This window comes from Parus major, chromosome 4, assembly GCF_001522545.3.
Source record: "Parus major isolate Abel chromosome 4, Parus_major1.1, whole genome shotgun sequence".
NCBI classification, from domain to species: Eukaryota; Metazoa; Chordata; class Aves; order Passeriformes; family Paridae; genus Parus; species Parus major.
Genome location: NC_031771.1, coordinates 13,074,535 through 13,198,841, shown reverse-complemented (window position 1 = coordinate 13,198,841; position 124,307 = coordinate 13,074,535). Strand labels below are relative to the sequence as shown.

The window sequence follows — 124,307 nt, the reverse complement described above, 5'->3', positions numbered from 1 at the left end:
GCACACGTTGTAAATGCTGCAACCATGTATTGGGTTATTTGCCTGCCGACATCCACCTACTGAAACTGCCATCGCGCAACTTTGGTTGCTTGAAACCAAAACCAAAAATAGCAGATGACCCCTAAATCACAGAATCACCACTAGATAAGCAGCATTTCTAGTTGACCTGAAGAAGATCATGGCCAAATGTACAGCTGTCATTTGTACAAGTCAGCTCCTTCTCTGTGTGAGGGAGCTGTGAAGCTCTCGGTGTGTTCAGCAGAAGTTGTGCTATCACTTGTACACAGGATGATGCTAAGTTGCACTGCAGCAAGAGGAATGAAATGACTGAAGACAAACACAATGCTTGTAGATGCTGGAGAGCTACAACAAAAGAATATTCAAAATCCTCAGTGCCTGGCCTTTACAATTTGGTCAGCAGAGAGTCATCAATTATAGAATTATAGAAATGATAGAAACACTACAATTTTAGAAAAAAAAATATCTTTTTTCTCTGTCCCCCTGGCAACTTGTCTAGACTTTGGTCTGTCCCTCCATACAATCTAGCTACTGTTGATGTGAGAGCCTTTTCTTCCAAGCAGGCTGCAGTCTGGGACAGCCTTTGTGTATTTCTCAGCCTTGGTGACCCTTCATCTCATTTCACATCTCAAATGAGAACAAGTCCTTTTCTCCTACTCTCCCTATACATTTTAATGTCTCTCTTCCGCTGCTCTGATTTAACTCTTCGCTCTAATATTCCTAAACAAAACCTTCATTAAGATAGACTCCAAAGTTAAATGCAGAAAGGACCAGTTTGAACAAGCAGTTTCTGTCTGGGCAAGATTGTTCTCTACTGTATATTTACTACTATTTCAACCAGTCTGGTTTTAGGTATCTAGAGTTAATTATCTCCTGTAAATTAGATTTTCTTAAAGATTATTCTCAAGAGCTGTAAGTCTTGATGTAAGAACTATTTTCCTTGTAAACTTCCTTTTTTTTTACTTTATTTTTTTTTTTTTTTTACATGGTACCAGTAGTCCCAAATATATCTCAGGCCTCTTTTTTTTTGCAATTGTACTGATATAGGGTCAACAAGAGCACTACAGACTTCATTGACATTAGCCTACAAATGGATTTCACTGCAGATGGGGATTGAAAATACTTCCTCCCACTGGCGCTGAGCCTCATCAAATGTTTGTAGGCAGTGTTTTCCCTATCCCTTGATTGTCATTTAGCCAAAGAACATAAAACGGCCAGTAGTTCTAAAGGGATCTGTGAATCAAGCTGCCAAAGTTCAGATACCACTTGTTCTGCACTTATTGAAAGAAAGGTCCCCACTTGTGCACCAAAACTGGGAAACACCCAAAATTAATTGCCACTTTTGAAAATCCCAGACAGTCACCATACTGTCTTAATATTTCCCAGAGATTTAATCTTTGTGGTAGCTGTTTTCCTTTGCTGCTTCTTTCTGAGACATTCATGTAATTTTCATAGGATCTTTTATATAATATAAGGACAACACCTAACACAGACAAACAGAAAGTGCTTTGTGGGCCAAGTGTGTGAATTACTATAAAATGCATCTATGTTGGGTTTTTTTCTTTTTTTTTTAATGGTTTTCCTTAGTCACAAAGTGTGAATTGTCAGACTTAGTCTTCCTCTAAACTGCAGAAGGACACACAATTTTTGGTTTTCAATTGCCCACACTCTTGAGCTTAAGGGATAGTTCTGTCCAGTTTATGTACAGGTTTTGTCCTAATACACAGTCAAGGTGTGGCCAGACATGCATCCCAAACTAGGAACTTGGATCTTGAATCTTCCGTTTTAGGCATAGATAGAGACTGAACCTTTTATTAAGGAAGTTTCAACATGAACAGTAGAACAGTAGATAATATAAATTGGCTTCTTTTTTTTTTTCCCTACAAAAAAAAGTTGCCCTACATTAAACATAAGCTATAAGTAAATGATGCAAGATTTTGATGGTGGAGTAATTGGAGAACCTTTATTTGCCAGACAATCTCTTTAAAGGAAAATTTAATGTTTGCAGCTCTGGTTATCATGGAAACTTTCTCTGAACAGATTTTTCCTTAAAAAGTCACACTCAGGAATCTCTTTACTGCTGGAACGTCAATCTTTGCAGTAAATGTGTTGTGTTCACAACAAATCCAGAAGCACTACACTGACAAAAGCCATTCCATTTTACCACAGTGGAGGCACTCCAAGGCATCAGTCTTTGTGCACAACATGCTATGTCTTTCTTTTAGTCAGTGATGTAAGAAGTTTCTAAACTTATGGCAATGTTTTCCATGCATTTGCATCCCTGTAAAATGCACAGTAGGTGAAGATGGTAATTATATTTTTCATTGATCCTAAGCTCCAAGTTTCCTTGTTGAAGATGTTTAATTAAAAATATAATCAAATAGTCTAATGAGGTAATTGTTAAGGCATTCACATGCATTTACGAGACCAAGGAAAATGCTGCCCCAAACAGAGGCTCATTAGGAGAATGAAGAACAAGGAACTAAATCTTCTTTTGAGGAAAGTCAATTACAATCAAATTTACAGTCCTTTAAGAGAGGTGACTCTCTTGGGAGGAGACTTCTATATTCAGAGGCATATTCAGGTACAATATTGCCTGGTTATGTAGGTTGGGTTTTAACACATCCTCAAGTCCCACTTCACTCATTCTGTTTCCTTGAATTAATAATGTACCTTTGCAAAAAATTGTATTCCTACAAATAATTCTTTCTGTGGCCTATCTTCAAATAGAGTGAAGAAAGAATATATAGTGGCATGGGTTAGGGCCACTATGAAGTGATCTAAAGTGTGGAAGCAGAGTTTTAGGATAAAATCTATTACATATCATTAGCACCTATAAAAAGTTCTCTTTCAGTGAGACAGTAACCTGTAGAAAGAGGAGGTGCCATCAAATGTATGAAACATGCAGGGACCAAAATGAACTCCTTTTGAAAATGTGGATAGTAATATAGTCAGTTCACCTTAAAATGTAAGTAGATAGTTATCAACTCAAAGAACTTGTATTACAAGAAAATTATATTTAAATTACATAACTAACAACCTCTCAGATTACTGTAACCTCTTACTATGTAAATTAGTTTTACTACTCATCTTTATTTTTGTTATGACTTACACAAAGTCCCTGACATTATTAGTTACGGCAGACTGACTTTTTTTCTGAGTCCTTAATACTTTAGTTTATACAAAGCAATTGGTATTTGGTATTTCACTAGGAAACAGTTACAGTCAATTATTTTTATTTACTCTAAAGCAACTGTATTCACAATTTTTAAATTTTTTTTCTTTTCAAACAGAAATTACTCTTCCAGACTATCATTCTGAAATTTCATTTTTGCACAGCATGAATTTGGGACCACACTTCTGGTGGCATTTTCCTTTGTGTGTAAAAGTGCCATTTTGTGACTATATTCTTCCACAGTCTGTCTCCACAAAGGAGGGATCTACTACAAAAACTCCAGAGGAACCCACCGGAGGCGCTTCAACCCCACTGTACAAGTGGGAAGTGGGTTCCCACAGTGGATTTCACACTGGAAGTGTAAAAAGAAGTCTTAATTTATTTTTTTTTTTTTAAAAAAAGGCAGAAAAGGGCAACTTTTCAGCTCATCAACTGGAGCTTTCCCTCATCAAGTTTGTCTAACAGCTATGAACAAACAGCTATGAACAATCGTGTCTGAAAGCTTTGCCATTAAGGCTTTTGTTCAAGTTTTCAGGCCAAGACTTCCAGCTGAAGAGCCAAGGTCTGTGAGCAGCCAGATCATCCCCGAGAAAAAGAAAATGGGAAAAAAAAAAAAAAAACCTAAAAAAAAACTAAAACCAAACAAAACCGAAGAAACGCCTTTGGGGCCAAGAACAGGGCTGAAGTTCGCCCCCAGGAGAGCCACTTCCAGAGTCAATCCCCAAGCTGTGGCGCTCCGGCCGGACCCTGAGGGCGGGAAGGGGCCGGGGCCGGGCGGGCGCGGAGGGAGCGGGCGGGGCCGGGCGTGTGTCAGCATCTTCCCCGCCGCCCCGGGGCCGGGAGGGAGAGACAGAGAGAGAGAGAGAGAGAGAGAGAAGAGAGGAGAGAGAGAGCGGGAGGGAGGGGACGAAGGCGCGGCGGTCGGGGGCGGTGGGCGGTGCGCGGCCGCCTCCCCGCGCTGCTGGCGGCCCTGAGGGGCAGCGACCGAGAGGAGCGGAGCGGGCAGCGGGAGCGCCGGGCCGGCGGGGCCGGGCGGCCGCGGTGCGTACCCGCAGGTACCGGGGCACAGGGGCGGCTGCGGGCGGCCGTGCACGGCGGCAGAGAGGGAGGGAATGCGGAGGGAAGGAGGGAGGGAGCTGCGGGGCGGGGAGCACCGCCGCTCCCGCCCTCTCCGTGCCGGGTCTGGCGGCCGGCGGGGAGGCGATGCTGCTCCGCGCTCCCAGCGCAGCCCTGCGCGGCCGCTCCGGGCGAAGCTCGGCGCTGCTTGGCTCTACCGCCGCCCTGCCAGCGCGGACAGTGGCTCCAGAGCGGCGGTAGGTACGCGGCTCCCGCTCCGAGCGGGGCAGCGATCCCGGCGGCGGCCTCCGCCGAGCGGGGCTTTCCGGGGGGATGGGGCTGTCCCGGAGGGATGGCCGCCGGTGGGCGTGTGAGCGCCTGGCTTCGCTTCTCGGATCGCGGCGGGGCCGGCGGCGGGCTGTGGGAGAGGTGAAGAAAGGCCGCACGCAGCGGCGGGGGATTTCGGTGCTCCCACCGGGACTTGCAGCCCGCTCCCGTGGGGTCGGGCCGGGCGCTCGGCAGCAGCGGGACACGCTCTGCCGGCCGAGAAGGGCCTGGGTTTGCCTGCGCCAGCCAAACAAAGCAGCCCCCGCAGCCCTCGGACTTGTTAACAGAGAGGAAACTTTTTCCTCATTAACGTTTTTTGGAGGAGCAGAAATGAAGGATAAATCTGTTGGCCGGTGATGAGAAATAGCGTAGGTTTCATTGGCTTTTTATCTCCTAGCAATCGACACCTCCGCAGACCGCAGGATAATCTCTCTCATATTCTAGATTGTGTCATTCTCTTTAAATTGCATGTTTAAAACAACAAAGGCAGTGACTTCATAGGGAACCGCCAGGAGCTGTTCTGTACCCCTCCTGTTTACTGGGGAAACATTTGGGAACCGGTTTGGTTTTGTAGGTAGGATCAGAAGTAAATGTAGGACATGGAAACTGTAAGGTTGGTTGCAGGTAATCTGTGTCTAGCCATCTTATTAAGGTGTGAGTTTTGGAGAAGGGAATATGAAAGTCTTTGCATGTGGAACTAGCTGGGGCAGTAACCGTGATCAGTTCCTGAAACCTTTTCAGGGAAGAGGTGTTTTGTGAAACTGTGCAGCGAAACTGGGTCAGAATATACAGACATTTTCCTGAGGGTTGAACCTCATGTGAGAAAGCTGTCATTGAATATATATATATTTTTTCTGAGGTGTCATGACTCCCAGGTCATTCGTTTGGGCTCAGGTTGGTGAAATGATGACATTCAGCACCCATTCCAGAGCAGCACTGCTGTCGGTGTTCACATTAAGCATCAGACATCTGTCTGGACTTGGCCCATTCAAGTCTGTCATTGGATGGCCAGAAATAGGTTCTAAAGACATTTCTGCAAGAGTTAACATCAGCCACGGTAGAGATACAAACGAGAAAACAAACTATTTGGGTCTTGTGCAAGAAATACTGATGAGGAAAGATCTAGTCAGGGGATCTTCTGGTAGTGCAGTTACAACAGAAATTGCTACCACTCCTAGTGCTATCCATCGAACATATCTGTTCAGCTTTCAAATGCAGCAGATGTGTTTCACTTGGAGAGTCTTTTTTTTTATCTGCCAACAAGTATGTCTTTCCATGAGCAGTTCTAGAATTTAAGCGGTAATTTAAGGAAAAAAGAGAATAACAGCGAGAGAAAAATACACAGTTTAACTTTTAAAGATACTTTATTACTCATTTTTAACCTAACAACCTTGTTCAGTGAGTGGAAAGGCGCATAATGTATTCCTGAATGGGACTTTTTATTTTTTTTTCTTTTGCTGTGCATGATAGAAAAATGAGCCTTATTTAGATTAGAGGTTTTATATTGATTTTTTTCCTAATCAGAGTGTGGTTTTGTTTTTCTTTAAGTTTGGGTGCAGTAAAATGAAACACTTTTGAATATACTGGATATGAAATGAGACAGGCTGTATCACAGGATGTTGTTCTAACAGTTCAATTTAAAAAAAAACAACAAAACAACTCTTGATTCCAAGACACTTGTTGAGTGGAATTGAAGGCTGTGAGAACCACAGGCTCAAGGACATTTGAGTGGATGGAAGAGCAAGGAAGTATCTGTGTGAAAATGTTGGACAGAATGTTAAAGCATAAGTGAGTACACTGAGTGTATTTTCACCAGGTTAACAGAGCCTGGTGAAAGGATGTGACCCAGTAGTCTATTTACAGCTTCACAGGCCTTTGAAAGTAAAAATGGACCGTGTGGATGAGTGGTAAATAACCACTGTGACTGGTCATCGTGAGCCTGTGATAACTTGTGCATAGCAATGTAAATTGTGCGTACCATTGTCATTTTCAATGCCTTGAAGGGAAGTAGTGAAGAAGCCTAGGAAAGGGAGGAGATTGCATTCCTGGGAAGCTGCCAGGGCACAAATGTTACCTGTTCTGGTGGCAGGAAATTGTAGTGTCTTTTCTTTTCTTTATTTTTTTATTTTTTTTTTCCCTTTATGGTGGGATTTTTTCAGCCTCATGACTCATACAGACTATCACAGAGAGGGTCTGAAAGCAAAAATGCAGTCATTTTGCTGTTCACTTTCTAAAGAGCACAGCAGGGCAAATATTTTTATTTTTACGTGTGGAACAGAAATTATTTGGCACCTAGCTATTTTTCTCCCAACCAAATGCAGGTATGAACAATAATAATTAGTGGTTGTATGGTACAATAAATCTTCAAAGTACCTTCAAATCTTAATCAGCAAACCTTAATAGCATGCTGTTCCTGTAAGGGAGGTAAGTAATTAGATAAAATGAGACTGGGCAGACTCTTAAATGGAGTTTATTGTTGAAGTGCCTGTCAGTTTCACAAAGTTCTTCTTTATCACTGAGGTCTCTGAATGCTGCTGCTCTTAAATAGCTTCAAATATTTATATGTTGAAATACACGACATTATGGCCCAGAGGGCCTTGTTAATATTGACATTCTCTTGTTCAAAGTTCTTCACAGTGAAGGAGACCTTGCACTCAAAAGCCTCTGTAGTGGTTGCTCCAGAGTACCTGTGAAGACTTATTAACCTGAACAAGAGTAAGGTCAGCTTTTTAAGGGGAACAATTTTCTTCAGAAGAGCTTTTTACTTGCGTCACAAACTAGAACCTTTAGTCCACTGATGATAAAACTCAAAGTGATTTTGCCAGATCAGTAGATTGTTAAGCTTAAGAACATAAAGTATTGCTGCATTTTTGGAAGAAGTGTTGGTTATCAGCTCAACAGTCTGTCACTTTTTTTCCTCTGCTTACAGAAAAAATTGGCTGGAATTTTACTGTTTCAAAGTGAGCTAGTCAGTGAGATGGAAAGATTGAAAAGCAAGTCTTGATGTAGGGTGTCATGGTGCAAAAAAATATTTGTAAGCAGTTGCCCCAAGCTGTCGCTTACCATGGGACACGCGTGGATGGAAAGCTGTGAATACCAGGGTAAGTTAATGTTGTGTGTCGCCAGTTAACTATTAATGAAATCTGTGCATCTGTAAAGAAGGGTGGAACTTCTGAAAGAAATGTTTCCCAGCCCCACCTCCTCCTGAAGTACAGAGAAGGAAGCTGGCATTTACAGATGGGAAGGGCACAAGACGACTCTTTGGTGCCGTTTTTATTTCATCTGGGCTTCTCTTTCTCCTCTGCCACTTGAATACCTGGTGAGGAACCAGACATATTCTTTGTGCATCATTATCTGTTAAAATGCTTTCATAAAAGGCAATTTATGGAGTAGGTTGCCTTGGGACAATGATATGCCCTGTGAATTTGAAATCCAATTGGTTGGGATAGAGATCTGCTCCAGTTGTGACACTCTGTAGGAAGAATAACAGACGTGGGAAGGCTTTGTTCTTAGGGTTTCATCTGTCCTTTATCTTTAATGTGTAAATTCAATATGCCACAGAAATGTCTGCAAGTAATATGTCAAGAATTAAAGGAGACCTTTATTTTTGATTGCTGGTATTTATAGGGAATACTGTAGTTTTGCAGGATGTTGAGTATTATTAAGGTCTTACAGGTGGTAGGGTAATTAATGTCAGGTTTAGGACTAGGTGCTGTGTTAGCTCCTGGTTCCTGCTTCAAACAATTGGTCATTAAATTAGGTGAGATGAGGTACTTGGAAAAGAGAGGAAAGCTTCATCTCCTGTTTTGAGGCTAAAATTAAAGCTCAGGGAGAGGAACTGACTGACCTAAAAATGATGAAAATTTAAGTGCTCAAGTTGGGAACTGAACACAAACCGCTTTGTGAACTAATCTGATGCTGTCAAAAACATCATGTTTTTTTAGTAGACTTTGAGACTGTTAATTTCTGTATGCTTCTGCCTTGTCAGAGGAAGGACATGGTTTTCTGGGGTTTCATGGTTTCTTTATTCAGCTCTGGCTAAATTTTTTTGTGTGTGTGTTTCTTGGAGGTTGTCTTCCTAAAGAGCATTTGTCTGCATCTGTGGGAGGAAATATGGGCGGGAACATTCTATAGAGCTGGCTGAAATTTTTGAAAGTGAATCTGAAAATGGCTTTTATGTGGTGTTGACATCTTCTCTGAGTATTTGTGTGATGTGTGAGTACTTGGCTTTAGGCATGTGCATAGAGATACATTGGAAATGGTGGATCTGAAGTCTGGTTTATTTAGAAAAGTAGAAAAGAGCTGGAAGTTTTTATGGGGGACTTTTCTTGAGCAGCCCTGTTGCAGGTGACATATATTTGTGCTGTAAGCTTGAAACTGATGCTGAGCTTCTTAGGAAATACTCTTTTCTCAAGCTAAAGAACTTAAAAGAGGCCTTTTCCTATCAGACTTTTCCTTGAAAGCCAGTTTAGTTTACTTCTTTAGGGAGAAGGCAGTTAGAGCATACAAATTTGCAATTTTTTGGTGTGCTTTTCATCATAATAAAAGCTGGATAAATCAGTGGAAATACACAGGTTCTTGTGTGTTTCATACCCAGTTTCACAACCGCTGTTAAAGCTCTTTTTGGCTACATCTGTATGTGTATATAGATGCAACTGATGTTCTCTAGCAGGCAGATGACAGTAATCTTACAGGCACACTCCAGGATACCATTGTGTGTTGGAATCTTAGCACCATACTGTGTGCTGTATGAAACTGACAATAAATAGCAGCTCATTGCAGTAGCACAGTTTTGCCAATGTTGTTGAAATTGCTATAATTTTTGTTCACTTAAGCGCTGTTTCAGAATTGGCATTGAAAAGCATAAATATTTGCTAATGTAAATAATTTTTTTGTGGTAGAATTGCATGCTTGGAGATGGAAGCTTCTTGGAGTCTCGTGTCTATATCTTATAGTCTGTCTTTATTTTAATTCACATAACAGCCAGAATTCTGCTTATGTAGTGGGTAGGCCCTCAAAACCTGTTAGAGAAAGAACCCAAGGAACTGAGTGCATCTAAGTTATTGCTGAGTACAGACAGAACACGGTTTGTCTCATAATCTCTAGGGCAGTAGACACTCTCATTAGCAGCTCCTTGTTTGCACAGGGGAATTGGTTCCCAGAGATTAATTCTATGTTTCAGATGAGGATTTTTCCCTTTTTTAATATTAATTTCTTCAGCATCTCAATAACATGTGCATATTGCATTGTGGTTTTTTCCAGTTTTCAGATAACCATGAATGGCTACATGGAGAGCATAAAAACCCACCCTAATAAACCTGTGATGCACGTGGTTCCAGGGCTTTCTTAGGGTCACCAGGGAAAAGTAATGGGACTCATAAAACCACGTCTGTTTTACCCTGTAGAACATTGCTGTTGAAATATTAACTACAAAATTTGAAACTTGTAAGCAACCTTATTTGGTTTTGAATGCGTTCCATCTTTTTTGGTGGGACTGTTGACTTTTTTCTGCTAACCACTTCTATATATTGTTATTTTAAAAGATGAAATGGACTGAAGAGAGAGCTAAATTAAAGTCTGAAACTTCAGCTGTTAGAAATAGTTGTGCTTCCTGGCAAAGTCATGCCTGGTTTAAATGATGATAGATTTGGACTTAGATATTGCCTTAAGCAATAGAGGCGTAAAAAAATGAAGCACGTAGATATTTAACCATGTCATACATAAACAGCCTAACTTTTCTACCTAGTTTCCTCATCAGGGTATCAGTGCTCTAAAATATCTTGCTGATTTTCCTTCTCTTACCACAAGTCATCAAGGCACCAGCATTATGTTATTACTGATTTTACCCATTTCTCTTGTCACAGAATTTAGTGTTTCAACAGAGAAAAATTAGAGAAGGGAAGTGGAGCAGAAGTTTTGCCTTTTAGTACATTTACTGTAAAATCAGTAGGTGGAAAATCCCCTCCTAGTGCTTAGGATTATGACCAGTGGAATAATAGTTCTCTTTTCACAAGTCAGTGCAAAAGCTGTATTTGCCTTCAATGAATTAACTTGAGAGTTTAAATCCCAGGCAAGCAAATGGCTGGTAGGATGGTCCAAGTGCTGCTTTTATGCTTTGCTTTTTAATGTCAGTGAGGAACAACACACATATTGCTTCGAGAGACAGCTCCTGTAGTATGTGTCACTGACTGGACAATTGTGTGGTTAGGTTTATGTGGAGCTATCCTTCCAGCAGCCTAATTAAAGACTGTGTGTAACTTCCTTAAATGGGATGCTTCAACAGGTGATAAGTACTGGTTTCTCCTTCAGAAGATTTGTTAGGTATTTCTTTCAAGTGCCTTAGTGAGTTTTAACTATTTTTCAGTGATTGAGGAGGTGCATTTTCTGTTTGTTCTTCTGAAGCCAGTTTGCTTTCAACTTCTGTAAGTCTTGAACACTTAGGAAATGAGTACTGCCTGTATGCATGTATTATGCAGAGATTTATTTGTTAATAAGCTCCCTGTGCACTTTTGGGTAAAGGATTTATCTTGGGTAGGTTTCTTGGAGGAATGAGATTTGGTCCAGCCTTCACAGACTCTGTTTTAGAGTTTTCATGTATCTTCAATCATCTTTTCTGTTCTTAGACCAGTGCCTTGCACCTAAAGGGCTTTCCTCTTAACCATTAGAGACAGAGCTTCAGAAACACTTGCACAAACATTCAGCTTATTAATCAGTGTTAGAAAACTCTACAGAATGTGGCAGCAAACAATAATTGCACATCTAATAAATACGCTGAAATATTAAAAAAAAAAAAAAAATGCTCCAGTCCAGGGAAAACTTAAATTTTTATTATATTTTTCCATAAAATTAACTTTGACATTTATGGTTGACATCGGAATTGATACACCCTGAAGAACGATGAGGCTTTCCCTACTAACTTCACTGGAAATTCGAGTGGGATGAAAGTGGAATGCAAATGCTATTGACATCCTTATTGATACATAACATTGCAGTAGACAATGCAGTATATGTCTGTACGTCCATAAATTAACAGTGCTCCATACAAGAATAGCATTTGTGGGCTGTCAAATGACTTGTATCTGAAAAAGGAAGATATTATTTTACAGGATAGCAAGAATACCTGTACAGCACCTGGAAAATTTTGACCTGGAAGGTCTAGCTTGTGAAAACTCTTAGAAAACAATTATTTTTTTGAGGAGCACACAGTCTGGAATAAAAGGAATGTGGGGTAAAGAATGGGGGGGGAGAAAGAAAGGGTTGGGTTTATTCAAGATGTGCTGGGACACCTTCAGCTTCCTCTAGTTCAGGTTTATGGGCTTTGCAAGACTGTCCTTATCTCATGTGCTGGTGGTGGAGACTTCTGTGAGCTGAGGTTTCTTCCTTGTAAAGATTGGGATGAGTTTTCAGACTTTCATAGCTGCAAGTCCTTTAGGTGTTCCCAGCTTAGTGGTTGTGTTTAAGGTCTTCAAGGGTTACTAATTATCTGATTTCTGTCTTGTGGGTTTTTGTTTGTTTTCTTGGTTTTTTGTAGGTTTTTTTAGAGCTATTTATCCTCTTAGCCCTTCTTATTTGTAAGGTTGTTCAGACTCTGAAAACCAGAATTTTGTCTGGGAAGTCTTATTATAGTGATCTATCTAATAATATTTGCAAGAAATATATACTCTAGGTTTTTAAGGAACCCCAAAACTTTAGACTTACATTTCCTGAAAGAGGCTTCTTCTGATGCTATAATCTGACAATGCTTAGCAAAACAAGCTAATGGTAAAGAACTTTAAATTTTGAACTACTCCTTTTTCCAGTGTGCCCTGTCATTGAATCCCTTGAATGACCTTAATAAAGAATTTAAAGATTATCTGATTATAAAAGATTTGCTAGCTGGCAGTGCTGAAAGTTTGTTTCATCAGAAATATAGACTCATTTATCGAGTGGCTTTGCAGTTAGGATATCACATGTGTGGAACAGCCGAAGGAACAGCCAAATCAGCCTGGAGCTTTAAGCACATGGGCTAACACGTAGAACAGAATTAATGAAATAGCTATGTAAAGCTCCTTTATGTCAATTTAAAGTGTGAGTGCTCACCATGATTGGCACAAGACTTGGGTGTTTCAGAAGTGAGATGCATTATAAAAATTGTCTTTTTTTTTTAATTACTCTTGTTTTTAGAGGTTTTCTGATACCATCGTATCACGTTAGTTTGTTTCAATCTATTGGAAAACAGTTTTGGTAAGAATAATTCTTCTGTTTTTCCTTGATCTCTGATCCAGTTCTATGTTCTCTGTATTTGAGGAATATGGTGTGTAAAGGAAGAAAACTTAAGGCCTGTTTTTTGTTGTTTTGTCACAATAATACACAATACTACACAATAATACACAAAATACATGAAAAAAGGATACACGAAAAATACTAAGGAAAATCCTAAAAGTGGTTTTATAATAATTTTGAAATCTTATATCCATGCATTTCCTTAAGGAGAGAAAATATTTAGTATGCTGGAAAATTGATTGCTTTTGTTGGAAGAAACCCTATTCTGTTATTTTTGGTAGCTGCAAACATTTACTGGTGTTTAGTAAAAGTCAGGCAACTTTGAGGCATGGCTGGGTCCTTCAAGACCTTTAGCATGTTCTTTTCTAGTGAAATTTGAGAAGTTGCTGTCTTACAAACAACAGAAAATACTCTTTGTGAACTGCTTAATTGCAGCTGTGTTACTGGAACAAAATGTCATGTGGAGTGAAAGTGTAAATGTGCTCAGAAGGGGATTAGAGAAGTTAGCAGAACAGAGAACATCAGTGACTATTAGATTTGACTGTGCAGCTTGAGCTCAGGAACTCAGTAAACTTGTGATTGCCAGGAAAGGGGGTGGGAGAGCTGGCCTGATCCAGTTAGTACTTGTATTAAACATTGCTTAAGTTTCTGAACCCACAGAAATGGGAAGCTCTTCCAAATGGAGAACTTCTTTAAATCCTTTCAAAAAAAAAAAAAAAGAAAAAAATGCCCAAAAGCATAATAAGCTTAATAAGAAATCTTTTGCGATCTGCCTCTGAAGCTCATGTGTGTCCACATGGGCTTGACTTGATGTTCAGAGAAGAACAGCTGTCTGGTTCCAGCTGCAATTCCTTCCTGGCTTTTTCACCCTTTGTGTCATGGAATCTGTATTGCCTTTGTTCAGATTGTTAGGGAGGGATGAAATGGTGGATGGTCAAGTTATCAGGGGAATTAATTTTCATGCATATCTCTAGAGTAAAAAGGAAGAGAGGAGAAAAAGACAGGAACACCTTGGTGATATCACAAGTTTAGGTTGTAGTTTTAGTTGTTGAATAGGAAAGTGAAAATATACTACCAGGTAAAATGGTAAAATACATAAGTAAACTGTCATTTTAAATGGCATCACATGAAAAGTACAACAACAAAAACCAATTTGTATGGTCATAAATAATTGGATTCCTTTTACAGATAAGAAACATATTACTTAGGAAGGGAAGGACATTCTGTACAAGAGCCGTTCTTTTAGTTCTTGCTTCCCTCAGCATGAGATTCTTGTGCTCTGTTGATACTAATATGTGTGCTGTGTGTGCCCTTTGCCCTTGCACAGAATAGTTGAAAAGAACATTTTTAAATACAAAGCCCTTAGTTTTGTCATATTGTCAGACACTGAAGGAATTTCTGTCTTCAACTACTCAGTGTTAGTGAGCAGAATAGAATTAAACTGAATTTAACATGGTATGTGGAAAATTCCCTGGTGCTTGCCTAGTGCAGAATATAGTTTGCAATGTTATAGAAAACAGTTTTGTGCTTCACATTAACTGAACCCTTTGATATACACATTAATTATCGCTGATTCTGTCCCACCCATTGATTTTGCTTTGAGAATATTAAAGAGCTGAAGATCACAGAATTTAACTTTTCACCGTAACATGAACTGCTTGTTGGGAAGTCTGCTGCAAAGATGCAAAGTCTGTTTGTTCTGCTTCCCTCTTCAGTGGTTTTGGAGAAATGGAAGAGAAACTATTGCTTGTCTAGACTTTAATAGGTTTTATATATGTATATTTACTTTTTGTGTAGAGAACATTAATTTCAAGGCTTATGATGTATTTTCAGTGATAGGCTATAATAGCTAGTTAAAAAAAACCTAGCAATAAACGACACAATGTTTGTGCCAAGACGTAAGTCACATCTAAAAAGAGCAACTGCTTTTTACAATAGTTTTGGTAGAACCTCAAAGTGGTGTGAAGTCTTCCAGCTCCTTTAAAAGATTTCAGATTTTGCTGTGTGAAAAAAGCTCTACTGACACCAGCAGGTGCCTGGCTATATAGAGCAACTGTAAATTGTGTGTGACTTCTGAGCCCGGAAACTTTGGATTTCCTTCACCTTCCTTTTTTTCCCATTCCCATCTGCCAGTGGGAGAAATTGGGTTTTTTATTACCTTATTGTAGACTGATGGTGTAAAATCAAGGGTGAAGTTTTACAACAGCTTCTATACAAGTAAGTACTGTAAAAGATCCCTAGAAAATAGGAGACGTCACTCATCAGTATGCTAGAGAGCAAAAGCTAGGTTAATACCAGCTGTCTTCAGTTAAATTTTTTGCCAAAGCTCAAAATTTTAATTTGTATCTTTTAAAATGCAGGCTATGAATGGTTCTATAGATTTATTTTCCCCTGAATAACTGGGTTAATATTCAGTGTCTAGGTATGAAATGAATGAAAAAGGGTCAGTAGTGTAAAACCAAGTAATAAAGCAATTTTTTGGTGAAAAAGTACTTTTCTTCTGGAGTTGATCAATGATGATCCACTGAATCCCTTAACTTTTGCCAGCAAGGCTTGGTATCTATAATGATTTTTTAATTTATTTTTCTTTGTGTGAAAGTTTCTAATGCTCCTGACTGCTCCTTTGCAAGCTGGGTATTTCTTCCTAGGCTAAAAAAGCCTATGTGTGCTTTAGTGCAGGCACACTCTCTGTTCTTCTCTCTCAGCTCTCTGAAGTCTTGGTTCCAGCTTTTGTCCACAGTGAGGAATCTATGGATAACTTCCCACTGTGGACAAAGATAATACATTTTCCTGTCTCTAAGGTTTCTATCTGTAAAATTTTGTTCCTCCCCTCCTTTTTTTTTTCCTCCTTGCCTCTTTACATTAATACGAAATTGGGCATTTATTTCTGTAAGTGAACACTTGGTGCTTCTCACTGATTGCTGCTACTACTTTTTCTCAGGTTAAGAGCATATGCAACTAGAGATAAACCAGTACAACTGGTCCAGTTTGATAAACTCATTCAAATTCAGTATTTTGCAAGCAAAGTTTATGGGAGGTTGTTTTGAAACTATTGGTAAAACATTTGAAAGTTTTGAAATCTGTTTCAGACTACTCTCCAAATGGTGTTTTTTAAGTGCTATATTTATGAATTTTCTATGTGATGTATCAATGAAAAATCTCTGAAGTCTTTAGTTAGCAATTAAAGATAGAAATGGGACTTGAAGAGGTTCAGCCCATGTTTTCATTCATACATTTGTGAATTTTTTTTCCTGAAAGCTGAATTATTGAATTAACGTTAATGCCGTTTGTATACTGAAAATGTAGATAATACTTTTCAAATTCCATACCCATTTTCTTAAGTTTGCAAGAATAAAACTGATATACTAAATTCAGAAATGGAAGAAAATTTGGATTGTTGTCAAAGTTCTAGACATACATGTAAAGGATGAAAGTTATGCTGTATGCAGCCTAGATTATATAAGACTTGAGCTCTAATGTTTTGAAGGGAAGTTTGGTTTTGGTTTTTTTGTTTTTGTTTTTTTTTTTAGTATCAGGTGTTTCTGTTTATTTTAGGCGATGGTAGTTAGTGTTTTCTTGGGTCTTCATGCAGTAACACTTAGAGTTAAGCTGTCATACACAGTATCATCAAATTGATTGTGAAGGCAGCAAAATTTCGTGCATTCTGTAACTGGCCTAGCTCCCTTTGGTCCAGTCGTGTGAATAAAAGATTCAAGTGCTGTTATATTATGCTTCTATTCTCCTTTCACATAATCCCTCACTGGGCAGTGGCTTCAGAGATTAATGTGACCTTCTGCTTGGTTCTGTTCCAATACAGCAAATATAATTTGTACATGGGCAGTACCTGTGTATGTCCTCAGACTGACTAGATTTCCATTACTATTTGTAGGAATGTTCTTCAAATAAAAGGAAAGAAGGATGATGCTGTGAATCACTTCCCTTTCAGTTTCTAGTCTTCTAGAGGAAAAGTTTGTCTTTGTTATGCAGCCCAAGGGTGTAATATGGCTTTTTGTCCATCTAATATGAATATTTATCATCCAGACAAAGCAAAACTTCCCAGAACTCTGGAATTTCTTTGGTGATAGCAGGCTTGGTATTATGTCATCGGAGGAGGTGCTGCTGTCTTGTTTTTCCTGATTTTTTTGGCAATGCCATCTGCTGTAGCTTGTTCTGTCCTGTAATCTCTCCAGGTACCAAAACCTTGCGGGGTGCAGATAGTGATCAGATGGAGTTCTTTGTCCATTCCGGTGTGTGAAGCTAAATCAAATCTGTTACACCACTGACTATCTGTTTGTCTTTGCTGTAGATCAGGCAGTCTGTTTTGTGTGGAAGGTCTCCTGAGGAGTTGTAGAAATCACTCAGGTTTTTCATGCTGCTGTCAAATGATACTGAAGCTAATGTTCTTTGTGGTGAGGGTCTTTCTTTACACTCCAAATCACATTCACTTTCTTGGATCAGAAACCATAAGCTTGGTAAGCATTTGGAGCTGGCAGAGATAACAAGTAGACGAATCTTTTGTGAAAGAGAAATGCCAAGTTTTCCCACCTAACAGGAAAAGGACTAATAATCATGCCACCTTTGAGGGCAGTTAAGCCATGGAGAACGTCGCGGCTGTAGGACTGAATAAATCATGCGTAACCGCTGAATTTAAGATGAATCATAAATTGGGTGTGTGTTAGAAATTTGTTCAAGGGGCAGTATAGTCAATTTAACAATTGTTCAGTTGTAAACACATACTGAATCATGCAGTATATAATTATATATTTTTCAGAAGCAGAGTGGCAGGCCGAGGGACTCAAGTTAACTGGTCAGGTTCTGATTAATTTGTATGATTTTGGCACAATGCCATATGTGCTGTGTCAACTCATGTTTTGAAGGAAGATCATGATTTCCTAACCATAGGCATTCCAAGTCTTCAAGTGGCTTTGTCTACTAATTAATCTGGAGCTAAAACCTCCTAATTGCAGGATTTAAACTAGACGGTATAAGCTGCTCGGAAAGGTTTTGGCCTCCATAAAGAGCTCATTTTAAAAGCAAGCTTCCATGACCAAAAATCTTCATGTTTTACATGGAATCTTTGAACTGATGGCTGTCTCCAGACATGCTGCTAAATAGCTGTCACACAGACCATTCAGTTCTCAATACTTGGTGTATACCACATATAAAGCGTTGAATGGGTGAAAAATAGGTAAATTTTGATGTACAGTATCAGTTGCAGGAAATGGATCAGCTATGGATGGTTGGATAAAGAAAATCTGCCTTTAAAATACAGTATTTTTCAGTATTTGCCAGATGGTGGTGGGCAATACTTAAAGACCCTTCTAATAATAGATTTAACAGAGAAGTCCAGGAACTTGGGAAATACTGAAATATGAAAGCACCTGCAGCAGATAATTCAGAATTTAGGGAAATCCTATAATGAACCCATAGGGAAGAATATCTTTCATGTAAAGCTTGTCTTCCATTTTCTGGGTGGTGTGTCTGTTTCCCAGCATGGTAGAATGCACAGCGTATTTTCTGCTTGTTCTCAGATTTCTAAGTGTCCTGCAAATTGGTTACTGGTTATATGCAGAGAATAAGCACAGATTTAGTCTTAAATTCATTTCTGCATGCTTGAGTATAGAAGGAAGTGAAGGGAGAAGGGATCTGCAATCTGAGAGGACAAATGATCAGAAACAGTTTCTGTGGGACGAGCGGGTGTTAGGGAGAAGAGATCTCCATATTTGCACTGTGTGCATTTAACTCAGAGCTCTGGTATCTTCTATGTTGGGGTTTAACTGAATACTGTATCATATAGGGCATGTTGGACCCTATTGGTAGGTCACCTAAATGATGTTACATAGACAGATTCTCAGTTACTAGGGGAAAAATGGAGATGTATTCTGTTCAAGGACAATTTTCTGCTCAGCATCACTTCATGACAGGGAAATATCTTTCCTATCACTTGAAGAGAAATTAAGTGCTTTCAGGAAATAGCAGTTGAATAGGTTATTTTTTTCTCTGGAAAATTAGTTGCTTATGGAAGAAAGGAAGTGCTGTGAAGTCTCTTATGAGGACAGGGGTTTTTAAAGATGATGGCTGCTTTTGAAGTTTTTTGCAGGAATTGGTTCTACCCTGTAAGACTTGCTGGTGCTACACTTATACCCTGTGTGTGTAGAGTGAAGAGCTGGTTTCTGGACAGATGGAGGTCTCTTATTAGAGTTGCAGCCCATCTGCCGGTATCAAATCTGTTTCTCCAAATGCTTACAGAATCTTACTTAAATCTGTCTTGGCCAAAACCTTTAATAGGCTTTAGGGACCCTCTAACAAGGCTTTCAGGTAGTTCATGTTGACTTCTTAAAATAGATCAGTGCTCCTGCCCATTTGTAACTCTCTTTGTCCTTCAGGGCTTTTCTTTTGTCCTTCAACAGAAACTTAAAAGTGACATTTTGATCTATATGGAGTATATGCATGCACCCATGCATTTTATAAAGGCAGTGGGTAACACATGCATATGTGGGGACACGCAAGCTCTTTCTCAGCATGAGTGGGCACTGTAAGAAGCACAGCATTCCTGAAGGCTGACAGGCATAAAGTGCAGAGAGCCAGGTATGTAATGGCACCCACCAGTGCTTCTCATTTCCTTAGGATCAGCTTGCCTTCGTTTGAGGCAGTGTGGACAAGTCAAATCCAGCCAGCTGCCTGTATCCCATCCCTGCCATTCCCCCGGAGTGTTCATGTTTCCTGATGAGACATCAGGGTATTGTCAGTTGTGCTTCTCAGTTGCAGGTGTATGAAGTTGCTTTATAAGATTAGTCACTGATTCCCCCTGCTTAAATCTTTGTAAAGGTTTCCACACCAATAGGAGGATAATATATCACAGACATTTTAAATTGTATTTTCGTGCATGTAAAAAGTATAAATCTTGCACCTTCACCATGTCTGAGTAGAGAGGCTATCTACCTGAGAGCAAAATTACTCTTTTCTTCTGTCACAGAAGAGCAAAGAAAATTCAGTATTCTTTGAATAAGACTTGATATTTGCTGTTGTGCTTGAATTAGCATTAATTTCAATTTACAGGAAAGCAGAGCAAGAATCTCTCAGCTTATGCTGTGGTCCTAGAGACATAGATTTTCTTGTGTGTTCTTGACAGCTGAAATGTAGACCTCTGTTCCATCTTGTCTGTTTTTCAGTCTAGAAATTCAGACTTTCACAATAATAATTAGTCATCACTTGTGTGAATAATAGCTTTACTCCCAGACAGGTGAGTTCACAGATAAGATATCCATGGTGTCATCTATCTGCAGACCTTGTAATGTTCTGTTCTTTATGCTATATCTCCTTTTTTTTTCCTTCTCAGAAATCAATATAAGAAATCATAACTATCTGAGAAGACAACACACTTTTTTCTCTACTGCAACTCCTGGGTGTCTGTGGTGTTGCCTGTGTTGTAGAGCATATGTAATTGCTTAAGGAAATCTAAATTTTCCAGGAGTTGGGAATACTACTTTTTTGGACATCAAAGACTGAAGACTTGGTGCATAATAGACCCTCCAGGTGATCTTTCTCTATCAGTAATTATTTGGACTCATCAACTATTTTCACCCAAATCACAGAAAAAAACGTGTGTGAGGATGTAGTTCAGCTTAGGGCATTGGGTAAGAAAGCCATTGGAGTATTTGTAAGAACCAGGTAGCTGCAGAGGATGCTGGCTGGGTAGTAATTTTTAAACTGGTTGGATTTATTTTATTTATTTTTTTTTATTTAATTTTCATAGCAAAACCCACACAAACATGTAAGTGCAGTTTGGTAGAAATATGGTAAGTGGGGTGATCCATGTGGGAATTTGTTAGCTCTCAAATTAAACGTGTGCTTAAACAAAAGAATCCTGGTGTTGTAGCAGTGCAGCTTCTTTACCTGTATACATTCATATGTGTATGTATATACTTGAGGTAAAGCACTGCTGGAGGAATCAGATGCAGGTAGATGTCATTCACACTTGATTCTGTTATTCAGTTTTATCTCCATTATCAAATATTATTTCCTTTCCAGGCAGGACATGAGGTAGTGTGAACTGTACTATGAATACCAGGAATTTTTCTGGTTGAGTACACAAGTCAGCAGCTATCTTTCTTCTCGTGAGTGTGTAAGGATGCTGCTTTCAAATGAAGAACCCAAACCTTATTTCTGAATCCAGTGCATTTTGCACAAGTATACCATACATGAGGTTATTTTTAACTGTGGAAACACTGCTTTGATACACCATAGTGGTGTATCTGTTATGCTAACTTCTTTTTCCAAAATGTCTGATAGTCAAATATATTTAGGCTGATTTAGGAAGATTGTTTTGCTCAGATCCACCTTTCTCCCATGAAAGGAAGAAATCTCAAAACCTAAGTGAACCATGCAGTTTACTCACCCTAACAGCCTAAAAAGCCATTTGTGGAAGGATTGGATGTGAATATATAGGATTAAAGTCAGGCTTTGAAATCACATATGGTAAGGTCAGCCTTTCTACTTTTTAAGAGTGTGTTGACTTCTGTGTAATTTACAAATATATTGTAAACCTAACACTTTACTTTATGACTAGGGTTGGTGGGTACTAATGATTCCCTTCTCCCCCCCAGTATTGTAGCACATTAACTTATTTTTTTTGTACCTATCTGAAGGACTTTCGAGTGCCATGTTTCAGAAAACATAGAACGCTTAGACACTTGGCTTAATTGTTTGCTGATCCTGTTGTGCTGCCTTCGTGACTGATTATTACATTACTGCAAGGGGAATGCCTTTCCATTCTCTGTTACTGAGACTGAAAGGATTCTGACAGAATCAGAGCCCTTTGGTACTAGAGAATTTGTCTGATGTAGTATAAGTTCATTACCATGGAGAGGACTTAAGCTAAGCTTTTAAAAATCTACTCTTAAGTAAGTTGATCCATTAGTGAAACCTATTGGTAGAGTCGCCGAATTTCTAGTCTGTGGCAATTTATATCTTGGTGTTAAATATTTGAGCATTACTCTTCTCAAACACTGGGAACTGATGATGAATAATATTATAAAATAATTATAATGTACTGAATGAAAAAGCAGTTACTGTACTAAGTACTTATCACTGCTTCCTTCACTTGCTCACCAGAGCCCCAGTGTTTTATTTGTAGATAGCTTTAGAATGTCACAGATGGTGAGAAGCAGTACTTACTGACTTAGAATAATGCTTTCTAGTGGCTCCATGACATTCAAATCAGGTGCCTGCTACTATTTCTGCTCCCCTGACAAAAGCTTTCATTCCCTCTTCAGCTGTGCTGAGAGCTGTGAGTAAGGACAGACTTCAGTCATGACCTTTTCACAGTATGTGAGGAATGCGTGGCTCTCGAATGCAACAATGGAATAACTGCTGGACTAAAGCTGGAGGTGCCATTCTTAGTGCCTTTTGTCTGATAGACAGCACATCATCACTCCATCCTGCAGTAAGATGCCTTTTTGCTTCTGGTTATTTCAGGTCATTAGAAGGATTTAATTTGTTATGTGTGAATGAGGGTGTTACTGTTTAAAAAGTGTCACTATTGCCGAGCTGCTTTGTAGTCCTGAAATTTCTTTTTCTTTTTTTGTTTTCTTTTTTTTTTAAAGCTTGCCTTAGTCACAGGTCTTCTGCTCCTACTTAGCAATTAAAATGAAAGTTGCAAGTATGAGAAATGCATCAGGAGACGTGCCCTCTCCGAGGTGGAGCAGATCAACAGCAAAATAAGGGAGTTGCCCAAGAATCTTACACTGACAATTAAACAAAGAGAGGGATACAAGAGTCATGCTACGATTTATGTGGATTAAGCTTACTTTGTAGTGATAATTATATACTCTTCTGAATAAAATTTTAATATCAAATGTGAAACATCAGCTACCCTCATGTATAAAAAAGCATTCTGCAGTTGCCTAGAAAACATGACTTTCATGATCATTATATACAATTTGGACTGGCTTTACTAGTTTGCCTAACACAAAGCTTCAGATAAACAAGTTTATCTGGTTTTGGTGATGGAGACAGAAGAGCAAAGGAGGGAGTCAACACTAACCCTTGCTTGTCTTCCATTGTGTGTTCAGGCCAATACCAGAAGCTGATTTCTTTCCACCTTCCAGGAAAGCAAGCAAGCACTTTTTGAGCAAAATAAACACTGCTTGTCCTGGAGGTGTGAGCCAAGATTCTTAGTGTGTCACATTCTTCTGTCTTCCAGATATGGGAATATAATACTGATCTAAGGCTTTGGGAGGAGAAATGCTAACATCTCAGCTGTTCATCTGTGTATGCTCAAATAAAAGGCCAAGATTTATACTTCTGGGAGTGTTTTCATACTGTGTTTTCTTACAAATTTGAGCTACTTTCTGTTCCTTACTTAGGAGGACTGAGCTCAAGCAGCAAGCTATCACTTTGAAGAAGAAATGCAGTTTCAAAGAAATTTTCTTGGTATAGGATTTGCCCAGGAGCATGAAATTTTTGTTTTGCTGACATTTTATCTTGTGTGCCTATGGGGGAGAAAAAGGAGAACATGGAAGGAAAACATGTGAGTGGAAGAAGCTAATCTAGTCCATAACAGGAGGAGGGGAGATACACTTGGATGGTAATACAGTCTCTGCTGACCTCTCTAAAATGAAAGAGAAAGAATAGTGCTAAGGTAATATTGGGTAATAAGGTTGAATGAAAAACATCATGAAAGTGTGGAGTTTTTTCACATAAATTTTGGTTCACCTGATTTCTGGCAGCTTTTAAAATATTTTTAAAAAAAGGGGGGAAGTGGTAGTTGGATCCTGTGGGGCTGTGTCCCCCTCTCTTTGTACCTATAGGAGACATGAAAAAAGTGGTTGTGACACAAGGGTTTGTTTCCTTATCCTTCAAGACAATAATTGAGAATAATGTGCAGTAATTAACTCAATAGCAGGGACTCTAAAAGAAAAAAAATTCTTTAAGCACAGTTGACTTGATTAGCTTGTGTATTTGACTTGATTGCATGCTTGACTATTTGCAAATAATGCCTTATTTTCTGGATAGTCTATGCAAATTGGACCTGCGGCTATAGGAAAACCACATTTTATGTGTGGATTTTGAAAATAAGGTTTCAAAGACTACTGAAGTGCCAAGCTTTCTAACTTGGCTCCAGGGTTCTGCACTTCAGCCCAGTTTCAGCAACAGTATTTATTATTGGGGATAAACTAATTGGTATACATAGTCAGATCTTGTTTCGGGGTGTAAGATGTGGGCCAATGTAAATAAATAGGATGGATGCCAGAGTTCTGAAATTACAGGGCCTGGTAATGGCTTATGGTGCTCAGGTTCTGAAATGGGAGAGAGCAGACTTTCCAAACTGTCCAGGTCTAGCCCCAGTTCAGTGTCACTGAGACTTGTGCCTGTTGAGTGCTTTTAAAAAGCACTTCATGCTCAGTGAGTGCTGAATGAAAGTGTCAGCATTTTATTTTCAGGCAGCCAGTCATGGCATAAGAAAGGTGAATTTTAAGAGGTTCTCTTGCATAGAATTGCCTTGTTAAATGTACTTCTGATTCCAGGCATTTATATCTCCAGAGGAAGGGCCAAGAAGGGGCTATTGGCTCATCTGCTAAGAGAAAAGTCTCCTCAGATACTCTCCTCCTGCCACCTTTTGCCTAAGTGTCCCTGTGGAGCAAGGGGGAAATATTGCTCATATTCAGGACAGTTAAGGTCAGCTAACTGTTTTATATGGGACAAATAAGTTGGGTTCTTTCTCCACAGAAAGCATTTTGTACGTATATAGAGCCTTCTAGTTCCCTCTCCTTTGTTTTAAATTTTGTCAAAGCACAAAAATTAGTATCAGAGTATTTTATGTGATTATTGAGAAATTCTAACAGTGTATTCTAGATGTTTTTCACTGTTTCTCGCACATCTAAAAACACCTGCAGAGTTTACGCCTAGTGCAGCTGCCTTTCATGTTTCTTGGTACCATGTTCCTATGAAATATCAAGTGTGAGGTAGTGCAGGCATTTCAGTTAGCTGATGTTAAAGCACAGTTTTTGACTAAAAGTTTTTGTTCTGAAGTTACAGCATTGGGGAAAAAATGGTGGTGCACAAGGTAAGGAAAAAAGCAAGGGATGTGTTACTAAAACAAAAACACCAAGTTGTCAGGCATTAGTTAAGTAGAAGCAATTTAACCTTTTGACTTTTAGTCTGTTTTTAGGAACTTTTTGACAAAAATTACTGTATTACAGTCCTTAATAATCACAGTCACAGCAATAGTGCCTTAATATTTTGGCTGGTGACAGTTCAATAAAATTTGGAAAGAATAGGCCTTTAAAATTTTCTGAATTCTTCATTGCTGTTGTAGACCTTCAATTTAAAATTTAAAACATGTGAGGAAAAATGGTGGTGGTTGGGGGAAATGAGAATTCTGAGCGTTTAACTTCTGCTTACATAAGCAATTAAAAAGTGAGGTGGTGTGAAGACTTTGTAAGTGGTAGGGAGAAAAGTATATACTTACAAACAGCCATTTTGACAGAATTACTCAGTGTGAAGGGCAGCTCCTGTTGTGCTTTCTGTCTTACTTGGGACAGCAAAGGCTGCCTCGTGGCATTGGCAATGTCTGGATCTTCCATAGGTGGTGTGCTTTTAACATGGGCTGCGGGGACTTAAAAATGAGGCTTTTTAAAGCCAGGAGGTCACTGAGCTTGTTTTCGGGCAAGAGACAGAGCCCCATCCCACTCATGGGGGAGTGTATGAGCTGTCTGTCTAGAGGGAGGAGCTGGCAGCTGGTCCTCATGAGGTAGACAGGCTCTTTTCAAAAAGTGTCTGAGATATGGGAGAGGCCTCTGGCTTAGGCAATATTTTTCCCTGTGATTGTGCTGCCTGCATGGCTTAGGGCTGAATGGTGTGGAGAAATTGCACTCTGAGCTTGTTAATACAAATGATTTACACCTGAATTTACTCTTTTGTCCTGGAGCATAAAAGCTGCCTCCATACAATGCAACTCCCTTCCTGTGGAAATAGTATTCCTGTGTGGTCTGAGAGTAAATTCTGCCTCAGAACAAGAAATCTGTCAGGTTCATGTCTGTGCACCTCCAGTGCTAACTATTTTAATTTGTCCTGCCTTCCTGCTCTGTGTTGTGCTCTCTGCTGTGCAAATCTCCCTGTTTGGGTGTGCTGTGGCTGTGATCTGGTGTGAGTTTTGGGTGAGTGGGCAGTCCATGCCCTAGCAGTTCGTGTGGAGTACGTACCACCTAACCGTGAGACTTGCCTACCCCGATCCCATCTCCATGTGGCCTCGTACTAAGATGCCATCATACCTCTGTCCCGAGAAAAGGGGAGTGAACTTGTCCTTGGAAGGTCCACCTTTCAATGTTCTTTACTCTGTCCATCCTTATTACAAGGAGTGAAAGGAACAGGGCACAGGATTCCAGATCTTGCTTTCCTTACATGAAGAGGAGACGGGGAGAAGGCTTGTTGCAGAGAAATGGCTTGACATGAGCTGACTAAGAGTCCACGGAGGACTTTACCAGTGCATCAAGACTTCTTTGCTGGTCAGCCTGGGACACTGAAAAACACAGGGAATCATGCCAGGAGCGTGATTTTGATATGGTATTCTACAAAAATTTTAAATGTTTTTCTCTTAGAAAAATTCCTCAATATAGTCCTTATGTTGCAATTTATCATAATGTTTGGGTATTGCATAGAACCAAAAGCTTTTGTACGTATCGAGCATTTAGGTTTCTGTATTCACAAAGGACTACACACTATTTAGGGTTCCCAGAATCTAAGGAGACAGTGAATTTGGATGAACTGTGTACTACAAATATCTTCTTGTGAAAAAACTTCTGAGACAAACAAAACTGGTGGGGGAGAAATATGTATTGAGCCAGGCACTTCCACTGTCAGCTCCAAATCGGTGCCTGGCTGATGAGAGGTGGGCTGTACAGGTGGAGAAACCTGGCCTTGCATTTTCCTGCCAAGAGCTTCATCCCAGCTTCCCTCAGTCAGTTCCTTGGTGCCAGAGGACCATTTTGTGGGAGGTTCTTTAATCCTCATAACCAGCATGTTGGTCTGCTGAGACAGACAAGCAATGCAGCTTAAAGATAATTTTGAGGAAGAAAAGTTACAGAGAAAGTTACCAAAAAGTTACTGAAACAGATCTGCTTCAATGACAATCCCACTCAAATCCCAGCTTGTGGCCTTTTGCATGTGGCTGTGCTTGTAATGATTGGTTTTGTGATGAATTTTGCTTGGGCTTTCAAAATCAGATTGAAATAGTTTGATTTTGTTGTGTTGTGTGTTTGATTTTTATTTGTCAAGCTTCTGCTATCAGTAAAATGCAAGCAGATCTTGTTGCTTGCGTTGCTGCAGCTGAAGTGGCTGGGTGTGTACATTCATACTGCTTCTTATTGTGATCAAGAAACTGTTTGCTGTAGGATTCTTTTACTGTGGATGTAATGTGTTTTCATGAGTTTCAGCAGACACGCTTATGGTCTCTGTTGTGTTGTTAAATAGTGAATTGGCTTATAGCTGCCACAGAGCAGTCCACACTATTCAGTCACAGCTGAAAGGATGCAGCATTTTGCAGAATGGGGAAAAGGGGAGTGGAGCAGAGAAGGATTTGGGGTGGGGGAGAGGGGATTGTTGTTCTTATGCTTGGCATTCTCCTTTAGAATATTTATCACAGGAAGTTTTCATTTGCAGTTCATGTATTTTTAGTCCCTAGGAGAAGATGAGATCTTTTGATCTGAATTATCCAGATAACTTGATTCTAGTTGTACCTACTGAAATTTGAGACAGTGGCATAAAATCACAGTATTTCCTGGATCAGTGAGACCAGCCACTCGCTCTGTGCCTGGTGTATGTGAATCTCATGCTGACTGGAGGCACAATTTTCTCTGGTTTTCCACGCATTTATTGCAAGTCTGCATTGGTCCCTACCTTTCTATTTTTCATGGTTTATTTATTTATCTCTTTGGGAATTCAGATTTCATCTTTCTTTTAAATGTTACCTGAGTCTGCTTTCCCTTCCATTGTCTTTTGATGATGACTTTTGAACACTTATTGTTGAAAATATATCTGGCTTAGTAAATACGCACAGTAATTGAATGCTACAAACTGGCAAGTTGTAAAATAAGGAAAAATAAGCTGTGCTTATTTTTTGTGAAAAGCAGCCAGCAATATGCAATTTTTCAGTAGTAGTATGGAATTCTAGGTGAAAAGGCTAGTATTTTAGCAAGTATTGTCAAACCCCATATTTTCAGTTAGAAACCGTAGGATATTCAGCCTTTTGTGTTGCCATTATATATAAGCCTGGCTATCTGTAATTAAAAACACATGGAAGGCATAAAGCTGCCTAGACATTTGGGAAACTAAATATAGCCTGTAAGCCTGTCCCTCTTTAAATTTGTTAGGTTAGTGCCCATATACCTGAGCCAGGATAGTATGGTATGATGGGGAGGCTCTGGGTGGGTGATTTAAAGGAAGGGGGAGCTGCTTCCAGCAGTACCATTGGGTCATCTAAAACTGTTGATATCAGTTACTGGTTTCCAGACCATAAGCATTCCTTGTGGAACTGTATTTTCCATTTCCAGCAGCAGCTTTGGAGCCTTTGAGACATAACAAATTTACCAGTGATGACTGACAATACACCTTAGGCTCTTATTACAGCTCAGTGCCTCAAGATCTTCTTCTCTGGGCTTTGGAGAGAAGCAAAGAGAGAAGCCACTGCAGCTGCATTCTCATCAGAAATATAAATTGGCATGAGTACTCAATCTGAGAACATTCCATAGAAAGATGGAGTAATTAAGCAGACACATTATTTATTTGCTACTGAGTTTATTGAACAGATGAAGCTTTGCTTTGCCAGAATATTTAGGGATGCATTCTTCAATTTTCAAATGGTTTTGGACAACAGAATATTATATTGTAGTGTGGTGAAAGTGGTTTAGCTCTTTCAAAAAATACTGCAGCATAACCTTGTTTATCTGGGGAAGGAAATCTTTCTTTGTTTCCTGGGGATGTAATTAGTAGAGTGCTGCTGAGAGCTCTATTTTGCTTTTTTAACTGTAAGGAGAAGCTGTTCCATAGCTGTCAGTTCTATAGCTATTTTGCTTCTGTACATATTTTCTGGTAGTGCTTCTCATAATATGCTCACGAGATGCAATCAATAACCCTGTGAGAGGAGGAAGAGCTTCCTTTCCTAACAACAGCTTCACTGACTTAAACTTATCAAAATCATGTTAATAACTGATTTATTTTAATAAACCTGTAACTACTGATCGATCTGTCATCTTTATAAACAGAGCATGCTCTTGCCCGTAGCATATGGATTAATGCCACCTCATTGAATTTATGGATGTAGAGCCTACAATATTAATATGGATCATTATATTTTTTTAACCTGAGCTTTTCTGGAGTTCAGTTCAAAATTCTTTATCACCATAGGGAATGTTTTGTATTTCTTATATTTGGTGGGAGAATTTTTGTGACCAAGGGCTGAACATAGTTTATTACTACTTGAATACGGCATGCACAGGGAAGAAAAGATGTTATTTAGTCTTACATCAGTCTGTTTATTTTCCAGGTAACATGCATGTGTCACTAGCAGAGGCTCTGGAGGTTCGGGGGGGACCATTGCAAGAAGAGGAAATATGGGCTATTTTGAATCAAAGTGCAGAGAGCCTTCAAGAACTATTCAGAAAAGGTAAGCATTTTTTAAGACTGATAAATACAGGACTGGAAACATTTTGCTTATATTAAGGTGCCATGTAAGTAAACTGCCTTGTCCTTCCTTGGCTCTAAACCCAAACTTCCTGCTCCTAATCTGTCTCTGGGTGAGTGCCTCTCTGCATCCTAGCCCAAAGGTTGCTTTCAACCATCACTTCGTGTTCTTCCAGAATCTGTGACACATCCCATTTCTTGTGGTGATAACTTCAATTACTTTAGACCCATTGAAGTGAGATGGGAACATAGGAAAAAAGTGATAAATAATGGTCTGAGACCATTGGAACATTTTGGTACTGAAGTAGACATAGAAATGGGCACAGTACTGTGCAGTCATGACCAGTGTGCTCTGAAGAGATTTTTTTCTCTAAGGTGAAAACCAGAAAACTTCACCAGAGGGCTAGATATGATTCCCCAAAATGCAAGTGGCAACACCTACATAGCTACTGAGAGGATTGTGGTGTTGTCTTGTACTTCAAAGGAGTAGAAGTATTTCTTGTCCCTCCTCCCTCCAACCTCAGTAGGCTTCAAGCTCAGCATCTGCAATACTGATAATAATACACATTTTAGCACTAGGTCTGAATATGGAACTTTTCCCCTTCCTTATGTTTTCCTTTGTTTCCTTTAAAATCTGCAAATCCTTAGGGCCCTTCCCTCCCTTTCTTGCTCTAATAGCAATAAATGCTTAAGCCACATATTGAACTTTAGCAACATCTTTAACTTATTCTCAGATAACGTGTATGTTCCCATGCTGCATCCTAGTATTTCAAAACCTTTGCAGGGGCCATCCCCTCATATCAGCATGCTATGTAAGCTTATTCAGTTTTATTATGAAAAATCAAAGGCTCGCTCTTTGAAAATAGTCATTGTTTTGCCACATTACTATGCAAGGGACACATCTTTGCTGTTTGGGGCAAAATATTTTGCATTTCTTGCAAGTATTTGATTCAGAATTTTACCAAGATTCAACGTTTAGGTTATTTTGGGCTGGGTTTGTTTTTTTTAAGATTTGGCTTAGCCAATCCATTGAGTCAGACACTGGCTGTGTCTTACACACTGCCCAGACTCTGAGAGTGGGCTCTGTTGGACACTTCACAGGCTCCAGAGAAGGCAGATGTGGGCAGAAACTGCTGTGTGGTACCTGATTTCTGATCACACTTGACTTAGCTTTATAAATATGAATTTTATCAACTTCTCCAACATATTTTTTGCCAGGTGAATTATAGGTAATTTTGACATCCCATTCAAATTTACCTTCTTCTCTTTACCAATATTCTCACAGCCCATGAGTGCATGCCCTTTCAGGAATGCTGAGTTTATTGTTGCAGTTTGACCAACTGACCTGTCCTGCTGCTTCTCATATTGCAAGAAAAGGAAAGCTGGCATCTGCTTTCCTCTCTTTCACTCTTTGTTCTCTCTTGGAAACAGGAGAATTATTTCTTTTAAGAGGACATATTGTTAAGACCTTGACTTATGAGGGATCTTAAATGATTAGAGGTTTACTCTTGTAAACTTCACAGGAATTGACACATGGAGCTCCATCTTCTAATCCACCTACAAGATCACAGCTGTATGAGCACATAGTAGTGAAACCACTTAAAACTTTATCCTGTGCCTCAGTTTTTTCCAGAAGGGAGTCTCCACTGAAAATAAGAGCTTACCCTTTCTTATCCTGAAAGCAGTGCAGAAAAATTGTCGTAATCTGTATGAGGACTGCATGCAAGCATTGACAATGAGAACACAGTGAGCCCTCCTTCAGAAGAACAAGTACTGAAAGATGAGAGCACAAAACAGAAATCTGCCCCAGGACTTCTGATACGTGTTTTTAAGGCAGGGGAATGTTTGCCAGCCAAGAATGGCTAAGGTGGCAGAAGCTTCTGATCTTACTTCCTATCCATGAAGACCAAAACACAAATTCAGATAAAATCAGTGCCAGAAGAATCTGTCTCTTCTTTGGAGATGAAGCTGTTTTATTGAGTTGTTTTTCTGCTAGTTCAGCGAACTATTTTCAGTTGCCTGCTGTTAATTAACCTGGGATATAGCCTTTGGTAAAATGCACTTCAAGAGACTCAAATGAAAGAGCTTTTCTGTGTAGCTGAGTTTGATAAAGGTAATCTAATTCCTCTCAGCAAGAGTTGGATAACCAGACAGTTTTTAATGAAAGTTTGTCTTCAGTAACGAAGCAATCTAGAAACCTTTTTTGTCATCTTGAATATCAGTTTCTATGCTGGCTTATGAAGGTGCTGTTAATGTTCAGGAAGAGAAAATGTGGAGGTTCCTGTAGGCTTGTCTCACTGAATTTTGTTCTTTATTTGTGGAGGACTTGTAGCAAATGGGGGATCTTAAAGAAATCTTGTTTTTCTTGGTCAAATTTCAGACCCATTTCTTCCATGCATATGGTGTGGAAGAGCTATTTTATGGCAGAGTTTCCAAAATTTTTCAGAACTGACTGATCTCTTCTGGGCAGAGGGAGATAGTGCAAGCTTTTAGCTTCTGTAAGATCACAGCATGTTCAGCTTTGACCAGCTCTCAGAAATGCTATTCCTCCCTGAACAGAGTCCTGGAGTCCCTGAACACGCTGTTCTGTAACAAAATACAAGATTTGTTGAATGTTTTGTACATTGTTTGTTAAAAAAAATTAAATGAGGCATATTGTTCAACAGGCTGTGTTCCAGCTGTTTTGAAACGAGGGGGATAAAAAAGGCCATGGAAATAGCAAACTCTTAAATTGCCATCTGTTGTCAGCCTCCCCACACCAGCCCAGGACCCACAGATGCTTTAAGGAATTACCAGCCCAAGTAATCATTTTTGTGTGTGACCCTGGTAGGGTTTTGGTAGTTTGTTTCAAGTTGGGAATACTCTGTCAACTGAGAACCTGTTCTTCAATTAATTTCTTACTGAAGCTAGTTTCTGGAAATTAGAGAAAAATGTCCAAAAAAGGCTTCTGTTACAGATTTGATGACTTCTTCATACAAAAAAGTTTTTCATATCTTTTAGTGAGTCTATCTTCTTATCCATCAAAGCACTGAATAAGAGAAACACAGGATGAAAATCCATTGTCTTCGTCGCTAATTGCATATCACATCATGCCTAATTCAGCAACAGATACAGAAATGTGCATATTTTTATCCCTCTTTGTATTTATGGTTCTAACAGATGTTGAACTCCTTAGAAAAAACTTTACAAATTTATTTCTATCATTATAAAAAATAAAAGCTTAGATTGAAATGCCCAGTTGCTTATCACCAATTTAGAAGATCAGCTCTGGTAGCTGTCTTGTCAGCACATTATAAGCTGTTAAATGAAGGAGAAAGACAATCTAGGACTCAGTTGCAGATCTGACATCAGTTGCATTGGTGATGTTGAGATTAATCTGGAGATTTGAAAAGGCTGATACCAGACCTGCCCTTCTCTTACATCTGTTTAATTATGTGCAGTAACTATTTTGTTGTTGAAAGGGTGTATCAGCTGTTTCAGACATGCCCTATCTTGCACTTAGAACTCCATGAGGTCAAAGGAACAAGTCTTTGAAGTAATCTCAAATGTGAGTGTATAAGCATTAGGAGAGTGCTGTGCTCGCTGCTGCTGAGAATTATAAAACAGGCGTCCCTCTAATTTGCTAGGTTTAACTGGAAAAGATTTATCTAAACTTGAAAGTGGGAAAGCCTTCATATGTCACCCAGGCCACTCCTGTTCTAAAGTGTGCGTTGAGGATTCTGAAAACAATTGGACCTTAAGTTTGGAGACATGTATCTAAAGGAAGGGGGAAGGGAAGAGGGAAAGTGAGTCTGATGTTAAAAAGACAGGTTGAGCAAAGAAAGAGTCTTTGCAAGTTGAATGTCTTGCAAATTTGTATATGGGAAATGATTTATGTAAAGAAAAGTATCATCTGAAAGTGGATGTGAAGAAGGAAGATTATGGTTTTCAGGGATCTGTAAATACTTTTGACTGTCAAACTACTCTGGCTGCTTTGCCTGAGTAAGTGTAAGTAAAAGAAGGAAGGCAAAGTGTGAAATGTGCTGATGGGACTAGTGATGAGTCCAAAGTAGTCATAGACCTAGTTGGGATGGAGCAGGAAATGGATTGGTTTGGTTGACAGGAGGAAAAATGCAATAGGAAGGGGTAAAAAGCCAAATCCTCCTTTCCTTGATGGTCCTTGTTGGCTGGTGATAAATGATTTTCCTTTTGCCAGTACATGTTGGGGAATGATTTTTCTTTTTTCATCGTCTGGTGACATTGGATCTTTCGGCTGCTGAGAAGGAGGGAGATGGGACTTCTGTAATTTTATTGGGGTTTTTAAATTTTTTTTAGTTCCTATTCCTCATCCCTTCCTCCACCTCCACCCACCCTACTCACACTAAAGAGGCTCAGTGACTACTTGCACTCTTTGCAGAGCTCTGCTGGATGTAGTCAGCACTACAGTGTAGTGTGGTGTTTGATTGTGGGGCAGCTCAGCAACAGAAAGTGATCTCAGAAACTAATTGTTCAAGCTGTTTCTTGCTCCAGTATCCTCAGGAAAGAGTACATTTCAGTTTTCCAAGGGGTTCAGTGTCCCATCAGAGCTCTCCCTATCCCATGGTGCCAAAGGCAGAGGGAGCAGAGACACTGCAGTGCTGCTTGCCCTGCGCACCAGGCATGCAGGGACACGCTGCACCAGCCCAGGAGGAGAGGATTTACAGCAGAAGTGGTGCCGTGTGCTGGAATAATCCTGGCCAGGCTGCAGGTGAGTCAGTGGTCTGCCTCCAGCCTGGCCTGAGCATACAAATTTTCAGGATCCTTTGCTCTAGGAGAAATCTTACTTGTCTCAGTGAGGGCTATGGAGGGAAGCAAAAATGTGTGTTGAAAGCCTTGTCTATATTTTTGGGTTGTTCTGTGCTTTTTAGAGATGTGTGTGTATGTGTTCTGTGTGGCTTATGAGAAGTGGGGGAGTAAAGATCCTGAAGGACTGACTGGAATTGTGACTGTAGCTTGGGAATTCAAAATTACCTGCCAACAGTATTGTAAAATAGATCCATTTCAAAATTTGTCTTCATGTCTCTTAGAATGTGGTGGGCCTTTTTTATCTTAGGCTACTTCTATGCTGTTAAAGCACATAAAGGATTTTTTTCCTCTCTCATTTGTTTGGTAGATGCTCTGTAGCTGAGGATTATTTCTGTTTTTATTGTGTTTAAAGCCAGTTCAGTCTCTCACTTTAAGTAAGACCATGCTATTTATCTCTGTCTTGGTACTGCTTGAAATGCTGAGCTCTCACAAGTGTTTTGTTACCAAGTTGCATAGTTCTGGAGTTAACTCAGAAGGCTGGCAGCTCTAGCACAGTTGAAAGCCTATTAGATAGAAAATTGACCGGAGCCATATCCTGAATTCCAGTGCTTTTAGAAAAAAAGGGTTTGAAACTTTTTTTTTTGTCATTTTCCTCAGTATTTTCAGGAGTGTATTACCCTTACTGCTCTTACAAATAATTCCGAAAGCCTAAATAGAAGATGATGCAAATATTATCACTGGAAAATAGTTTCTTTTCTTTTCCTGTGGTTGCTGTCTATTTGATACATTGCATCTTTGCAATTTTTTTTTATCCATGGTGCAAACATGTTAGAGATGTGTTTTTAAAAAGTATTTCCTTAAGTATATCTATGAAGTTGGAGCTTTGAGATTAGTTATTTTGGTTTGTGATGCATGCCTTGAGGAAGGAACTGGAGAATTAACCATTTTATCCTCATCCTTCCTAACAATCGATTAGATTACCTGAAGTTGTGGTGTAGGCTCTATGATCTGCTATGTTAGTTATAGGCTACTGAAAGAGGAAGATGAGAAAATGTCAGTAAAACGGCAAAATCAGTCTTTTTTCTAAACTTACTCTTTATCACATTCATTTTACATTGCTTGAAGTCATGAAGATTCTTGAGTGGGAGTGGATCAATAAATTCACATCTATAGGAGACAAATGCTCTAAAGTTTGTTGAAATTAATATTGGGAAGACTTCAGACTAATTGAAGGAGTTTAATTGTTCTTAAAACTAAATCTTTTTTTTGTCTTAGTATATGTTAGTATATGAGTATAGTCTTAGTTTAGAATATGAAGAATTTTTATGTATTTCAAATATTTATTATACAAAATGTTAAAGTAAGATTAAAGCCTCTACATTTCTTGAACTGCCTGAGTTGGGATTCATAAGGTAGAATTTTAAAATATTTTAAGATGTTGTTTGTTTAGGGTTTTTATATCAGCGGTGAATACACACAGAAGCGGTGCAGAATTCAGTAGTTACCCACAGGATAATTTTTCAAAGTCAAAGGCCAACTAAGGTAATCCTAATAAAAATAATTTTGGAAGCTTTGCTACATAATGTTGTATTTTCTTGTTACATATAATAGAAATGGCCTGTTCATCCTTGTTTCTTTTTTCTGACATCTGAACTTGCTGCCACAACAGTGAACAGCACTTGTTCTGTTTGTTTCAGAGGAAGTGGGGCTAGAAAATTGGAAGACTTACTTGGGAGATCTTTTTACACCTGATATCTGCAAACAGTAATTTAATATCCTAGGAGATTAGAAATATTCTAGATTACAAGATAGTTCAGCAGTCTAGGAACCAGCACTGTAGGAATATCCTGAGCTGGAGAGTGGAAAATGTCAGTGGTGGTGCTAATGGAGGAAATTATTATTCTGCTGTTTTTGCTTACTATATCAAGGGAAAAAGGATATACCACTCAAATGTGTTTCCTCAGGTCTTTGATATATTGTGTAACAGAAGACAGAGCTATTGCCTTTTTGCCTATGAAAAAATCAAACTTTTTTTTTTTTCTGAGTAAAACCTCATGCCTCCTTCAGTGAAACTGAGTTGATTCATGTTTGAGGTGTTGAAAAAATTGTTTTGACTTAAGGAAATGGTCTTTTTTTTGGTCTTTTTTTTTAAATTAGTTTGACAGCAGTATTATCAGACATCAAAAACCTAGCTGGCAAATTGCATATCTTGGTTACTTTTGGTTCTGCAATTTCAGTGCTTGTTTTGAAATTTTCAGGTATTTGTAATATTTTTTCACTTTAGACTAAAAATTACTTCTGTGCCCCAAAACCCTTCTCTTTTGTCTCCTTCTGTTAGCCACTCTAATGAGTATTTTCCTTCCCCACTTACTTTGTCTACTGTCTTCCAAACATTGCTGCTGCAGTAGTGCTATGTTAGGACAGGAGCAAACTCCATTCCTATTGTTGGAATTAGCCTTAATGATATGTGCACTGCAGAAAGGGAATGTTTTATATGTCAACTGTAACACAAATGAAATAACTTCAGGACAGGAGATTGTGAGTATTTTAGCAGGCTCTTCCTGAGCTTGCTGGTATGAATAATAGTAAAGAATACTCATAAAAGATAGGTGTTACTCCCCAGTGTGATTAAAATTGAGGTGGTTGTGGTTATGAAACACCACAAGTGGAAAAGGAAGCATGAATCTATTCTACTAATAGTATGTAGGCTGGTAATAAACTAACATCCAGAAAGGGCATCAAACAACATTGCTTCATTTTCAGGGTGGTTTTTGTTTTTTCCCCTTTTCAATTACAGCTGATCCTGCTGCTCTGGGATTCATCATTTCTCCATGGTCTCTCCTGTTGCTTCCATCTGGCAGTGTGTCATTTACTGACGAAAATGTGTCCCAACAAGACCTGCGAGCATTCACAGCACCAGAGGTTCTGCAGAACCACTCGCTGTCTTCCCTGTCAGATGTTGAAAAGGTACAGTGCCTCTTCCTTGGCAGACACTTCTGGTGGTTTGCTGTTGATCCCTTCACAAAATAGCTTTAAACTGTCCTTTTTGTCTCCCTTTGGTTTGTGATTCATGTAATTTCTTTTGTGAGGGGGGGAAGGGATCCTCCTACTTTGTTTTTGCTGGTTAAAGTGGAATAGTGATTATGGTTGTATGCAGTTGTGAGGAAGAGTCTCAACAAGCCCTGGCCACGTACGTACTTGGGCAAGGGCTGCACAGAATTCCCACTTCTCATTTTAACTCTTTCACAAGGGTAAATATTCAGACAAGTAAGGTTTGTATACGTGATCTCCAGGTCACTGACAAGTACAGTCAAAATTATTATCTTCTCAGCTGTATTCTTGACAAAATTTGTTGTGAATAGTAACTTTCTCCAGAAAACCATTCCCTTGGCTTAGTCAAAGATATTTAGTGGTGGGAGTGAAAAGGAAGCTGAGCTATTTCTATCTCCTTGGCTTTCCTGGATCAATAATCCTAAGAGGAAAGCTAACCACAGCCAGTGTTGTAATCTGGGAACAATTATGACATTTGGCAGTGTTCTTCCAGGAAGAACAGCTCTTACTCCAGAGGAAAGTGGTATTGGCATTGATTGCTGTTGTGTGCACAAGGACTATTAAAACATGTGTTTCTATGTTGAATATTTTGTTTTAGAATTTTTTGTATATAGTCAGTTTTCTTCAGGGCTATATCACTGAATACCTACTGAAAATCCACAATTATTCCCAAACCCTTTAGACATCCTTCTTTCCCTGCATATTGTCAAAATTATGGTATAAAAAATGGTATAAAAATGGTATAAAAAAATATGTTTACAGTTTTGTCTATGGCAAAACTATAAACAATTAGAAACCTAGGCTGAAAGTTTTAATAGAGGAGTAAAAATAACACTGACAAATGAAGACTCAGGTTCAGTTATGTAGGATGCAGCTGCCAAATCCTGCAGTAATACTATTGGAATTGTTTCTTTTCTTTCAAGAGGGACAACACTTCAGAAGACAGTAACGTTACCTCTAGTGCCAACTCTGAAGTTAATGTACAAAACTGGCCTTTAAAAATGGCAGAAAAAATAGTTCTGAATTGACAAGCTTGTGACCTTTGTCAGAACTGATTGCATTCTTTGTTCTGTGCCAGTATGCAATATGCTATTTCTTTTTCCTTTTGAAATAAATGGGAGGACTGTTACTATGAAAAGCCATGCTGAGACATTTCTTAATCTCTAGGAAGGAAACATTCAGAGGGACCTCTGTGGCCTGTAAATGCCAACACAGAGCATTTCAATAGGCGATGACCAAATGCTGGTGCTCTGTACACGTACAGCGCTGATTAATCCTCGCTGATTAGGGCTGTGTGAATTTCTTTCCTGGTAGCAGCATAACCTTGCTTGCTGGATGGAAGGTGATCCCCTTAGTTGCTTACATGGAAGAAGGAAGCTCCCTGAAACAGCTTTGTACAAAAACTGGTGTCCTTTTATGACTTTAATTAGTTGAAGTTAGTAGAGCTGATACATAGCTTATATGTGTACCCCTCTTTTTCTGACTGCTTCCCTTTCCATTCCTATTAAACTCTATCAGGTCATTCATAGGTTCTTTGTAAGGAGTATGTTGACTTTGTGTTTCTTAGGTCACAGAATCAGATTTTGCTTTGCTGACTGTGGTAACTTTTAACACATTTAAAACTTCTTTTTCTTCTGCCACAACTGGCTGTAGTTCACTGAATTAATTTACTGGAAATAGTTGGTTTTTTCCTTTTAGATTCTTCTACTAAAAGCTCCTGAAGGCAGAAAAGCACCTTGTTTTTTAAGGCCTTTTATCAGACAGTGACAGAGTTGCCTTTGTCTTTTCAGTTATGATTGTGCTTGCTAATACAAATTAATGGTGTATTCAAGGAGAAATACCCAAAAAAAATTGCAATCAGTAAAGGAAAACCCCTTTGATTCTAAGACACGCAGTAAATTTGAATCCAAAATACATCTGAGGTAACCAGGACAACAAGCTTATGGGAAATAGAGTAACCAAACCATTCAAAATTAGAATGGAGATTGATTTGGGAAATTAATGTCATGTTGATTTATATATTGTGGAAAATATTTTAAGTGTAATAATACAAAAATTAATTAGAATTTTTGCATAAATGCTCATCTTTTGAAAGCTGTTTTCAGATAGATTAGTAGAGTAGCAAGTTTTAGTTTAGAGATCTGATTGTATATCTCATTTTTGGAAACCTCTTTGGGTATGTTGAAGCTCAGAATCGTAGAATGATGAAATTCCCTGGTTTCAGAGGGGTCCTCAAGGATCATCAAGTCCAACTCCAGATTCCAAAGAAGACAACCCAGATATCTGACTGTTATCCAAATTCTTCTTGAATGCCAGCAGACTTAGGACTATGACAATGTCTCTAATTAAAATTAGCTAACTTTATAATAGTCTTTTTAATTGCTGTTCTTGCATTATTGGGGGAGTGAAAAAGTTGGGGCATTTCTGGTTTTGTTTGGTTTGGGCTTTTTCTTGATTGTTTTTGTGTCTTTTGTGTTTTATTGGCTTTTTCTAAAAAGTTTTGTTTGTATTAATTATTGCTGTGAAAGCATATTTATCTTTTTCTGTGTAGCTGTGGTATATCTTGATATGTGACAAAGTCTTTGTAGTTTTTCAGTTGAAAGGGTAATGGATAATAAACCAGATAGAGAACAATTTTCTTAGTATTTAAAAATGAATGTTTCTGGGTGGATGGGGCAGTGGTATTAACTTAGAAACCTTGATGCATTTTTCTGACTACTGTCCTAATCTGTTCAGATTTTTGTCAATTTATAGATCTAGAATTTAAGTAAGATATTTTGCTTTTAATTGGTGAAGAGGCTGACTTATGTGACCTTTTAATTTATCACTGTCCTTGTAATTGTTGTTCATTGCCTTTAGAATTATTTAATAAGTTTGTTGCTTTATGCACCGTAAATATTACTAATAACATGGTATAAAGAGCCAACACTAGTGTATATTACTTACACAGTCCAGAAAAATTGTGCCTTCTTTCTACATTTACCTGGGGGTTTTTTTGACAGTCACTTACAGAGCCAGCACGTGCTTGTGCTTTTAATTCTGCAGTATTTAAAGGTTTTATTCCCTGTAGTGAGGGGCTTATGCTGAAGACATATTAATCATTAATTGTATGTGTAATGGCAAATGTATTTGTACCTTAAAATACCAGTTGCAGATTAAGGCACTGCTTTAAATGTTTACATTCTTTTGTTCATTCCTTCTTTTTCCTTTGATCCCAATCTTTGTGATTTCATTAGGATAGCCCCTACTTGACTCGTGCCAAGGTCTGCCTTGCCTTGAGACACAAGTTTTGAGGATCCTTGGACACAACCATGCAGTCTTTACCCCACACTAGGCTGATTGTATGAATTACATGAGTTTCTGGCTCCAGTGTGAGATGAAAGCTTAAAATTGAACAGAGAAGATGGGGGACACTGGTTAGATGTCATCTGTTTTGTAGCACTGGGATTTGCTTCTCTGAACCTCATGTAAAGGAGAGGCAGGATTTGAAAGACAGCTGAGCTTAAATACAAAAAATTTATTTCTAAGCAAAATGATGTTAAGTTAGTCAATCTCCTTTAAAAGTCTGCTTTGCATTTCTAGTCTTGTTCAATGAGTTGACAGATACCTTGTGTCTTATGGCAGGTCCATATTTATTCTCTTGGTATGGCGCTCTTTTGGGGAGCTGACCACGAAGTTCCTCAAAGTCAGGTAAGTTTGGATTTGGTTTTGGTTAATATTGCAGCTCCAGACTTGATACTGTTTGACTGACTCTGCATTTGAATTTGCATGGCAGGGTGTCATACTGAGACACTGAGGAGCAAGAGGCCTTTCCCTGAATTTTAGAGAATGGGTCAGGTTGGAAAGGACCAGAGTGGGTCCAACCTCCCTGCCCAAGCAGGGTCATCCCACAGCACGTAGCACAGGATTGAATCCAGATGGCTCAGTGAGCTTCTCTAGGCAGTCTGTTCCTGTCACTGCACAGTACAGAAGTTTTCTTTCCCATACTTGGAGTTTTTCTTGTGAAGTGTGGTCTGGTTTTGCAGGAGAAGGTGCTGGTAGCACATTTCTGTTACTTTCCATGAAGATACATCTGGGCTAGTCTATCCTGTAATGCCACAGGCTGAAAGACAGCAGTTTAAGCTGTAGACAAAGGAGAAAATAATTTGTTTTGGTTTAGGCTTATATAAAAATAAATATTGAAGTAACGTGGTTGTTTTACACATAATAAAACAACTTGTTCTCCATGCTGCCATAGCTTCTGTGAGTCTGGATTTGACACATATAGATAATATATGTGTATAACCTTTCACAATGGTCAAGAAAGGGTATGAATTGTTTGGAACAGGTCTTGCTATTGACTTGTCAGTCAATGCAAACACAGTTGCAGACGGCTTAGAGATGAGTGTTATTACTCAATGTGGTTATTTTACACACCCAGCATAAATCTTAGACTGTCCTGCCAAAACTGACTGAAGATTGATGTGATTCTTTATCTTCCTCAGAGCTCCTTCCCTGTCCCAAATTAAACTTTTAGAAGTAAATACCTATAAGAGTGAAAATAAGATAAAATGCTTCTGAAAAGGCATTTAATAATGGACCTGCAGCTGTGGGAGAAGCAATTTGTGGTTTAGATTTAGGTTTGTTCCTACAAGTTGATGTTATATGTAAGACTAAGGAAGAAAATTTTGAAAGACTTCAGCATTTTAGGCCTTCGGTTCCTAATATTTTCTTTACCAGAGCGGTAGTTGGCATCTCAGTTGTACTTTATTTTGCCTGAATGCAGCTAAGTGAAGTAAAAAACTTCGAAGCGCTGAATGTGTAGGGGTACCTGTTCATAATGGCTACTGTGCCTGTCCCAAAATCCCTAGAGTTTTCTTATATTCTAGGGCTTTCCCATTTCTTTGCTTTCCTGTCTTGTAAGAGATGAAAAGAGTAGTATTCAACAGTAGTAGGAGAGTGACTTAAAGTATGTAGGTGTTGAGAGGAGTGTAGGCATGAATTTCAGTCCCCATTTTCTGTGTTTCTTCCTTTGGTGTTAAGAGTGTAGCAGCACTTTCTCAGTAATGTAGTGGGGAGGCATGCCCTACCTGCTAATAAAACAGGATTTCCCCAAAGACAATGTGGTGAGGTATGCCTAGAAGGAATCTGCCTTTGGGATGTAGTCATGTGGGTCTTCTGTCCTGTGGAGTTAATGTTGGCAAAAGGACAGTCTTGTGTGTGGCATTACTTTTGTGCATTAATTTGCATGTGCAGATTTGCCCTTTTTCTATATTTGCCTATGTTTGTTAATGAGCTGCTTCTCTGCTGGGAGTGTGGCTGAACATGAGATTCTTATCTTATTCACATACATGATTTTTTATGATTAGTTAGAAGTGATAAACAGATAGATGGGAAAAGCCTATATTAATTAAATCGGGGTGGTCCAGAGTGCCTTTTTTATGGTTCACCTTAAGAGTGCACACACAGGGAAGATTGAAAGATTGCAATTGTTTGAAGCACTCTGATGCAAAAAGCTTGACAGTGTTTGTACTTTGTGGATAACCACCCACTTTGGGAGAGTTGCAGATCAGAACGCTCAGGTCGCAAGTGCCTGCGGCACCTGAGAACAAGTGTTATCACTGGCTGCTGCATACCCTGGGGAGGGATATTCCAGTACAGTGTGCTGCTGTATTCACTCAACAGGGAGGGCAGAAAGACATCAAGATTTACCTTTCTTTTAGGCTGTATGGGTGCTGTCCTGCAGTTATGAAGCTCTGCTTCGTTAATCAGTGGCTTGTTTTATTCCTTACTTTTTTGTTGATACTGTTTAGTGATATCAGTGGAATTTGGGAATGCTAACACATCTGCTGCAAAGTATTGGGGAGGTGAGGAACTGCAGAAAATGAGCACAGAGGGTTGTCCAAAATTATTGTGATGAGATTTGAATTTTATACTTGGGTGGCAGAATGTTCAAAATTAAGGAATAAAACTTCCTCTGAGCCTTTTCCCTTCTACTTTATTTTCACTTACTCATTAAATGTTTGAGAAAGTCATTGGTGTCATGATCTTAGAGATCAGGCAGTTTGTTTAGGCTGGATCATTGTAAAGTAGGAATTGAATCCAGAGGCTGAATGTCTCTCTCCTGTTCTACAGCCACTATTTTTCCACCTCCTAGATGGTGACTTTCAAACTGGCACTCAGATAATGTAGGTAATAAGTCTTTGAGTGTCTTTGGTTTCTGATTGTTTCGCAAGTCACTCAGTTAACCAAGTTTAACCAAGTTAAAACTGATTCTCCTGTCTCCCCTGTTCTTGTTTGTCACTAGCCTATCAAGCTTGGAGACCATCTCAACAGCATTCTCCTGGGCATGTGTGAAGATGTCATTTATGCCCGTGTGTCTGTTCGGACTGTTCTGGATGCCTGCAGCGCCCACATAAGGAACAGCAACTGTGCCCCTTCTTTCTCATATGTGAAGCAGTTGGTCAGACTGGTTCTGGGAAGCCTGTCTGGGGTAAGTCTGTGTCAGCGATTGAGGAAATAATAGAGGTGAGCAGGAAGAGAGCAAAAGTGCTAATTCAGAGTCACTCTGCAGTCATTCTTCCTCTTGTTTTGGTATGTTGCAATTTTGACAAGGGTGAGTGTTGAAAGGAGAGAACAGCTTCTCTCCCCATGTAGCAGTTTGTGCACTTGACAGTTCCTCCTGGAACATGCATTCACGAGTTTCTGAGGAGGTCATTTCATGAACTGTCTTCATTTTAAAAAAAAAAAAAAAGTAGGGAGAAACAGGAGAACAAGGGTGATAAACTGTAGGGCAAGCCTTAGACTTGTTGCTACTTGAAATGCTTCAGAAATGATTGCTGTGAGTTTACTTTAACTTGAAGTTATGCTTGACTTTTGGAGAGTTGCTTATTAACAGAAAGGAGGACTGTTTAGGCAGTGTGACAATTCTCTTGCACTTCTGCTCAGCTCTTGAATATGAGAATTGTGGAGGATTTTATTGTCCAATAATGACCAAACTGCTTTTAGAAGTGAAAGAAATTACATGAACTCATCTTGCAAAGTTACTATTCCTGATGGGCAACTTCTCTCTTCACCTAAACCATTACAGCTTAAATTCAGAATAGTTAAATAATTTTATGTAAATAAAGGAAGACCATAATTTGGTGTAGAATAGTAGAATGGTTTGGGTTAAAAGAGACCTTAAAGCTATATCCAACCTCCCTCCCATGGTCAGGGATACCTTTTGCAAGACCAGATTGCTCAGAGCTTCATCCAACCTTGCCTTGAACACTTCCAGGGAAAGAATGTCCACAATTTCTCTGGGCAACCTTTGCCAGTGCATCACCACCCTCACAGTGAAGAACTTCTTCCTAATAGCTAATTTAAATTTACTCTCGGTTTGAAGCCATTTTCCTTTGTCCTGTCACTACATGCTCTTGTAAATAGTTCTTTTCCATCTTGTAGGCTCCCTTCAGGTACTGGAAGGTCGCTATTAGGTTACCCCTAAGCCTTTTCTTAGCCTTTCCTCATAGGAGAGGTGCTCCACCCGTCTAATCAACTCAGTGTCCTTTCTCTGGACTCACTCCAGCAGGTCCATGTAAAAACTGGTGTCTAGAGAGACAGCACTGAAATTGCATGAAAAACGTTTAATTGATAGTTTCTTCATGTATCTGGTTTGGAAGTGCTTGCAGAAAGCAAGAGGTCCCTTCATTTGTCTGATATTTGACAGCAGCTGATTATGGCAGGCCTCCAGAAGTAGTGCTGAGCCTGAGCTCCACAAAGCCTTGTCTAGTCCGTGAGGTATGTCTGTCAGTCCAGTGCTCCTCACTGTAGTGTCTGAAGTCTTGGGTAGTTGCCAAGTGGGACTAGTCTGTGGTTCAGTGAAATAAAAGGCTACAGGGCCTTCATCAGTGGTGCTGTTAAAATAAAGATCCAGGTTTTAAATCAGGCCACAAGCTATAGAAACAACCACTCTGGAAAGTGAGTCATTATTCTCCAAGCTGTTGATGGCCATTTCAGCTTAGCAAGTTTTCTCCCTCCTCTTGTTCTTATCAGCAAGCTTTCAGGGAGTCTGGGTTTAGTAAGTGCTCCCAAATGCTTGTGCTGAAATCCAGCAGAGAGCTGAATCCAGCAACTATGCTCCCAAGCTCCTGTCCATATTGTCAGTGAAGGATTGGGACTAGCAGTTATCCAGTGCTGAAGCTTTGCTCCTTTCCTCTGCCAGTCACCTTTTTAATTCTAGACGTGTCACTGCGTTGGCTTTGCAAGAAGACAAGGAAAAACCCAGCTGAACAGAGCCAAGAGTTGAGGGAGCAATGACAGTATAGCTGTGCTGCTAGGTATTTGAGCACCTTAGCCAGCCGGCCCTGCTGGTTTTAATGATCAGTGCTCTGTGTGTGTGCTGGAATGTTTTAAATTAACAAGAAAAATGTATAAATTTTGTTTTTTCAGAGGCAGACTACAATTTACTATTCCAGGATTGGCATGCCTCTAATCTTGATGGGCTTTATCAAAGGCTCGAGGGGTCTTATCTCTGTAACTGGTCATTTGGTGATGTCTGAAGCACAGCTGAGAGGTCTCATTTGAATGTTTTCATTTGCCATGTTAATTTGCTTTGTAAAGGGCAATATAACCCCAGGCTGATTCAGTCTGTTTAGTGTTAACTGAGTTGTACTGTAACTGTGAAGTCTGCTTGATTTTTCCTTCCCTCCTGCTGTCCAGGTTGCACTCCCACTATATGAAAAGAGCTCACTAAGAATGTTTTGTTGTAGCAAATAAACTCTTCTTTGAATGCTTGAACATGTGAAAGGTTTTCCTAGGGAAGTATTGATTTTAAAAAAAAAAAAAAAAAGTGAAAAGTTAGTGGGAGTAGTTAAGCCTGACACTTGAAAAGGAATGTGCCTGAGGGTCTGAAGAGACTTCTGGCCAATGGATGCATGTGATTTGACACTTGAAATCAATCCTGCAAGGGTACAAGACAGTTCTTCCTGTTACAGGAGAACTCATTGGTAGAACTAGGCAAGTTCTAGTCATGTTGTAATCATGGAAGATGGTTTTGAGTGTTGCTGTCCCTTCAGTTTGCTGTAGGGGTGGAATGTGTTTAAGTTACATCCTTGTGAACTTAATTTATTCTTAGTGGAAAAAAGGTAGACCAAATGTGTAGTTAAATAATGTACAAGCTATTCAAATATGTATAATTCCAGGGGATATGCTCACTGATGAATCAATTTTTTATTAAAATTTTGAACTCCCATTCTCCACTTAATTGTTTGACACAAACTAATAATGTGCATTTACAAAAAAACAATGCTTGTTTCATACTTATATGAGCTTTTCCAACATTTTGACTTTATGTTACTGCCGTTTTTTTGCAGATGGATCAGCTGTCTTGTAATGGAGATAGAAAATTGCAGCCAGACAGGAGCCAGGCAATTCGGGAGAGGCTGAGGGGAAAAGGGCTTCCCACAGGTAAGTGCTTCATTGCAGCCCTGTGGAAGCAAGTTTGGGTAGATTTTGGAAGCAAAGAAATCAGAGGACTTGCTTACATTCACAAAACTCTGATGGTTCAGTGTCTAGGTAAATGTTGGTGATGGTAACAGGTGGTGAGGGCTTCAAGAAAATATTTGTCTTTTTCAGTTCTGTCCTTATGGTAGGAACAGGTTTTAAAGGTTCTTGGCCAAATGTTTTGTTTCTGGAGAAAGGAGATTTTCAGCTGAAGGTTGGTCAGCTAGAAGAAGAGGAAGCAGCTTTTCCTCGTTCCCTCTTTCCTGTAGACTCTGCTCTCTCATCATAGCTCTAATTGCACAAAACAGCTCTTCCTCTGTCCTGGGGAGCCCTGGACTCTTCCCTGCACACAAAGCTCTTTTGCTGCCTTTTTTTTTTTTTGTTGTTGTTGTTTCTGAAGAGAAGTGACATGTGTTCCATCACAGTTCTGCTATGCTTGACAGTGTGAGATAGATAGGGAGGCCAGGTAGGGTTGTACTTTACTTCAGGGAAGTAAGGAAAGAGGAAACTGGGAGACCAGGGAGGAGACAGATGGTTGCTGTTGTCACTGTGGAGGAAAAAGGATAAAGTGATCTAGGTTGAATGCTGGTGTTTGCTATGATTTTTTGCTGTTTAATATCATAGATATTGTTTAAGGTCATTGGCAACATCAGCAGCATCAGCTCTGTGCTAGTCTTTTCAGACAAGAGGATGTAGTCTTCTAAAAGGCTGGTCTCTAAATTTTTCTGGAAGAATTGTGGAGCTGAGCAGGAACATTTTATAAGGCATCAGCTTGGACCAGTCTAAGTCATTGCAACACGGATATGTTGCTGATGTGAGCGAGTTGCTCCTCTCTTCTTTGGTTTTGTGTCAAGCAACAGTGCAGTGAAAAGCAGGAACTGAAATAACCCATGGTGTTGTCAGTGACAATATGAACTGCAGAGGTTAGACACAAGTCTGGCAAGGGATTGGTGGTCTTCCTTTATTGATTATTTTCTTTTTATTATTTTTTTTAAGATGAGGCTAGATTAGGCTACTGTTCGATATAAAACACTTATCACAGTGGTTGTCAGCCCTTCCACTACAGCACTATGTGTTTAGGAACAGTTTCTGGTACAAGCTGTTTCTTCATTTTCTGGCACAAATTCACTGTTCTGACTGCTTTCTCAGGGGCTTTGCTTTCTTACTGGTTCTTTTATTTTTTGACAGAATATTTCTGTGGCAATAGGGAGATCTTTTAGAAATACAGGGTTTGGAACTGGATCAATCTAGTTGACTGGATTCATAAACCATGTAATGTCTGCCTTTTCTGAATTTCTTAAGATCTTTCTTAAATTCTTTCCCTGGATCCCACTAAGTTTAAGGTTTGAACCAGAACCTTATTTTTCTGGGTGCTAATTTGTTTATTCTTTAACCCTATGCTTCCCAGTCTCCAGTGTTGTCCAATAAACAGTGTCTTTAAACACCTTTGTTCTTTTGCCAGTACTACCACATTCAGTATTTTTTTCAAGAACTTTATTTAAGCCCAAAGCCTTACTACCTCAAGTTTTTCATTTCTATGCCCTCTTTCTGTCACCTATTCTGCTTTTTATTTCATAACCACAATTAACCGTGTTTTGGTAATGATTAAAATATTTGTAAAGTTTTGGACACATAGCAGGATTGTCTTTAAAGTCTTTTCTTACTGCATTAGCAAACTCTCATTATTCTTTTCTTTGTTGTTTCTAGTTTTCCGTTCTCTAATACAACTGACCGGTCTTTTGTTGTTTTGTTATTAATTTTCTTAGAAAATCTTTAACTTTTTTTAAATGTTTGTGGTTTGAGAGGTTTTATTTCTCTGTCCATTTGTTTTCCTACCCACAACTACATTTAAACTTTTTAGCAGATTTTTCTTTCTCCTGAAATAATGCTTGTCCCCAGTGTCTTCATTATATCTTAACAAAAACCCTTTTGTTTTAGGTTCTACTAAATTTTGGAGATTGCTGTAGTAGCTCCAGCCAATATCTTCATAGCTTTCTGGGTCGGCACTAGGGTGAATAACATGTAATGTCTGAAACTTTCTCTGGAGACTCTGTCTTTAACTCTGAGGGAGTAGACTAGATGATCCAATTTCTGTTTTTTTACTGTATTCTCTAACTTGAAAAAAATTTCATGGGTAGAATGTTTTTTTCCTCTTATTCTTGGAGACTGAGTCCACTTGGCTCCTCTGCTATCAACCAGTAAATTTAACAAAGAGTTTTAAGCAACCTTGCTCAAAATTACTTTCTGAAAGTTCTCTTTTTAGGGAACTTCATACTTTCTGAAGAGTTCTAATTTAATAGAATCTTTACTCAAATAATATTTGTGAAATGAGAGAACCTTGTAACCCCCAGACAACAAAGTTGGCTGAACAGTCCTCATCCCTTAACACCTGTTGCTCACTGCAAGTGCTTGCATTTGTAGAGTGTTACAGATAACATGTGGCAGCCCAGGGAATAAGTGTTTGTGCTTCACTCTTCCAATGCAAACATTATATTGTCTGCATAATTCCAAGCCTGGTATGAAAGGTACAAGTTATTAATGAGATGCTCTTGAATACTTGATTTTTTTTTTTCTCTTCTTTTCAAGATGAAATGTCAATGATCAAAACTGTTTTCACTTACCTTGTAGGGTTTATGATACTTTGGTGTTATGGTTCTGTCTTCCCCCATCCCTAGAAGCAGAAAATATTTTTCATGTTTTCTGATATTTGAGTCTTTATCTTTTCCTTTTTTTTTTTAATGAAAAGAAAGATAAATTGAAATCACTCATTCCTTTGTTTTATGTGTTGCCTGACCTGCTTCCACTCAACCATTTCCAACTTCTCTGTATCATGTTATTTACCTGTAAAAATCAATTTTCTCCTTTTCCTAAGAAGCTTTACAACCTTCTTAGCTTCCCCAGAGCTTTCCCAATTCTGATTCTGTTATAAGTAACTTTTCCTTGTATGCCTTAATAGCACCTTCTTCTCTTTATTTTGATCTTAGGTACATTGCTTGATCTCAGCTTTGCTGAGACCTCAGGGAATTGTAATATACAAAACAGAACCCCTGAAATATCCAAACCACTTCTAGCTGTTTTCAGTTCTGTTTTTACACTGATGTTAAGTACACTGAGTCATGTATTTGGAAGTTAGTGAGGACCCAGTGAAATGGGTGTCTGATATTAATGGGCGACAGCTTGCATTTCATTCAGGGCACTTCAGTGCTTGTTATTTCTTTTTCTGCAATGGTGTGCTGCTTTGCCGGTGCAAATTCAGTCAATTACAGCACACATCAGCTGCCCTTGGGGCACAGCTGTAAATTTCAGGGAAAGTGAGCTGTAGAAATGCAATGTTGATTATATTGGTTGATAATCTCATGGATTGAGGAGCCCTAAGTAGAAAGCCAGATGAAGGTTTAAGAAAAATGTTACAGTTGAGAAAATAAAAGCCAACAAAACCAAAACAACTCAGGAAGGCACAAAGTCCTTTTTCCCTGTTTGGTCACTCTGCTATTCTGCTGCTGTGTGTAGCTGAAATAAATACCTATTAGTCCAGTGGCAAATTTGCAAGTATTTAGAAGGTCAGTAAGCTACTAAGAGAGGATTATGATTTTGAATACATCTTTCTAATGAGTTAGAAGTCCTGTGAGTCATCTTTTGCCCTTTTCTCAGGTTTAACAGCCTCTAAGAACACATTTTAGTTGAAGTTTACCACTGGGATGATTGGAGGGGTGAGGTGGGTGCACATACGGATTTGTATAACTTTACTAGTCACTTCTGTAGAGTATTATAAATAAAATTAATTCAGTGAGCAGAAATCTTTACTGGAAAGGACAGAAGACTTGGGTGATATTCACGGAGGTGAAGTTCTGTTAAGTTGTGAAAATCTTAGAATTCATAGTGAATAGAATAGCTGTCATATGGAGAAAAAGGCAGCATAAGGGGTAAGGCATTTATTGTGAACTTTAGAGTATCGGAAAATTACTTGGAGCATGTAACTTAAGATAGCTGATAAATTGTGTGAAGTTCATGAATATGAGATGGTTCAGTAAGAGAGATGTGCTTGTAACTGGAGAGTAGCCAACTAATACCTTAGAAATTTGCAGTCTTTGAAAAATGCTATGATTTTTCCTTTATTTGAATTCCATTTTTATTAGGATCAGTTTTTCATTCCATGTTAATCCACTGTTATAATTGCCGGGGCTTTATTGTTGACTTAGGATAAGTGTTTTGAAATTTTTCCACCTCACATGTTTAAATCAAATATTTTGCTCACCTTATGTAACCAGCTTTGATATTTTCAGCTATTCATTTCTATCTTTGTCTTCAAGATAATTATTATACTCATCAACAGCTTTGTGATAATATTCTCCTCAGTTAAATTTCTTTTTTGTCTCTTTCATGACTCACTTTCTGTGGCTATCTTGGTGAATGAGTTTTACAGCAAGGCTGGCTGCTGAAGTAATTTATTGTAAATTAATATTACAGAATGTTTGCTTTTAGTCAAGTTGTATTCAGAACACAGTGTCTAGAAACTGACTTAGCCAGCAGAAATAAAAGCAGTAAGACCTGTCATGAGTCATCTGAACCAATGAATTACTTCATTTTTGTACTTAAAAACACTTTAGACCTTAAAAGAGTTCTTACATCAAGAATTATATATGAAAGTTACTTAATTGTCTTGATAAAGTTCTTTTGGTGTGACAAAAGATTTAGCATCTGTCAAACTCATCTGAATATAAAACAAGAATTAATTCACTGTGTTACTCTTTGCCACAAATTATCCTTGAAAAGGATGTGTAGGCTATTTAATGCTCAGCTGAAATCTCCTTAGCATGTACTTGCCTGGAAACCTGCTTCCCAGCCATCTAATACCTGAAATCCTGCACCTCATGTGTTTATTTGCAAAGTTTCAATTTAAGTTGATGATCCAAGAACACCAAGGACAGACCTTTGCCAGAGATGTTTCATCTTCTAAGGAGATGCAGCTAACAGGTGTTTTGGCTTTCCTGTCGTGAGGATCCCTGATGTTAACTTGACTTTTACAATGTGGTAGATCATCACGAGTCCAATATTACAGTTGTATTCTGACCTTTTTCTCTGCTTAAAATATGTGCTACATGAATGAAGGCTTGAAACTAATGTAAAAGATCATTTAGATTCACCCTAACTGTACACAATAGAAAATACTTAGAAATAGTGATCAAAATGGTTAATGTTGATCAAGTCTTTAATTAGACTGTATGCACTATCATGTGTAACAAAGATGTTAGGTGTTGCAAACTGAATGAAAAATGCAAAAGCTAAGTGAAGCTGCTTTTAATTTTAACAATATTCTAGTGTCTAATTACCACTCCATATATCAACAAAAAACCTCTCAAATAAGTGAAAACATACCCTTTTACCCTTTTTGCTTTTGATCCAGGGAAGTTAACTGTGGATTGTTTTAGTTCCTGAAGTGGGTGAAAACACAACTTTTAGTCTGTAAAGAAATGGCTTATAGTGATGACTTAAACATTAGTGATAGCTTAAACATTATCTTGATAAATTCAAACACAAAGACTTAAATTATCAAAAACTGCAGCACAAACTTATTTCCATTTACTTGAAAATCTGTCATCTGTAAAAATACTAAATATACTTTTCTTTATTATTTTATTTTTTTAATTTCCACTGTCTCCTCAGTTCCAGAAAAAAAAAAAGAACTGAGTAGGTGGAGAATAACTTTCAGAGTTCAGCAAAACCAAATGAAATCCAGATGAAGATTTCTTGTTGGAAGAAAAAAATAAAAGGATTTCATCCTTTTTCACTCCAAAAGCCGTGCCTGTTTTCTTCCAATAAGTCTTTGCATCTAGCAGTACTGGTGGTTGGCATTGATAGAGATCTTTTAAATTTAGGTATAGTTTCTCCAGGTATAAGGAGCTTCCAGCCTAGCACTATTGGAAGTGCTGAGGACAGACTCAGAACTCTGAAGATGAAACAAGAGCAGACACAAAGATCAGTGAGGAAACCAATCCAGGGATGCCAAATGCTGTTTCTGTGCAGAAAAGCAGCTGTATCACTGAGCTTCTCCTGGGATAAACAAAAATCCAGGAAGGGAGTAGCTAGGTGGATCTTTTGCCTGCTTGGTTGAAAAATGTACCAAAAATAACCCGACCCATAAAGCTGAGTGGGAAAGAGCAGTGGTTGCGTTTTCTTGCAGACGTGCAGAGGAAAGAAAGAGGTAAAATGTTGCATTTATGAAATATGAAGTGCTGCTTGGCAAGGCTCACTACCACTGTTCTGAACAAGATGGCTGTTTTTTGGAGCTGTTTAGTGTTTTTGATAGAAGAGCTGTCAGTCCAAAGCAGAATGCAAATTTTTATACAGGATTTCTAACTTGGCCATTACATATAGTGCTTCCAACAGTCCTTGTGTCCAGTTTAATTCTTCCTTCACAGAGAATGCATTGTTTAGGAGTACTTCCATCTGCAACTTGGATTCTTCTCAACAATTTAGAAAGTAAAAGAAAAGAGGGGGTGCCATTCTTAGCAGTCAACCCACAGGCCACATCTGGCTCTGTTGTCTTCTGTTTGGCTTTTAGCCTGTCCCAAAGGGATTGCAAACCCAACTCCTCCACCAGCTACCCACTCATATTTTAGAAACTAACCGCAGTGTCTGGGGAGAAAGAGGTTTTTTCTGTTGCTTTGTTTTCTGCACAAAGATGGCGTGGGAGATGTTTTTTAAACTCCTGTATAATAATTTCCTCTCTTGAGACCTTCCAATCTGGCAGTGAATGGTGTGTGTTCTCATGCACATGTGGGTTGTCTTTCCCTGGTCACGCAGCCTCTATCTCTTCCTAACCAACCCCCACTCCCATATGTGTGCATCGACATACATCCACAAGTCAAAATCCATAATGGAGTTGAAAAATGTTTTCTGCTTTGTTCAGACAAAAGGAAGGGGCAGGCAGAAAGGCTATAAAGAAAATTGAGTTGCGTTGAAGCAGCAAAAGCAGATACAGTATGTGATAGTACCAACTGTGTTTGCACTTACTTAATTGCCTGTATGATCAAGCTGTACACAAGTAATTGCAGACAGACTGGATTTAGTTAGACAGCAACTCTTTCTCAGAGGAAAATCAACCAGATTACTGTCAGCGTGAGTGAAAGATGGTCTGTGAATGAGACTGCTGTAAAAGAGGGTGTAGTTGCATTCACAGCTGAAAACACCAAAGGAAGAGGGAAGCAAATTTATGGTTATTCAGCAAATGTAACATCTGGCAATTGAAGGTGTGTGTGAAAAACTAGTTTCATTTTAGTACCACAAGGGAATTTAATCATGAATTCCTGGTGATTAATTGCTATTTTTATTTTATGTATTCCCTCACTATATATTATACATTGGAATCATACAGTTACTGTAATTGCATTTGAATTATTTACAGTAATTATAAATAATTGCACTAATGTAACATCAAGCAGAGGATAAACGCCCAAGGGCGATATGAGGAATCAAGAACCCATATGCTCTTCAGATGAGCGAGGAGGAGAGTTTAGTGCAACAGAGAAAGAAGCAACTGGGGAAGGGGAAATATTCCTTTTGAAGTTGCTTACATGCTGCAGCATCTTAATTGCTAATGTCTTGTCCTATCACCCTCACTGTCAGACAGGGAGGCACTTCTCTGTCCTGTTACACACCTGGGTAACTGAAGCCTGGAGTAGCTCTGTGTGGTCTCAGGTAATATGATTAATGTCTTTAGTCGAGCCAAGATACTTGGGATAGGTCTCCAGAGTTTCCATTACAAATACAGACTTTTTTTTTTTTTTTTTAGGAAGAGGAAGGTCATAATATGAGTCTTGCATTATAAAAGTACACAATTTCCCTTATGCAGGTTCCTTTTGATCATTAGTTAAATATTTATTCCTTATATACAGGTTTTTTTTGCTGGTGGTTCTTTCCTTCATTTTTTCACACATTTCATTATAAAAGCTGGGGGAGAAAAAGCTGAAGAATAAACCACATTCTGACTTAATGAATTTGGACTTGAGCATGCCATTCAACTGAAAATCCATTTAAAAGGGTAATCCATGGTTAAAGAAGGAATATTATTCCAGTCTGCTCTGTTTTGGAGGCATACTGTTTTCTGGAAGCTGGATACATGAGCCTTGTGCTGAAAGAGACTTCCTGCAGTCATTTAAGACTCTTGATCCAAGTAATGCTGAGGTAGTGGAGGAAGTCCAGGATTAAAAAAGTGAAAATACCTTAACAGTTGATCGTGTGACTTACAAAGTCTATAATAGTGCTTCAAAAAAGGAAGAAGGGACAAGGACAGATTTACATTATTAAAACCAGAAATATTGGCTTGGACTGATTGCTGGTTGCCTAATCCAATTTTACTGCTGGTATCTGCACTTGAGTTACTTCTGTATTGAGAAGCCTTGCCCTTGATCCTTGGCCTCTGCGCTCTAGTGCTAAAAGCAGAATGCAGTTTTGGCTGGGATAAAGTACACGTTTGAAAGTTCTCTATTGCTGCTTTGTTTCAAAAATACAAGATACACAGGCTGTGCACTCCTTGCCCCAAAGTCTCTTCTTTACCCATTTCTGAGGATGATTTTTAAACAACTCATGTTGGCACTGTCCGTCACTTTGGGCAGAGCTTGTTGAAATAATGTAATGTCGAGAGGGATGGGTTTTGCAGAGGTGGGAAGAATTGGCAAGGCTGATGAAAAGCAGAAGTGTGAATGGGGAGAGTAATAAAGAGAGTAATAAAGGACAGATGAAAGACTTCCAAGAGAATTTTGCAGTCTCAAGCCTGGATTCTGAGGCCAGCTGTAGATTCATTTTGGTACTATGTAAAAATCTCATGCTGACTGCTTAAGTCAATGTTGATCTAAATCTGTAAAGTGGAAGAGCAGCGTGGAACACCTCCTGCACTGCTTCCTGAAAGGACAGCTTATCTCCTGTCTCATCATGCACTTGTCTGGTTGAGCGGCAAAGCTGTAGCCATGAGTACTTCCCTAGTAGCCATGAGATAGTGCTCATGGCCTTCACTTTTTCTCATGAGGGGAGGCCCAGTGGGTGGCTGATGTGCGCAAGAGAGAGCATCTCTTGTGTGCTGAGGCAAAGGGGCTTGTGTCTTCAGTGCCTCTCTACAAACAGGAAATAGCTTCTGGTATATCCAAGTCCGTGGGAACCACAGATATGGTGAGGAGGATGCTCCTTTCCCCCAGCACTCTTTTTGAATGACAGGTGGGCTCTTTTGCTGCAGTTCTCACCAGCACACAGCAAGACAGGGTTGTGTCTCTGGGGTGCCGTGGTGAGGATGCCCCAGGTGCTAAAAGCGCCTTGTGACTCTTCTCATTGCACGTGATCCTGCAACGAGATCATACTTCAGTGTGCAGAGACCCAAATGATCCTTTGAACCAGGAATGTTCTTCTGAGTCATGACTGGTGCTGTACCAACTAATCCTGTGTGCATAGCTGTGGCAGTGTATTGGAGTTGCAGCTGTCTGCTTCTCTTGGGTATTTTTCTACTTTGTTTGCCTTTGTTTTGTTCAGTAAGGTCCCTGCACGTAAATACTTTCAGTGTTAAAGAAGTGGGTGTTTGGGGTTTTTTAGCAGTGTGTAGAGGAGGTTGTTTTGGTTTTTTCAGGCCTAAAATTATCTTGGAACTCCCATTACTGGCAGGAGGATTCTCAGAGCTCCTTTTGATTTGCATTTCTGTTGGCCATCTTAAAAAGCAAACTGCAGTGTTTGGCTTTTTATCTCACAAGTGACTGAGTTAAAATCCTATTCAGGAATGTTTATCCTTGGTGCATGTACATGAATGTGAAGTTTGTGTTTGCAGAGTGAATATCATCCTGCTGTTTTAGATGGATGGTAGGACCTTCACAATGAACACTTACTTTTAAAAGGCTTTTTTGTGTGTGAAATGTATTATACACATTTCACTGGCCTTAGGATGACGTACAGTCTGAGAATAAGGTAATAATGTAATATTTAATTGACCACAAAGATAATTATGTTTAGTTTAGTATTAAAGCTATCTTTGTAAAATATGAAATGAGGCATCAGGTCCTTTTAGAAGATTAGTTAATTCTCATTCTCAAAAGTATTTCTTATTTTCTTGGTTAGAGCATGTGGGAATTGTGTTTCTTACAAGACACCTTTTAGACAATCCAAACCCTAACATTTAACCATTGTGTATTTACATGGTGGTAGGCAGCAAGGGGCTACTTGGTTACGTTTGGCTTGAGTCTTGCTGGTTTTGATTGTTAAAGGTCACAGAAATAAAAACTACAAACTAAAAGCACACTCCCCTTTTGAAAAAGAATATCAGAGTTGAAAGGTGTTTACATCTTTAAAAGCTATGAGCTTTTAAAGCATTAGTGACTACATTTCCAAACATCCCTAAAGCATTCTGTGAAATTCTGTTTGGAAGGGTAACACTCTAGATGAAGATTGTCAGGAGCCTGCTATTCGTGCGGGGCAGTTAATTTCAATCGATGCAGGAAGGTCAATGTAGCATTCTATAAGAGTAGTAGATATAGCACAGTGATTACTTTGAACTCATGACTGCTTGCTTTTGCAATGAATTCTTCAAGGCTACTCCTTCTTAAAGAATGTTCACGGGAATATCACCATAAAGAGGGAGCTAGCTCTAAGGAAGACATCAATCACATGCCAGGCTGACTCCACCTGGGTCAAAACTTCTTGGTCACCATGACATGAAATATCTCTCTTCAGAGACCACATATTTGAGTTATGATTTGGATATGGTTCCAGCTCTGTCTGCTTCTTTTATTCTGGAAGTAATTTCATGAGAAGGGAGAGTGAGAAGAGAGGCTTCCTAAATATCTGCAGATGCATGTATTATTGAAACTCAAAGGGTGCAGACTCATAGAATCATTTTAACATTGGAAGCTTTGTTGGATTTGTTTCTGAGTATTCTTTATCAGGAGAGACTATAGTCACCAAAATTAGTCATTAGAGGAAGATCCAGGATTTTTATAATTCCTAAGTACATAGTCATTCTTTTCTTACTGCTGACTCTATTGCAGGACATCTGTAAATCTGTAGAACAAACCTGGACTTGTTATTAAAAACCTGTAGGCGGTGTATTTGGGTGTGAGAGGAATGGCTGATTTCAGATTGATTATTAAGTAGTATTTTTGGTGATTGTCCAGGCTATTTTGAAAATGAAGCTAATGAGAAAACAACTTTCAGCAATTATGTGATACTTTGGGGGATTTTAATGTTAATACTGAATTATAGTAGGTCTTAATTTTTTTCTTGAGCATTTTAGAAATAAAAGAAATAAAATGGTCATCATGTATGAAGTAGTTGCATTTCTGTCTTCGTTGACTGAGGGAGCCCTTGGAGTAGCCTTCTCAATGCTTTGCTTGGTAAAACCAATGCCCAAGCACGTTCATCATATATTTTAAGTAATTTGTGTTGGACTCCTGTGTATTAGGTAGAAAATTACATGTATAAAATGTCTCCTTATTCCAGGAAAAACATTGGCTGTTGATGCACCTGATGGACACAGAGCTCACTTCTCTCAACAGACCACCCTTAACAAAGGACTTAGCAAGTCTATGGGATTTCTGTCCATTAGAGGAACACGAGACGAGGAAGAGTTTTTCCAGGGCATTTCTGCAGATTACAGTTCGGGTCAGGAAGATGTTTTCTGTCCTCATAGGTGTAAAACCAGTGAGCTTGAGAAAAAAGGTCACCTTCACACAGATGTCCCTCCCAAACGGAAAATATGGGCTTCTTCCACAGATTTGCTTTGCTCTACTGACAAGGCAGCTGAGAGGGACCATGCTGGAGGCTCTCACAGGCACAGCCATCAGTGTGAAACATTTACAGTACGGACTTCTACTACTGCCAGAAACAAGGAAGCAAGATACTCCGATGGGAGCATAGCGCTGGATGTCTTCGGACCACAAAAACTGGACCAAACGCGCCACATGCCTGAGACATCAACTTCTGCAGCAATATCAAGTGCCTTTGACAGGATAAGAGAGAGACAGAAGAAGTTGCAGCTTCTGAGGGAAGCTATGAATGTAGAAGGTTAGTGAAGCTTTTTGATTTTCTGAATATTCCAGTCGTCAAACAAAGATTTCTTGTTATGATAAATTTTAGTTCTCTTGTAGCAGCTCTTGAAACAGCTGAGGTCTTTGCTTCATCTTTTTTTACATAAAATGAAGTCATTAGAGCATCTGTTGCCAATGAAGATAAATGTGGTTGTCCAGATTGCTTACTTAGAATAATTGACCTCTAACCAGTTTCAAGCTCATCAATTACAATTAGGAAAAAAAAGGTGGTAACAGCCAGTTGTCAAGTAATTTCTCTCAATGGAAGATTCTCATCTCCAGCTATTAGAGATGGATTTATGCCCCTGAGGAAAGGCAGAAAATTTCATCTCCAGATCTCTGTTTTTGTGTGTATAGCTCTGGACTTAAGCCCTTGAATATGAATTTTTTACTTTTGCCTCGTGTTCAGATCTTCAGTGGGAATACTTCACACAAGTTGCATCAGTTCATTAAAAAAAAAAGCATGGGGGAAAAGCAGGTCTTTGAAATTGTTATAGAAGTTATATTGTTATAAGAGTTATAAAATGACCTTGATGCAGTACCCTGTAAATGGAACTGCATGTTTTATTTGCTTTGGTTTTGTGGGGTGATTTTCAGGGTCTGTAAGTTTGAGACAGCTGGATAGAGCTGGATCCTGCTTGTGCTGGGCCAAAGAGCATAACTTGGTCATCCAAGGTGTGTGGTACAAGAGCTGTGTACATTTACTCAGGTGCACTCAAAGACTCATGAGTTAGCCTGCCTGCTGTGTGACAGAAGGGAAAACACACCCTACCTTGGCCTCCTTCTTCTGCCTGAGGTGCAAACACCTCCATATTAAGGATAGATGATAAAGCCTTTTGTCAAGGTTGAATTTCTGAAAATGCCTACTCATGCCCTTTGTGGCCATCTTGGGATATGCTTGTACTGCAATTAGCAGGGGAAGCCAATCCTTTCCTGTGCACATGAGCCTTTTGTTCCAGAAAGGAGGAGTGTTACCTGGCATAGGCAGGTTAAAAAGCTGCTGCGATTTTGGTACAGCTGGAGTTCTCTCGTGCTATAAAATCAGCATCTTTGGATGAGGGTTATATTATCATGTGAAGAAATGAACATAGATGAAAGCAGCACTGGGGAGATACCATTGTTTATCTCTGTAGCAGTTTACTATGTGTTGTTACCTACCAGGATGTCTGATGAGGTACAGGGAAGCCTGGTTGGCTTTTGGTTTAAGACTCTCAAAAAAATGGGGTCCATCTCAAGTGTATGAGTCAACTTGGATCATTGGAGATAGGCAGCTGACAGGGTTTAAGAGGAGGCCACTCCCAGCATTGGGAAAGCTCAATAGCCTTGTTGTTCAGGAGTGCAGCTTTGTGCAGGTTTGTCTTGCACAAGAGCAAAACCAAAAGCGCGGCCAAACCCATTGATGAGCAATGGGCTTATCATTCTCATTCAATCGGATTGGGAGACGGCAGAAAACAAAACATGCCCATGCCTTGCAAACTGAGATAGGTCAGATGTGTGAAACTACTAGATTCATGAGAGGAATGGGTGAAAGTGCAAAGTAAACTGGGAACTGGGCCTTAATAGTCACAGAGGCTGAGTGACAAACATGTGCAGGGAAGATTGAGGTAATAGCCAGTGACTCACTGCCCATCCTTCTGAATTACTTGCTAGGAAAAAAGTAAAGACACTTTCTCAACAGGTAGCTGGGTTTCACAGTTTTCTGTTTTCAAGGAAGGTGTATTTCACTCTTGAAGGTGTGAATGTGTGCTTTACTGTTATATTTTATTCAATTGTTCAATTTCTTGGAATAGAAACTAGTTGTGAATGGGAATTTTTTAATGAGCCAGTTTAAAAGAGTATTCTAGTAAAATGAATGATGAATGCTTTTTCACATAAGAGTTAGCTGCGGTTATGTCTTACAGGGCTTGAGAGACCTGACTGGAAGTATCTATTCTGCCTTAGTGAGGGGATTCACAAAAGTCTTAATACATAAAATCTGCTAGTCTATTAAGATTTCTTTCCCTTTTCCTTCTTTTGTTCCATATGTTTTACTGTTCCTCATCTTACATTTTTTTAACACCAGACATGTCTCTTGAGATCTTTCATAAGAAGTCTTTTGCCAGTTTCATCTGTCAAAGAAATGAAAAATAGTCTTGATTTTATGTATTCCTGTTGTATGTAATTTTGAAGTACTTAGTGGGTAGACAGATATTTCCACATCCAACACTATCAAGTGTCAAGTGTGTGTGGAATTACTCTTCTGACCAGTGTAACTGAGAGGTATGAGTGAAAAAGGGAGGAGAATAACTTACATGATGTAAAAGTTCATGCAGTTTGGAGTAAGGGTTCAGTTCAGTTTGGAGAGGGAGGAATGGGCAAGGAGTCATGAGAAGCAGGGTTATGGTTGGGTAGCAGAGGAGACGCAATCTGCCTTCTCTTTGGTAGGTCTGGGGATATTTTCAGTTCAGTTGAGCCCAGGTCTAGGTTACAGCTAAGCCTGTGTAAATTGTATTAAGCCTCTGCTTTTGGCTGTATGCATTGTTTTTCTCCATTTTTGAATTGTGAAGTGACATTGGACTCTCTGTGAGTTGAATTTGGAGAGATAAAACTTCCCTCCTCAAACTACAAAGGAATTTAAGTGACATATGGCTTATTTTTCTTTAACTTACTTTGGGTTAAGCTGGAAAACTTTTCTGTTATTCATAAAACCTTAAGGAGCTGACTGCCTTGGAAAAAGAAAATGTTCTTATGCACAGGCTCTGGTTTGCCAAGCTTTCACTCAGAACAGATTTTTACAATCTAAATTATAAACTCATGAAAAGCAAAGTTTATAGTGGAAAGAATGACAGAGCTTTAATTACAGCTGTGCTGTAATACTTTGTAGTGAGCTGCAGACCATCTGAAGAGTACTATAATATACTGTTGGAACATCTCAGATTTAGCCTCACAAGGCTTCCAAGGACCGTGTCCTTGCGACTGCCTTGCTCTTGAACTTGCTGGCTTATGTTAATCTGCTGTACAGTTTCAGGGTTGAGGTTGTTTATCTCTTCTGTACTGAAGGTGATTGTTTATGATTAGGTGCCATTTAGCCAGATGGGGGCAAGGGCAAGAGTCTGCTATTTGACTTAAAGTATAGCTAATTCTGATCACTAAGAAGAGAATCCAAAAGTATGTGTCAATTTTACCAACAAAGTTCTTCGTCTTTGCCCTTTTGTTCCTTCTTGGGTTTTTATGGAGGTTTCGTGACCTTAGAATTGATTAGAGTTATAAAGTTATTAGGTGTTAAACCCAAACATCTTACCTGTACCCAGAAAGCAGGTTTTGTTTTTGTTGTTCTTTTGAAACTTGGAAATTATTGCCTGGCACCTGCTGATAGTGTCCCATTTCTTTCAGAGAGGAAGTAATACTCCTTCATTGCAGCTCTAGAGTAGGAAGGTGTCGTTTGTTCTCCCATGCTCCAGGTTTTTTTACCTTTTCTCCCGCCAAACTGATTGTATCTCCTGACACTTGTGAAGTATGCACACACTCAAGTGTTCCTATCCTAGGCCTGCCCTCAAAGGGCTCAGTAGCAAGGCACAAGGCTGTGAGATGGTAATGGTAGCCTTGTCTGAACCTCTCCTTTTGCTTAGGCAGCTCCTCCTCCACTCTTTGTTTTGTGTGTATGCATAATTCAAAGTGAAAGGGTTTATGTGTTACTTGAGTGAATGGGTATCCTTTTTTTAAATTTGTTTAAATGCAGTGTTGTTTATGACAATGTTCTAAGTGAGATCCATGAGGGAACATAAAGCTTGCCCATGCCCTTGTGGAATACAGGAGGACAAAACCAGTTAGGAGAGCAGTAATATAGCTGGCTGTGGGTTGAAATAGCAGACAGGGCAAAAAAAGATGGGAGGATACTGAAAAAGTTGATCTTGCTGAAGCTCTGGAATGCTGAATCCAGGGGTGGGGAAATAGAGGTGGTTTGGGAATGTTCTTAAGCCTTAGTTAAATGTTTTTGCAGTTGGGAACCATGTGAATTCCAGACCCACAAGTTGTGTTTATTCCTCTCTCTTTTTACCTTGATTATTTTTTTCTGACTGAAAACCCAGATTATTAAATCCTCAGATCTTATGGGTTTTGTTCAATTATTGCTCTTGCTTCATAGAGTCAGCAGGAAGAGGCAGCGATAGTCTGTGTTTCCAGACAAGAGTCTTTTCCTCCTAAGTCTTCTTCCATGTGTTTATCTCCCAAAACTAGTCTCATTGGCCACCTTGAAGACTCATTTGGACCCCATTTATAAAATTTCCATGTTATGACAGCCTGTGTTTAGCTGGAAAGGATGCAGTTAAAGGTTACAGTTAGGGATACTGTAAATGCCTGGATTTTAGATGCTCCCTTAGTTTGAAGGTGCTTTTTTGATTAAGGGAACATTTCTGCAGGTCATCAGGCAGCTGTTGGTAGCAAATTTATCCCAGCAGATTAAGCCCTGGAGATTTGAATTTGGGAGCTTCTTTAGATGTGGGTTAAATGGGAAATTTGATTTAGGAGGGAAAAAAGGAATAGTTGCTTTACAAACCTAGCACTGTGAATTTATTGAAGTGCACATTCTCCCTTTTTCTCTTGAATTGTATGTTCTGAGTTTCTGAGCTCACTGTGGGCCATTTGAGTCATGCACAATGGCACATCTGTTTGCATGTGAAAGGAAAGGAAGGGGCAGTCTGCTCGTGGTGCTGCAGTGTGATTTAAATTCACTGGTGGCAAAATAGATTATCATGTGGTTGGTCTGTCCAGTAGAAAAATATTCAGAAATCATTTTAATGAATCTGAGAGGTAGGATGATGTTGGTAGGGCTGATATTATTTCGGTTAGAGAACTCCAGCTGTTAATTTTACTGAGACAAGAGATACTGGCTTTTCAAGGAAGAAGATATTTGTGGCATATCTGTAAAATACATGTAGTATGGCATCAGCAACTATTACTTTGTGGTGAGTTACAAAGCTTAACATCAGGCAGTAAACCAGCTCTTACAATTGCATAATTGCACAGCAGAGTGGCATCTGCTTTATCTCATCTATCGAGCTTTCAGCAGCTCACACAATCTGAGATAGTCAATTTTTGGTCAATACATTACATTCTCAGTTGGATAAAACATTTAAATTAAAACAGGCAAACAACTTTGTTAGACAAGCTCTCAGTCTGGGCCTGTGTTAGTTTACATACCTTATCCCAGATGGCATGATCCAGATCCAGAAAACAAGGGTGTCTTTCTAAATACAGGACTCTTGAGTTCTCACCAGGCCCTGGCATTGTTATTTTTAATGTCTCTGTTTTCCTTTCAAGCCATCACTAGAGATGTGTGTTCTGTGCAGTTTTCCAAGGCTACATTTTTTGTCTGTAGATTAGATCCTGCCAGGCCCTGTGCATCAGACTGGGCTCCCTAGGGGGTTGCCTGGATGGCTGGTGACTTGGACTGCATGTGTAATACATCTTTTTCACATAGAATGTGAGTGTGGAAATCTTGCAAGCTAAAATGAGCCTGCTCCCCTGGAAGTCTGAATGGGCTAGTTTCCTTTGTCAGTTGTTGGATGTGAATCCTTGCCAGGAATTTGAACTGGATCTCAATGTCCTTCCTGTTAAACCTATACTGGCTTGCATAAGATAGTTCAAGTTTTCTTAGATGAAAAGAGGAAAAGAAAAGGAGAAACACATATGAATCTAATCTATTGATTTAACTCATGGGAAAGAAGTGAGTCCCAGCTTCTTCTGAAGGACAGTTAATGTGTTTTAAGTGGTATTATAGTACCACTCTCCTGTAATAGACACCCACCAGTAAACTTCAAAGGGCAAACAAGAGCTCTCTCCCCATCATGAAACTGTCGGTTTAATTCTGCCGCCTTCTCTGCGCCGCCAGAAATAATTCTGTAATGATGTGTATTTGAAAACCTGTGTATCTGATGTGACTCGTGTTCAGAATAATGAAATTCCAAGCTGAATGTGGTTCTCTGATTTCTGTTGAAGTTGGCTGAGGTGAGGCTCTCTGTAAGTGACTTGTCTGGGCTTGCACGTCTCGCCTTGCGTAAATAGCGCATTTTGTTATTTTATGCTGCGTGAGGTGCCTGGGAGGTTGTGCTCTGCTGGTTTTGATAGGGAACTTGAAAAAGCACCACTGCATCACTAAGCAGCACAAAGACAGACTCTTCAACTTGTAATGCATCATCTACCTTTGCATCATTGAGCTACCACGTGCTTGCTTCATTTATTAGTACAAGTTTTATATATTCATTTTAGTTATAAACTCTTAAAATATGCTTAAACTCATGGATTTTTTTCTATTGAGGTATGAAATAGTTCAGTGTTCTGGTAAAATACTGTAGAACAGTGAAATGTTAGGGAGGGTAACTGATGCAGTTATTTTTGCTGCAATGTGCTTGGTGTCTATAGAAGTTTAATCAGTTCTGAAGTCTCTCTTCAGTCACCAAAAATTTTTACAGAAAAACAAACAAAAAATCCCCAAGAAACTAAGGCAACAAACCAAGGCCGTTCAGATTTCCCACAGAAAATTGTAAATATGGGACAGAAGTTGTTTTATTGTAGTCTTTAGCTTTTGCTGTCATTTTTCAGCTCCTTCCCAGCCAAGACTGACTAGAAGTTTGTCCTTGCTTTTGAAACTTCTGTATGAAAAGCTAAACTTTAATTTCATCCCAGAACTGGGACTTTGTGACCTTTGGAAGCCAATTCTTAATTAGAAGCTTAGCTTGGGCATGATCCAAGTGCCTTCTTTGAAGTTAAATCCTAATATGATACGTTATACTTGAGGAGAACTTGCTGGAGGAGATGAGAGAGCATAAATTACTTGGATGACTGTGCAAGCATTATAGATAGAATATTCTCAATATTTACATTTTAATTGAGTATTTGCAGGTCTGCAGTGCACATTCTGTCTGTGCCTCAGGAAGGAAGGCAATTGGTTAAGAGAGGGTACAGTGCTGGGGGGATGTGTAGGGGGTGCACACAGACCTTTGTGTAGGCCAGCAGAGAACTGGAAGGAAGATGCTCCAGTAGCAAACAGTTCTACATCTGTATGTACTTTCTCTAAACTGACCAAAATGGATATCATTCTAGAGGATTTACATGGAATTTCAGGATGTAGCTTTCTTAATTGACTTTAAACTTTGCCTGACAGTCATAAACCTTGCCTGATAGCCCAGCAAGGAAAGGTTGTTGAATGCCTACAGCAGATGAGAAAAATACCTTTGCTTGTGCTCTTGGGTTAAGTTGGCGTGGTCTTGATTAGTGTGAAGGATGTGGCAAGACAGGAGCGTGGTCCTGTCTCCAGCTCTACTTGTGAATAGGTTTGAGCTTTGTTGGGCCTTATGTGTGGGTCTGTGACAAAACTGAGATAAACAGTGTGTGGAAAACTTGCTTTTTGTTTCTTGGCTCATGGACTTCTTGGCCTATGGCATGGCACCAGCTCCCACTAACAGGATGACTCAGGAGAAGTCAAACACCCTGCAGAGTCCCATATCATGCCAGCACCTACAAACACTTGTCTCGTGGTTTAACTGCATATTTCTGTTTTACCACGGGTTTGGTATTTTCAAAATTTAATGTCTCAAAGAACTAGAATGGAGCCATAATTTGTGTGCAATTTGAGAAGCCTCGGCTGCTGACTAAGTGGAAAAAAATAAGTCTGTTTAAAAATCTCATGTCACATTTTATTGTTCCCTCTCCATCATCTTGCTTCAAAGTCAGTTCAGCAGACTTGAAAAACCTACAGCTAATAAAACTACTGGGAAACAAGAGGTCTGGTTTTAGTTAAACATTTCAGTAGTGTAGCTCCAGTGTCATGTTTGGATTGATGCCTCACTTAAGGGCTGGGAGCATTTTAAAAACACGTCTCCAAAAGCTACCCACTGAATTTGGTTTTTATTTCCCATGGTAGGCAAATAATTGCTAGACTGGGGGCAGATTTGTTTGTTGTAAAATCCACAAGGTTGAAAGTAGCCATTGTGAAAGATTGAAGCAACCTCACTGCTCCCACACAGCCCCAGTGGATTCTTTTCATCTTGCTTTAGGTCCACATTACTCCTTTCTGAGAGTAGTGTAAAATGCTTTTTGGATTAATTGGGTTTTATCCTGCTAAACTGTGCAACTGGGATGGGCTGGTGAGACCTGCTGGTTTCATAACTTGATTTGCAGCTTTCTTAAAGATTCCCTACACAGCCCAGGTGAGATGGTTGGAAATGGGGGAAATATTGGCTTTTAAAGATGAAGGTTTTGGAAACAGTCCAAAGTGAACAGGAGCTAGTCTTTAGTTCTTGGAGTACTGCATTATCTTACTTCTTTTCATGCTTTTTTCCTGTTTGGAATTTTTCTCTGTAGGAAGTCTATATGAGTAGTATGGTTGACTAACCTGCCATCTGACCTAATAGAAGTTATGCAGCAAGTTTACTGTTCCCTCAGAATTTTTCACCAGATGTTTTGTTGTCTGGGTGTGGAAAGTTGGAGCTTCAGATTTCTTTGTTGCAGCCTCCAAAAATATCTGCTCACGTGTTCCCCATTTTGTATTCTTGCATTGCCTATTCCTTGCTGTAATGACTGGCACTTGTTTTCACAGCAGTTACATCTGTTTTTTCTATATCACTGCTTTTGTTTTCAAAAACATTAACTATAGTCAAACACGAAACAGCCTTCTGCAAATAAGGACACCTGAGGTTTTTCTGTCTCTCTTCGACAGTGAAGCATTGGTATTCCCAAGATGCAGAGACTTTTTTTGTGTGTGTGTGTTCTGCTTTTATGCACATTCTGTGGGTGGTTGTTGGCTTGTGCTTAGGCAGGTTCTGGGAGATGGTTGAAAATGTCAAGTACATCCCCCCTTCTGTGGAGCCCTTTGCTCCAGTATGTTATTTACATAATCCCCTGAGAGTAGGAACTGAGACGGCTGTATTGATTTCTCATCACATCAATTTAGCTGTACTGGTTAATTAAATATCCTCTAGGGGCTTACTAATTGATTGTTAATCATATTTTGTGGATGTCAAAGATGAGCTGAATTATAATTTGCCAGTGCTTGCTTTATCTCTGTGGGTATTTTTCTTTTCACGTGGTAAAAGAACCAGGGATGGAGTTCTGGTGATTGCTTTTTACATGCAAGAGGTGCACACCAAAGTTTGCAGGAGGGAACTGATTTTGTCTTGGGTCTCAATGGGAGGTTTTTAATACCAGTTTTAACTTGGAAGTGATGTTGAGGGAGGTTCAGAGGAGGTGGCTGTACTGGGATAGCCAAGAGGGACCAGGCTGACCACAGACCCCTCAGGCCATGGGAACAGAACGGGACTGCACAGCATCCCCTGGGTGTTTGCTTTGAGGCTCCATAGCCACAGAAAGGCATTTTAAAATGGTTTGATAATATTTTTTAAAACTTCAAATGTTTGTGTTTGATTTTTACATTATGACTGTTGCTTCCTGCTTCTGATACCTTGATTTAAACTTTCAGAGCCTTTGAGAAGGTACAAATCTTACCACAGCGATGTTTATAGTACTTCGAGTGAAAGTCCATCTGTTATTTCTTCAGAACCAGATTTCAGGCAAGGTAAGACCTATGTATAAAAACCAACCAACCAACCAACCAAAAGCCCAAAGGAAAAAAAAACCTAAAGAAAAAAGTTCAAGATGAAAAACAGACCCCAAAAGCCTTTAGTAGGAGTCTTGATACTTGTCCTGATACAGAGTTTTAAGATGATGAAGTTACAACGTCATGTATGGATCAGCATAATGTGCAGTCTGTTCAGAAATGAGTTTGACATTTAGCACTCTGGGAGGGAACTTGATAGGAAAAGCTGGAAATAGTTAACTTTTTAGAAGTGTTTTTATTTAAATAACATGCTGCAAAAAAAATTATGGAATTGGTTGTACACAGTAGCAGGGAATTACAAAAGCTTTATATGGGACATCCATAATATAATTACATCGGTGGGTTTTGCTATGAGGGTTAAATGGTTTATAATTTATATGCCAAGGATTTCAGTGTAATGCAAAAGTACTATGTAGTGCAGGCTGTTTGTAAGATAAATTTAAGTAGTTTCTATTAAATTAATTGCTTGAAAAATCAGGAGATGATACAAAAGATTGTTTGCTGAGGTATGGTGGGAAAAATCATCTTTGCAGAATTGTTATAAAAATGGAGACAAATAATTTGGTGAAAATTAGGAAAGAAAACAATAGGAAGATGGAGTATACCTGCATTATATGTATTCAGTATGCACAGAATTCCAGCCCATCCTCCATGTACTCACTGTTCTCTCAACCTTCTTTGTCATTGTCTGTCCTTGTGCTTCCTGAGCCAGAAGCCTGAGGAGCAGTAACAAATATTGAGGCTCCTATAATTTCCCTTTGCTTGCTTGCAATTCAGAACAGACTGTTTACATGTTCCAGTCCAAAGTCAACAACTCCTAATTTTGTACAGGCAAGATAGAGCTGCCTTCTAGTAGTAATGTATCTGGGCTCAGTGAAATGACTGTCAAAAAGAACTATTTTTAAAGAATGTGGCTTTAGTGTGTTCTGCGTGAGCTCTCCTGCCAGCTCTGTTTGCTGAGGGTACAGTAAGAGGGGGAAATGAGGTACTATGCAAAATCAAGCTGGAAGTGTAGTATTTCAGGTGAAGCTACAGGCAGATCTTCCAGCAAAAGCTGTAATTTTACAAAGAGAATCACAGGTTAATATATTGCCAAAAGGAAAAAAGCCCTATAAGTTATAATGAGGAGTCAGATTCCAGGGATAATGATTACAAGTTCAGATACTTCTTTCTTAACTCCTTTTTTCATGTACTGGATGCATAGTTAACTAGCTGCTCTCTTTCTGGTTTGGTGTAGTTTTGTATGATGTCTCTGCCATGTGTTTGTCTCAACTCAAGGCTGACAAAAAATATGTGTTACCTTGGGAAGGTGTCTGTGCAATTGTGTGGGGTTTTTCTGTGATTTCTTTTCTTCTTTGACTTCCTTAGAGTTCCTCTTCAAAGGACTATCTGCTGTTTTTGTTGGAATAAAACTGTAAAATAGCTCTGAAAACTGAAATCAGCTTCCTAATGTTAATTTGTTTGAAACTGTAGTGCCATTGTGCAGAACAGATAAATACAATTTCTTCTGAGTAATGTCATATGACTGCTAAATCCTTGAATTTTAGATGGGATTACTCTGTGTGCTTTGCTGCCCAGTTAGGTATTAATTTTTGTCTCTTGGTTTGCTAGTGAGAAGAAATGAAGGTTTCAAGAGAGATGATGCCAGTGGTGTGTTATCAGGTGCCGATGATATCTCCACATCAAGTCAAGCTAATTCTCAGAGAACAAGGTAAACCTTAGGAAACAGTATGTCTTGGAGTGCTTTTTCTTTATCAAAGAATGTATTCTAAATCTGCAGGTGAAGTTTTTCCACTCCCATCCCTGTTTCTGGCTAAGATTTTAAAAATTGCCATATAATACTTGAATGAAAATAGCATTTCAGAATTATATATTGCATTCTGAAGTAAAAGTCTCATGATGCGCTGCAATGTAGAGGTAAATTGGGCACCCGCATTCAGCTCCCATGTTTAATGGAGGCTGGGTTGAACTCTGTCAGGTTGTTTACAACTGTCAGGAGGTCAGGGGCTATGTTCTGCTTGGAAAGATTTAATTATTTTTTAATTTTACTTTTCCAAAATAAAGTTTCTGAAATTACTGATATGAATACAGATTTATTTGCATGAGGGTTTTTTCATTTAATAAGGAAATGGCAACATGCTTATTTCTTTGAAATAAGTCAAAAGCCATATATTTGCTTTGGTTATTTTGGCAAAATCATAGTTCATGTTTTTGTGTTTGGAATAACTTTTTTTGGTACCTCAGCACTTACTAAGCAGCTAATTCAGTATAAGTTTATGCTTCTCAAAAATTACTTTGCTGTGCAGTGTATTCAAATATCAAGTATTCACCTGTGTGAGTTTCATTTTTTCAAATGCCATTCATCAATAGAGCTTTAAAAAGAAGATTCTGCTTCAAACATCACCTTAGTACAGCATCTTTTTAATACAGCAGAAGCACATTTTGCCTTACCTGTTATGTTTTGAGAATGGTTCCACTCTAAAGGTTTGAAAATTTTTATTGACATTGACCTTTTGGATTTAAAAGTTTCTTCTGGTCTCTGCCAGATACCTAATCACTTTGGAATATTTTATCAAAATGATGCAGATAATTTTTATAGCAAAGGGTAAAAAGTAAAGGCACGTCTTTCTTCCCCCCTTCCCTCATCACATCACAGCAACAAAGGCCTTCTCTTTTACTTTGTATGCTCTAGATCAGGAGAAATATTGCTGCTGTGCCCAATATTCTAGGATATTCATAGGTTTTTGGCATATGTTGGAAGGGAATCCTGCTGTATCCTATCAAAGAAACTTGGAAGTGTGTGGAGATTGGGCCTGTGTTGAGTGATGTGACACTGCTGGTGAATGTGTCCTCTATGTTCATTTAAAGCAAAGGGTGATGTCGGTAAGTAGGGCTTAGAGCCATGCTTTGAACATGGAGATGAAAATTAAGTGTCTGCTCCTTGCACTGTATTGTGTGCCAAAAACGATCTGGGTAAGGCAGGGTCTCAAATGAGCTTCATCTCAGTGCAGGCGAGCACGAGTAAAGTTCCTTGGAGGTTGTACAGCTTTTGGTTTCCTGCTTTGATTGATTGGTTTCCTTACTACCTGCACTTTGCCTGAGAAATGAAGAGTCATCTAAAAACCTATCTATTGGCATTTCTGGCAGGGAAGAAGCATTAGTTAAGCATTCAGCTTAACTGAATCCACACAGTTGTGTTGTCAGGAGTGTGATATCTGTGTAATGCTGCATGTGTTAGTGGTGTGCAAGCAGTGGGAATCCAGCCTGTCTTCAGAGAGTATATGTGCTTTGACTTCTGAAAGTTACTGGTTTGTATTCCATGTAACCCTGTTCAAGAACTGTACCTGTTAACTTTGTGTTTCATTCTGTTCTTAGCACCACACTAAAATGTGTGGCTAATCATATTATTGTCACTGTATGTACAGAAACAAGATATAGCTTATCTTATTCTTAAGTTATTGTCTTAACTTAGTCACCTCTTTTTTATTATTATTTTGGTGATAACTGCGAAGCCAATCTTCATTCTCCTTTGCCTTGAACCCAGGAAATTGCCCATTCAGCACCAGAGTTATGCTTCCAAATAAACCGGCAGTAATTTGCGGATGCTGATAGAGAACTTTTGTTTCTATTTACAAAGTATTTCAGAAACAGAAAGTAGTATGTGGTATGTAAATGAGTCACATTGTAAATGAGTCATTGTTGTAAATGAATCGGGCCTATTATGCAAGTGAAAATGCTGAGGTAAAGCAGTGCATAGTTTCTCATGGTTTGTTTCACACTGTTATGTATTACTCTGTTAAGGCTGGTACCTTTCATGGATGTAATTTCTGTATGTGTGAAATCTAGAAGGAAAATATGTTTTGCAAGCACAGCATAGACTTACCTGTTGTACTTAGCAATGGAATGAATTTTACCTGTATGTAACTATTTTTTATTATTTTTAAGTATTTTTTAGTATTTTCTTTTAATCTCCTGTATCCTTGGCCTCCACTCTGATACCACTACACTTGCACAAAAATATCGTGGTAGGGTATCACAGGTAGTTATTTACTGATTTTCATAATTGTTCACCCATTTTTATAGGTGAACAAGTTTGGGTTTTTTTATTGATGTAACTACCAGACAGTACATATATCTAAGATGAAAAAAGAAGGCTGCCAACTGCTTTAACTAGATTTTTTTTCAGACCTACTGAGAAACAGGACAGCAGCCACAAGCATAATTCAGTCCTGTAGTAACGTTTAGGTTATAGCTCTGTTAATAATACAAGCTGAATAGAAAACAGTGTGCTCTCTCTGTCTTTCTGCAGCAGCTCTTGAAAGATTCCAATGCTAACAAATGTAAAAGGAATTCCATCCAAGATGGTAGTTAGTTAAATGGGGGATTTCTAAGAAAGTAACTTTATCTTTTTATCCAGGACATTGCATGTTGCTGCTTTAAAATGTCCTGTTTTGCAAAACACCGTGGCTTTTATAACTTCAGAAACCTCAGGTCTCAAGTAAAACTGGTGATAACAAGTGGCTCCAAGGGCCTGGATCTCAGAGTTTACATGCTTTGGCTGGTCATTTGATTCCAGGGTTTGGGGAAGTATATGCAACTTAATCCATAACTTAAATTCCATCAGCACTTGGGAGTATGTTTCAGTGTCTCTCTTGCACTCAAGAGATACCATCTGTACTTCAGTACATATTAGTTTTACTGTTTCTGTGACATATTCTTAGAGCCAGTCTGGTTAATTATCCTGATGAAATTAGGTTGTAAGTCAAATAGGAGGATTTGGATTTGAGCGAGGTTTCTTTTAAAAGAAGCAGCAGAGCTGTTCAGAGTTATCAGAAGATGCAGCTTGTGCTGTTTGTGTGGGCTGGCCTGATGTTAAATTAGCAGAAGCCATAGACATTCAGTATTACCCTTCTCGTGGTCTGTGACTGTTGTTATCCTTTAAGCTTCTTGGAATGCATTGTGGCAAGTGGCTTGTGTCTTGTTCCCTCTCTGCTTTTTGTATTCCTTGTTTTTTTTTCCTTTTTTTTCTTTTGTTTTCTTTTTCTTCCTTTACTATTTCTTCCTTTTTCTCTCTAGGAGCAGCAGCTGACATGGATCTCTTCCTTCTGTTGCCTTTTCCTTCCAGTAGATTTCATTTTCATATCCTTCCTACCTTACCAAAAGGCATCCATCTTTCTCAGTCTATTCCTGACCTTCCCACTGCACTAATCATTAGGGAATGCCTACCTGCTTCCTTTCTTCCAACTTCCTTCTCTGATCCAATACCTGCTAATTTCTTGGTAAGTACACCAGGTGAAGAGAGAATTCACTTCCCTTTGTTTTTTTTCCCCCCAAGTGTCAGCCTTCCAGGTTTGTGCTCCCCTACCATCTGCAGTTAATAAGCAGCTGTGAGATTCTGGTTTGCAGTCAGACACTGATGAAAATACAGAGTAGCAGCCAAGTACTTGTCTGATGAAGCACCACACAACACACACTTCTGTGATGCTATCTGTTAGGAATGTAATTTAGACTTTTTTTATTTTTCTATTTTTTTTTCAGTAATGACACTGGCATATTCAGAACTTCACAAATGAACTCTCCTGTACATTTCAAAAGTATTTCATTTTCTGTGGGAGAGGTGTATTCCTTGTCTTGGAACATAAAGACTGAATCTTGTTGCTCCCCATAAAAACTGGCAGTCAGACCAAGCCAGAGTTAATTGTACTGACCCAGGATGCTGAAACATGCAGATTTATGTTTGGTGCTTATGCTTATGTACTAAGACAGGAAAATTTTTAAACCCTTAGGTTTTTGAGGTTCCTCCATGGACAACCCACAACCACCCCAATTTTCAGAGAAATTAATAGATGTCAACAGAAATAACAAAACCAACCTAACGATAAAAACTTCTCATTGCTTCTGTTGCACAGGGCTATATGTTTTAAAAAAGGCAAGGTTTTCGCAGTAGGTGTTTTCACAGTAACAAGTTTGTGGATGGAGCCAGTTGCAACATGTCTTTTTCAAATGTCTTTGATAATTCATAGATATTTATGTTCAGAAAGTATTTGTTTTTGTTTTATTTCAGAGCCCATCCTTAGACCTTGATCTGAAGGGTGCTTGTGGGTGTATTTAACTTAGGGTTTTGTCAATATTCCCATATATGTTGATCCTAACATGTTTCCTCATGGTGAAAAGCTAAGCATGAGCATGTGTTGGCAGGTCTGAAGCCTTTTCTCATTTCTTTGTCCTTTTTGGTCCATGTTATTCAGTCTTTTGTAGAAAAAAAACAGAGGAGGGAGAAGGGGGAAAAATGCTATGAAAGTCCTGCACAGGGGAAAGGATTACATTAATACACAGAGGGGAAAGGTTTACATTAATACATTTGTTCATTAACTACTCTGTATCTTCCCTGAAATTGCCTTTGAGGAAATTCAGCATTGTTCTCTTCTTATATTTAGCTCTTCTTATTTTAAGGCTGGTTTTGTATGCTAACCAATGACACTTTAGTATTAAAAGTATTGGTATTTGTTAGTAATGTTGTAAAAAGATGGAAATAAAATTTGCAGTCACATCTAATGGTTTAGCATATATAAGTGTACTGTCTTGGACAGGTGTGTTTTTCTCTTAGTTTATTAACAGATTTGTCACTCATCAAATATATCTTTAGGTTCTCCTAGGAAGTAGGTATATAAATTTAATGTATTTTTTTAAAGTCTGTATATTACCTTACCACAAAGGGCCCTGGGTCACTCAGTGCAGAATTACTCTGTATTTATGTTTATTTCTAAACCTGCCTGCAGTGATACCCAGGCTTCTAAATATTTTCTTTGCTTTTTCATGTTTTTCATTACTCAGTTTGGGTGGTATACTTAGCACACAGTTTAGAATTGCCAAAAAAATGAGCTTTTTTCATGAAAGACACCTTAGTTTTCTCTGTCCATTTTTGTTTAAGAATTGCCTCTGTATATTATGTTAACAGGGAGAGAACATTGTATTTTCTTGGTTTAGGATTTCTACAGAAGGCTCGAATGGTTTTTGTTTAGTTCAGGGTTTGAAGGTATTTTTCTGTGAGCATGGGACAGAGGGAAGGGGAGTGGAAGTCGATTTTATTTTTCTTGGATTTCTCAGTTGTTCACTTTTCCTATTCTATCTATTTTATTTTTCAACTCAAAAATGGCTTTTGTTTATCCAAACTGGATGTGAATTTCCTTCCTTATGTAAGGAATAAATTTGATAGGATGTTTGGTATAAATACTTGCAGAAAAGAAGTTGCAGATGTGTTGCTGTGGGTTTTTTTAAATACTGATGCATTTTTTATTTGTTTTTTTCATTTTTTCCCTCAGATTATAAATTTAGACTCTTAATTTAGTTATTGGGGTGACTATATCAGCCAGGCCATTCTTGGGAATTTAAAAAAAAAACCAACAATAAAACAATTTTCAGCAAAATAAGATTACGGAAACATTAGTGTGTGATATTTAGAATACTTTAGTATATAGGATGTTACTACATAACATTTTAATGTAAATATTTCAAGTTGTACTAATTCTCAGGAGAAATCAGGGAATAAATATCAGGCTCATGCAAACAGAAAGTGTTGAAGCAGTATTTATGTGGAGAAAGTACACTATTATTTCAGTTTTTTCTTTAATGACATGTTTTTGAGCATGCCTTTTTCACAGTCCCCACATGAACACAGAAATTAAGATATTTGCAAAGCATTAATACTTTCCTTCTTCTTGTGCATCTACTTATTTTGCACTGATTCTCTGGGTTTGTAGTGTTGAGTATTTTTTCAGACTGCAGCTGAGCCTTTGTTTTCATACAAATAAATGTGACAGCTCTGCGGGCAGCTGCAGAAACCTGGTGTGTTTGCTTATTTTCTACAGTGATGGATTGCTGCACAGAGACAACCTCCTGGCTGCTGAGTAAATGTCTTTAATGCAGTACTTGATGACTGGTGGTGTGCTCTGGGTTTCCACTTGGGGAAGTGCTTAAAGCAGCAGAATGTTTTAGGCATACCTGCTAATCTGTCAGCCCCTCTGACTGTCCCACAGGCAGCATGAAGCACCGTTTGAAGGCAAACTAATAAGTCAAGAAGTGATGCTGAAGCGCCAGGAAGAAGAAATGATGCAACTGCAAGCTAGGATGGCTCTGAGGCAGTCCCGGCCCAACCTCTACCCAGGGGATGCAATCAGATCCTCAATGCTTGATATCACCAGAGACCCGCTGAGGGAAATAGCCCTGGAAACAGCCATGACACAAAGAAAACTGAGGGTAATGCCCTGAGCTCAGGTGAACTCTTGTTTTCATTGAAACAGAGCAGTGTCTCGACTGAAACTTTCGTATGTGGGACTCATAAACCAGGTCCTGTAATAAGCAGTCATCAGCAGATGAAACCAGGTGTGTGGTGTTGGCCTACTTTCACAGGGTAAAACTTCTGAGATTTTGTGGCATTAGTGGCTACAGAGCCTAAAGTGGCATCAAGAGATGCTAAAACAGACAGCAAGGCTCGACAATTGCATCAATTAAACAGTATAGCACCCTAACAAAGGTAAGGCATAGGTTTTCTCCTCTATTCTGTGGTGTTTTCAGCCACTTCATTTGCATTTCACTTCATGGAATGTGGATATGCCCCGCCAGCATCAGAGGTTATTAAATGAAAAAGTTGGGAAGGTAAAGAGAGAGAGGATTCATTTGGCTCATAAGTTCACCCAAATCCCTGTGCAAATCCCTTTTGATCTCCCAGCTGTCTTGGTATGTGGATGAAATACAGAATTACACACAAAGAGGGAGACAGAGATGTATAGGTAAACAGTGTCTTTTGTGTAGAATAGATGATGGCTTGATGCCCTCTGCTGCTACTTGCAGTGAACTGGATTTTGTTGGGGTTTTTTTAAGTAAAGATGGGAAAACTTGAAACAAGACTCAGGAACTTGCTGCCCTAGTACAGGGTACTAATTCCTGTATCTGTCTCCAGTCCATCACATTAAGATGAGTTAGTTCATGTAGGCTTTAACTAACCAGGTTGGTTCCCCTCTCTGTCTCCCAACCCTTAAGAGGTTTTTGTGAAGATAATTTGCATACAATACAGAGTAGGTAGCAGACAATTGCCGAATTTTAGCCTTTGGTCCCTCTTTTGCATTTGCAGGGCAAGAGTTGACTGTGCCTCAGCCTGTTGTTCCAATAACACAGTGTTCATTGATACTCTCTTGTGATTTGCAGAATTTCTTTGGCCCAGAGTTTGTGAAAATGACGATTGAGCCATTCATCTCCTTGGATCTACCGAAATCTATCTTGGTAAGAAAGGGGCTGTTCAGCCATCTGTGGCAGAAGAAGTATGTTGGTTTAAACCAACAAATGTGTTTTTATCACAAGTGTGAACGTTGAGAGATTTCATTTTACAAATTGCAGACTAAGAAAGGCAAGAGTGATGACACCAGGCGAAAAGTAAGTGTGATGCTTCTGAGTGGGCAGAAGCTGGAGCTGACCTGTGACACCAAAACAATATGTAAAGATGTCTTTGATATGGTAGTTGCCCATATTGGCTTGGTGGAGCATCACTTCTTTGGATTGGCTACTTTAAGAGGTAAGAATAACTGCTAAATTATTTCTTCTGCCCTTACCTCTTTAAGACATATTGGGCTTATTAAGTCATTGTGTGTCAAGGGAAAACTTTGCTGTTTGATGCCCAGTTTCAGAGTTATAGATCTGGTCTTTATCCTCCAGCTGGTGCAAATACTTGGTTTTCATGCTTTTACCCTTGTGCTTCTTTTTAATGTTTGTGGCAGACAATGAGTTTTTCTTCGTGGATCCTGACATAAAGCTAAGTAAAGTAGCTCCAGAAGGATGGAAAGAAGAACCGAAGAAGAAGAACAAGCCTCCTGTCAACTTCACTCTGTTTTTTCGCATAAAGTTTTTTGTGGATGATGTCAGTCTCATACAGTGAGTGTATGAAATTTTTTATTGCCCCTAAAGCCCTGAATTTATGGATGGAAATTGAGTATTAATCAGTACTGGGGTGCCAGAGGTGGTGTGTGGTTTTTTTTCATGGTTTTGTTTTATATTCCTGTTGTAGACATGCGCTGACCTGTCACCAGTACTACCTGCAGTTGCGGAAGGACATCCTAGAAGACAGGATGCACTGTGATGATGAGACAGCCTTATTATTAGCATCTCTAGCTCTCCAGGCTGAGTATGGAGATTATCAGGCAGAGGTACATCATCAATTTCACCTTTGATCTTGTTTAGCTGTGATCTTGCTGCTTCATTAAAGACTGGACTGTGATGTGCCACATGTTCTCTGCAGCTCCACCCCAGACTGGAAGCTCAGCTGATAAGCTCTTGGCAGGTTTTACTGTGAGCAGGTGTTCCTGAAGTCTGACACAGTTAGTTGTGGTATTCAGTGCAAGATCTGTGTGTTAAAGCCTTTTTTTTGTCAGTGGAAGTAGAGTCAGGCTTGAAAATGGAGAAACTGATATGAAAACAGTGGGTCAAGATGGAGATTGTGATTCCCTCCCCTTACTCAGAATCTTATGATCCTCTGAATTGTAATGTACAGTTGTTTGTAAAAATGGATGTTTGTGCTTCAGTTGGGCTCATAGGGCAGTGTATGGAGGTGCCATCACAAAAATGTTTTGTGTTTTGTGTTGCAGGTGCACGGCTTGTCCTACTTCAGACTAGAACATTATGTCCCAGCAAGAGTGATGGAGAAACTGGATCTGTCCTACGTCAAGGAAGAGCTGCCAAAACTGCACAGCACTTATGTGGGTGCTTCTGAAAAAGAGACAGAGTTAGAATTTCTGAAGGTCAGTGGGCAGCAGTTGGCTTCCTTCATCTGTGGCTTAAGAACTCCCTTGTTGGAATATGGGTGCATGGACTTCAGGTGAAAGCACCGTAAAACAACTCAGGCTCTGAGTAATACTGAAAGGAAGAAAGCTGAAAAGATTTTGTCCAAAAGACACATCATAACAAGCCAAAAGAAATCGTAACAGATGGGAAGTTCTCTCATTTTTTCCAATCAGTAGTCCTAGCTCAAGCCAGCTAAAAGCATCTCCTGGTCCTGTGTTTGCTCTAAAGGAAGCTGTGTTTATGAGGCAGCACACCCTGTATTCCCCATGTGTTTTGTGCTTTCTATAGAGAGCAAAAGCCTATAAATTACAAAAAAAATCATTACAGCTAATACTGCATGTGATGCTTGGTATGAAGCAAGCCAGAAGCATTACCAAGGAGAATTTTTTGTGCAGGTTCTATGTAAGATGATAGGAAAGCCATTATCCACAGATATATTTGGAGGACCCATTGAGAAATCTAATTAAGGTGTTTGCTCCTGGGATAATAATCAGGTTCTCCCTCGATCAAAATCAGTTCAGGGAGCAAAGGATTGCTTTTGAAACACCAAATAACCATTACACTGTAATTCCACAGCCACACTACAGTTCCACCATCTCTGAGTAAGTGATGGAAGAGGCACTCAGTTGACTTTGTCCATTCCAAGTCTGTTGCTTGTTTTATGGAAATGTTCTTGTAACTTATCCACAGAGAACAAAGTAGGGGACATGATCCTAGTTAAAACCTAGAATGGCTGGGGGTGTGGTGGGGGAAGCAGTTAGATTCCTTTGTTTGATTCATTCCATCAGTCCCTTACACAGTACTGAAGAGACAACAGGGGTGAATAACTAAGAGTGCAAAGCAAATGAAACTGCATGTGATAACTTCATATGATCACAGAATTGCAGTGTTAATTTAATTCTGCTTTTAGAAAATGTGTGAAGAACAAGTGCATCTGTCTAGTTACAATTCCCTGCTAACAACTGCTTTGTGCAAGTTTGATTTACTCAGATGTGTTCTCTGTTTATGCTTTTCCTGCTTGATTTTAATAAACATTGGGTTTGTCTGCTCTAGCCTGGCAGGTCAAGAGGTACTACCAAGCCTTAAAACCCTCAGCTGATGTGTATCTCTCACAATAGCTGTAAACTATAAGTGGAATCACCAGGCAGAGCAGATTATTTTTGGTAAAATCCATACAATTATATACACACGTGAAAACATTTATGGAGCGCTATATAGCATTCGTATAGTGGTATGAAAACTTGTAATGGCCCTAAACTCATACTCATAGAAGTTTCATTGCATTGATCTGTGCAGTTGTGTCAGAGGCTCACAGAATATGGGGTTCACCTTCATCACGTGCTGCCTGAGAAGAGATCCCAAACAGGAATCCTTCTGGGGGTGTGCTGCAAAGGAGTTGTCATTTTTGAAGTTCACAATGGTGCCCGCACACCTGTACTGCGCTTCCCATGGAGAGAGACAAAGAAAATATCCTTTAGTGTAAGTTGGTCTCTTTTCTGTGTTGTTGTGTGTTGTCTCCAGTTACTGTGAGTCTTTTGTTGGTTATTTTTGCAAATTAAGCTGCAATTTACAACTTTACAGCATAGTCTGACTGTGTTGTGTGGCAGTCATATTATGGGATTGAAATATGAGTTTCTGTGTTTCAAAGGTTTTATTTTCACTATGCTTGCATGGACAAGCATAGTGAAGGAGCACCAGACTGAGAATCCTGTGTTAGAGGACTGAGTAGAGGCAAACGCCAGTACTCAGTATAATCAGGAGATGCACCTATGTTGCTTTCCAAGTTATATTTCCAAGAGTAGTTAAGTTAAATGATAAAAGATAACAGGCTGACACTTGATCTGGACAACACCAGCCAACTTGAGTGGATACACCATAAGATGGTGATCATGTGTCAGTTTTTAATGAGGCATTGAGCTTCAATTGAGCTTACCTTTATATAGGTTTTGGAAACAGTGCTTCTGTCTGATACTTCATTGAAAAGTTACAGCCTATTTCATCTGAGAGATGGTTTTAACTAAAATGGATAAATTCAAGTTAAAAAGTTTCTAAAAAAGATAAGTTCAAGACCTGGAACATTAACTGAAAGATTTTGTAATTAGATCAGCATTTAGTTATTTTTATTTTAAATGGCAGCATCCCTTGTGACTTCCTCAGAGGCCTTTGAAAACCCCATCCTGCAAAATGTAATAGTTCTGGTTGTCATTACTCAGCACGAACAGTAACAGATTAAATAATAAAGCACCTTCTCATCTAGCCCAGGAGTAGCTTTAAAGAGCTACTTTATAAATCTCACATTACCTTTGGCTCCTATTTTAATAGAAATCTCTCCCATCAGTGCATTTTGCTTCAGGCAAGTTTGAACGTTGTAACTGTGCACAAGCAAATACAGAATTCTTTGTAGGCTAAAAGAAATATTTTGTCTTCAACTTTTTTTTCTTTCTCCATTGTGTAGAAGAAGAAAATAACTTTGCAGAACACATCAGATGGCATCAAGCATGCCTTTCAGACTGACAATAGCAAGACTTGCCAGTACCTTTTGCATCTCTGCTCTTCCCAGCATAAGTTCCAGTTACAGATGAGAACCAGGCAGAGCAACCAAGACACTCAGGACATTGGTAAGGACTGTGATGCTGTGTTAGTCCTTATTAGCAATCTATATGTATTTTTCTAAGGAGAAAAACTGAAGTGGAGTTTCAGTAATTCTGCTGAGTGCTGCTTATGTGTAGAACTACATTTGGAGGGTTTATACTACATAGAGACTCTAGTAGCTAAGTTTGTTTAGATTTTGTTTAGGTTTTGTTCTTGGTGGGAAAGGAGGTGGGAGAACACAGAAAAGCTGGCACACAGCAGCTCCTCTGAACTAATAGGAATGTACAACCAGGTCACTAATAGTACTTCCCTCTTTAATTAAAAAGACTTTTGCCTTTTCTTTCAGAAGTATCTTGAAGGTATTTCAATAACAGGACTTTTACCTTTTGCTTAATGTGAAAGGGATTGGTTTGATAATGTGGAATTAATGGTGTGATCATGGGAGTGTGAGTAAAATAGGGAGCATTCCATGATGCTCCATCTCTAAGTTGTGGGTACAGTTGTCTTTATTCCACTTAATGTTTGGTGGACCTGGTAAGGAACAACATACTAATCTGCTTCCTTCATAATTCCCATTTCCTTCATAATTCCCATTTCCTTCATAATTCCCATTTCTTCCATAATTTGTGTGCATAATAGAAAATGCAAAGGCATTCTTTTTAGATAGAAAATATTAATTGGTTAATGTAATCATTGAAAAAAACCCTCTGTATGAATTTCTTCGCTGTTTGGAGCAGAGCTCACTTGGCTGGTTGGCCTTCAGCATGGTCTGGAGGTGCTGTTTTGGTCAGTCTGCCTCCTCATGCTTTCTTTGTTCCTGTTACCTGTCTGCATTCCACTTGCTGTTAATCCAGACTTCCACTAGTGTAGCTGGGATGAAGTTTGACACCATTACTGTGGATATTGTCACCTCTTATTTAAAAAAAAAAAGGAAAAGAGGAACGGTGGGAGTGGGAAAAGGCATGTGGCAACTATCCACCTTTTTTTTCTGTTCTGTTGGGCTCAGCCAACTTCAGGCAAAGAAATATGACCAAGTGACTTAAAGCCTTTGTACCATTCTCTGATTTAGAGTTTGCTTATCCTGAATTGCAGAGAAAAGCAATGCAGGAAAGGCTTTCTTGGCTAGGTAAACTTGATTGCTCTTAACAGATGGAGTATCTGTTGTGCTGTGGGAGTCTGGAAAACAATAGTTTGCTTCTATGCAGTGCAGATCACTTGGAAATCAGAGGTCCCAGATTCCACCAATCACTTGTAATCAGATGCAAACAAATCAGCATTATGGTTAACTCCAGAACACTGACTATTAAAAGTAAAAACAAAACAAAAATTTTGCTGTTGTCGTAACTTTACTAAATCTAAATCAAACCCTTAATATGTTGGTAAAAACTGGTAGTTGGAGACACTCAGCAAAATAGTAAAGAAAATACATACATAACAGTAAAGAAAAGGGCATTCCAGAAAGGGCATATGGAAAAACAAAAAAAATGAAATAAGGGTTAAGTCAACCTTACAGATGATGAGTTTTGAGCACATGAGATTTTTCAGTTGTGGGATTGGAAGAAGGTTTGAAAAGCCCAAATCCTATATAATATAGATAATGATGTGAACATATTCATCTGAATTCCATAAAAATTTCTGTTTGAGGTTCTCAGAGGGTAAATACAGTGTCAAGAGAAAGATCTCAGCATATTTTATTAGGGTACTCTTCCTCATGATGGGAACATGGCAAGTGCAGGTGTCATGGATGCCTTCTGTCAGAGTCAGGAAATTGGGATTTGTGGATTTCTGCTTTGATTGGGCAAAACCATTCTTCTGTAGCTTACGTTGTCTGTTGGCTGTGGCTAGAAGAGGTGCTTGGTGTGGATAAGGAAGTGGTAGTTGTATACTAATTCAAGTGATGAAAGGACAGAAAAACACCTTCACCATCTCTGTGACTGAGGAAGCTGGAGGTACTGTGTCACTTAATTCCTGCCTGAGGTATTGGAGGCAGTAAAGTCTTTTGGAATGGCAGGACTGAGGCTGCAATTGTCAAATAGACTCTTTTCTAAATGCCACAGTATTTACCATTAAACCTAGTGGGTAATGTACTAAAGAGTAGAATTTTTCCAGTGCAGCTTCCTAAAGCATCTTGTTTCCTACATGTATGTAGGGTTGAAAAAACCCACTGCTTAACCCTAAATCATAAATATATATGCAATGGAGGGTTGCTTTTCCTGAGACTTCCCTGTGACCTGACTCCAAGACATCAGTGAAGTTTATGAAGGGTTCAGGTGGCCTGATTTCCTTTAAAGTCTCTAACCAGCCAACAAGTTGCCACAGCTTATCAAGTTCCTGTGTGAGCGCCAAGCCACAAGAACTTAGCTGCTAGCCTAAGGAGGCAGTTAGGGTAATAGAAAGGAGCCCTGCTCAGCTTTGTTCTGAATTAAGAAGGGTTTAGGCTAAGATGTATTATCATGAATTTGCTTTCAGCTAAGAACATCCTCCCAGACAGTTCCCACGACTCAGCTGACATTAATTTAATTACAGTCCAAGACCTGTTTCTTGCTGCTGCTTAAGGGGATCCTTGCTAATGAGTCAAAAAGTCTGGCAAACCCCAGTCAACACCTTCTGTTTCGTGCTAGAATGTTTGTGGCAGGGGAAGTCCTTAAGTGCACCTGAGTGGACTGGTGCTCTGTAACTGGGCAAAGATGCTTCCAAGCCCTCATGGCCTTGCAGCTGTACTGTAAATGCGGAGGGGCTTGTGCAGAGAAAACAAAGCAATGATGGATGGAGGTTTGGTAGCATGTAATAGTGTGGTGGTGGAGGAGCCCTATTTGTTCAAATCCTGGAAAAGGCTTTTATAAGCAGATTAAAGGAAGTGTAGTCTTCCAGGTCACTAGGCTTGAGGATATTATTTGTTTTGCAGAAGGAGATGATGTGCCTGTGTATAAGGCACACCAACCTGAGAGGGAACATGAGTCTTCATGCTAATAAGAGGACAGATATTCTGTGTTTTTGGACTTTGGGTTAGTGTAGTGTCATGAACTCCAGACTTTGCTTCCTGAGCAAACTCCGTGGTAGGTGTTTATATATCTCTGATGATGGTATATACTGCTAAGCATCTCAAGAAAATACATTTTGTGTGAGTTGGCTGTTTAAAAAATGTTCTTTACACAAGGTGGTCACACTAGCTCTACTGAATAACTTCAACTGTTTGTGTTTTGTTTGTTTGTTTGTTTTTTAAATTTCCACAGAAAGGGCTTCGTTTAGGAGCCTGAACCTTCACGCAGACTCTGTCAAAGGCTTCAACATGGGCCGAGCCATCAGCACTGGCAGCCTGGCCAGCAGCACTCTGAACAGACTCGCTGTTCGACCCCTGTCTGTCCAAGCAGAGATCCTTAAGAGACTGTCCTGCTCTGAGCTCTCGCTCTTCCAGCCACTTCCTGGCTCTGCAAGGGACAAGAATGAGAAGAGTCTGTGGGAGGAAAGACCCAGAGTTATGAGCAAGTCTTTTCATGATCTGAGTCAGAGTCACATCTCTGTTTACCCCTCGAAGAAAAATGTTATTACTGCTTTGGACTCTTCCCCCAAAAAAATAGAAGATATAATGGGAAGGGTCTTTCAGCAAATGCCAAAATTTGATACTGGATCAGCAACGGGAGCATTAAAGCCAAGCAAGTAAGAGTCTCTCTGACCACCCTGCAGTATCTTTGTGTACAGTCAATGTACATTTTGCATCAGTTTTGATTTATTATTCATGCCATTATTTTATTACATTGATCCTTCCCTCTCCCAACTTCCTCTTCCCTCTGTCTGGTTCCCCTTCTCTCCTTCTCCCCTTTAAGTTCAAAATCTCATGCAGGTTTAAGTAGAAGCCCTGAAAGAAAGAAAAATGAATCAGACTCATCATCCATTGAAGATACCGGTCAAGCCTATGTTGTAGGTCAGCATGCAAAAAATAATATTACTGTATTTACTAACTAACCTCTAAAATTGCTTTGGGTATAATGCTTTGATATATTTATTAAGAGATGGTAATATTCTGATTTGAAAGTGGGGGCAGAGTATCACATGTTAAAACAATCCAGGCCATTACTGCAGTGAAAACAAAAAAATCCTCCTTTGGCCAGCACCAGTCTGTGCACAGGGGTGTAAAGTACAAGCTGTAGCAGAAAAACAGCTTCCAGGTTGTCACTTCAGGGGTGTCATTTGATTGTATGGATCTTCTAACAATTTGTTAGTCCTCACAGTCTGTTTGTGAGGCTGAACTTTTTTAGTGTTTTCTGTGGAAAGGATGCGGGAAATGTTTTTTTGGAAGTGACTGTTCGGTATCAGCTGGCCAGTACCTCTAAATAGTAACTCCACGCTTCAGGGTTTTTTTCTTTTATTTTGAGGTTTGTTTTTTTTTTTTTTTTGTTCAGATATAATAAATTAGTTAAAATTTTTTGCAGTACACTGAGTGTTTCACAAAAACACTTTTGTAGTGAGGTAAGCCAGATGCACTTACTCCATTTTCTTGACAAGGATTGGAGTGCATGCAAGTAGCCTTACTATTAACTGAAGGAGAGAGTTGACATTAAAAAAAACAAAACCAAAAAACATTCAGAGCAGCTAAATAGACTTAAACTAACACTGGATTATTAAGCATTAATTTTTAATATCTGTGTGTTACCAGTTTCTGGTTCTAGAAGATTCCCTGTTATAACAATGGAAACTACAATGACTGAAATACTTGCAGCCTTAGCTGCTGGTTGGCTTTGCTGTAGTTACATGACATCAGAAAAAGTGGAAGATGGTTTAGTTTCTGGGGATGGGGGGTTATTATAAACAAACTAGAAAAAAGCAAACAAAGCAGAATGTGACATCCCATGTCTGCCCCCAGTGCACTTGAAGTCAGGACTGACTTGGGAATGATGCATTTTCAGTAGTGAGAACATAAATGCTGAAGAGTGAGATGAGGCATGTGGGTTCTGTAGTGATTGGTTTTACCCATTTACCCTTTGCCTTTAGTTTTATGATTAATATGATCATGTGCTTACCCCTAATCTTCTGGGAAGCAGTTCTGGTGAGGATTTTAGCTACATGTCAGAAAGTCCTGCTGAGTCACACTGCCTGTGCTGAGGGACATAGGTTCTTTGCATGGTGAAACATATCAGATGAAACACTGGGGTTCATATGTTTGAGAAGGCCAGGGCTGCTTTCCTGAGAAGCTTGAATTATCTTCCCCCCCTTTACTTTAATATATTGGTACATTTATTATTTTATCCTCTTTAAAGTAGGGCCATATTTGCTTGGCTGTGATCATTTTAAAGAAAATATGATTCTATACGCAAATGCTTTTAAATAGAAGTAGTTCAAATTGCTTGTTACTAAGCAGCTTATTTGTTCCTTTACAAAACCTTAAAAGAGTCCTGTTGTGTTTATTAGGTTCAAGGTGTTCAATATCCAATATTGTTAGAAAATTTAGTCTTTGATTTAATTGCTTAAGATCCATTACTTTTAAATGAAGTTAACCATAACCATAAGGGCCAAACCTCTGTCCTCCCTTTAATTCATTGCCTTTGCATTAGCTACCATCTATCTGAACCTTAAACTAGAACTAAAGTACATGAGTAATTTGAATTTGCTAATACAAAGCTAGTTTTATGTTTAATCATTTTTAAAATAAGTAGTTTTATATTGTGAATGAGCTCATGTGAGCTGTGAAATAATTCTTGGTAGCTTTTGTATTTTTTTAAAAAAAATCTATAATAATGTCTAAAACTTCCATGCATGTCACAGGTGTTAGCATGAATACTTCAGAAAATCTTCTGTCATCAGCAGCATTAAAAGAGAGTGGTAAGTTGAAAAGTAATTAATTCAGTCAGTCTGTCACTGGCAAATGCTTCACTGTTCCACCTGTCCTGTGTCTTTGGTATTCTTAAGTGCCTCTGCCAGTTAGCTAGATGCCTTTCTTAAATGCAACTCCTAGTACTTACTTTGGATTGCTTCTTGGGGGAGGTTTAGACATCTTTGTGTAGTATTTTTCAAATATGAGTAGTGTCAGTTTAGTTTGGGACTTGAAGGGTACTCTTACCTACCAGATCATGGTCTTGAAAGCTCATTTCCTTCACTTAGGAGGTTACTGGTTCTGTGTTTTCCTTTTAGTTCTTTCACTCTTTAGGCTTGATGTGGTTTTGTGGGAGAAAAAATTCCTTTTCTGGGTGATGTGCAGTCTGCTGCACTCTCCTGCATCACTTGTTCTCTCCTTGTGCCAGTGTGTGGAGCTCATTAGGTTCCTGCAGCTGTGGATTGCCCCTTCCCCTTAGGACAAAAGTACCCCAGGCACTCCTGGAACAAATGAATGTCTTCTCTAGGAAGCAAGTCCATGAGTTCAGACTTTCAGTATGTTGGTGTTTCCTGAAGTTTCAGGAGATTGGGCTTGTTTATTTGTTTGTGTTTTGTTTGCTTATAGGCGAGTTTTTTTGGTTGTTGTTTGTGTGTGTGTTTTTTTTCTTCACCAAAATATTCTCCTTGGGTCTCTTAAATCCCTGGGTCTACTGCAGCCTGATGGGAAGCCTCAGGAGTCAGAGTTCTACTTTGAGGATGCTAAAATTTTAGAAGAGGTGGAATCAGCAGCCTGTGGAGTTGCAAAATGAGGAAGTAAATTTAAGCAAGAGAAGTTTTAGTAGATGCTTCTAATTTTGGTTGGTTTTTAATGAAGAGACATCATTAAGAGAACTCACTGAGTAACTTTCAGTAATTTTATATAATGACCCTCTGTTTCTATTTTACCAATGTGTTTCCATCCTCCCTTCCTGTGAGCAGAGCACATAAACACAGATCTAAATATTTTCCTGAACTGAGACTAATGAAGTTGAAGATTCTAGGGCTCATTTATGTTGTCCCCCCACAAGATTGTGCTAGCTGTTTTTCTTAGGAGGAGTAAAATATCTTAAACTGTTGAAGATGGAAGTGAGTTAGAAGGGTTGAGGAGTTGTTTTACTGTCTTTGGCCATGGCTTAGAAGATGAAAATTGGCCCCACTAGATCAAAATGGCTTTTCAAGTTATCAGAGAAGTAATATTTTTTAATAGAAAAGAACTTCAAAGTAAACCTGAAGGGAAGTGATGAGATAGTGTCTGATGATGAAATGTTGGCTTTACAGTTGACTCTCTTCAAACAACACAGAACAGAGTTGCCACACCAGAGAGAGAGATCACTTTGGTGAACTTGAAAAAGGATGAAAAGTTTGGCTTAGGTAAGTGGCTTTAAAATTGCTGTTGACAAGTATTTCTAGAACTCATAAACAAAACAAAGCTTTCTGGTCTGTACTTAAGCATTTATTGTAAAGCAGAGTAAAGCAGTGCAGGCAGTAGCTGTATTTTGAAGACATTTAAAATGCACTCTCTATGATGTTAAACAACTCTGTTTTTCACTTTTTCCATATTGTAAATGTAGGATAGTATTATAAACTGGTTATCCTAGAAGTTGGCCTTTGAAAGTTTACCTCTGTGCTCAGTATAGAATTTTGTCTCTGTGGAACTTCACCACTTTGAGCTGTGGCAAATGCTTTAAGTGAATGCTTTTATAAAAAAGACACAATAAAAGCATTATGTGCTAATTGTGGAGTATTTTCCTTACTCCTGTACTATCAGATGGAACACTGATTTGATGTTTAAGGAGACTGGGAGATGAGATATTTGCATTACATTCCATCCTCTACCATTGAGTTTTTTTCATAATTTCATAATCCACATAATTTTTTTCTGTATGAGTAATGAAAAATTTGGTGTCAGTGTTATGCTTTAGGAAGACTCCATAAAGTGTCCTTAACGACATTGTTCTTCATTCAAAATCAGACCATAGTATAAATTTGGGCAGGGGGGGGAAAAGCCTACAAGAGACTAATACTTAGTGTTTACACGGCACAGTAATGTACAAATTGAGCAAAATGAAAAACAAATTCAAAGAAATGCACTATTTCTCCTCTTCTTTCCTGATGAAATTATTGTACTTTGCTGTTTTAACTAGAATAGAGAAGACATGAGATGATCTGCTTTGTTTATTTTTTTTTTTTCCCTCTGGAACATTCATCCCAGGTTTACATGGTAGAATGAGCAGAATCAATTATGAAGCCTCAAAATAAAACAGGGAGATTGAAAACTCAGATCTTAAGACCTGGGTCAAACTTCTATGTGAAACATCGAACAATGGAGAAAACCGTAAATTTTTATGTGATAGAAAAAAAAATTTATCTGTTCGGCAAATATACATTTCATGTCACCTCTTTGTGTGTTTCTCTTGCCAGAGTTGTCTTCTGTAGCCTTTGCTGGAGTGTCCTGAACAGACAGACCAAGTCTAAATCAATTGCTTAAAACAAGCATATACAGCAATCAAAAGGCTTTGCTGTTTATTTCCACATAGATTTAAATTTGAGGTGTCTGGGGTTTTTTACTTGACATTTATTAGAACGACTAAGCTTCTGTTTTTTCTAAAATGTGGACTTGTGTTAAGTTACACAGTGATCACTGACATTTTTGCCTGCTTTGGGCCTTTTTTCCACAGGCTTTCAAATAGTTGGTGGAGAGAAGACAGGGAAACTTGATCTGGGAATTTTTATTCATTCAGTTATTCCTGGAGGGCCAGCTGATTTGGAAGGAACTCTCAAACCAGGTGAATAGTGTAAAATTACATCTATGTCTCTGGGTATCACAGTTCCTTACAATGGTGACCTTCAGTTACCTTCCAGATAATTTCTGAAAACTAGTGATACTTCTCTGTTCAACTATACAAAAACAACAGTCATACAAATCAATGTAAAAAGGATAATGCTTGAAGTAGCAGAAAAATTGAAATTGTATATTAAGATCAGGGCTTTAATTTCCATTGTCTGCCTTACAGATACATTTAAATTAAAATTTTTAAAACTATGTATCCATACTTTGATTTTTGAAAAAAGCAGAATGGAGCCATGTACTATAACCATAACTATAGTGTGAGAGGAGAAGAAAAATGTATTTTTATTTTTTTTTTCCTTCTCATTTTAGTCTGTATCACAAACTGAACTGCATATTGCTCATCTGACTTCTGATTTTGCTTTTTTTCCTGTTTGGTTTTTGGTTTTTTGGGGGGTTTTTTTCAGTAAAAGTGAAGGAAGAAATCATAATATGTAAAGATGTGGCAGAGAGGAGATATAACCAGTTTTTGTGGTCTGGTTTGGGGTTTGGCACTTTTTTTTTAATGTTTAGAGTTCCCTATTGCGGCATCACTTTAAGTTTAGTAATTTTTAATCCACTCATTGTGTACAGGTTGTCAGACCTGTACTCCACGTTGTCACTGATGGGTAAAAATGTAGGTGTTAGGCTGTATCTGAACAAGCCCTTTTGTGTGCAGGACACCGCCTCATATCCATAAACAGCACGAGTTTGGAAGGCGTCAGCCACCACGCAGCGTTGGAAATCCTGGAGAATGCTCCTGAGGATGTGACACTTGTCATCTCCCAGCCCAAGGACAAGCTGTCCAAAGGTAGGGATCTGCAGTCTCTCCTGTAGGCAACCCTGCTAGCTTGGGCTTGGAATTGTGTTCAGAGACAGAATGAAGAGGTGTTTTAGGGTAACCTTTGGTGAGGATACAGTGTGAAAAGAGAGGTTTCTGTGGAGTGTTCAGGCGGGTAAAACCTCACTGGGGTGTAAGCTGAGAAAAGGGAGTTGTGCTGCAGATAAGGTGTTGCCAGCTGCTGATGGCTGTCTTGTCTCCTGGTTTTCAGCATCGTCTAACACTGCTCATATCAGCAATGGAGCCAGGGGTTACTTGAGGAGGCCCTCTTCAGTGCAGGACAACGAGGCAGAGTCCTCTTCAGAAGAGCACAACCGGTGCCGCGGTCACCAGAGGCCTGTTTCAGGGAGCCTCTCTGGATTGTCGGGAGGCAAGCGGGATGGAAGCATGAGCTCCCAGGATTCCAGGACCGAGAGCGCCAGCCTGTCCCAGAGCCAGCCAGCCGGCTTCTGTGGCAGACGTACGAGTGGGAGAGCCCCGCAGGAGGCTCAGCATTACAGCGAGTCCCAGGCTGGGGGCTCCAAGGCCATCGAGAAGAGAAGATCCTCATCGGACAGTACACGAGCGAAAAATAAAAGGCCCGGGGTAGCGGAGCCTGTGGAATATTCCGACCGAGGGGATTCTGACATGGATGAGGCCACTTACTCTGGCAGTCAGGAGCAGCAGCCATCTAAAAAGGCACAGTGGATTTCATATGAATATTTCCCTTCAGTGTGATAGTGGTATTGAAATAGCTGTCTCTGGGTGTCAGGATGTGAGGGGAGAGCAGCCTGGCCTAGCCTGCACCTAATGCTAGAAGCTGATTTCTAATAGCATGGTGATTTTGTTCAAAATAAATGGAGAAAATCACTTCTGTAACTTGAAACAACTTTCCAGCTTTCCAGTGTCACAGGATGGGTCTTATTAGAGGCAGACTGTGCTTTGGGATAAACCTATAGTGCACTTGCTGAGGCTGTAGGAAACCTGCTTTCAATTCTGTGTGTTTGTCCAGTATATTCATAATCCAGTCACCACCCCCAGAGGTAAGTTTGTTCACTTGGCAGATAAATGAAGTTTTTCCTAGAGGAGAATAGGAGTGATACAGCTGGAGTGGGTAGCAGCAGAACTCATTGTCTTCTGGGATTGATCTAATCCTTGGAAAAACTGCTTTTGTGTATTAAAATTCACCAGTGAGTCATGCTCTTGAGCAGACACAGCTTGCTGCTTCACCTTTCCAAAAGTGCACAATCACAGGTACTACAAATTTATTTCCAGCTTTCAGTGATGCCTCTGTTCAGCTGATGGAGGTTATTCAATTAAATTGTGGCAGCTCCTGCTAATTAATCCAACAGGCTGTAGGCTGCTGTAATGCTGAAGTACTGCAGTTTGTGTTCTGTAACCAGCTCACTTGGACAGTAAAGACTTGGCTGCTAAAGGCCAAGCATGTTTCTGTGCTAAACCTGTTCAATGGCAGGAATGGAGGAGTTAAAGCAGTGAGCCTTGAGTCTTACTAATTGGTACTTTGCCAGGTGGACTCCTTCTGGCTGTGTCTGACTCAAAACCCCACCCTTTAGGGTCTTAGCTGTAAACATCTGTTCTAAAGGCAAATCATTGTCTCTTTTTGTTTTTTTTGTTTCTTTTTCTTTCTCTTCTTTTTCTTTTTTTTTTTTTTTTTGTAAATAAAGGATTCTTCCTCATCGAATACAGCAAACAAAGTGAATTCTAAAAAGGCTTCTGCAACGCTTCTTAAACCTGGAGATATCTTTGAGGTTGAACTAGCAAAAAAAGATAACGGCTTGGGAATAAGTGTCACGGTACTGTTTGACAAGGTTTTTAGATGTTTTCTCTTTTTCTCTACTCCCAGCAACCCATTAAATTGCTAAATTACAAGGAAGCAAAACATTTTCTGGAATCACTTTAATTATATAGATTTATTGATGTGTTATTAGTCTTACCAAAGCTGAAAAGTAATACTATTTATATTAATTTTGTTGTCATCTGCCCTTTAAGTAATTCTTGTTTTTGTTCTACGGTGGAGCCCCAGAGTCCTAATAGACTCTTATCAGAGATGCTGCTTTGTGAGTACAAAAGGCAAGATGGTCTTTGTCCCTTGCTACCTAATCTTGTGGCAAATTTGCAAGGAAGGGAGACCCTCCCAGACTGGCACAGCAGGCAGTGGAAGCAGTAGTGCTATTTAAGAGTATCTGTGCACGCTTAATCACGTTCACTATGTTCAGTGTTCTCCCTCTGCTGGAGAAAAGGCAGAAAGCAAAAAACTACTTAAACCCAAATGAGACCTGGCTGACACTGCTTTCTTGCAGTATGAGGCAAAAATATATTTTTTAAGACTGATTTCTCTTCAGGCTATAGGATTTTGAAGGTAGATTTATGTTTAGGGCCTGTCATACTGCAAAGTGGCACTTTAGGGAAGAGGAGAATGATTTACAACTGAGATGAACATTTTTTCCACTGCATCTGTTCGTGTAATAAAAATTAGATCTTAATGGATTTTAGTATTCGGCTATTTTCAGTGGAGGAACAATTTGCAAGGCTAGCACTGTTTCCATATATATGGCTAGGACTGTAAGAGGAGCAGAAGGAAATTCTGTTAATTTGGCATCCCAGTCTATTCAAAGTCATGTTCCATTGCTTGAGACAGCTGGAGAAACAAAGGCTGAGCAGGAGTTGGTAACTGAGTAGCACCAGACCTGCTGTATGCATGCACTGGCTTTGTTGAGATGTTAGAAGATGCCATCCAATGCAGAGATTTCCCTTAAGGGGTGACCAGGTGGTGTCTTCACTGCCCTTTGCTTTTCCAGCCTCCATTCTGCCTCTGCACTGTTTTGTTGTGCAGTGGTGATGAGGAGAGGTGTGCAGTTACCTGTGGGTTAAGTTCTCACTTGTAATACCGGGTGCTTTGGGAGTGGACATGAACACAGTGTTGGTCTCCCTCTTCTCTCCAAGTCTGTGGAGCAAACTGAGCCAGAATCACACAATGGTTTAGGATGGAAGGGACATTTAAAGAGCATCTAGTCCTACCCCCACTAGGCCCTCCAAAAACAATGTCAATTCAGCTTGAGCAGCTTAGACCTTCAAACTTGTCTGAGCCAAGAGAAAGCAGCACTCATTAATTTCCTGTTACATCAGAGAAGTTGTGTTGGAGTAGGACACTGCATGGTTGTGCATCTCCTGCTTTGGCATGCTGTGATCTTGCACATCTCTGAGCTTTGGTGTGCATGCAAGCATGTAAAGTCCAACAAAATGCAGGCATGTTTCTGCTGAAGGACATTAATTTGTGTTTTGTGTATTTGCATTGTGATGCACTATGTTTGTACAGTCTTCCCACCCCAACTTCATTCGTAGCAAGTTGCATGACTGCACAGAACATGCTTGATGTAACATTTTGGTTTTGATAGTTTCTCTGTTTTTTCTACACGTCAGTAGCCCAAATGCTTCCTAAGAACAGTTTTCCTTGTGTGACACTGTATTTAATTACTAAGTATTCTAACTGCAAAAAGACTAAAAATCCTATTTTTGTTTTCTGTTTAGGGTGGTGTAAATACTAGCATAAGGCATGGTGGTATTTATGTGAAAGCAATTATTCCCAAGGGAGCAGCTGAAGCAGATGGCAGAATAGAAAAAGGTAGGATTTCCATTCTTTCAGTGGGGACTCTTAATGTGAAAAAAGGGCAGAGGACTATCTCTGGGGAACCTGACAATATCCTCTGGCCTGGACACTAGCACTCTGTTTGCCTCCTGTCCCTGTACTATTTTCACTGGGAAGAAGAACTCTTTTTCCAAGCTGTTGCAGTTGTCATTTTAAATATTGCCTTGCTAGCTAATTCTGCTGGTGAGGATTAAAAAACTAATGTAGAGCAGCCGCAGAACCAGCAATGCTGAGGCTGTGGACAGGATAAATAGGAGATAGCCTGTGGGATTTTTGTTCTCTAAAGCAGCCTATGTTGATGGAGAATGCTTCTCTGTTCCAGGCACAGAGAGAGAGGGCTTTGTGTTACTTGTGGCCTTCTTGCTTGGCACGCCTGGCAACTCAGTACAGAAAATGCTGTAATTGTTATGGCTCTTCTTGTTAGTAAGCCAGGCCACATTCTTCACTAAAGTGAGCATTCCTAGTGTGGACTAAGATCTGTTTTAAATAAAGAGTCTGAGCTTTCTGGCAGGCTGTGACTCTGATGGTTAACCCTTGTTTTGACATGGGATTATCCCACAAAATCATTAGATTGGAAAAGACTTTTGAAACATACAGTTTATTTGCAAAGTTCTTTGCTTGACTCAGAACACAGAAGGGAGGGAGAATTTCCTTAAATAACTGTTCTTGTTAGTTCAGACTTGAAGGTTTCTGTGAATCATAGATGTTTTATAGGTGATACTCTGCCTACTTTTTCTTAAATTATTAACGTAGGTGACCGCGTGCTCTCTGTCAATGGGATTAGTTTGGAAGGAGCTACCCATAAGCAAGCTGTTGAAACACTGAGAAACACAGGCCAGGTGAGTGGCTGCTGGTTCTACTCCTGTTTGTGGTAAGCCAGTTCTCTGTGAGGGAAAAGAGGTAAAAGAACCCTGAGACTGGAATTCTCCCCAGTGTTATCATGGTTACTTTAGGTTTGCTTTCTTAGACTTCTTGGTTTCCTCACACACCTGAAAATAGCCAGGAGTGTACACATTCAGAGCTGCTGAGGACTACTATTTGTGCTCACTTTATAAAATGTTTTTAATTTAATTCCCTGTACAAATATGCAAGTGACACTATCTTTGACAGCGCTTAACACCCTCATAATTTCATAGGAAGAAAACCCTTTCTTACTCTATCTTGCAAGTCCATTAGTGTATTTTGGAGATCGTCATTTAACAACCCTTAAGAAATAAGGAGTAATTGGAGGGTATATATGGGAAGTATCTATAACATTTGCTGATGTGAAAGTCTGGACCCTGAGAAGTTAGAAGGAAACACATACTCTAGAATCTGCTATCTCTGTGACTGTTGCCAGTTAACTGGAGTTTTATCTCTTTAGGTGGTGCACCTGCTGTTGGAAAAAGGTCAGCTGTCAGGGGCCAAGGCTCATGCTCCAGTGACACCACAGTGCACGCTCCCAAATCAGGTGGGGCAGTGTGAGCCACAGGAGAAGCCAGCAACAGAATCTTCAAATGCCAAAGATTACAGCTTTGTCACTGCAGGTCAGGTCACACAGAGCAATTGTCTTAACTGTCAAAGCATCCTGTAGTTCCATAATATTTCCTTCACTTCTTAGGATGGGAATGGAGCGGGTAAGAATCGATACCAAGCCCTTGCACATAATGCAGTCTCTTTCTTTTTGTGCTGGTGTGCTTTTTTTTTTAAGTCTTCCCTTCACATCTTGGTTACTTTGTTTAATTCCCATTAACTGTTTGCTCTCTCACTGTTTCATGTTGTTTCCCAGTTTCAGCAGCCTTAGATGTCAAGGTTGTAGCAAGGTTGGAGAAAAGGGGGTGCTGCTCTATCTGGTGATGCTAAGGGGTGCCATGGGAATTTAGATATGTATATATAAATGAGTACTTCTGTGGGTTCTGAAGTTCCTGCCTTAGAAGAGAGAAGACATAAGAGCTAGATGAAGAGAGAAGGATTTGTGCACCTGACTAGAGGTTGACATAATTCAGCCTCTCTTGCTGGTGACTTGTGCAAGTGAAGGGAAGCCTACCCAGATGGCAGAACCCCTGCAAATACCTTGGGTCTTCCTACATGGGACCCATCCTGTCTGCCAGGAACTCCAGTTGCTGCTGCCACTAATGCCTGATCAGTGGCTGGAAAGGTTGTGTCACTCTGTGCTTTAAAAGGTTCCTTAACAGACTTCCTAGGGAATAGTCCTTTGGAGACACTCTGCCTTTCTGCATACTCATGTTGTCAGACCGAGCAAGCAGTCTGAGAAGTTGTGATCAGCTTTTTGTCCTCTTTAACCTGGAGGGATCTCTTGGGTAACACTTCTGTTCAACTCAGTGAAAGAACCATGTGAGGGAGAGATTGCACAATGTCGTGTCTGGAATAAGAATACCAGACACTCTTTCCATGGCCATGTGCTAGGAAATAATAAGTTAATATTTCTTTTACAGAGAACACATTCGAGGTAAAACTGTTGAAGAACAGCTCAGGCCTTGGGTTCAGTTTCTGCCGTGAAGATAACGTGACCCCGGAGCAGCTGGGATCAACTATTGTGAGGGTGAAGAAGCTCTTCCCTGGGCAGCCAGCTGCAGAGAGCGGGCAAATCGAGATTGGGGACGTCATCCTGAAAGTGAACGGGGCATCTCTGAAGGGTTTGTCCCAGCAGGTTTGTACCTATAGTAGTGAAACTCATACTGTGGTAGTCCTGCAAGTCTGCATCTGACAGTGAATCCCTCTGTGGCCCTAGGAAGTCATCTCTGCTCTGAGGGGAACATCTCCAGAGGTCTCTCTTCTCCTTTGCCGGCCGCCACCTGGAATACTGCCAGACATCGATCCTTCACTGCTGGTAAGGTGTCCAGCATGTGATTTTTTTTAACATTATTTGCTATTTAAGGTTCATTTATTCAATCTGGTGTGTGGGTGGGTTAGTTAAATGCAAGATGCAGATGGAATAACGGGTGGGGGGAGAGTGCTCACAGAAGTGTGGTTCTTGGAATGAATCCCTCAGGACTGCAGTTTTGTGTGAATGTTAAAGGAATGTATATCTTTAAAAGCTTTTTCCCTCCATGAGAAACAGATTGAATACAGTGTTTCTGGGGCAGAGATTTATTTACAGGCCAATGTTTTGAAGTTGATATCAGATAGAAATTGGATTATTTCTGTGAAGGATACTCTACAAAACACGACCTTGGTGTTGATGTATGTAAAAACAGGGAAGAGGTTGTCATATTTACCTCCTGGAAGTTAGAGGTGTCCCAAAGAATATTTTCAAAATGCTCAAGTAAATAAATTGGAAGAACAGAAGGCCATTTTAGGATACTTGAAGAAGTGGAAATGAAATGCGTTTCAGCAAAAGAGAGTGTAGAGGACAAATTGCCTGAAAATTAGGCTTTCCATAATGCAGGAAAGTATAAAACTAATGGAGACAGATCTTCAATTTAAGTTTGTCAGGGAATTCATCACAGCACTAAGCCTGCCAGAGTTCAACAAGCATTTGGACAAAGCTCTCAGGCACAAGGTATGATTCCTGAGGCTGTCCAGTGCAGGGCCAGAAATTGGACTTTGATGATCCTTGTGAGTCTCTTCCATCTCAGGATACTCTGATTCTGCATTACTTAAACATTATTTTCAAACAGTAAAATCATTCAAGTCTGACGAGGTAAGTTTAAATGCATAAACAAGAATTTAAGTGAAATTAGGATTAGAATGAGAGATAAGCAACTGAGCAAACTAATAACTCAAATAACTATTCCTGTAACAGACTTGTTTGTGATATGGAATAACAGGAATTTTAATAGAACTTTAACAGGAATTTTAATAAAACAATGTATATCTTAAAAGAAGAGGAAAATCAAAGTTTCTCTTTATATTATCACAGATTGATGTGTTCATGTACACAAGAATGTGGCCATGAAAGCATAAGTGGAGCTTTTAAACCTTTTCTGTCTGCTGGCTGACATAATTCTTGGGGATATACGACAATTGGCAAAATTGTTACTCATGGGAGTTAATAACTTGGTTAACAGTCACCCTTTGGGATAAATTATCCTAGTTTTTGTAGTTTGTTATAGTTGCTTTTTGGTTGACAGCTTCTCTGTTTCCCTCCTCTGTGAGACTGGTTTTACTTCAGTATCTCTGTGAGCCTCAGCTTCTGGTTGGAAGGTATTTCATGGTAGTTGCATAGAAGACTGCCAGGTATAGATTAAAAGCATCTATCAGTAGGCTTTCTGAAGCTAAAGTATTTTTGTTTTCCTCAGATGAATTTAAAGGTTTTTAGCAGCATAAGTTTCAAAGTTTTGTACACTTTGTCTTGGCCACGTTGCATGGAACTTTTTGAAACTGCTGTGATATGTTTCCACAGTTCAGTCAGTAGCCACTGACTCCTTGTTTTTGGTAATTTTATGCAGTCTTTGAAACTTTCTTTTGTCATCAGAACTGGATTATGATGAATTAAATGCTTTTTCTCTTGTAGACCCCCATCCATTCGCCCCAACAAGTTTTTCCAGAGGTGAGCAGGGAAGTTTCAGGTCCATCAAATGGAGAACGAGGCGACAGCTCAGATGAAAACGAAACTACTGATCTGAGCAAGAAACGGCTAAAATCTCCCTCCAGAAGAGACAGCTACAGCGACAGCAGCAGAAGTGGTGATGAGGAGGTGATGGAGTCAGCAGCACGGGTGGGCCTTGGCTGGAGTTCAGCGCTGTGCCACAGCTCAGGTGAAGCCGAGGCACGGGCACAGAGTCAGTACGAGGCACACCCTCCTCAGAAGGACACTGTTCGCACCATCCTGTATCCTGATCAAGAGGCTCCTGGCAAGGCAGAGCTTGAGGACAGGTATGCTGCTGATAATGATCCTCATCACCCTGCAGAAATGTTTATAAGAGTATTTTATTGGACCTATTCATAGAAATACTTCTTTTTGTTTGCTTTTTAGAGCTGCATAAAGTCAACCTTGGTTCATATATTAATTTATGAATGACAGCTATATTGTACTTACTCCTGTTTTTCTTTTTTTTCTGCTTTATCTGTAGTGATCTGCCTTTGGATTTGCCAGTGATCCCAACCTGTAGAACTGTGCCTGATGTTACCACATCCATGTTAATAAATGACTGTTACGCTACTCCTGTCTCTGAGCTGACTTCACACCTGGGAGAAATAGATTCATTACTCACCCAGCTGGAAAAAAATGCTGAAGAATATGAGCCAGTAATACACTATTTCTGTCTTTCAGGAGCATAAATGTCCTGCTGTGGTTGTTTTAGCCATAATTTTGAGAGCGGGTAGAAATTAGGCACATTAATTAACAAATGGCATAGTTGTAATTTATACCTGCACTAATCTGGGTGTGTGCCTTATAAAGGGCAAATGCATTGCCATTTGTAATCAGTTAATGGCAGCTGCTCTACCAATGTCTGCAACCATTTTGTTTCTGTGTGGGCTCTTGATGAGCAGATTCATTTCCCTCTGTGTATGTGCAGACATTCATGTGTACATAGGTGGATTTGTATATGTCCATTTCATGGGCTATTTCATCCTGGAAACCTTGGCATTAAATATTTGCCTGCCTCTCAACCATGTACTCAGAGGAAGCTTAAATGGCAGATATCTTGTTTCTGCTCTTTTAGTTTCAGGTGGTTGTTCAGAGGTCAGAGAATAAATTGAGTTATTGAGGGCATCAGGAGACCCTGTTCTTCGCTGCATTTATAACTGAATCCCAAAGACTTCCTGTTCCTGCTGCAAGATAGAGCCTATTTTTGAGGCTTTTCTGAGAAAGCTTCTTGACACCACAGAAATATCTTATGTATCAGAAGGGACTTCCATATCCTCACATAATCTGTTCAAAGATTGAAAAAAATTGAAGTTAAATCTTGATACGTCCCAGTTGTGAGGGTCTTCCAGGTTATAAAGCTCTTCTAGCCAATACTCTGTTTTGACAAGAAACTGCATTTTTCTTATCCCTTCTTCAGAAGTTTTTCTCCATCTTTGTTGGTTCTCTGTGATTTTTTTTTTTAAGTGCAAATGAGGCAGATCTGTATCTTTAAAATCAAAATTAATGCAAATTTAAATGGGCAAAACACATGCATGTGTTCAGTTTCAAGATAAGCTCTATGGTGTTGTGCCTCACTGTAGGAAAATACATTCACTTACTTTGTTCTGAATAATTATGGATGTGTTGAGATATTTAAAAATACAGAGCCTTTCTGGCAGCTAGATAAGGGCGTCAAATAAGGTGTAAGTTTTGATATGTGCTGTCAAAATTTTGTTTAATTCATAGATCTTTGGCCCTGTGTTATTTCCTTGCAAAACATTATTTGGCTCTGTCTGAACTCATTAGAGATGCTTATTTGAAGCAGCTAAGCTAAGCCTGATAAGAAATATGTCTTTGTTCCAGGCTTGTGTCCCACTTAAATCAGGAGGTGAATCAGTTGTCTGCTTCCAGCTGTCTTAAATTCAGTAAAATGTTGGTATTTCTTCTGATTGCCTGTTTGTGAAGTTTGCTGTTTTGTCCCCCTAGGAAGTGGAGCTCCGAGTGACTCTGACCAAGTCAGAAAAGGGCAGTCTGGGTTTTACAGTGACCAAGGGTAATGATAGTGTTGGCTGCTACATTCATGACATTGTCCAGGATCCTGCCAAAAGCGATGGGAGACTACGGCCTGGAGACCGACTCATAAAAGTGAGAGAATTAATGTTTCCGTATACAGGGGTTGCGTGAAAAGGACAAAAATAAAAGTGAACTGTGTTGTAGGGCAGGTCAAATGTGGTTAAAGGACAAAGGCACGCATCTTCTGAGAGGCATGGTTCAGTAGCACTTGGGAACAGCAATAAATGTGTCTTCAGTGATGCTGTCTTACTTGGGACATAACAAGGACACCTGTGTTGCTTTCGTTGTTGCAGGTTAATGACATCGATGTCACTAACATGAGCCACACTGATGCAGTCAACTTCCTCCGAGCTGCCCCAAGGACTGTCAGATTAGTGCTAGGGCGTGTTCTGGAGTTACCAAAGATGCCAGTGTTGCCTCATTTGCTGCCTGACATTACACTAATGTGCCATAAGGAGGAGCTAGGTAACATGGAATTAATCTGCTTTTTGCCCTAAAGAAAATCTCCCCTCTCAGCTACAAAGAAACCTTGATTTTTATTGTTTTCCCCTTCTTTCCCTATGAAGGTTTGTCGTTATCAGGAGGCCATGACAGCCTTTATCAAGTTGTGTATATTAGTGACATTCTCCCCAAATCAGTTGCTGCCAGAGAGGAGAGTCTGCATGTACTAGATATTATCCATTACATTAATGGAGTAAGCACACAAGGAATGACTCTGAAAGAAGCCAAAAGAATGCTGGAAACTTACCTTCCAACAGTGGTGCTCAAAGCAACCAGGTGTGTTCTGGAAGCAAATGCTTCCCGGTGCTTTTTGGTTTTCTTGCATGATTGTATGAGTGTATGTATGAGTACATGAGTAAAACCTGCTCCTGGTATGACAGGAAATTCACCACACGTTACTGAGGACTGACTCCACAGAAAGGGTCTGTAAATTCACAGCTTTTTTGGTGCTTCAGTGGAGCACAAGGGTATGTGGTACTTGCTGTGCTTTGTGCTTCTTGGGAACACAAGGCTGTGTCCAGCTGTGAGCTACAAGCGTTCAAATAGACCCCATGCAATCCAGGAGGAATTAGTCAGAGACCCGCTGTGGCATTTGGACCCTCACAGGCCCGTGAGGATGGATGGGATTCATCCAAGGATATGAAAGGAGCTGGCAGGAGAGCTCACCAAGCTGCTCTCCATTATTTGTCATCACTCCTGGCTCACTGGGGAGGTCCCAGGTGACTGCAGGTTGACCAGTGTGACACCCATCTGCAAGAAGGGCTGGAAGGAGAATCCAGGGAACTACATGCCTGCCAGCCTGTCCTCAGTGCTAGGGAAGGTCACAGAATAGATCACCTCTAGTGTGACCACACAGCATGTACAGGACAAGGGGATCAGGCCCAGCCAGCTGGGGTTCAGGAAAGGCAGGTCCTGCCTGGCCCTCATGACCTGGCTTTCATGACTGGGTTTCCCATCTGGTGGATAAGGGAAAGACTGTGGGTGTGTCTACTGGATTTAGTGAAATCTTTGATACTGTCTCCCACAGCATCCTCCTGGAGAAGCTGGAAGCCTGTGGCTTGGAGAGATGCTCTTCACTGGGTTAAAACCTGTCTGGAGTGGGAGAGCAATGGTGAATGGTGCTAGTGGGGTTTCCCCAAGGATCAGTATTGGGGCCAGTCCAGTTTAATTTCTTTATTGATCATTTGGAAGAGGTTATTGGATGTGTCCTCACTCAGTTTGCAAATGACACCAAGTTGGTTGGGAATGATTAGCAGTTTTACCAGTAGTACAGTTTTCTTCAATATCTGATGATTACAGCGATTTACTTATTTTTTTAATAAATATTCTTGTAAATATTTTTTTTTCACAGAGATGGTCATGCAGTGTTCCCAAAACACAAAAGCTCTGAGAACTCAAGTCTGTGGCCAATGAAAGCTAATGGTAAGATTTGTGTGCTTACTCACAGCAAGTGAAGTTTATAAAGTTATATGAAGTTTATAAAAATAAAGGAACTGATATGGGTTGTAAGATACTATCCTTGTCCAGCTTATTGTGACCAGCTCCAACAGGACTTTGCTTATCTTTCCTCTACAAGCTCCATGAAAAGAAATTCAGCAATAGTGTCTTTATGCTGTCATTTCTTGTGTAGTTTAGAAATTCCTTCTAATATAGAGCAGAAGGGTTCCTTTGAAGAAGGACTCAGATGTCAGATAATATTAAAAAATAAAGTGGTCAATGATGGGTGTTTGTGTGATTGTATCTTCTACATTTTGAGGAAAAGGGAATCAACACTGTTCTCTAAGGTGCAGGTTTCCACTGTAAGTTGTTAAATTATTTATCAACATTTCGCTTTGCTTTGAGTTAATTACTTGTATTAGCATTCATGCTTTCTGATCCCATTAAACAGAATGTTCAAAAAGCCATCATATGAAGTGTAGTCATTCAGATAGAAGTTTGGCAATGCACAGAAACCAGGGAGAAATGCTACTCGTGCTTATTTTATAAAAATAATTACTGGGGGATAATTTAATTTCAGATAAAAAGTTGTTGTTATTTCACTGTTTTTGTTTAGGTTGCTCCTGTGGTGATCCCTGTGATAAAACAGAAAAGTCAACTGATGCCTATGGGCCCAAGGTAAATGCTTCTCTCTTGTGCTTATTACCATTAACCAGAGAAAAGAATATTCTTCAAACACTTTTAAAACTAAATAAATGAATGAAACAATCTGTTGATCAAAGTATATAAACCCACTATTATCAACTGACATGAATAAGCAGTGATCATAGTAAATATGTTTTTTTAATTGGTCTGCTCTTTCTTTGGCACTGCCTTGTTGAAAGACAAATTGTCTTATGAGAAGGATGCAAGGCTGTCATCCAGAATACTCCATTCAGCCCACAGTTTCTGCAGTTATTATATTATTTCATATTATATTCACTAGGTGGTTTTCTTTCTTTTTTCCCTTTAGTCTTTCCTTAGAAATGCTGTGTTGTGGGACCAAAAGTTCTGAAGCTTGCATACATTTTGTAGGGATTATAATAATGTTAACTACTACTATATGTTCTCTTGTAGAAGCTGCTGCTTCATCAGCATGTGGGGTTTTTTTTCTTAGTTGCTTTAATTTTTATTTTATTTGCTCTTGCATGTGTAACTTCCCATCCATTACCCGGGTATCTCAGATGATATGCATAGAGGTTTTATTTATTGCTGAGGAGAGCGGAGAACTTTTTAGTGGTTTTTTTCTGCTTCAACAAACCACCAGGCTCTTTAAGAGTTAATTTGTACTGTTCTTTGTTTCCTCAGGTCAATGGCAATGGCATCCTAGGACCTTCTCAGGGAAATACCGAAAATGATATCCATCACACAAAAACACTAATGAACCTCTCAGGAGCAGAAGATGCACCTTCCCTTGGTTTCACCAATCAGATGTCAGATTTTCCTAAACACATTGACAAATCAGGTAAGAGGAGGTGAGATGGGGACTGCATTGTTCTGTCTTTATTGTACCAGTGCAAGAGAATCGTGGCATGGTTGAATACGCTGAAGTAAGTAAATGTGAGGCTGGCAGTCGCTTTTAGAAGGCCATTTCCAACCCTTGTGCCTTGCTTTATAGGAGTTAGTTGATGTTGAAAGTAGTTTTACAGAAATTGGATTTTCTGTTAGAGAGAAATAAAGGAAGGCCATGGTAACAGCTAGAAATAATGTCTTGTGTCTACCCCTTTAAATTAGTTATCCCAAACTAGTCTATATTGGGAAAACTTGTCATTTTGCACTATTTGTCTTCAGGAACAGAGTTTCCAGATGATGAGTATTATGATGAGGATGACCACAATGAAGTTGTCCAGTATCTGTTGGATGTTGTAGATGAGGAAGCCCAGAACCTCTTAAATCAGAATAATGTGACTTCAGAGGCTCAGAGTCTTCTACATCTCAAAAAGGCTGCATCAGAAAATCACCTGCCAGGTAACATGAGCCATTGAAAAAGAACATCACTGACAATAAACACTTTGAAACAAGGTGCCAAGTAAGCAGTTGATTTGTCAGCCGGCAGAGTTGATTGATTTTGATTTGATCTGTGAACTGGAAGTTTCCCAAGTTGAATGCAGACAAATAGTTGCTGATTATCATGAATTTGAGATGAAATGTAGTAAGTGCAGTTCTAGTTTGAAAAATCTGAATTTTGCTATAAGTAATCTGGGAAAATTATTCCTATTATAGAGTTGTCTCTTGAGTGAAATTCCTATTGTTCAGGTACCTGGTCCTGCAGCTGCAGTCATGTTAGCATGCTGAAGCATTTCAGCATTTCGTTTATTTCAGATTGCGCAACTTGGAAATGTGTTGAGATCTCTAAAAGCCAAACAATTTAACAACCTGCTTTGTCTCTTTTAGAAAGACTGTCTCTTTTTCAGTACTTTCTTCTGATTGAACACTTTTCCTTCTTTCCATCTCCTCAGTTTTACTTGTTATTAACTCAAATATAATGAGGAGTAGGAATTGTAGTTCCTTAGTGGTGTCACACCATGTATACATGCTCCAAAAATTCAAGCAAGATACTTGCTACTTCTGTAGAGATTCCTTCTAAAACTCAAGATACACCCGCCAAAATCATAATTATTACAGGTCATGAGTTCAAGATCTTTGGATTATTGTCGTTGGTCATTGCAATTAGAAGTTAGGGATCACTGAGGTTCTGGCTGGGCAAGGACCTCAGCTGAGGAATATAATTGGAGCTCCAGTACTTCCAAATTCCTGTAGGCGGTCCTTTGTGACTGAAGATGAATTGAATCCATAGGGTATGGCAGCAGAGTGCTTCCATAGCAGACAGATAAAAGTCAGATTTTTTTTCTGGCATGTCCTATTTACATTTTGTTAATAAACAGAGTAAGTAGAATCCTGGTTTGGCTCTACTGCTCGTCTAAATCTAACTGAACTGAAGAAAAAACATTGTCATGTGGAATGTGATAACTTAGCTGCACCCTGTGCACCAGTTATGCTGTGACACAGATATTCTGTGCAAACAGCCTCACATATCATAGCAGCTGTTACAGTTACAAAATAAAGAAACCTAAAGTCTGATTATTCTGTACAGTAAGAGCTCTTTTCCAACACACTGGTATCAAAGGGACTTAAAAAGTGTTTCTTGGTTTTTCTGGCATCTGTATTCCCTGTCTAGTTCCAAACAGGTGGAACAGGATTCACATCTGAGAAAGGGTGGCTCCTGGGCATTTTCTGGTATGTTTATCTTATGTTTATGTTACCCTGATTTTCTTGTTCAGTAGAGATGAATGGAAGGGTGACAGAAGATAAGTCTGAGGACACAGACTGTGATGGGTCATCTTTACCTGAAGATTTTTCAGAGGTAGGATGGCAAGAAGCTGGCAGATGCTCTTTCAATTCTTTTCTTTGTTGGCATAGAACTGGTGGAAGTAACATGGCATGTTCTTTAAATGAGAACATTACTGTAGGTAGTAGCTTTAAATGGCATATAAACACTTACTTTAAATAGCACTTGATTATCATAAATGACCTATATAAGAGAACAAAGCATATAGTTATTTTACACTATCATATGAAGTCCATCAGCTTCTTTTTCAAAAATAAGTTATTATATTATTTCATATTATGAAATGGGTGGTAATAAACTATCTTGTTAATGTTACTTCAGCTGTTTAATCTAAAATATTTCAGTGACTTCTGCTCAAAGAAGGGAAGCAGTCAGAGTGAAAATTTAATGCTGTGTAGACTTCACTGTTTCCAAAATGTGGATTTGAAATTTCTTTTCCTGCTGCTGGAATATCTTGCTAGGATAAGTTCATTAGCTTGAATAACTTCTATATGTGGTTTACTCTCTGTTATTGTGTGTCCTGTTTTACATCAGCACTGGATGCCTGGGTTTTGTCTCTTGTTTCAAATCAGCAGAACTCTGTCTCTCCAGTGCATCCTGGTTCTTGCAGCTTTCTGTCCAGTTAGTGGGGCTGAAAATCAAATCAGGAATCTGGCTCTGTGTCAATGTGCTCTAGGAAGAGCTACAAGTAAAATTGTCCTGGGATGGCAGTGGAAAAGCAAAAAGAAAGCATAAATGATTTTGTAGAATTTTTCTTCAAAGAGGGATGGAAATGCCTTCCTCTGTGCTGAGTCTTCATTGTCTGTTCAGGAAGGTGTGAATGAATAAATGTGTGTCATTTAGAAGTAATGCCTTGTTATGTTACATATCCACAGTATAGGAACTGTGGCTTGGCAGTTCTGAGGCAGAAGTTTTCACTATCAAGCTTACTTCATAAAGGGTTTCTAAGTATTAGAAACAAAAAAAAGCCAACTGGAGAAAACTTAGGTGACTCTACTGCTGCTGTGAGTCAGGAATGATTTTAATATAGATTTTTGGCCTTGTTACAGTAGAGTATCTTTCCAAGTGCTCAGTGTTCTCGTCCTCTGTTATTTTGGGTTAATGAGATGTCTAAAAGAGGAAAGTCTTCCATTATGTGCTGCTTTGAACTTAGTACCCTTCAGAAATAGTCCCTGTAATTGTTAATTGTTTAAAATTTGCAGTATGTGAATGTTGCAACTATGTCTTTTAATGTGTTTTGAAATACTACTTCTTCTAGCCAGCACCTGTAAATGGTTGTGAAGACTATTGTGAAGTAAAAGCTGTGCCAGAAAGGTAAGATTTATTTTCTGGTGTTGCTTGAAAACAAACTTGTGAAGTCTGTAAGTCTGAAGTGTAATATGTTAGAATGAGAGAAAAACAACAACAAAAAACCCAAGAAACCACCCCCAAAACAAACCAAATAAAATACCTGTGCAATGTCTTTGTTGAATTGTTCTCTTGGTCTGTTCCTTACTTAAAAAGTTGTAATTTGCCTGAATACTAATCAGCTTTCTGTGATTTATTATGCCCTACTCTTATTTGTTCCTTTGATACATGATTGTAGCAAGTAACTGGACTGTGTTCAGATGGCTCCATATAACATAATTTGCTTTGTGCTAACAACTTGGTACTTGGATGTGAAGAAAACATCCAAACAGTGCTGTCTTCAGTTCAAATCTATACAAGCTTCATTAGTGTTACATCTTCTTGGTTTTAGACCACTGCAAGTCAAATGTAGATTTCCTCTGCTCCATCAGCTCCCATTTGGATGCCTGGGCCTTACTATTTTTTCCATGGAGCACGAAGCATATGCCTGACCAAGTTACTAGCTAGCTGTCCCTTTGAGCCCCTTTGGACTTCAGATATTCCCAAGATTGTTTTTCTTAGTGAAATAATTTTAGTCTAAGTGAAATTTCAGTGAAAATTTTTATGTTGTTAAACTTGTGGGAAGTGTGGGGTTGATACTTGGCACAAGCAGTGACATTATCACCTAAAGTACTTAATACATTCATCAATATCTTCAAAGCTAGAAAACTTGGAATTGAAAATAGATACTCAAGTGTAGTGAATTGTTTGAGTGGTCCAAATCTGCTATTGGACGCTATTTAGTTGCTTAGCCTTTGAAAAATAATTGCAGTGGTAGTTATTACTAGTGGGGATGTAAAAAAAAAAAGGGGGGGTTTTTGATATCATTGGTATCATTTCAGTCCAGAAATAATTGTTAGCTATAAATTACTTTCTGGTGTGGTTTGTTGTTTTTTGTTGTTTGGTTTTTGGGGTTTTTTTTTACTAGGTTGCAAACGTGTTGTTTCTAGGTGTTCTTTTCTTACTTTCATACCTTGTCCTCTTATAGATCCCCTCCACAGCCTTCCTTGAGCCAGGCAGAAGAGGAGGAAATCACATGGGGAAGCGACGAGCTGCCGATTGAATCAGTCAGCCAGGAACGTGTAAATAAAGGCAAGGACATTTAACATAATCAGTGGAAAAGCTTCAGGGTCACCTTAAATAGACAGCAGTGAATTTTGAGACGTCCTGGGTATGTTTTAAGGGTGTCATGGCAGGTATAAGGGGGATTCTAACAGCTCAGCAATGCACTGGGGAGGATCTCTACATCTTTGTGTGGTGTGTGAGAGTTAACAGGAGCAAGTATTGGCAACCTAGTGTCCATAGTTGTAAAGGAGCTGAGAGCAGCTGAGATACTTTCTTCCTCTGTATCTGTCTCACAAAAGTTGTGACAATAAATATATGTTTGACTGTGATTAGATTGATATGTCATGTGCTTCACTTACCAACTACCCCATGCTCAGATTAGGCGCTACTTGTGTCTTGACTCATTCTTTTGGTGTTGCTCAGTGTGGCAGAGTGGAAATCTGTGCAGTTTTATGTGTTTGGCAGAATTTGGTCTTCCCTTTTTTTGAGCTAGCATTAGAAATGTCATTTCTTCAAGTTCATATACAGCAGTCCTTTGCATTCATTGAAAGAAAAAAAGATAATCCATGTGATACTTCAGACTAAGTACATTTAGGACACTTCTAATTGCAATACCAATTGATTCTTGGTTTATGAATTTTGTTGTGCTTCAGAGAAGCACTGAAGGACTCATGGGAGACAAGATGTATTGGAAGAAAAATGTCCTTCCAAGTGATAATTGTAAGATATGCTATATACATGTTGAGTATTAGTGCTAAAAACAAGTCACAGGCTGTAATGTGGAGAGTTCTGAATTCATACCTGTGTGTGTTCATCCATTTGTGTAGGTTATTGTGTGAACTTACATTTAAAATGTACTTGAAGTTTGTTTCAATGTATTTATTGGAAGTTCAGGAAAATACCCCTTTAGTTACTGAAGTCATCAGAGCTGATTTTTTCTTGCTGGTTTTGCTAGTTAATTTGGTTTTGCCCGTCAAACTGAGAGAGCTGTGTGTTCTCTCTGGTGTATGGGGGCATTCAAGAGAAAACAGGTAGTGCAGCAGCATGCAGATCCAACTGTGTGCTACAGTTTATGTTTCCCTGGTTTTACCTATTTATTTATATTTATATCTTCTGCTAGATTTCCCCCTAGTGACAAATGAAGAGATCTCTGCACTCCCTACTGTGAATGTGCTCCCTGGAGGCAAATATTCAGGAGCCAAATTGAAGTCAGTGATCAGGATGTTGCGTGGATTGCTGGAACAAGGAGTCCCTTCTAAAGAGATTGAAGTGAGTAACTCTTTGTCCTTTAAAGTCCTTTTTCCCAGTATGAAACAAAAATAGAATGGCTGGATCATCACTGCCTTGAATACCAGAGCTCTTTAATTGGAAGCTAAAAAGAGATGAAAAGACTTAACACGAAAGACTTCTCTCCCTTCTCCCACAAGCTGCTGAAAGATGAGATCAGTTTGAATTCAGTTCATAAGTGTTTTTACATCATTCTTACTTCTGGTAAATTACCAAGTGACTATGATGTAAACAGGCATAGACAAAGGCTGTGAAGCTCAGCTGCTGAATGTGAAACCAGTCTTTCCAAAGGCTTAAGTTAGCCATGTTACATGATCTCTTTTTTGAGATAAAATATTTACTGGATACTCACTGGGGTTTGGTTTTGGGTTGGTTGTTTTTTGGGGGTTTTGGGTTGGTTTTTTTTTGGTGTTAATTTCATTTTCTTGGCTGTGTGAAAGATTCCTTCCTGTGACTGCATTATTTTCCATATCCACATTAGGATTTGACTTTTAATTATTCTGTTTGTTAATGACTTGGTAACATAACCACTCTTACTACCAATCAGTGCTTTCCTAATGCAAATGTAATTGCTTCTTTACAGAACCTTCAGGAGTTAAAACCTCTGGATCAGTGTTTGATTGGACAAGCAAAGGAGAACAGGAGAAAGAACAGATATAAAAACATACTTCCTTGTAAGTCCTAACTCATTTGAAATTCCCAGTTGATATTCTGTCACAAACCTATATGGTCAGATGGATCGGATCAGAGGTGGGATGGTTTGATTCCTAATCTTAGTAAGGATGAAATTAAAGCAGGCATCTATAAAGCAGTTAAATAGCAGTGAAAAATAAACTGCTGTGCTGTGGTAGGTAGGGATGGATGTTCACAGACTTTTCAGTTGTTTCAGTAGATCCCATGTCTTAAATAATGTGTACATGAGGAACCAGACAAGGTTTTTTACTGTTTTACCTGTGCAGAATTGACAGATGTGTACTATTGCCAGTGAATTTCCTGCCATAAAATTCTGCTTGTTCGCTGTTGAGAAGTAAGATCTGACAGAGGTTAGTTCTATGTGAGAAAAACTCAACCTCTGCTTTTTAGGGTTGCTGCAGTTCGAATCACTTATCCCACCAGTCTGCTGATTTACATTTCCTCCCCTTTTTCTTTATTGGAAATACCGACTAGTGCCCTAAATTAAGTGTTCAAGTGATTTATTTCTTTCAAAGCTAACTGTGGAAGCATCTGTGGAGATAAGGGCTGTGTGAGTGTGTAAGACCCAGCACCTGTACTGCATGGAGGTCTGATGATGTGCACACCTAACATGAGTTCTTTCTGTTGTGTGGGGGTTGCAGATGACACCACCAGAGTCCCTCTCGGGGTTGAAGGTGGGTACATCAACGCCAGCTTCATTCGCATGCCCGTGGGGAATGAGGAGTTCGTTTACATCGCGTGCCAAGGACCTCTTCCTACTACTGTAGCAGATTTCTGGCAAATGGTTTGGGAACAAAACTGTACTGTGATTGCCATGATGACTCAGGAGGTCGAGGGAGAAAAGATAAAGTGTCAGCGTTACTGGCCAGATGTGCTCAATAAAACCACCATGATCAATGACAGACTACGCCTTGCTCTTGTGAGACTTCAGCAGCTGAAGGGCTTCATCATCAGAGTGCTGGAGCTCGAAGAGATTCAGGTGAGTGAATCCAATTCTGCATGCTTAGAGTTTTTTCTGAGTGTTGCCATATTTATCCTTATACTTCTGGCTTGCCTGCTTTCACTTGCATTGCCTACATCAAGAGGCAACCCAGGGCTTCTCCTCTTTGCCCAGTGATCATTACTGGGTAGCTGTTTTTCATTGCAGCTTGTGCTGCTCTGTAACCTTTATAGGAGAAAGCATTTGGGCCAGGCTGTGATTTCATTACACTAATGAGACTCTAAATTTTGGCTCCCACTGGCCACAGAAACATATGTAGGGATATGAAATTCACTAATAAATTCAGCCTGGCTTATTGACTCCTCTGTGTGATCAGCTCAGTCAGCACAGTGAACCTTACACTTTTAAATTACTTACTAGTTATTTCTAGTTTAGCTCTTGTTGTATTGTATTACAAAGCACCTTCACTGGGAAAACCTCTCTGTCCTAAGGCTTTTCTTTGGGAACTCAAACTTCTTTCTTTTGATTCTTGCCACATGCCAAATGGCGGTGTTGTTTCTGAACCTCAGACAGGAGAAGTGCGGCACATTTCCCACCTGAACTTCATTGCCTGGCCTGACCACGACACCCCCTCCCAGCCAGACGATCTGCTCACCTTCATCTCCTACATGCGGCACGTGCACAGGTCGGGACCCATCATCACCCACTGCAGCGCCGGCATCGGGAGGTCGGGCACCCTCATCTGTATAGATGTGGTGCTGGGGCTGATCAGCAGAGACCTCGATGTGAGTATCCCTGGGGATGGGCTCCGTGGTGCTTCTGACCTGCGGGAAATGTGTTCCACTGAATCCATGCAATCTTCTAAAGAGCGTGCCGTGCTGCTGGCACGCTGTGTTTCCTTGCTGGTGGTCCCAGCTGGGGAGAGCTCTAATATCCAGCGGCTCTTGGGTTAGGGAACTGCAGCAACCTGGTGCCACTTTAAGTATGTTGCAAGGACATGTTCTACCATACTGGACTTCTGGCATGTGGTGTGAGAAAAATGATGTTGCCATGATGGATTGAGCAATCGGTGGAAAGGGTGTGTAAATTAACTTTTCCAGCACAACCAGGGATTGCTTTCTAGGGTGATCCACAGGAGGGTGCTAGCTTCCTTATGTTTATGTCCTTCAGCGGCCTAGGGTAGCAAAACTCTGAATTTCTAGGGAAGATGAGCTATGTCTTGCTTAGCTCAGTGGAGTTTCTAAGCACCCTGTGAATGTCTAAAACTCTTTTCTGCACACTTAGCTTAGAGTAAGCAAGAGAGACGGTGTACAGAAAGAACACAAGAGAAGGTGGGGGTGTCTGATGTCGGGCCACATCTGGATTGCCCAGAGACAGCACATGCTGATTACCTACCACACAGACATAGGCTCTAGTGAATTATTTGTTTCACTACTCATGTACCTAATTCTGTTTGCTGGTTTGATGCTGGGGATACTTCTTTGTTCTGCATGTCTGTCTTTATTGAAGGTTTAACTTGCTGTTCATTTTGGTAGTTTGACATCTCGGACCTGGTGCGCACGATGCGTCTGCAGAGACACGGAATGGTTCAGACAGAGGTGAGTCTGGATTCCCCAGGCATTCACTGAACCATCTGAAGTGCCAGAACTTTGTAATGCACACAGCAATTGCCTTTGTGCACTGTAATGTGCCATTTGTGTCACAAGAATTAAATCAGATGAGTAGCAGGATGTATTTAACATTTATAAGCTCAAGCTGTTTTTAACATGCTGTATTGTTTTAGAAAAACTGTTTTAAAAAATTGTGAGTTTTCATCTTTAAAATTGTGTGTTTATAGAGGAAATCAGCTAAGCTTTTTTGGATTAAAGTTGCATCATAAACTGAAGAGAAGGCCTAACTGTAGCTGCTGTGAATCACTGATACTATCAGAGATGTCTTGAGATCTCCTTTGGGGAGATATTGGGAACCAGAAGTTCAATCTTTTAGGAATTATCTCGATCTAGATCTCATTAACTTTAAAGATGGTCATCACGAGGTCTTGTTAAAATATGCACTTTTTCTTTGAGTGGGAAGGAATTGTGAAGTCCTAGTTAAAAACCCTGAAATCAAACCACTAAACTATCAGCCCCATGCCCATCTCACACCCCAAAACATCTATCACCCCCCCCACACCTCTGTCACTGAGATTAAAGTAAAAAAGTGGCACTGTCCTCTGAGTTCTATATTAGTTGGCATTGATGCAAGACCTTGAAATTCACTTGCTGTCTTCATTTCTGCTTACATAAAGTGCCTAATCTCCTTTAGGTGGTTTTGGTGTGAAAGGAGGATAAGTGTCCCATATGAAATAAATCTTTTGTTGGCCGAGTCATATCTGTATTTGCTTTAAGATGAGGTTGTGTATTTTTCCACTGTGGCCCTTTTGTTTGGGCTTTTTGTTGTTTGGGGTATTTTGTTTTCTTTGGGATTTGGTGGTGGCTTTATTATTTAATAGTATAATTAGTATTGAAAGCACTGTGCAACTGTGAAGTGCAAGTGAGAGCACTTAGGTGGTGGAGGCATTTTTCACATGTTCTGTAATTTCCTTTTCCTTGCAGGATCAGTACATTTTCTGCTATCAGGTTGTCCTTTATGTCCTGAACTATCTCCAGCACGAAGAGCAGCAGAGAGACAAATAAAATACTGAAGGAGATGTGCATTTAAAATAAGGAAGCAGAGGTTGAGAGGCTCTGGAACATTTTATTTGTCCTGCCAATAGTTTTCTAATCCCTTTCTTCAGTTGCTGTCCAATATCTTTTCTGTAAAGTCTCTCCATCATTCCAAATAAAGTATATAGTTCTAAGGGAAAGGGATAGCTCACACAATACCACTTTTGTCTTCAGCCCCATGGATGAATATGTGAGATTTTTGTATAACAATATTTAATAAAGCTGCATTTTTTTTGCAGCTTCCTTAATATGTCATAAAATACTGAAATAAAAATATTTTAATTTAAAAAGAAAAGTAAAGAAGGAAAAAAATAATCCTATACTACTTCCTGCAGTTCTGCAACTGTTTTTGGGGTATTTGTTTCTTACAGGTTGGGGAAGTGGGAGGGATGAAGCAGTATTTTTATCCTGGCAAACTTTATTACAGATATTTTACTAGTCTCTTCTGAAAGCTTGTTCATGGCACAGAATTTTTTGCCCTTCTGGTACAATTACAGCTATTTTATAGAAGGTATCTTGAAATCAGCATTTAAGCTTTAAGAGATGCCTGTTAGCATAAGGATAGTAGTGAATGTTAACTGTATCACAGTTAATAATGTTTACTTCATAGAATTTCATGTATATATTTATATACTTTTACACAAAAAAAAGCTGAATTATTGAGTGTCTAACCTTATAATTGATTAGACATCTCTACTCTGTAAATAAAAATATACCTAATGTACACTGATCACAGTGGGTCTGGGTATTTTTGTGTCCTTGTGATTTATTTTTCTTGGCCTTTCCATGGCATCATTTCTTGTGGTTGCTGCCCTTAAGACTTAAAGGCTGTGCACATTTTAAATTTTCAGTGTCCTTCTCTTCTTCAGTATCTGTTGGAAAAACCTGGCAGAGCTGTGGGCTCCTTTCTGGAGAGTTTCCACACTACAGTGAACAGAAGAGTTTATTTTCCCTCCCTCCTTGTTTTTCAGCACACCTGGGCATTGAGACCATGTCACTTTTCGGGGGGAATGTGTTTGTGCTGCCCCTGCAGTGATCTGCCAACAATGTAACATACTCTGCTTAGGGCAACCAGGCTTGAGGTTGGAGGCAAGGTACCAGATTCTAAGTAGCTCAGTGGTTTAGTGATACTGTGAACAGTCAAAACTGTTCTGATAGAGAATTTTCATTTTAAGCTCTCTGGGAGCCCTGGATGGTGAATAAATGCTGCCATCCAACACATCAGCCTCCAAGGGCTTGGGCAAAATTCCTGTCCCAACAATCCTTGCCAGAACTGAAGCTTTTGACTTGTGCTGTCAGGAGGGGTGTAAGAGTGCTGATTTAACAGCATTCTGCATTAAAGTGGTGGAAGTAAGTTCAGAGGCTAGTTATTATTCAAGGTTTTGACTCTTCAAAATAGTAGCCCACAGTGTTCCTGTGTCCCAAAACTGAGGCAATTACAATCATGCCTTGCAATAGCATGACTTAAAAAAGGAAAAGAGACTTTTGCATTTGTCAGTAATACTGTGTATTTTATTCCATCCAGCATAACAGCAAAATTGTGAATTTTTCAGAGCAGCATAGTTTGAGGAAGGAAAATTAATTCTGTGTAGATAGCAGAGGCAAATTGATTAGTCATGTTGGCAGTACACCTATATGAAAGAGCTATAAATTGAAGACAGATTTTCAGGACTACAGTTGTATACAGGCAAAGTAATTAAACACAGCTAGTTAGTAGTACACTGCTGCTGCTTTAACATAAATAGTGAGTTCAGAGGGTTTGGGCATAGAAACAAAAGAAAGTGTTATGGTAACCAGACAGTACAGTTAAGGCAGTTAAATTCTTCTTTTAAATGTTTTCAGGTACATGCCAAACAATGTAGAAGCAGGAACAGATTTTGTATAGCATGCTGCATGGAGCCAAGTACAGCACAAACAGTTTGCATCAGATTACAGCTCATAGGAAACACGAATCAGTAAAAGATTCCAGATTTTGCTGCTTGTCCTCACAGATATGATGATGACCTGTGGTGTGTTCTACCAAATTTCCTTTTAATGGTTGGCACACAAAAAAGCAGAGAATAACTAACTTGGCCTAACCTCCCTCAGAAAAAGGACAAACACACACGTGTACACAAACCAAAAATTTGGAGATATGTACAAGAAAAAAAGAAACACATGCACACACACAAAGCATTCAGGTGTTCCTGAGAAATGGTGAAAGGTGGCATTGGCCTCTTTTGAGAAGTGCTCTGAATTTCTTTGGGTTTTTGTCTCAACACTAAGGAATAGAATATCAAACAAAGATTGAATGCTCTCTAGTCTAACACTTTCTGAGGACACTGGAAGGTTGTCTGTTTTCTGGTAAGCGGGTGGAGCTTCCCCTCTCTGACACCTGATGTGGTCAGTTTGGTTGAAAAAGACCCCACAGCTCAAAACCCATTACAAAAATTGGATGTGTTTATGCAGTGGGATGGCTTAAACTTGGTTTCTGTGGAAAATCTGGTTGGAAATATGCACCAATGCTCATCTTTTTCTTCAAAAGATTAGATTACTTAAGATACTTATGTCCCCATTTGAAGAAATGAGAAGTAAAATGATTAAGAAGCCTAGTTCCTTGAAAGGAAGATTGCTGTGTGCTTTCTTACTATGCTGACTATATGATTTGCAGGGCCAGAAAGTCTTGAGAGGCTTTTTTTTTTTTTTTTAGAACTGGGATGCCTTGCTGAGTAAGCATCCAGGACATGCTGCAGATGAAAGGGATTTTCCTTTGCATAGGTATCTGATTTTTAGCAGGAAGTTTACCAGACTAGGGAAAAAACTGATATATAATCCATTATAATTCTAATTAAAGAACTGACCCAGCGTGTTAACCCAAGAGAGAAAGGATCCTTTTGTTTTTCCAGCCAGAATTAGCTGACAGGAGCACAAACGCTTTGCCACATAAGCAGCCCTGTGCCATTAGTAGTTTATCATATCTTTGTTTTCCTTGCTGGTCTTTGCCTCCATGAGAAGGGCAACAAAGGAGGGATTCCAGTTGCTCCTTGGAAACTGTTTTGAGGGTTCATTACTGTTGTTACTTGAATGCTGCTGAGCAGCCTCTTTCCGTAAAACTGAACTCCTAAATCTACCTGTGTGGGAAAAAAAAAGAACCATCATCTGGGTGGAAGTTTGAATTTGTGACACCCACTGATAGACAAGTCAGGACATTACCTGGGACAAACATCAAGTGGCTTGGGGATTTTGGCACAGCTGAAGTGGAGAGAATCTCTCTGGTGCAGCTGATCACAAGGGTAAACCCAGGAAAACGTTACCCAGTGTTTAAGCAGCTTCAAGAGGGCATTTTAGCAAGGGTTTTGAATATTAAGGGTGCTCATTCACCAAATACTAATTCAGAGAATGACATTCTCCTGGCTGGGCAAAGTGGCAAATAAATGAATGAATGAGCCAGCTGAGAAGAAAAGTCCAGCTCGTCACTGGGAAAGAAAATGCTGACCAAAAGTGGCTGATACAAATAAATGCTTTATTGGATATACTGAACAGACCATGAAGAGCAGACTTACACATACATGATGAGATAACAAGCTCCCATGGCACATGGTTCTGAGTAGTGTTTACTGCAAACTGGAGCATAGCCACTGGGTTGGAATTGGAGGTAAGCTAAACTTCTGGATTCCATCTTTTGGAAAATTCCTTCTGGAGTTCCCATTCAATTTCAAGTGACCTGTCCAGTGGAGTGTTGACTGATGAAGGTGTTATATTTGACAATGGTGAATCTGTCACATCTTCTGGGCATTGAATTTGTGGAGTGGGATGTTTCACACCAGCCTCTCCCTTGAGAGAGCAATGATGAAAATGACCATTTGTGTCTGAAATTTTGGCCTCTGTAGATCTCTTGCAGAGACACATCTTGGTCCAGTTCCTGTCAGCTTCTGATAAAATTGATAATAGCCATCATGGAAAGTCTTGTATTGCTGTGGACATGAGGACTGAATTTCCACTGTTGCTTTGGGTAAACAAGCACACAAAAAGGCAGAACACCATGTCCTGTGGCTGACATTCAGACCTCAATTTGCACATCACTTCTTGGGCTTAATTACTAGTTTTTTGTGTTGGCCAGCCCAGTGGGCTCTGCAGGGAACTTCGCTTCTTAATGAGAAGTTAGGAAAAGGGTTGTTGGTTTTGTTTTAATGAAATGCTGGAAAGATCTTGCTGGCTATGAGAATGTGACTTCAAGGATAAATCATTGGACTGGGAGCTGATTTAATTGCTAATTTCCTCAAGTGGGTTCTAGGAAATAAATTTCATCTTCCTTGTTGTACTGTGATGACCTCCATAGTAAAAAGTTTTCTCTGGTAGGGCTCTAACTGTAACTTCAGTACAATAGCCAGATTACCAAACAAATTATTATCTGTAAACAAGTTAACTTGGTCACAGATGTAGTCTCGTATTCAGTAACAAGAAACTTTGTATGGTCTGTTTTGTCTTCTCAGCTCTCTTTAAAGCCAGATTGGATATTTCTGCACCGTCCTCAAGAACAGATACACTGGGATATCTCATTAAAACCCGCTCAAGTTACTGTTCTTTCCTTGAAGTCTTGTCAGAGGTGGAACTCAAAGCTTCAGTAAAAGAACTTGATTTTGGTTCCACCTCTAACATTGTTGAGCTTTCAGGACAAGCCTGCTGAAATTGGAGTGTGCTGAGCTTTTGGTGTGTGACACCTCTCTGTCTCCTCGAGGTGAGTGAGGCAAATTTGATGTGCTGAGCAAGCCTGCAGTAGCCTTTTGGAAACTGGACAGGGTTAGAGGATAAAGCAAGAGAGTTCTTGGCTATGCACTGTAGAATGGGGTCACTTTCTCCACAGCTCCTTTGGCACTTGTCAAGTAAATAAATTTTCTCTTGTCAAACATGTGTGGGTTTAAAAATACCCTGGCCTTGAGTGGTAACGTTCTGGGGAGTGCAGCAGAACTTTCCTTGCATTTCATTGTATCTCCTGTGTGTAGCTTGCTGCTGGATTGAGAATGAAGACATCCTATAGAGCATGGTCTCTACAGTTGTGTGTTTCCTGTGTTCAAATCTGTCTTTAGATTCTGCTGTGTTCAGAACAATCCTACTATGTGACAAGGGTTTTTTTAAAGTCAGTTCTTCTAACAAGGAATAATTATGTCTCAAAGAACAGTGACCTCTGACCTGGTAATTAAAATAACTGGTCTGGGTCATCTTGCATTTAGGAGAAAAATGTTCATTTATGCTAAATCAAATTATAAAGTAAGGCCAAGTCCATTTATCCCCTCAATGTCTTTAACAGGTGCTGAATGCTCTGAAGCAGAGGTGACACTGTCTGGTTCCTCCTAAAGCCGGCTTTTGGTATAATGACACAAAGGCAGCATTTCCCAGCTCTTCTATGAAAAGATTATCATGCTGATGCTACAGGTAACAGGAGAGTGAGTGGTTATCAGGAGGCATTTCCTCAATGGTAGTGTTCCTAGAGCACTGCCAGTCTTCCCATCAGCACAATCTACTCATGTTACCCAGTCCCATAATGGAAATAATTCCCTGAAGCACAGCTACCTGCTTTGCTTTTCTCAGGGAATCATAAAGCACTAGCAAACAAGGTTAGATTTAGGCAGGAGTTATGTGAGCCCTGCAAGGTTGTCCATTCATATGATAATTATTCAGTATTCATCCCCTTTCTGTAACCTGCTTTTTCATGCACAGCTGCATTTTTTCCCAGCAGAGCTTAAATTTTGTTTTGTTTGTTTCAAATCCCTGTATCACTGTAAGCATTCAGCAATGCTGTCTGCTGTGATAAGTCTTTACCCTGACTGCTTTGTGCTCCCACCAGCTCAGGCTACTTGTCTCGGGCCTTTTGGTCCCAGGACTTTGGATATAAACTCCTTGTCTAGCAATGTGCAGCCCTGGCACGTTGATGGTTGCTTTAGAAATCAGCGTTTTCTCAGCACAGGATTCAACAGAAGCATTTGCCTAAGTGGGATTTGTGTGTCCAGCCAGATGGGTGTACTGCTAGGGAGGGTGGCCTTATTTACCTCCAGAACACTTACCTTCTTCACCCCCAAATCACTTTATCTTTTTTCTTTCTCTTTTTATTACTCTCTTGTGAGAGAGACATTATTAACATGTCTTTTGGGTGACCAGTGACTCAATGTTTTATAGCACATAGGGATAATGCAGCTCTCAGAACATGTTTTGTGAATTTGGGCATGGTATCAGAGGCTCCTACAGATACAGTAACCTTCTTTTGCACTCCAAGGTTATGGAACAGGGTAGAAAACAAGTGCAACCAAGGAAAACACGTGGATACCTTATCATTCAAGACCTCCTGGCTTCCCTTGCACAATTTATTGTGCAGTCTGACTGTGTCATGTTGTCCAGTTGTCTCATTCACTTTAATTTGTTGAGATTTGCCAGTATTCTTGGCCCTAGGTAAGAACACAAATCAGCACCTGACATGAGAAATTTTTTCATATTATGTATGTGGAGATGAAGATGATGTCACATTACAGTTAGTTTTTGTGAAAATTCACCTTTGAGCCCAAAGGAGCTCAGCACAGCTGAAAGAGGTGAAGGAAAGAGGTGAGTTCCACAAAGGGCATTTTAAAATGTTCCCCTTCCTCTGGAACATAAAGCTGCCTCACTCACTGTGTATTAATCAGCTCATCCAGGAAAGGAATCCAAAAGTGAATTGTGCTGAGCATCATAATTCTAACAAAGTCCTTATGAAGAGTCTAGTCAAAGTGAAATGTTTATTTAAAAACATCTTCTACCTAGCTCTTACCTTGGTCTTTCAAGCAGTTTTTGTGACCTTATGCTTGTCCTTGTTGAACTTCATAAGGTTCATGTTAGCCCAAGTAACCCATAATGCTCACTCTTCCAGCCCGTCCAGGTCTTCCTGCAGGGCGAGTCTCCTTTCTGAAGTGCCTGTTTCCCCACTTAGCAAACCTCATCAGGGTGCACTTGGTCCCATCACACAGCTCACTTGTGAGGATATTAAAGAGTTTTGGGCCCAGTATCGATCCCTGTTGGACCCCACTTGTGACAGGTCACCAGCCTGAAGAGGAGCTGTTTACCAGCACCTCCTGGATGTTTCCTGCCAGCCAGTTCCCCACCCACTGCAAGGACCACTTGTCTAGACCATAATGTGTCCTTTTCCTGAGGAGAAGGCTGTGGGAACCCATATCAAAATCCCTGGAGAATCCAAGTAAACAATGTCTGCCACCCATCCCACTTGGAATGAGCAATTCCTTTACCATCATGAAGGTGATCAGCTCTGTCAAGCACGATTTGCCCTTAGTAAATCCATCCTGGCTTTTCCCAATCACCTGTTTAATTTTTCTTGTGATAACCCCCAGGAGGATTTCTTCAGTAAATCTCCCAGGAAATGAAACATAACCTGGTTGCAAAGGCATCTGTACCTTGGGGAAATATTTCAGGTTAATAATGCCCACACAACCGTAAATCCGTGGGGCATCAGTGTGGTTGAGAACCTGACTGTCAAAGGCATTTGCCAAACTTGTAGATTGTTTAATGAAATCTAGATTTTACTGCTGGCTGCTCACATGCTTTCTTGCTGTGTTAAGATGAGTTGGCAGCAGAGCAGGCTTCCCCCACACCCTGTTCAGTCACATGTGTGTGTGCATCTCCATCTGCCCGTGTTGTTACACTGTGAGGTCCGTGCTTTGGCTGAGGAAACCCCTCCTTCTGTGGCTCACAGAATGGTTGTATGATGGTCCCTCACCTGCTGTTAAAGCCATGACCTAGGGGTCAGCTGCTTTATCTAATCATCAAAGCACCTGTGCTCCTGTTTCATATCAGTTGCCTTAAGTGGGTTGGTTCACGAGGCTTCACATAAAGCTCCCGTAGTCTGGATCCCTGCCAGAAGTCATTTTGCTCCCTCAGGAACGTGACATGCTGCAAATGAATGCCACAAATTGAAATGTAAACATTTTCTGTCCTATTTCTTCTTGTTGGAGGCTTTGCTTCTGCTGAGGCGATCTTGCACTTAATTAATCAAGGCTTCTTTATCATGTTTCCAGGCAGGATTCACTTCTTCCAGTCTTTGTAGAACATGGCTGCGCAGCACGGGCTGGGCCAGACCTCATGACAATGATGTTGATGCCATCAGTTCTGCTCTGCTGTCAACCAAAGACAAGTTTGGGTCAGACAGGATGGTGACAAATAGGTGGTGGATGTTGTGAGTGAACAGCATTATAGGAGTGAGTTCACCCCCTTTACATGGACCAAAGCAAGGGGAGGGTTTGTTTTTTTTTATATTTACTGTGATGAGGCAAAATGGTGCCAGCTCTGTAGTGGCTGAAACTGTCACCTGCTAGGCAGAACTGCTCTTACAGTGACATGAGGAGCTTAATTGCTCTAAGATCCCCCCTTCTCTTTTTTCCTTGCTTCCTGAGCATTGTTGCTTTGAGTTTTTATCCAGTGATACCTTTTAGTCTATAGCTGGTTTTTTCAGTGTTTGTTTTTTCTTTTCTCCCCTTTTCTTGAATGTTGACATTCATCATCCTATTTGGTTGTCTAAAGGGAGGATCCTAACAGCACATTTATTCTTAAAATTGAGCAAAATATCCTGGAGCCAGTAGCAGTAGTCTCATTTGTCACGCTCTTGGCCAAGCCTGAAATTCTCTTTAGGAGCGGACCTGAAATACAGCATCACTGCTGGGAGAAGGGAAAAATGGATCTCTTGGTTCTCCCTTCCTTAGCTATATACAATCCACATGTTTGGCTTGTATGTTTGGGAATACTGTCAGTGACTGCCAGCTGGACATTCCAGGCTCTCTGCATAGCACATCCCTGAAGATCTCGAGCCAGTGTCCCTCATCCAGTCACAGTTGAGTTCCCTGTGAGGAATGCTGAAGAGCTCAGCAGAAATGCTGGCTTTGGCAGCTGCTGGTCCTTTGAAAAACCTGCCATGAGAGCCAACGTCACATGGCAGCTTCCACTGCCTTGCAGCTCCAGACAGGCCATTACCAAATCTATTTTGTTGTTTCTTGACAGTTAAGGCAAAATTCTGCTAAAATTAATTATGATCTGCTAATTAGCTTGTGTGTCTCTAAGAGGTCTCTCTGAAACCAAAAGAGGTATTTACAGGAGAATTCCCAGCATTTACAAGCTTTTCCTGAACTCAGCTTCTTGAACTGTGTGTTTGATGCAGAGATTCTGCCTCAGCCTATCAGTATTGGGAATTGTGTGTGGAAAAAAGCTGTCAACCTAGTACACATCAAAAATTCAAATGATTTGCTGCCTCGGGTAAGCAATCTGTTCTTTAGTTTCCA

At 39.6% G+C, this 124,307-nt stretch overlaps 1 protein-coding gene across 8 annotated transcripts; it reads left to right on the top strand.

Moving 5' to 3' along the window:
* Window positions 1-4,182: 4,182 nt before the first annotated feature.
* On the top strand, window positions 4,183-115,750 carry PTPN13 (protein tyrosine phosphatase non-receptor type 13). Of its 8 annotated transcripts, none has more exons than XM_015625376.3 (48): window positions 4,183-4,248; window positions 29,382-29,501; window positions 37,080-37,249; window positions 40,958-41,023; window positions 43,620-43,805; window positions 46,669-46,762; window positions 58,271-58,834; window positions 68,312-68,407; window positions 70,061-70,160; window positions 76,486-76,705; window positions 77,654-77,728; window positions 77,843-78,017; window positions 78,220-78,373; window positions 78,507-78,645; window positions 79,084-79,236; window positions 80,576-80,758; window positions 81,735-81,897; window positions 85,105-85,528; window positions 85,696-85,793; window positions 87,632-87,688; window positions 88,997-89,089; window positions 90,397-90,504; window positions 91,225-91,356; window positions 91,598-92,064; window positions 93,051-93,194; window positions 94,915-95,008; window positions 95,786-95,871; window positions 96,396-96,558; window positions 97,468-97,682; window positions 97,764-97,862; window positions 99,489-99,850; window positions 100,048-100,222; window positions 101,532-101,690; window positions 101,912-102,083; window positions 102,185-102,395; window positions 103,471-103,541; window positions 104,173-104,234; window positions 104,904-105,060; window positions 105,387-105,563; window positions 106,877-106,959; window positions 108,203-108,258; window positions 109,319-109,422; window positions 110,516-110,664; window positions 111,266-111,356; window positions 112,017-112,354; window positions 112,885-113,100; window positions 113,851-113,913; window positions 114,910-115,750. In XM_015625376.3, exons 2-48 carry the CDS (start codon window positions 29,387-29,389, stop codon window positions 114,988-114,990), a joined length of 7,560 nt encoding a protein of 2,519 aa, XP_015480862.1. In that variant the 5' UTR covers window positions 4,183-4,248; window positions 29,382-29,386; the 3' UTR covers window positions 114,991-115,750. The 8 variants fall into 8 exon arrangements, with proteins under 8 accessions (XP_015480862.1, XP_015480861.1, XP_015480858.1 ...); XM_015625375.3 differs by lacking the exon at window positions 4,183-4,248 and adding an exon at window positions 4,387-4,506; XM_015625372.3 differs by lacking the exon at window positions 4,183-4,248 and adding an exon at window positions 7,593-7,677.
* Window positions 115,751-124,307: the final 8,557 nt, after the last annotated feature.

Coding starts and splice junctions, on each gene's coding strand:
- PTPN13 (XM_015625372.3), top strand. CDS start 7,641: ATGGGACACGCGTGGATGGAAAGCTGTGAATACCAGG. Junction 7,678..29,381: donor GGAAAGCTGTGAATACCAGG/GTAAGTTAATGT, acceptor TTTATTTTCCAG/GTAACATGCATGTGTCACTA. Junction 102,084..102,184: donor GTGCCATAAGGAGGAGCTAG/GTAACATGGAAT, acceptor TTCCCTATGAAG/GTTTGTCGTTATCAGGAGGC.